Consider the following 144,179-nt stretch of genomic DNA (forward strand, 5'->3'; position numbering starts at 1 on the left):
TTACCCAGTAAAAAATTCTTAAATTTAAACACAGTCTTCAAATATTTCATTACCACCGAATGGGTAAAAAATAACCAAAAATTGAGCTCCAGCTTTTGTTAAGTGAGAATTTGAAATCCTGTATTGTGGAAAATGTGTAAATGGTCGATGAAGCTTAAGCCACATGTCAAGCATTGCAAAAATGCAAATTTTCCCATGAATAGGAGGAAAATTCTCACATATCAATGAATGCTGTCCGATTCAAGTTTAGCTCAATGATATATTATATTTTCTTATCTCAGCCTTATAGATGTACCAATTGTGTGGTGATCTTGTCTCTGTTGAAGAGTTTTCTGCACTCATTCACCAGCTCTGGGGTCCACCAAGGCGGTCGCTGTTTGCCCCTTAACTTGGCGCCAGGACATGGTGACACAAGCGAGTCATTCAGGGCCTTCGTGATCCGTTTGACCATTGTGTCTATATCCTGCGCAGTTGCCACTTTCTTTTCTGGTCTAAAAGGTATAAACGTGCAGAATTTGTGCCGAAATTTATCCCAATCCGCCTTTCTTCTGTTTAGCCAAGAGACCACTTCTGTAGTATTTTCTTAAAGGCTGAAACTTAAGGTTTGAAGGCGGCATCTCTGAATCCTGCGCCATATACAGAGAACCCAGCCAGTAATGAGACTTATTTATTTCAAGGCTGGCTGCTACTGAATCTTCAGTGCTGCTCACCCCATTCGTTGACATCCGAACTTCCCCATACCTAGTGATGTGCATTATCATCACTTGCTACAATCAGACTCTTCTTCCCTACAGAAGCGGCTTCAACCAGCGAATAAAGGTTTGAAGGCGGCATCTCTGAATCCTGCGCCATATACAGAGAACCCAGCCAGTAATGAGACTTATTTATTTCAAGGCTGGCTGCTACTGAATCTTCAGTGCTTAGCGACGGAAGAAGAAAAACATTTCGACTACACTTTGCAAGAATACAGTCTCTGTGTCTTCCATTCCCCATACCCTTGAGTAGTTCAAATTCCGGAATTCATAGCCCATGTACCATTCCTCCATATATCCATGGTTCCTGGATAAGAACCACGTCAAATTCCCTTTAGTGCTACCGAAGCGGCCTTAAAATGGTGGAGATTTATCGAAACCGGGCCATAGTAAGGATTCAGAACTTCCACCACTGTTGTATCAGCCTCGTCTTCTGAGTCCGCCAGGAGTTCATCCTCACAAGATTTGTTATATCTTGTCATGATGAGCTTCCGTATACATCAAGGGGCAGGTGAGAAAGCAGTGGAACCACTCTTCCTCAGGATACTGGACATTTGCGGTGTGGACGATTCCTCCTTAGATGCTTCGTCCAGAAGGAATATCTTTCATCTTGACTAAATCTTGTGCAGCACTTGGCCAGATCTGTCCAATCTTTTTTAGAGCACAACGATACAATTCAATTGAGCGTTGATCCACGAAGGCAATTAGTCTGTATAGGCCCCGATACCAGCCTGCATGGTCACAAACCAGAAAATTGCGCAAGGCCAACGGAGTATACTGATGAAAGTCCATTGACTATCCCACTCCAATTATTCATGGGTATGCAGTCCTGTTCTTCTCCCTTGTCGACAACAGCCATCAGCAAACTGTCCCTTGGGGTATTAGCAAAGGTTCTTGGACCCATCTTCCTATTGTTCGTCCTAGTTCTCTCCAATGGAAACAGACGCAGGTCATTAACCGCCCAATGGATACTACTGCCGTAGCTATCCTCAAGTGATAACCTGTAACCTATTACGTAGCCCATAAAAGCCACATTTATTGTCCGATATCGCCGAAATTTGGGACAATGAGTTGTATTAGGGCCTTCGACATATTTTTTATACCCTCCACCATAGGATGGGCGGTATACTAATTTCGTCATTCTGTTTGTAACTACTCGAAATATTCGTCTGAGACCCCATAAAGTATATATATTCTTGATCGTCGTGACATTTTATGTCGATATAGCCATGTCTGTCCGTCTGTCCGTCCGTCCGTCTGTCCGTCTGTCTGTCGAAAGCACGCTTACTTTCGAAGGAGTAAAGCTAGCCGCTTGAAATTTTGCACAAATACTTCTTAGTAGTGTAGGTCAGTTGGTATTGTAAATGGGCCATATCGGTCCATGTTTTCATATAGCTGCCATATAAACCGATCTTGGGTCTTGACTTCTTGAGCCTCTATAGGGCGCAATTCTTATCCGATTTGAATGAATTTTGGCACGACGTGTTTTGTTATGATATCCAATAACTGTGCCATGTATGGTTCAAATCGGTTCATAACCTGATATAGCTGTCACATAAACCGATCTGGGATCTTGACTTCTTGAGCCTCTAGAGTGCGCAATTCTTATCCGACTGAAATGAAATTTCGCACGACGTGTTTTGTTATAATATCCAACAACTGTGCCATGTATGGTTCAAATCGGTTCATAACCTGATATAGCTGTCATATAAACCGATCTTGGGTCTTGACTTCTTGAGCCTCTAGAAGGGCGCAATTCTTATCCGATTTGAATGAATTTTGGCACGACGTGTTTTGTTATGATATCCAACAACTGTGCCATGTATGGTTCAAATCGGTTCATAACCTGATATAGCTGTCATATAAACCGATCTGGGATCTTGACTTCTTGAGCCTCTATAGGTCGCAATTATTATCCGATTGAAATCGGATATTTGTACGACGGATTCTCTCATGAACATCAACATACGTGTTTATTATGGTCTGAATCGGTCTATAGCCCGATACAGCTCCCATATAAATCGATCTCTCTATTTTACTTCTTGTTTCAATTTGGCTTACATCGCTCTAGATTTAGATATAGTTGCCATATAGACGGAACTCTCGAATTAAGTTTAGGGCCGATAAAAGGTGTATTTATTATTTGTCTGATTTCGTCGAAACTTGGGACAGTGAGTTGCGTTAGGCCCTTCGACATCCTCTTTCAATTTGGCCCAGATCGGTCCAGAATAAGATATACCTGCCATATCAACCGATCTCTCGATTTAAGGTATTGGCCCCGTTAAAGACGCATTTATCGCCCGATGTCGCCGAAATTAAGGTTAGTGGGTTATGTTAGGCCCCTCGACATCTTTCTGCAATTTGGCTCAGATCGGTTCAGATTTATATATAGCTGCCATATAAACCGATCTTCCGATTTAAGGTATTGGCCCCATAAAAGATGCATTTATTGCCCGATGTCGCCGTAATTAAGGTCAGTGAGTTATGTTAGGCCCCTCGACATCTTTCTGCAATTTGGTACAGATCGGTCCTAATTTGGATATAGCTGCCATATAGACCGAACTCTCGAATTAAGTTTTTGGGCCGATAAAAGGCGTATTTATTGTCTGATTTCGTCGAAATTTGGGACAGTGATTTATGCTAGGCCCCTCGACATCTTTCTGCAATTTGGCTCAGATCGGTTCAGATTTATATACAGCTGTCATATAAACCGATCTTCCGATTTAAGGTATTGGCACCATAAAAGATGCATTTATTGCCCGATATCGCCGAAATTAAGGTCAGTGAGTTATGTTAGGCCCCTCGACATCTTTCTGCAATTTGGCTCAGATCGGTTCAGTTTTATATATAGCTGCCATATAAGCCGATCTCCCGATTTAAGGTATTGGCCCCATAAAAGATGCATTTATTGCCCGATGTCGCCGAAATCATGGTCAGTGAGTTATGTTAGGCCTTTCGACATCTTTCTGCAATTTGGCTCAGATCGGTTCAGATTTATATATAGCTGCCATATAAACCGATTTCCCGATTTAAGGTATTGTCCCCATAAAAGACACATTTATTGCCCAATGTCGCCGAAATTAAGGCCAGTGAGTTATGTTAGGCCCCTCGACATCCTTCTGCAATTTGGCTCAGATCGGTTCAGATTTATATATAGCTGCCATATAAACCGATCTTCCGAATTAAGGTATTGGCCCCATAAAAGATGCATTTATTGCCCGATGTCGCCGAAATTAAGGTCAGTGAGTTATGTTAGGCCCCTCGACATCTTTCTGCAATTTGGCTCAGATCGGTTCAGACTTATATATAGCTGCCATATAAACCGATCTTCCGATTTAAGGTATTGACCCCATAAAAGATGCATTTATTGCCCGATGTCGCCGAAATTAAGGTCAGTGAGTTATGTTAGGTCCCTCGACATCTTTCTGCAATTTGGTACAGATCGGTCCTAATTTGGATATAGCTGCCATATAGACCGAACTCTCGAATTAAGTTTTTGGGCCGATAAAAGGCGTATTTATTGTCTGATTTCGCCGAAATTTGGGACAGTGAGTTGCGCAAGGCCCTCCGACATCCTCTTTTAATCTGGTCCAGATCGGTTCAGAATTGGATATAGCTGCCTTATAGACCGATCTGCCGATAAAGGGTCTGAAGCCCATAAAAGCCTTTTTTTTAACCGATTTCGCAGAAATTTGAAACAGTGGGTAGTCTTAGGTCTCCCGACATCCATCCCAAATATGGTTCACTATTTTTAACCGATTTCGCTGAAATTTTAAACAGTGAGTAGCTTTAGGCCTCCCAACATAGGACACAAATATGGTTCAGATCGGACTGTATTCAGATATAACTAGCATATAGACCGATATGCCGATTAGGGCTCTGAAGCTCATAAAAGCTTTATTGATTACCCATTTTGTTGAAATTTGAAATCCAAAATTCAACAGTGAGTTATATTGGGTTGCCCAAAAAGTAATTGCGGATTTTTCATGTAGTCGGCGTTGACAAATTTTTTCACAGCTTGTGACTCTGTAATTGCATTCTTTCTTCTGTCAGTTATCAGCTGTTACTTTTAGCTTGCTTTAGAAAAAAAGTGTAAAAAAAGTATATTTGATTAAAGTTCATTCGAAGTTTTATTAAAAATGCATTTACTTTTTGGGCAACCCAATATTTATTTGACCACTCAATGTGGGTGCAACACTTATCAAATTTTCACCGTATTGTGACGAAAGTGGGTTTACATATATACCCGAGGTGGTGGGTATCCAAAGTTCGGCCTGGTCGAACTTAATGCCTTTTTACTTGTTTTTATATAAAACAGTGATTCTTATATTCACCATGGTTTTGCTTTGCCCGACTATAGTAATTACAAGTATGTGCAATTTCATAAAGTATTCGTTGTTCATAATGTTGTATCGTCTGTTTGTTTGTTTCCCCAGACATCCTTGGTCAACATGATGGATGGACAACAGATGCTACTTTTCTAAGTGCTTTGTGGCTTTCTGGTCTATTATGGAGTATTTTGCATGTTTTTCATAAAGACCAACCAGTTCATGCTTCCTTATTTGGTTTAGCTACATTTTTTAACACTACTCTTTGGCTAGTATCCTTATGAACTCTTTGAGGTCTATTAATCCTGAATGTTTGCTTTTTGAACCTTTTGCGGCTATGCAAGGGAAAACAACTCCGTCAACCGAATGGTCTTTGATGGCCTGCAGCAAAGAGCAAATATTCCGTGGTATTGTGGATATTCATCATGCTGAAGGGACAGATGATTAAACCATTGAAGTTTGATGAAAGCTAGCAAAACATATGTAAGAGACTTGCAATAGAGGGCATCTTTTGTTTCTAAAATGCAGAATATTACACAAATGGAAGACGTATGGTTTATACTTTGGTTAAGCAGGTTGAACATTGCTAATTTTCTATCGGGGTTTCCAATAAGGACTTGACGACTTTTTTTTGAATAAAATGCTAACCAATTGAGATTTCTAAAGCCTTTATTATTGGCTTGAAGTACAATCAAAACACTTATGAATGGAACTCGACATCGTTCAGATGGCCATCGCGGACACGTTTGCATCTGCTAATACGTTGGACCCAATTATTGATTACTCGGCCACATATTTTAGCCGAAACTGTCGCTATTTCCCTTTTGGGTCCCTTGCTCTGAGCTCTTCTAACATGGTCGGCTTGTTGGCATAAGCCAACGACTTGACATAGTCAATAGCTACAATTCGTAGGAACTAGGCGAGCGATCGAGTGGGCCATTTCTTGAGATAACACGCTGATCATACTTACACTTCCATAAAACGATTGTAACGTGTGTTGTGTGGCTTGTGGCAGCGTTCTGTTGAAACCACATGTTGTCCAGGTTGATCTGGCAAAATATCGATGGCATTGTCGATACTATCGATATTTTATTTTTTCTCTGAATATCGATTGATACTTTTCCTATCGCTATTATCGGCAAAGTTTAATTTTTTTCAATATTGAACAAAAATAAGTGATCCTATAAGATACATTGCGTCCATAGATGACGGAATTTTCTTCCGATTGGGCTAAATTTTACACCATGATTTCTCTCATGAGTTCCAAAGGCTTAGGTTAGGTTAAGGTTAAGTGGCAGTCTGCCATCAGACTCATTTAGACGTTTTCATCCATTGTGATATCACAGGAATGGAAGAAGGAAAATGCCTTCTAGTTTCTACCAGATTGCTTTAAAAGCTTAATCAGACAGGCTCTCAAAGAAATGAGAACCTAAAGTGGAACTGCTTCTGACTGCTAGTGCGGGACACACACATAGAAGGTGTTCCATGGTCTCTTCTTCTTCGATGTCCTCACAGCTTCTGCAAAAGTCGTTGCTGGCAACCTTCAGTTGACATGTTTCTCGATCTGTCAGTTACCTGTTATGACGAACACAATGACTGAGACGTCTGTTCTGGCCAATGATAGCAAAGCGATAGACCTCTTCAAGTCTAGAATAGGCCACATAGTTTTGGAATGCTCACAGCCCCCTCTTTTTGTGAACATCTATCATTCATTGTCCTTCCGGTCTGGTGCTGAAAACTTTGCTTACATGTCGCTAGAGGCATACCCACCGATTCCAGTATCCCTGGAATGTGTAAAGTTGTTCCTAGTCTCGCAAGCTCATCCGCTTTACAAATCCCTGGGATATAACTGTGGCCCGGAACCCAGAACAGGAGAATTTTGAACTGTTCAGCCATCTCGTTGAGAGATCTGCGACAGTCGAGGGCGGTTTTTTTGTTCAGTATTACGTTCTCCAGGGATTTGATGGCTGCCTGGCTGTCTGAGATGATATTTTTGCCAATATATCTTAGCCATTCTATCTTATCTTAGCCATTCCACCACTTTCTTAACTGCAAGGATCTCCGCTTGATACACACTGCAGTGGTCGGGCAAACTTTTCGATATGACCAGTTCTAGATCTTTTGAGTACACCCCAAAGCCCAACTGGTCGATTAGTTTGGAACTATCCGTATAGAAGTCTATGTAACCTCTGCAACCAGGGATATCGTAGTTCCAATCGGTTCTATCAGGAATAGTGGTCAGTGCTTTTTATCAAAAAGCAGTTCAGGCAGGGTGTAATCCACACGGCCGGGAACATCGGATATTGTATCAAGGATAACACAGTGTCCGTAGCCACCACATGACCAATTAGAAAGCTCCCTTAACCTTACGGCTGTGATCGCTGCCTTTTGGGTTGCTACAATGTCCACAGGCATTAAATTCAGTGCATCAGATGGTGTCGACCTCAGTGCGGATGTGATGCACAAACAAGCCATCCTTTGGATCCGGTTAAGTATTGAGCAGTAGAAGGACTTTTGAAACGTCGTCCACCAGACCACAACACCATATAGCATTATAGGTCTGACATTTGCAGTATATACCCAATGCATGGCACCCGGTCTATGCCCCCAAATTATGCCAATGGCTCTCTTGCAGGTGTTAAGGGCAAGAGTGGCTTTTCTTGCACTTTCCAAAATGTTGGATTTGAAATTCAATTTTCTGTCCAGCAAAATAGCCAGGTATTTTCGCTTTCTGTAAATGGAACAGACCAATTTCGGTTGCCCACTTTGCTGTTGCACGTAGAGCTTTCTGAAGTATATCTCTTAGAGTGCAGGGAAACTTTCCCCTAACCGCAATTGCCACGTCATCTGCATACGCGACCACTTTTACGCCTTTTTCTTCCAGAGCCAATAATATATTGTTAACGGCTATATTTCAAAGTAGAGGAGACAGTTCACCTCCTTGAGGAGTTCCTCTGCTGACCCATCTGGGTAGATCCACAGATCCCAAGCCTGCCGTAATGCTTTTTTAGTTAGTAAATATTTGATAAACTTTCTTACGGTAGATTTGATACCTAGAAACCCCAACTCCTTCATGATTGACATCGGTTTAGCATTATTGAAGCACCTTCAATGTCAAGGTCCTTGACAGCACGAGAACCCTCTATGTAGCCGACTAGGTCGTGAGGGGCTGTTTTAGTGGATTTGCCTTTACTATATGCATACTGCTGCCACGACAGGCAATCTCTAGGGATCTTTGCCCTAAGATATGTTTCTATCAACCTCTCAAGAGCGTTCAGCATAAATGATGACAGACTAATAGGATGAAAAACTTTCGCATTCCTGTGGTAGGGGTTTCCTGCTTTTGGAATGAAAATTACTTTAGTGTCCCTCTATCCCACAGGTATATATGACATGCTGATACAAGCAAAGTATATCTTCCTTAGCCAGTGAACCAGTCCATGAGACACAGCTTGTAGTTCAACCGGTGATACATCATCAGGGCCTGACGACTTAAAGGAGTCGAAACTTCTTATTGCCCAAAGGATTTTCGGCTCAGACACAATTTCCCTAATGGCCTCCGACGAATGCATATTAGTGACAACTTCTTCTGGCGCCACGTTGTCCGTTGGAGAATATCCCGAGAAATGTGTATCAACTAGTAGCTCTAGTGTTTCCTCACTAGACATTGTCCATACATTCTATGACTTCTGAATATACCCCACCATAATAGGTCACGAGGGCATAATCTTCTTTAGCCGAGAGGCCTCAGATGTATTTGCCACGGAGCTGCAGAATTTTAGCTCAGCCTTATCCATGGTTCCTGGATAAGAATCACGTCAAATCCCCTTGCCATCAGGAGGACCTTTAATGCCGCCGAAGCGGCCTTACAATGGTGGAGATTTATCTGTAGAAACCGAACTATAGTCAGTATTCAGAACTTCCACCACATGTTGTGTTAGTCTCGTCTTCTGACTCCACCAGGAATTCATCCCCACAAGATTCGGTAGAACTTAGAAGGTGAGAAAGCTGTGGAACCACTCTTCCTCAGGACACTGGGCACTTGCGGTGTGGACGATTTCTCCTTAGATGCTTCACTAACTGCTGCTGTCGACGTACTTTCTGAGTTCCGTGCTTCCCTGCTGGCGCACACCTTGAGCCTAGTCTAACTGGGTGACCCACCCACCCAGGGCTTGTGGGGTCCCGTTTCGATGCCTGCCTCTCCGATCTCGATTGTGGGAGGTGGTTTGTCAGTCTCCTGCAATCACTCAGACTTTAGCGATGTGGCCGATAGTTCCTCAGGCAAGTGTTCAGCAACATCTGCTGAGTCGTCTCCTGATTCCCCATATCTCCGATCACCATCAGCTTCATCCTATCTACCAATCTTCCAGTCGATGGTTGAAAGATTGGTATTACATTCCCTTAGGCTTCCAAGTATCGCTTCAGGATCTGAGGGAATCCTTAATATCTAAGCATGCGCCATTGGTCGAGAAGGAATATCTTCCTTCTTGACTAAATCTAGTGCTGCATCTGGCCACATCTCACCAATCTTTTTTCAACGCACAACGATACATTTCAATTGAGCGTTGATCGCCGAAGGCAATTAGTCTGTATCGGCCTCGATACCAGCCTGCATCGTCATAAACTGGAGGAGACCCAGAGAATTCCGCAAGGACATTGGAGTATACTGATGGCAGTCCATTGACAATCCCACTCCAATTATTCCTAGGTATGCAGGCCTGTCCTTCTTCCTTGTCGACAACTGCCATCGCCAAACTGTCTCTAGCGACATTAGCAAAGGTTCATGGACCCATCTTACTATTGTTCGCCCAGGTTCTTTTAAGCATGGGATGCCCCTAAGGTGACCGCAGCCTTTTGGCTGACAGCGGTGAAGTTTCCGAATCCAAACATGTAGTCTTTGGGGTAGCCTGTGCAGCGAATTCCCGAGCCCAATATAGGGAATCTCTCTCCCTATTAGTGAGAGTCTTAGGATTATTCGCACCAAGCCTTTCAATAAACCTGAGAGCGATGCGTCTTCTATTATTCCAACCTCTTAAAGAGCGCGTTGTTTTGCTGGGGAAGGCCAATGGCCTAGGCAAATTATAGACATGCGAAGAAAGAATAGGTTTGGCCTTGTCCTTGAAACTCGAACCAGGTGTCTTCGTCAAATGCCCCTGCTGACCAGTCGTTTGTCGGCTAGAGGATCCTGAAGCAGCCACTCCACCAATCGAGGTTTCAGTAGCAGACAACATGCTACGGCCTGATACCACCATCGTAGTTATAGGCTCTTTGGACTCCCTTCTAAGTCTACACCCGGGCTTCAGATCTACCGCTCCACTGGAAACAGACGCAAATCATCAACCTCCTAATGGATACCTCTATCACAGTTATCCTTGAGTGACTTAAATTTTTCTTCCAAAAATAATGACCTATTACGAATTACAGGAAAATGTTTGCGGAATGAAATAAAAATACGTCCGCCCCACTCAACGGTTCAAATATGTATAATTTCAGCCAAGTCGGACCAAATTTGCGGCTTCCATAGGCTCAAAAAGTCAAATCGGGAGATCGGTTTATATGGGAGCTATATCAGATTCTTGTTCGATTTGAACAGTACTTCGCACAGTTATTGGAAGTAATATCAGAATACTTTGTGCAAAATTTCAGCCAAACCGGACAAAAATTGCGGCTTCCGGCGGCTCAAGAAATCAAATCGTGAGTTCGGTTTATATGGGAGCTATATCTAAATCTAAACCGATATGGCCCATTTGCAATACCCAAAGACCTACATTAATTTTAAGTGTCTGTGCAAAATTTCAAGCGGCCAGCTTTACGCCTTCGACCGCTATGGTGATTTCGACTGACGGACGGGCGGACATGGCTAGACCTACTCAGAACGTCGTTTGTGACGAATAATTCGAGGTGTTACAAACGGAATGACTAGATTGGTATATCCCCATCCTATGGTATAACAAATGTGGTTAATGAAATCAAAATAGTAATGGTTTAATCACGCTCCTGTAGAGCCAGTGGACTACCCTCGAAATGGGGCTTGAATCCGAGGATAGTCCACTGACTCTACAACGTCGAGACCATCGAGAATACATTACGCCATTCGTCTGAGACGAATATTTCGACGTGTTACAAACGGAATGACTTGATTGGTATACCACCATCCTATGGTGATGGGTATAAAAAATTTGTTTAATAAAATCAACATAGTAATGGTCTAATCACGCTCCTGTAGAGCCAGTGGACTACCCTCGAAATGGGGCTAGTCCATTGGCTCTACAGGAGCGTGATTAGAATTACTTAGGCCTCAGTAGTTTGGTGGACCGTTATGGAGAAAAAGTGCAACATAGGGACCATACAACAGGTTCAGAGAACATCTTGTCTTGGCATAGGCGGAGCGATGAGGACCACGCCCACTGGGGCACTGGAGACTATTCTATATACCCAAACCCCTAGACATATAGATTAAGTGTGAGACAGCCACTGCGGCTATGAGACTTAAGGCAATGGGAAAATGGATTGAGGATGTGAGCAGCTCATACCTTTGCGGTATAATCGAGGCGACGCTAGGAAACCTGAAAGGAAGGGAAGAGGTTTCCGATCGGATTCCTGAGATGAACCTTGAAGTCGAGTGCAAGGCACTGCTGCCATCGGCACAGTCTTGGATTACCCAATTATTGCCATCTGGAAGATCATGTTACACGGATGGATCAAAGCTAGAGGACATAGTGGGCCTGGGGGTTTACATTGAAACCCCAGGGATTTAGATCTGTTTCAAACTGCCTGACCATAATACGGTCCTGCAGGAATTCGTCAAGTGATATGGTCCTAAAGCGGGGACGTGGAGTGTGAACATCTTTGCCGACAATAAAATTGCCATAAGGTCATGAACAGTCTTGTAGTGTAAGAAAGAGATTAACGCCTTCTCTGAGGATGTTATAATTGAGGCGACGATAGTAAACCTGAAAGGAAGGGAAGAGGTTTCCGATCGGATACCTAAGATGAACCTTGAAGTCGAGTGTGAGGCACTGCTGCCAATTATTGCCATCTGGAAGACCATGTTACACGGATGGATCAAAGCTAGAGGATAGAGTGGTCCTGGGGGTTTACACTGAAAACCCAGGGACTGAGATCTGTTTTAGACTGCCTGACCTTAATACGGTCCTGCAGAAATGCGTAAAGTGGTATGGTGCTAACGCGAGCAAGCCGAGTGTGAATATCTTTACCGACGGTAAAATTGCTATAAGGGCAATAACAACCAGGACGGTAAGGTCATGAAAAGTCTTGCTGTGTAAGAAGGAGATTAACCCCCTCTCTGAGGATGGCAAAATCAACATCGTTTGGGTGGCGGGCCATAACGGAATAAGGGGAAATGAAAGGGCAGACGATTTGACGGTGAAAGCCAGAGGACTGCCGTCTATAAACTTGTTTAACCCGAAGCCTTTCGCGTCGACGCAGTCCGAGTTAAGGGTATGGATCAGCGAAACAAGAGATTTCCGATCGGATGCCTGGCACGACACTTGTGGACGAGTGCAAGGCACTGCTGCCATCTGCAAAGTCTTGGATTGACGGAACCCTAGTATTGCCATCTGGAAGATCATGTTACACGGATGGATCGCCGCTAGAAGACAGAATAGGCCTGGGGGTCTACATTGAGAGCCCAGGGACTGAGATCTGTTTTTGACTGCTTGACCATAATACGATCCTGCAGGCGGATATTCGGCCGATCACGAAATACGTGAGGTGATGTGGTGGTAACGAGAAGACTTCGAGTATGAACATTTTTACGGACAGTAAACTGGCTATAAGGGCAATAACAACGAGGACGGTAAAGTCCAAATAGTCTTGGGGTGTAAAAAGGAGATTAACGCCTTCTCTGAGGATGGCGAAATCCGCATCGTTTGGGTGCCGGGCCATAACGGAGTAAGGGGAAATGAAAGGGCATACGATTTGGCGTTGAAGGCCAGAGGACTGCCGTCAATAAACTGGGTTAACCCGAAGCCTTTCGGGTCGACGCAGTCCAAGTTAAGGGAGTGGGCGACGAATTCGCATGCAACATTGTGGAATAGCGTAACGGTAGGTAGGATGGCGAAAATTCTATGGATGGATCCCCATAGGATCTTAAGAAGACGAGGCTATTACTGAAAGTAAGTAAGAAGGAGGTCAGTATAGCTATTGGTATCATAACGGGACACATAGGACTACGAGCTCACTTATGTAAAATCGGTGCGTCAAGTGATAGCATGTGTAGGGCGTGTGGGAAAGATGATGAGACGTTGGAGCATTTCCTTTGTCATTGGCCGGCTTTCGCGTCCAACAGATACCGGTATTTAGGTGGAGACACAATACCAGACATGAACCAACTTAGCGGAGTGGTATTGAAAACAATTAAGGGTTGCGTAAGTAGCACGGAATTCCTAAATTAAAGTTTTCTTTTAAGAGGTTACTTTCTAGTTTTTAGAGCGCACAGCAAGTCGATTACTGGCTTAGGTGTATGCCATAGTGGCATGGGGCGGATTAATAGCTGTACCCTCTAGGGCCCTTGGGCTAAACAGAAACTTCTAATTTCTCCTAAAGCTGTTAAAGCTGATGAGGATCAAATAATGAATGACCGCATTTGTTTATTTCCAACCGTTGGTACAGCGGACATTTCGCTCCGAACGAGCTATGTTCGTTTTTGAGCTCTTTAAAATTTTCAAAAAAATTTCATATTCCAATTAAATTGGAAAAATTGAACTATAGCCTCGCTTCAATGCAATAACGAGCTTGCGGAAGAAAATTTAGCTGAATTTATGTTTTACCTGTTCTAATATTTTTTTGTTTCCTCTCATTTGTGGTTTTCATTTTGCTGAAATCTATAAATTTTTTTCATATTTAGTCACATAATGTCGCAGTCTACTGTTGTTGGTCATTCATTTTCAATATTCCAAAAGTGCAGAAGAGGGTGAAGGCAAAGAGCCACAACAAAAATAGAGGATGTCATTTGTCCAGTGGCTTGCTGGTCCAGGTATGATCGTCCATGGGTATTTAAGTGCACATGTGGCCAAAACATAAGGCCATAAAAAGCCATTTCCGCCACAAAAATGAACACACATGGAATTAAGTCAATACCGAGAGCATTAACCGCCGATGCAGATGATGAAGAGCTGGTGGGTGAAACGGGGCAAGAAAACGGAAGGATAAATGTTTCTCTTTTGATGATGACCACGTTGTTGTTGATGATGATGATGATGATGGCTGGAGCTGTAGTGAACCGCTACTAAGTCTTTAGCCATGCTGGTTGACAATTTTTAGTCCATTCGTTGTCCTTTGCTAGCCGCTAGCTGGGACTCTATTTGGCAGCATTGCGGCTTGGCTTGTTCATTTGAGCATCATTTGCGAAAAGAGGCAGTGGTGGTGGTGGTGGTGGAGTGGCAGCGGCCGTAGAAGTAGCAACACAAATGCAAAGAAAAACTCTCATATAAGCGGATTATGTCATTTCGTAACTCCACTTGTTTTGCTGGACATGTTTTTATTTTTTTTTGTTTTTTTTTTTTGTTTGTTTCCCCAGTAGTTTCCTTTTATTTTAAGTATTTTATGTATATTTTTATATATCCCTCATATGCTGTACCATGAATGCTTTACCGGATGTACTGAAAATTGCGAAAAGGCTATTTTACGTTGTCTGTTCTTTTTTTTTTTGGCTTTTGCGTTATAGGACATTTTGAACTTTTTTTTGTTTCAGTTATTATTGCTTAAAGCCAACATACATCATCATCAGAAGCTGCCTGTTATAGCAGCATTGGTATTAAGTATCCTTCATGTCAGCCGTGAGGCATCACCGCGACCTAATGGGAACCTACACGCAGAAAAATAGATTCTGCAAAGCAAGAATTAGTTGAGGAAAGGTTTTACAAGGCTAAAATTGTAACAAATGTTGAAAGCATTAGGGAATTTTTAAAAATTTTGTTGTTGGTAATGGAAATATTTTTTTTCCAGTGTTAAATTTTTTAACGAATGTTATCTTCTTTAATTCCATCAATAGGAATTGCACTTCGGCCAACGAAATACAGTGGGAGATTTTTCAAAAAGTATAAACCTGCATAAAAAAAAAATGGTTTACTGAACGGGGCCCTCTCGGCCGCTCCTTCTTTTACTTTTTATGGTGCAAAATTTGTCTTGGAATATTGATTTTCGACAATTAAAGAGCTTTTAGTGAAATACCATGCTACGGAAGTAAAGGGTGATTTTTTTGAGGTTAGGATTTTCATGCATTAGTATTTGACAGATCACGTGGGATTTCAGACATGGTGTCAAAGAGAAAGATGCTCAGTATGCTTTGACATTTCATCATGAATAGACTTACTAACGAGCAACGCTTGCAAATCATTGAATTTTATTACCAAAATCAGTGTTCGGTCCGAAATGTGTTCATTCACCGTAACGTTGCGTCCAACAGCATCTTTAAAAAAATACGGTCCAATGATTCCACCAGCGTACAAACCACACCAAACAGTGCATTTTTCGGGATGCATGGGCAGTTCTTGAACGGCTTCTGGTTGCTCTTCACTCCAAATGCGGCAATTTTGCTTATTTACGTAGCCATTCAACCAGAAATGAGCCTCATCGCTGAACAAAATTTGTCAAAATTTGAACACATTTCGAACCGAACACTGATTTTGGTAATAAAATTCAATGATTTGCAAGCGTTGCTCGTTAGTAAGTCTATTCATGATGAAATCTCAAAGCATACTGAGCATCTTTCTCTTTGACACCATGTCTGAAATCCCACGTGATCTGTCAAATACTAATGCATGAAAATCCTAACCTCAAAAAAATCACCCTTTAGTATATCGCTTGACAAGCAGTTTAACAATATAAGTGCCTTTATCTGAATCGCATATGATCTACGAATTTAAGTTTGGATGTAAGGTGTACTCCATTCCTAAAATACTTTATTTCAGCCCGATATTCTCATGATGTCTTCAGCCCGATATTCTCATGATGTCCCCAAAACTTTTCATTTAAAATATTGGGTTGCCCAAAAAGTAATTGCGGATTTTTCATATAGTCGGCGTTGACTCTGTAATTGCATACTTTCTTCTGTCAGTTATCAGCTGTTACCTTTAGCTTGCTTTAGAAAAAAAGTGTAAAAAAAGTATATTTGATTAAAGTTCATTCTAAGTTTTATTAAAAATGCATTTACTTTCTTTTAAAAAATCCGCAATTACTTTTTGGGCAACCCAATACTTTACTTCAGCCCGATATTCTCATGATGTCTGATTTAGGTATGTTTTCGGAGGTAAGGGTGTCCCCCAGACCCTTGGCCCTTAGAAAAATATCAGCATCGTGCTCTTCTCTCAAATACCATTTTTTTAAACCCCATATTGCCATTGGCTGAAGAAGAGTTTACAGGATGAGGCATCTCCCAAACACATGGTCCCAAAATTGGTTATCAAATTCGTTTTCTAATCTCAAATATCCTTCATTTGAGCCACATATTGGCATGCTCGAAAAATTTTTACCCTTGGGGGGTTTTTTAGGGAAGAAGTGGTGCCCTAAATACATGGTCCTACATTTGAATATCAAATTCGTATTCTACTCCCAAAATACCTTCATTTGAGCCCCATATTGCGATGGTCTGTAAAAAACGGCAGTTTGTGCGGTATTTTGGGAAAGGGGTAGGCCCCTAGAAAATTGGTGCCGAAAGTGGGTATCAATTCTTGCTCTGACCCCCAATACCTTTCATTTTAGGCCCCACATTGACATGATCAGTAAATATGCCCGATTTAGGAGTGTTTGGCGAGTGGGGTGGTCCCCCAATCACCAAGCCCTGAAAATATTGGGTTGCCCAAAAAGTAATTGCGAATTTTTCATATAGTCGGCGTTGACAAATTTTTTCACAGCTTGTGGCTCTGTAATTGCATTCTTTCTTCTGTCAGTTATCAGCTGTTACTTTTAGCTTGCTTTAGAAAAAAAGTGTAAAAAAAGTATATTTGATTAAAGTTCATTCTAAGCTTTATTAAAAATGCATTTACTTTCTTTTAAAAAATCCGCAATTACTTTTGGGCAACCCAATATATCAGCAACGTGCTCTATTCTCATATATTTGAACCTCATATTTCGTTTTCTTATTTCAAACACCATTCACTTAAATCCCTTATTGAAAAAGCCCGCAAATATGTCTGGTCTGGGGTATGGGCCCTAAAAACTATCAATATCGAGCTCCTCAGTCTTGAAAACCCAAATTGTCTTGGCGAGCAAATACGTCCTTCTTGGGGGTTGTTATGGAGGTGGGACGTCCCCTAGACAGTTGGTCCCGAATGTTGATGTCAGATTCATGGTCTACTCCCAAATACCCTTCATTTGAGCTCCATTTTTCCATAGTCGGCAAACATGACCGGTTTGGGGGTGGGGTGTTTTGGGGGATGGGGCGGCCACTCACTGACTTGGCTTTGAAAATATATATCGGATTCGTGTTATACTCTTAAATACTTCTTATTTGAGCCTCATATTGCAATGGTCAGCAAAGACTTCCTATTTGGGTGGTGTTATGGGGGTGGGGTGGTGGGGTATCAGATTCGTGCTTTATTTCCAAAGACCTTTCATTTGAGTCCCATATCGCTTTGGTCGTAAATTTGTCCCCTTTGGAGGATGTTTTTGGGGAGAGGAGGCCCCCAAACACTTGGTTCCACATCTGGATATCAGATTCGTGTTCTATACTCAAATATCTTTTATTTAAGCCCCATATTGCCATGGTAGTAAATAAGTCCTGTTTTGGGGAAGGGGTGGACCCCAAGAAACTTTGTCCCACATTTGGATATCAGATTCGTATTCTACTCGTAAATACCTTCAATTTGAGCCCCATATTGCTTTGGTTGGTAAATATGTCCGATTTAGGGGTGTTTTGGGGTTTGGGGTGGTCCCCCTAGCACTTGGTCCGACAATTGGATATCAGATACGTTTTCTTATTCTAAATACCTTTCATTTGAGTCCCATATTGTTGTGATTGGTGTATATAGATATTTGGTAGGTTTTGGGGTGGGGCGCCCACCCTGGGTACCCCATCCAAAATTTGGATACCAAATTTTTGTTTGTAGGTTACTATAAGAGAACACACAAAATTTCGCTTAAATCGCACCATACATCTCCGAGATTTGGCGTATCTGAAAATTAGGGTAAGGGGGAGGGTCCGTTCCCCCTTCAGATATCAAAAAATGTAGTACCCTATTTTCACCACGGGGTCATTATGCATTATCTGTGAAAATTTCAAGAAAATCGGTTCAGCCGTTTCTGAGTCTCTGAGGAACACACACACATACAAACAAACACAAATTGATTTTTATATATAAGATTCGTGTTCTACTCTAAAAACCCTCTTATTTGAGCCTCATATTGTAATAGTCACCAAATACTTCTATTTGGGTGGCGTTGTGGTGGTGGGGTGGCCTCATAGACACTTTTACCGAATATTGATATCAGATTCGTGCTTTACTCCCAAAGACCTTTCATTTGAGCCCCATATTGCTATGGTCGTAAATTTGTCCCCTTTGGGGAATGTTTTTGGGGAGAGGAGGCCCCCAAACTCTTGGTCCTACATCTGGATATCAGATTCGTGTTCTATACTCAAATATCTTTAATTTAAGCCCCATATTGCCATGGTAGTAAATAAGTCCTGTTTTGGGGAAGGGGTGGACCCCCAGAAACTTTGTCCCAAATTTGGATATCAGATTCGTATTCTACTCGCAAATACCTTTCATTTGAGTCCCATATTGCCATGGGCGGTAAATATGCCCGACTTAGGGATGTTTTGGGTGTTGGGGTGATCCCCTTAGCACTTGGTCCGACAAATGGATATCAGATACGTTTTCTAGTCTTAAATACCTTTCATTTGAGTCCCATATTGTCGTGATTGGTCTAAATATATGTTTGGTAGGTTTTAGGGTGGGGCGGCCCCCCTAGGTACCTCCGAAATTTTGATACCATATTTTTATTTTTAGGGTGCTATATAAGAACACACAAAATCTCCCTTAAATCGCACCACCCATCTCTGAGATCTGGCGTTTTTGAAAATTATGGTAAGGGGGAGGGTCAGATTCGTATTCTACACTCAAATACCTTTTATTTAAGCCCCATATTGCCATGGTCAGTAAATAAGTCCTGTTTGGGGGGTGTTTTGGAAAAGGGGTGGACCCCCAGAAACTTTGTCCCAAATTTGGATATCAGATTCGTATTTTATTCGCAAATACCTTTCATTTGAGTCCCATATTACCATGGTCGGTAAATATGTCCGATATAGGGGTGTTTTGGGGTTTGGGGTGGTCCCCCTAGCACTTGGTTCTACAAATGGATATCAGATACGTTTTCTTATCCTAAATACCTTTCATTTGAGTCCCATATTGTTGTGATTGGTGTATATTGATATTTGGTAGGTTTTGGGGTGGGGCGCTCCCCCTAGGTACCCCATCCGAAATTTGGATACCAAATTTTTGTTTGTAGTTTACTATAAGAGAGCCCACAAAATTTCGCTTAAATCGCACCACCCATCTCCGAGATCTGGCGTTTTTGAAAATTACGGTAAGGGGGAGGATCCGTTCCCCCTTCAGATATCAAAAAATGTTGTACCCTATTTTCACCACAGGAATAAGAAGATATATGGACCGATTTTAACTTTAACCAATCTTGCCAAAATTTTGTACAAGGCTTTTCTTGACGAGTCCACACTAGAAGTTTGCTCGAAATTGGTTTAGATATAGCTATCATATATATATTCGTCAAATTTTGGGTAATTTGCAATCATGTTGTCATTTGTGAACCGTATTTACTACAGTATGAACAAATTTACTCGAAATGTGATGCGTATTGTTTAAAAACCCATCTGAAAAGGTCCTGCAAGGCCCATCAAAATTGGTTCAGAAATAGACATAGCTCCCACTATGTACCTATGGGGTAGGGGTAGGGTATTATAAAGCTGCACCGCCCGACTTTTGCCTTTCCTTACTGGTTTGTTTTGCCCCAATAGGCTGAGATAGTTGATATGTGGTTTTAAAAAGACTGTTCCTCACGGAACACAACTCGTGAATCAATGGTCATATTGAAGGATGCATTTGGTGAGCACTTTAACTCCCGAAATGGCCCAATGAGTTGACCTCCAGGATCATGTGATTTTAAGTCTCTTTGCTATTTCTTGTGTGGATATGTGAAGTCGTTGATCTATAAAACGTGTTATTCGTGGAATAACATGCCCAATGAACCAAAGCAGAGGGCAACATTTACATATAGTTATTATTGAAATGTAAATAGCAAAGAGTCCACCACAGCTCAGATGTAAGCATGTCCGCCTATGACGCTGAACGCCTGGGATAGAATCCTAGCGAGAACATTAGAAAAAAATTTAGTAGTGGTAATCTCTTCTAATGCTGGCATCATTTGTGAGTTACTTTGTCATGTAAAAACTTCTCCCCAAAGAGGTGTTGCGCTGCGGCTTGCCGTCGGCCTCCGCTGTAAAAAGGAGGTCCCTTATCATTGAGCTTAAACTTTAATCGGACACCGCTCATTGATATGTGAGAAATTTGCCCCTGTTCCTTAATGGAATGTTTATGGTCAAATTTGCAAATAGCAAATACCAATTTAACCCCCGGCACGGGATAGCTGGGAGCACCACACAAGTTGGAACACTGAGGTCCCATCTGTGTGGTGTTCATTGCTGTCACGATAAGCTTAGCTACGACCTACCGGGCGCGTCCACAGGTTGCGGATAGTGGAATGCTCCATCCGGAGTAGCTGTAACTAAAGTCGCGGACAATCAGCGGTATAGAGCGGAGTGAGAGGTCGGGTGGCACCGGGTCTTGCACAAATACTGAATGCCTACGATGCTCGATATGACAAGGCGAGTTATTGGCGCCTTTAAATAACCAATGGCCAACCTGTTCCCGTGGAGATCAGTCCTTTGGACCGGAACGAGCTTGCTCACCTACAGGAGCTTGACAAGGACTGCCGCCACCACATGAAAATGTGGTTACAACAACAGCAACAACCAATTTTACCAAATTTTAAACAAAAGTCTTTCCATCTCCATCCCACTGTGTGGTGGTTTTATGTATTGCCAACATTTTTTTTATATATTTGCTCTTTCTTTAATATCAAAATGCCATCTCTGGTGATGAGTGCACCTCTGCCCTCTCTCTCTCTCCCACCCATCGCACACCGCACTTAAATCCCCATTTAAGCTTTAGTTTAGGCTCTTCTCTCAACCCCTGAATAAAAAAAACCACTTGTGGTTACAACACCAGCAACAACCAATTTTACCACATTTTATACAAAAGTCTTTCCATCTCCATCCCACTGTGTGATGTTTTTATGTATTGCCAACATTTTTTTTATATATTTACTCTTTCTTTAATATCAAAATGCCATCTCTGCTGATGGCACTCATGCCCTCTCTCTCTTTCTCTCTCTCTTCCACCCATCGCACACCGCACTTAAATCCCCATTTAAGCTTTTGTTTAGGCTTTTCCCTCAACCCTTGTATAAAAAAAACACATGTGGTTACAACACCAGCAAACAAAATTTTATACAAAAGTCTTTCCATCTCCATCCCACTGTGTGATGCTTTTATGTATTGCCAACATTTTTTTTTTTACATATATATTTACTCTTTCTTTAACATCAAAATGCCATCTCTGGTGATGAGTGCACCTCTGCCCTCTTTCTCTCTCTCTCTCTCCCACCCATCGCACACCGCACTTAAATCCCCATTTAAGCTTTTGTTTAGGCTTTTCCCTCAACCCATGAATAAAAAAACACATGTGGTTACAACACCAGCAACAACCAGTTTTACCAAATTTTATACAAAAGTCTTTCCATCTCCATCCCACTGTGTGATGTTTTTATGTATTGCCAACATTTTTTTATATATTTACTCTTTCTTTAATATCAAAATGCCATCTCTGGTGATGAGTGCACCTCTGCCCTCTCTCTCTTTCTCTCTCTCTCTCCCACCCATCGCACACCGCACTTAAATCCCCATTTAAGCTTTTGTTTAGGCTTTTCCCTCAACCCCTGAATAAAAAAAACCACTTGTGGTTACAACACCAGCAACAACCAATTTTACCAAATTTTATACAAAAGTCTTTCCATCTCCATCCCACTGTGTGATGCTTTTATGTATTGCCAACATTTTTTTTATATATTTACTCTTTCTTTAATATCAAAATGCCATCTCTGGTGATGAGTGCACCTCTGCTCTCTTTCTCTCTCTCTCTCTCTCTCTCTCTCTCTCTTCCACCCATCGCACACCGCACTTAAATCCCCATTTAAGCTTTTGTTTAGGCTTTTCCCTCAACCCATGAATAAAAAGAAAAACAGGGCATGAAGAGCTAAAGCCGCTGGACAGGACTTTCATTGAATATGGTTTGACAGGATGTTGCGCATTCATGAACATGTCGTAGGCTTAAGTCTACACTTGATATGAATGTAATGTTGGATTATTTACACATTTCGGCCATTGGGCTATGCAACACTCATGTGAAACGTTCATTTATGTGTGTGTGTGTGTGTGTGTGTGTGTGTGTGTGGTATGTATATTTTTTTTTTGGGGATATTGGCAAAAATCCCCACAAAAATGTTTCATTCCCAAAGAAATATTTTTTGCGGAATTTTTTTTTATGGTTTTTTATTAAAATGTCATTACAATCAGAAAGGATTTGGCAATGGTGAAGATAGGGATTCTTTAGATTAGGTTTGTCCAAATCACATGGTGATATTACAACATTTCACTGTTCGTCGTGGCTAAAAGAGATAGCATAATCTGTTATATGTAGGTTTTTTTTGGGAAATTGTCTGAGAGATATGCTGAAAAGAGCTCGAGCTGACATTACGAAAAATTATGTTTGGAAGGATATTAATATAAGAGATGTAAGCGTTGGGTGAAAAAAAAACCGCAAGTGTCTCAAAGTAAGTGGAATATCGTTATCTGCTTTTATATGGCCAAATAGTTTTAGACCTTACATTTTATACAATTTTCTTGACCAAAACAAATGTTGCTGATGGGAAACTTATTTTAGCCTTAACAATCGATACAATACGGCACGACGACCTCTGCGTGTCACCTGCAGTCTTAAACAGTTCAGCTGGCAAACTATCGGCTCCTACTGTCTTCTGGTTTTTCCCCCATACCACTATTTCACGTTGATCTGAGATACTGACAGCTCCACCGCACACTCTATAGAGAAGGTGCAGTATACTCGCAGTTGACGAATCATTTTTTTTTGATCCAGACACTTTGGGCTAAAATTTTATGTCGATTTATATTCTGCTAGCATCCACCGGGATGCGAATGTACGAATTTTGAATAGATCATTTAGTCCTTCATTATATATTTGCTTCGTGTGCCTCCATGTCAAATATCAGACCTCTAGTTCCGTCTGTAAAGAAAGTACCTGCTGTTATCAATACTGGTACAAAAACGAACGTATTGTGAATAGGTCATTTAGTCACCCATTGCATTTTTCCTCGAGGTACCTACCATGCCATATTTCAGACCTGGTGGTCCATCTATAAAGGAAGTATGAAATAGCATCAATTTTGGTACCAAAATGTACGAATTTTAAAGAAAGAAAATTTAGCTACCATGCTAAATTTCAGACATTTATCCCCATCTGCACAAAAAGTACCAAATGGTATCAATATGGGTACCAAATTGTACGTATTGTGAATAGATCAAATATTCAACCATCATATTTTTCCTCGTTGTACCTACATGCCAAATTTCAGACCTCTAGCTCCATCTGAACAGATAGTGCCAAATGTACAAATTTTAAATGGATCATTTTAGTCACCCATCATATTTTTCCTAGTTGTACCTACATGCCAAATTTTAGGCCTGAAGTTCCATCTATGAAGAAAGTACCAAATAGTACCAATTTTGGTACTAAAAAGTTCGACTTTTAAATACATCATTTTGTCATCCATCATTCTTTTCTTGGTTACACTTACATGCTAAATTTCAGACCTGTAGCTCCATCTATAGAGAAATTACCAAGTGGTACCAATTTTGGTAGCAACATGTACGAATTGTAAAGAGATCAGTTAGTCACCCAACATATTTTACTTACTTGTACCTACATGCTAAATTTCATACCTCTATCTCCATCTGCACAAAAAGTACCAAATGGTAGCAATTTTGGTACCAAAACTGTTAAAAAAGTCATTTAGTCGCCCATCATATATTTCTAGGTTTTACATACATGCCAAATTTCAGACCTCTAGCTCCATTTGCAAAGAAAGTACCAAACGGTACCAATTGCTGCATTAAACGTACGTTTTCTCCCGTTACCAGTACTTTTTTTAATTTTTTCTTTTCACCATCATCCTTTTGCACCAGACGCCTTTTTAGTAAATTTTCAAAATTATACCTCTATCCGCCCCGTACAAAATTCACCCATTTCGTACCATTTTTGGTACTTTTTTTAGTACCTAGAGTTAAAAATTTCCAAAAATCCTTATAGTCACCCAATTAAAGTTGCCATAATGAAACCAAAGTTCCAACTACTCAGAGCTCTAGTTCAATTTACAAAAAGAGTACCAAATAGTACAAATTGAGGTACTAAACGTACTATTTCTTGCACTTCCGGTACATTTTTCCAAAATGATTTTACCCAACCTTTCCAGACGCTCCTTAAATTGAGCCCAAGAACATAATTCTAGCACTTTCCATTCGCGCTGGGAAAATATATAACATTTCGTACCTAAACGTACGAAGCCACCGTAGCACAGAGGCTAGCATGTCCGCCTATGACGCGGAACGCCTAGGTTCGAAACCTGGCGAGACCATCAGAAAAAATTTTCAGCGGTGGTTTTCCCCTCCTAATACCGGCCACATTTGTGAGGTACTATGCCATGTAAAACTTCTCTCCAAAGAGTTGTCGCACTGCGGCACGCCGTTCGGACTCGGCTATAAAAAGAAGGCCCCTTATCATTGAGCTTAAACTTGAATCGGACTGCACTGCTTGATGTGTGAGAAGTGGAGAATTTTCATGCGAAAATTTCATTTGCAAACGTACAAATAACACCAAAACCAACATTCGTGTAAAATTTCATGATTCTAACTTTGGCCGTTTGGGCTGGGCGATGATCAGTCCGTCAGCAATCAGTCATTCACGCAACTCTTTTATATATATAGATACTAGCCGAACCCGGCCCGCTCCTCTGCGCCTTCTTTAACTCTCTAAAATCTTTTTAGGGCGGGGACACTTCGCCTTGAATGGTGATATCGAATTTGTGCCATTGTAGCCTATGACGCTGAACGCATTCGAATCCTGGTGATAACATCGGACAAAGCGATGTTTATCCCCTCTTAATGTTGCCCACATTTGCGAGGTACAACCCCATGCATGGTCATTTAAAAAATTTTCACCAAAGAGGTGTCGACGCCGATCGGACCCGGCTGCAAAAAAAGGTCCCTTATCTTTGTGTTTAAACTTGCATCGGAAAGCACTCATTGATGTGTGTGAATTTGCCACTTCTCGGTTACTGGTGGTAATGATCTTCCTTAGGGTAATGTCCTCATTAGGGGAGGGATGGCGCCTCAGATACTTCCTCTCAATTATGAATATCAAATTCGAGCTGCAATTCCAAATCCCTTTAATTTGAGCCCCATATTGCCATGGTCGGTAAATATGAACCGTTTGGAGAGTGTTTTGGGCTGTGGCGGCACCGGCATTTTTCACTGAAAATAGATATCAAATTCGTTCTTTATTCCTAACGGATATGAAGTTCAGTTTAGAGGGTGTTTTGGGGCGTCCCCCAAAACACTTGGCTCTAAAATTGTATGTCGAATTCGTTTTCTACGCTCAAATTCTTTTCAATTGAGTCCCATATTGTCATAATGGGTCAAATAACCCATTTGACGTATCTTTAGGAGGAAAAGTGTCACCTAGACTTGAATGCAAATTTTAATGTAATATTCTTAATTTACTCCTTAATACCTTTCATTTGAGTCCCATATAGCCATGGTGGGCTAATATGCCCCTATGGGGATATTTGGGGGTGGGCGACCTTCCATTAGTTGCACCTAATGTTTAATGCCATATTTGTAATCTACTGCCTAATACTTTTCATTTGAGTCCCATATTGACATGAACTTCGAATATATTTCTTTAGAGGATTTTTGGGATTGATGGGGGGGGCATGGGTACTTGGACCCAAATTTTAATACCATGTCATTTTGTCTCTGATACCTTTCATTTGATATCCTTATTGTGCCCATCGGACCACTTTCGTATATGCGTGGCGTTTTTGTGGTAAGGGGGAGGGTCCGCCTCTACCTGATATCTAAAAATTATATAGCCTATGTTTCCTTCCAGACAAAATTACAAAATCTATGAAACATTTTAAGATAATCGGTTCAGTCAAGTATCTTATAGTCATAATGGGTCTAATGGCGTTTTTGAGAGGTGGCGTGACCCCCTATACTTCGATCTGATTTTGTATGCCAGAATCGTTATCTACTCCCGAATACCTTCCATTTGAGCCCCACATTGAAATGAACGTCCAATATGTCTGTTTGGGGGAGTTTTGGGGTTGGGGCGGTCCGATGGGTACTTAGAGTCAAATTTTAATACCCTATTCGTATTCTACTCTCCAATACCTTTCATTTGATACCTATATTGTCCCGATCGATACACTTTTTATTTTGGATTATGTTTTTGGTATAAGGGGAAGGGTCCTTCCCCCTTCCGATACCGAAAAATTATATAGCCTATGTATCGAGAAAATCGGTTCTGTTGTTTTTCAGTCTATACGGAACAAACAAACTGAGTCCCATATATCCGTGAATGGCTAATGTGCCCATTTTGGTCGTTTTTGTGGGGTGAATCCCTAATGTGCACATTTTGGTCGTTTTTGTGGGGGTGAGGTTAACCCCTATACTTCGACATGAATTTGTATGCCAGATTCGTTATCTACTCCCACATACTTTCATTTGATACCCATATTGTTCTTATCGGTCCACTTTTGATTTTGGGTGGTGTTTTTTGGGGTAAGAGGGAGGGGGATTGTCCGCCCCCTTCCATTATCAATAAATTATAAAACCTATTCCTACTTCCTGACCATATTCCTAATCTACTCCCGAGTACCTTTCATTTGAGTCCCTTATTGTAATGATAGTCAAATAAACCTATTTTAAGGGGTTTTGGGGCGGCACCCCAGGTTCTTGGACCCAACTTTTATTATGAAATTCGTACTCTACCCTTGAACACCTTTCATTTGAATATCATATTGTCCCAATCGGTATACTTTTGTTTTTGGGTGGTGTTTTTGGGGTAAGGGGGAGGGTCTGCCCCCCTCCCGATATCAATATATTATAAAGCCTATTCCTACTTCCTGACCATATTCGTAATCTACTCCCGATTACCTTTCATTTGAATCCCATATTGTTCCGATCGGTCTACTTTTATTTTTGGGTAGTACTTTTTGGGGTAAGGAGGAGGGTTCACCCCCCTACCGATATCAAAAAATTATATAGCCTATGTTTCCTTCAAGACCTACCTACTCAATTTCAAAGTAATCAGTTAAACCGTTTTTGAGTCTATACGGAACAAACAAACAAACCGACAAACAAACATACAAACACTAATTGAATTTTTTATATATATTAGATATATGTACATACTTTTAAATACGAGTACATACCTACCTTTGGTTGGCCAACTATTGTATTTTAACTACAATACCACATCTAATTATTCAATTCCTTTTCATTTCCACCTAACCTTAAACTCACCTCCTATCGTCTGGAGGAGGAGAAACTAAGTTTTTGTCGTTGCTTTGCTTTAGTTTTCAGTGCGTGTTAAAAACGATCGGTTGTATTTGTGAAATGCTAATAGAAAAAGTGTTAAAAATGGTAGAACAATATTAAAAAATCACAAACATTGGATGATTATCTGCTTATTAACCCTTTTTAAGTAACACTATGTAATTTCCTTGTCGAAAAATTGAGTGAAAAGTGTTAATTTGTGAAGTTAAATGGTTCCCTTCCAATAATTGCTTTATTGAGTTGTGGTGAATTGGTGTTGTTCGTCTTTTGTTTTCTTTTGGCCGTGGTGTAAAAGAAATTGAAGTATGCAAACTAAATGTGCGTGTGGGTATGAGTCAAATGAGCGCAGAAACATTTGTGAAATTGTGGGAACTTCACTCAACTAAAGATTTGTTGTTGTTATTATGTTGTCGCCTTGAAAAAAAAAACACTATGCAAAAAGTGGTAAAGCAGTGTTAGGAAAAGAGAAACATTAACTCAAAGTAGTGTTACACGGTGAATTGACTTCATTAAATGGTGGCAATCATGGTGACGGAGGGGTAAGTGCATCTTTAAGTCTTCTCTTTTCATTTCATTTACTTTAAATTACGCAATGTTAGGTTAACAGATCTTTTATTGGTTTGGGTTTTCATGCCAAATTGCAGTTAACATTTGAAGGAGGCTGAGAACGATTTTTTTCTAGGCATGTTTGGACAAAATTAAGAAGATTTTATTTTTATTATACATACCTATGTACATACATATGTATGCCAAATTCGAAACATTAAAAATGGAAACGTTTTTGATCAGCTTGGTCGTGCTTTAAAGCTTTGGTAGGTACATATATTTTTTTGATCGGCTTGATATTCACAGTACGACGCAAAATCGACAATCGGATGGGCATGGATGGATCGACTAAGAAGATAATAAACATATTTTATCTTGGAGGGTTAAGTAATGTGAAAACTACCCGCCTGCAATAATAAAAAATGCAAAATGTTCAAACAATAATTTGAACTTAAAGGGTACAAAACCGGTCACGGAAGGGAATGCTAGGGGTACTCTTAGTACTGCAATTGCCGTCCCTGACTGACGGTCAATATTGCAGAAAAAAGAAATGTTGCGTTGCCTAGGCACATATGTTTCGCTCAGCTATGTTTACCTGCTGCTAATATTGATTTGCTGCGGGAAATGTTGCTTGGTTTCAACATTATTTTTTAAAGAGAAATGTTGCTAAGATGTAGTACACATGTACACTAAACATGTTGCATTTTCCGACAGAATGAACAGAGACAAGTTTCGAAGGTTTTTCTTACCTTCGTTCGATATTTCTGGTGAATTTCATGGAAATCGGACCATATATAGATCGCATATACAGTGGTGGACAAAATAGTAGGGACAATGGTAAGATTAATATTTAGCAAAAATATTAAGAAAATATTTATACTTTAATGAAAGGCTGAACCAAATTATTCGCAGAACTGTAGATTTCATAATGTTAAACTAAAATTGTATATAAAATCTCATTTAATTCATGTACGACTGAAATGGTGAAATTTCCGGTGAATTCACTTGGAAACACAAGTAAAAGCGTGCTAAGTTAAAACGTGCCGAATATTGGGAACCCAAGCACCATCGATTTTATCGAAGGACATAATTTTTTTTCTACATACCAAACTTCTGTAAAACCAGCAAAAATTAAAGCTTCTAGGAACCGAACAATGATGATAAGTAGACCGGTTTACATGAAAGCTATATCAGGTTAAAGACCGATTTAGATCGTATTTGACACAGTTGTTGGAAGTCGTGGAACACTGAATGCAAAATTTCAGCCAAATCGGACAAAACTTGCGGCTTCCAGTGGCTCAAGAATTCACATCGTAAGATAAGCTTATATGGGAGCTATATCAGGTTATAGACTGATTTAGATCGTAATTGGCACAGTCGTTGGAAGTCATAACGAAACACCACATGGAAACTTGCAGCCAAATCGATCAAAACTTGGGGCTTCTAGGGGTTCAAGAAGTCAAATCTTTCTAACTTACTTTAATTGGCTATGACAGAATATTTATTCCACTAGCCGAACGTAGACTAGCGTTCAAAGCGCATCGATATTCTGCGCTCATTCTTAAATCTCTGACACCAAGTTTCGAGGTATCTCCCACAACTAAATCTTTCCATCGGGCTTTTGGTGTTCCTGGTTTGCGTGTATCACCGTGTTTGCTTCTTTGCTGGAGCTTCTTCATCCATTCTGACAATATGACCTAGTCAACGCAGCCCTTGTATTTTGATGCGTGTAGCTATGCTATCGTCGTCATACAGCTCGTGGTTCATACGTCGCTTATATTCTCCATTAACGCAAACGGGTCCATATATTTTACGAAGAATCTTTCTCTCAAATACTCCAAGCACTACCTCATGTGCTTTCACAATTACCCATGCTTCAGAACCATATAACAGCACGGGTAATATTAATGTCTTGTATAGTGTAATCTTCGTCTCTCGAGAAGTGGCCTTGTTTCTAAACTGCTTATTTAGTCCAAAGTAGCAGTAGCAGTGCCAGTATTATTATTCGCTTAATCTCAAAAGTGGTGTCATTCGTTTCGGTTACGGCGGTGCCGAGGTAGATAACGTTACTGACTATCTCAAAGTTGTGGTTCCCAACTTCTGGAGATCGGTTTATATGGGAGCTATATCTACATCTCATCCGATATGGCCCACTTGGAATCCCCAACGATCAACATCGATATTAGGTATCTGTGCAAAATTTTAAGCGGCTAGCTTTAGGCGTTCGACCCCTATCATGATTTCGAGAGACGGAGGGACGGACGGACATGTCTAGATCGATTCAGAACGACGAGACGATCAAGAATATATTTTATGGGCTCTTCGACGAAGATTTCGAGGTGTTACAAAAGAATGACTATGGTGGTGGGTATAAAAATGCTTGAAAAACATCCGAAATGTTTCAACAATTATTTGAGCTTAAAAGGGTACAAAACCGTTTACGGTAGTACTTAGTACTCCTCGTGTCGGAAAAGAAGTGAAAGAGAACTATAGTAGTGCATTTGCCGTCCCTAGTTGACGGTCGCTATTGCGCAAAAAAAGAAATGTTCCGATGCACATATGTTGCTCTCAGTTATATTTACCTGAGAGAAATGTTGCTGGGTTTTAACATTATTTATAAAGTGAATGTTGCTAAGACGTAGAGAAATGCTGCTAAAATGTAGCGACACTGCACACATATTCAGTAAACATGTTGCTTAAATTAATTAATGAAATATGTAAATATATGTATATCCGATTGAATGATCAAAGACTAGTTTCAAAGTATAAAATAATGTTTTTATACACAACACCACTACTGTGACGTGATATAGGGTATTTTAATTTAGTGAATTTGTTTGTAACACCGAGAAGTAAGAGAGCTATATGATGAGCTATATCAGCTACATGATAAGTATACCGATCAACTCAGAATAACTTTCTGATTTGATTTAGCTATGTCCGTCTGTCTGTCTCTTGTGAAATTCTGTGCAAAGTACAGGTCGCAACTTTCATCCGATCATCTTCAAATTTGGCACAGCCATCTGGAAATGGATATGCAAGCTTATTGAAATTCTTCCAGATTTGGAGAGAGCTCGTTTTTCAACCGATTCTCTCGAAATAATGTCTAAATATGGTCCGATTTCTATGAAATAGCTAGTAAAGGATGATTTTTTATGAGCTATATGAAAGTTTTTCAAAAAAAAAAAAAAAATAATTTGCAATTTACCTGTAATACATTCTCCTTTGTAAATTACGGTACATAATATGCAATGCATAAAGATTTATTCCACTTGTTGCACGGTTTGGAAACAGTTCGTACCGGACCAATTTGCCTTCCTATGGTCCAGTATAATGTACATTTTGCTATTCAAACAGGAAATTGGTTAACTCCAAACAACACATAAATCGATAAGGAATGAAGAATTTTCCATGCCTTGACGCTGCGAAAAGCAATAAATTGATAAATGAGAATGGCTTATGTGACCTTAAACAATGCCAAGACTTTGGGATCTCGGCACATATGGCCACATCTGACAAGCCCCTCCATTGGTTCGTTGCATACACACATTAACTTTCAACAGAATATGTCCGCAAAGATCGTAAGGTTGTAAGTATGCAGGGAAATATAATAAATGACCAACAATTTTATACTTGTATGCCTTTGTAATAAGAATAAGGAAGCGAAAAAAAACAACAAGAATAACCAAGGCTAGATAAAATCTGTTTCTTAAATAATCCTTACAAATATACATACACACATTCATTTCCCATATACCCAGCAAACATTTTTGATCGGCAATCTTCCGGAAATCTCCTAGATGAAGGTTATGATTGCGAACGGGCTCGAGCTGAGGGTCGTGGACGATTCCCGCGTCGTGGGGAGTTGTGTCCTCAAGACGAAACTTCTGGAAGAGTGTTCTGCGAATCTTCTATATGAGTTGCTAAAGAGTAAGTCAGAAGAGTCTTGGAAGATGTTAGGATCGCACAAGAATCGTTTGGACCAGTAACATATGCGTCTTTTGGAAGAGTTATAAAATTCCCTTCTAGAAGAGTTGATTATTACCCCCCTGGACGAGTAACAAATAAGTGTTTTGGAATATTTATTAAATATTCTTCTAAAAGGGTTGCGCGTCATGCGCTTAGAAGTTCTAAAAAAGTAAAGCAAGATAAATTGTTCATCAAAAATTTAACAACTATGAAAAAAGGCGAAGAAAGTCAAAAGTCGGGCAAAGCCCACTATATAATACCCTACACCTCCGAGTCTACCCACTACTTTTAATACGTGGAACCTACGTTGAATTCTAATCAGTGCTTAATTTTGAAATATTGAATAGAACCTTGTAAGATATTCTTAAGATAGCCTTTTAGGGCCATATTAGATAAAATATATATGGGAGCTATGACTAAATCTGATTCAATTTTTAGGAAAGTCTAATAAAACATCTCGTTCTAAATTTGTATACCCACCACCATAGGATAAGCGTATACTAATCTAGTCATTCCGTTTGTAACACTTCGAAGTATTGATCTTTTTTTTTAAATTGGCTCTGACACAACATTTGTTCCACTAGCCGAACGTAGAATAGCGTTCCAAGCGCTTCGATCTAATAAGCTCATACTAAAATCTGTGACACCAAGTTTTGAGGTGTCTCCCATCACTTGATCTTTCCATAGGGCTTTTGATCTTCCCGGTTTGCGTGTACCACCGTCTTTGCCTTTAAAAGACTTCTTTGCTGGAGCTTCTTCATCCATTCTGAACTAGCCAACGCAGCCGTTTTATTTTGATGCGTGTATCTTTGCTATCGTCATCATATAGCTCATACAGCTCGTGGTTCATACGTCGCTTATATTCTCCATTAACGCAAACTGGTCCATATATTTTACGAAGAATCTCTCTCTCAAATACTCCAAGCACTGCCTCATCTGCTTTCACAAGTTCCCATGTAACAGATCCATATAACAGCACGGGTAGTATCAGTGTCTTGTGTAGTGTAATCTTCGTCTGTCGAGAGGAGGCCTTGTTTCTCAACTGCATACTTTGTCCAAAAGTAGCATCTCTTTGCCAGTATTATTCTTCGCTTAATCTCAAAACTGGTGTCATTCGTTTTGGTTACGGCGGTGCCGAGGTAGATAAAGTTACTGACTATCTCAAAGTTGTGATTTCCAACATTCTTCATTTTCTTTATCTGCTCGGTTGTGCATGGCTTTTTGGGAGTTGAAACTATCCATTTCGTCTTATTTCCATTTACTTACAGATCCATTTTCACTGACCCTCTTGCGATTCTTTCAAAGCCTGCAGTTTCTACTTCCGGTGACCAACCTATGATATCGATATCGTTGGCATAGGAGAGTAGCATGTCCTCTCTTGTGATTAGTGTGCCATATCTATTCACTTCTGCATCTCATATAATCTTCTCCAGCAGGATATTGAAGAGATCATACGATAGGCTCTCTCCTTATCCGAAATCTCGTTTGGTATTAAATGGTTCGGAGAGATTCTTTCCTATTCTTACTGAGGAACGCGTATCAGCAAGTGTCATCCTGCAGAGTCTCATTAATTTTGCAGGAATACCAAACTCAGACATGGCTTGAAATACCTTTGAATGTAAAGGAGTATCGAAAGCGGCTTTGTAGTCAACAAAGAGATGGTAGGTATTGATTTGTCCTTCTCGGGTCTCTTCCAGGATTTGGTGCAGTGTGAATAGCTGGTCTAGGGTGGATTTCCCAGGTCTAAAGCCGCATTGATAGGGCCTAATTATCTCATTGACTTTAGGTTTTAATCTTTCACACAGTACACTCGAGAGTATCTTATGTGCGATAGGGAGGAGACTTATTCCTCTGTAGGTGGCACATTCCGTCTTGTCTCCTTTCTTGTGAACCGGACATAGTATGCTAAGGTTGCAATCATAGGGTATGCGTTCTTCTAGCCAGATTGTGCAGATAAGCTGATGCATACGCTTTATCAGCGTGCCGCCTCCGGTCTTAAATAGTTCAGCGGGTAACCCGTCAGCTCCTGCTGCCTTGTTATTCTTTAGTCGGGTCACTGCTACTTGAAACTCATTCTGACTAGGAGGTAAACATTCTATACCATCATCAGGGATTGGTTCTGCGGTATCCTCTTCGCCGCCAGCTTCGGATACTAGCAGTTGGGTCAAATGTTCTTTCCATATCCTCAGCATGTTATCTGTGTCAGTTACCAGATTTCCTTCTTTGTCTCTGCAGGAGGATGTGCCTGCCCCAAAGTCATCGGTTTGATGTTTAATTCTTTGGTAGAATTTCCGGACTTCATTCTGACTCCTGTACATCTCAATTCGCTCACCCTAACGTCTTTCCATTTTTCTTGGAGGAGGCTTCCGGTATCCAAGTACGGATTTCGCCGCATTTTAAATGGAGTGGACAATAGTTTGCCACTGCGCTATTATGCCATCGGAACAAGGAGTGCTTTAATCAAGCATTTGGGTCAGTCGAGTGGAGTATGCCGCTGCCATTTGTTGTGTTTGCAGCTTTTCAATGTCCAGCTTCCGTGCAGTGTTAGATCGTACTTTCCTCGCCATGTTCAAACGGGTGCGAACCTTTGCTGCAACAAGGTAATGATCCGAATCTATATTCGCTCCACGGATCGATCGTACATCCAATACGCCGGATGAATGCCTTCCATCTATCACAACGTGATCAATTTGGTTTCTCGTGCTTTGATCGGGTGACCGCCATGTGACTTTGTGAATATTTTAATGTTGCAATCTGGTGCTACTAAATTCCATGGTTTTTGCCTCGGCGAAATCTATCAGACTCAACCCATTACTGGACGTTATATCGTGGAGGCTAAACTTTCCGACTGTAGGACCAAAAATGTCTTCCTTCCCTATCTCGCATTAAAATCTCCCAGAACGATTTTAATACCATGGGCGTGGCAGCGGTCACATTCTCTCTCTAGGCGCTCGTAGAAAATTTCCTTGATCTGCTCGTCTTTGTCTTCCGTCGGGGCATGGGCACAAATTGGGCTGGTGTTGAAGATATGGCTTTTATGCGGATTGTGGCTAGCCTCTGATCCACCGGAGTAAAGCTGCAGACAAGGTGTTTCAGTCTCCGACTAACTACAAATCCACAACCAAATTCATGCCTCGTGGTATGGCAGCTATGGTATAGTTCGTCACCGTTTGGTGTTGTAGTGACGCCATTCCCAGTCCATCGCATTTCCTGTAAGGTGGTAATATCTGCCTTGTACTTCTCTAATACATCCGCCAGCGCGTATACTGCACCTTCTCTATAAAGAGTGCGGACATTCCAGGTGCAGATTCGCAAATCATGGTCCTTTTTTCATTTGCGTGGGTCGTCAACGTTGGGGGGTCCGTTTTTACTATTCCTTTGTTTCTCATAGTTTTTCGGGAGGCGTTATTGGCCCAGCACTCCAACCGCATGGGTTTTGTGGGATTGCACATGTATCCCTTACAGTGGGTTGCGTTCTAATCGTCGCGAAGAGTTGCTAAAACTTCCGCACATACAATGGATTGTCCAATAATAACCTAGAAGAGTGCTTCACGAGTCATACGGAAGATTATAAAGCAGTGGGTTGCTCAATGATGTCGTAAAAAAGTGTTTCGCGACTAATACGGAAGAACAATTGTGCAAAAATCTTTCAGAAGTTTGTTTTATTCATCGCAAAGACGAACGCACTTCCCAAAATTATGAAAAATGTTTGTAGGGTATTCTTATATACATCTAGTGCACACATCTTTATGGTTGTGTACATGTGTGTGTGTATATATGAATGATTGCTTGTGTGCAAGTTTATATGATCCTTTGCATGAGGCTAAGTGAGAAAAATGATGTAAATTGAGTCACGTTTCAACAATCACGGCCATTCTCTAACTACGAACGGGTAAAACACGTCTCCGCTTGTGTGTATGTGTATGTGTTTGCGAATGTGTTAGTTTATTTGTCTAGTCCTTACAAACATCTACATGTGTATGCATGTGTGCACACTTCGAATATTGATGTTGGCTGCTTTTCCTATGTCATCTACAATTGAGAGACATACCCATCAATAATGGGTAATTTGGTAAATAGTCGCTGGGGACTTAAGAGGAGTGATGGAAATTTGGGGCAAAATATTTGTCAATTAGCCATGAGTATGTAAATCCAAGAAATGAAATGAGATTGAATATAACATGGCGCATGCTGGACTTGGTTAGGTTAGGTTAAAAATAGGATATTAAGCCGCCCCATACCTCTATGGACATACACCTAAGCCTTATATCGGCTTGTTATGCACTTTTAATACTAAAAAGTTACCCCTTAATCTAAGTCAGAAATTCTGTGTTATTTACAAAATCCCTAATTGTTTTCAACACCACGCCCCTAAGTTGGTTCATATCTGGTTTTGTGTCCCCATCAAGTGCTGGTGTCTGCTAGCCCCGAAAACTGAGCAATGGCATCGAAGATGCTCCAACGCCTCATCATTTTCCCCCACATGCTCCACACTTGCCATACCTATGTGTGATCTCACAATCCGATTCTCCCCATAGGATTTTCGATGTGCTTTCGACCGTTTCACCGTGACTCGCAAAAGTGATCTGACGATCCGAGTCTCCACAAAGGATTTTAGTCGCCTTTTTGACCTTTCGCGGTTAACTTGGACTGCGTTGACCCAAAAAGCTTGCCTTCAAAGTTTAGTCTTCTGCTTTTTCATTCCCTCTTATTCCGCTATCGCCCGACATCCACAAAATGCTAATCGTGCTATCCTCGGAGAAGGCGTTTATCTCCTTCTTACACTCCAAGACTGTACTTACGGTTCTGGTTGTTTTTGCCCTGATGGCCAGTTTACGCGTTTATTACCGACGTTCTTATCTCGCACTCCGTCGCCCTGAAAGGCGCATTCACCAAGTTTACTGATGGCACTACTCCGTCATACTAACCTATTGCCCACCACCAAACGATGAGGATGGTATGCCTCTAAGAAGGCATTAATCTCGTTCTTACACTCCAAGATTATTTCGTGACCTTGCTAACCTGGGTGTTTAAGGTCCTGATGACTTGTTAACTGTCCTTAAAGATGTTTACACTCGAAGTCCTCAAGTCCTACACCATAACTCCTCACGCAATCCGTTATCTCCCGGGTCTACGCCTTCATAACCGTAGTGCAGTCGAAAACAGATCTCAGGCCCTGGTTTCTCAATGTAGACCCTCAGACCTCTAGCTTTGATCCATCCGTGTAGTACGAACTTCCTGATGGTAATACCAGACTTCCTTCAATCCAATATTGTGCCGCTGCAGCAGTGCATCGCACTTGATCAAGTGTTGCCTCAGGTATCCGATCTGAATCCTCTTCCATTACATCTAGGTTTGCTTCGTCGCCTCGCTTATACCGCTAAGGTATGACCTGCTTGTTTTCATTATCCATTTTTTCATCGCCTTAAGTCTTAGCTGCAGTGGCTGAGACTTAAGGCTGCAGTGGCTGAGACTTAAGGAGACTGCTGCAGCGACAGCAGTGCATCGCACTTGACTTCAAGTGTTGTCTCAGGTATCCGATCTGAATTCTCTTCCATTACATCCAGATTTCCTATCGTCGCCTCGGTTAAGGTGACCTGCTAAGGTGTGACCTGCTTGTTTTCTCAATCAATTTTTCCATCGCCTTAAGTCTTAGCCGCAATGGCTGCCTCATACTCTATCTGTATGTCTGTGGGCCGGATATCAGGAGTTGCCTTCAGGACTCTGGTAGTCTTGTTCTCTGAACCAATTGCATTACCCTTAGGTTACACTTTTTCTCCATCGAAGTCCACCAAACTACTCAGGCGTAAGTAGGTATTGGTCATATTAGGCTCCCATAAAACCAGTAAACTTTTCTCGGATGTGGGCCCCATTTTGAGCCTACGTTGCGTTTACACAGTGCCCCACATCTGTAAGCCTACTCAGTACCAGTTCCACTTCAGTTTCCTATCCAAGATCACTACCAAGTATTTGACCTTGGCGGATTAGGAAATCGTTCTGTTGGGGAGAAGTGGCACCTCAAATTGGCCCACCTTAGTATGCCTCGCAAACAGGCAGATTTCAGTCTTCGCTGGGCTTGCATTCAGATCCCTAAGTCTACCCAAGTCGTATGCTATCTCCATGACCCTTTGGCCCTTTTGCCTAGATAAATTGGACTACAACCCCTTGGAAGCATTTCCCCTGTGGCGTGCCCTATGCCACCTTCTTACATAGATTTATGTCATGAGATCCACAATTTATCCACTTATTCCTTAGCATGTGGACCGAGTCCAATTTCTAAGGACTCGGTCAACCTTGAACTGCTCTGAGGATTCGGGAGTGTGTTGATCCTCACATTGTTAATAGGTCTTTCGATGTCAATGCATAGCGTCAATGCATAGCGTCAAGCATACATCTTGTCATCCAAGGATTCTTTTATTTTATTCAGAACCTCGTGCAGGGCAGTCTCCACAGACCTTCCATTGACATGCTGAGGCATGCTGTCTGCATTTGAGCAGTTCGCCTAATCATGGTACCCGCTATACGCTCCTTGGTTTTGAATAGAAACGACGTACAGTGTTTCGGTCTTTGTAGGCCTTTTGTTTCGCATAACTTGCCTTGCCGGACTTGGGTATAAATACCGCCCTTGCCTCCTGTCAGGTTTTCAGAGTATATGCAAGTCCTAGACAAGCTGTGAATATAGCTGCTAGATCGGGCGCCAGGTTGTCAAATTGCTTCTGTAGCAACGCCAAACATATTTTAAAGGTTGGAAGCTCCTCAAGGCCTCCTTTACCCTAAAGTCCGTAATCATGAGCGTTCGCCCAACCTGATTGTACCTAGAGAAGGTTTTTAAATCTCCTACCACATCCTCTTTTTTTTGCTTTGAAAACTCTCTTCAGCCCCATGTGAACACCCTTTGTGCGGTGCTTGATGCTTGACTTGTCTTATGGCAATATTTATTTGTTCTTCGTTTTTTTTATATACATCTGGACTATTTTTTTTTTCTTGGCACTCATTACCATTGAGCCCATTTAATGGAATTGCAAATGACTGTAAATGCTTTGATAGATTTTTTTTTGTCCTCGTACTCGTATTATGTGGGATATTAATCAATGATTTCGTGCGGCGTTACTGTTGCTGTTATAGCAGAAAAATATGTAAATCTGTTGTAAATATTTTATCATTCGAAGCGAAACCAATTTTTGGCAAAAATAATTTATTATTCTGGCGTAACTAATTAGAACGATAACAAAAGGTAAATTTAATTGGGTACGTGTCACAGCCGCTAGCTCTTATAGGTTAAATTCGGAAGTAAAAGAGACATGTTTTGGAAATTACTCCGGAATACTAAGGAAGAGACATAGGTTAATGGGGAGTTTGAAGCAGAGCTGAGTAGCTGAGTAAATCTGGCTTTACAAGATCTGGTTGAGAATAATCCCTTACACAGTACTCCAGCCGAGACTATTTGCTAAATCCACTGCCAACCAAGAAGAAGGTTCCATCAACAGGAGGTTGTAGAAAGAAGTCCTATAAGCTTTCGGACTCCTTTGGTACAAGAATAAAGTTACGGAACTATTGTGCTTCAAATGTTTACGGAACTGACATTGGGCGATCATTCACATGCCGTCAATAGGCCAGTACTAGTTCTTGTCCAGGATTGTCATAGTTCTTGTTCAGAAACTTCTTTCGGTTATCAACGTTCAATTGAAATGTTTCGTTGTGCTCTAAAAATTTTTGGAAAGATCTTGCCAGATGGAAGGAAGATAGTAGTCAAGAAGAAAGATATTCCTTCTTGATCATTGGCACACGAATGGATACTAAGGATACCCTCAGTTCCTATATCTATACATGGGATACAAAGGGACTGTAATCCCAAGCTTTCAACCACCGACTGGGAGATTGGTAGATTGGATGAGGCTGATGGCAACCGGAGACACGCTGTATATTTACTTAGGTTAGGTTAGGTTGGGTTTAAGTGTCCAGTCTGCCATCAGACTCACTTAGACGTTTTCGTTCATTGTGATATCACAGCAACAGACGAAGGAAGATGCCTTCTAGTTCCTACGGTTGAACCATCCAGATCGCTTTAAAAACCCCAGCAACTTGCGAATGTTCACATCCCCTAAATCAGATAGGTTCTCAAAGAAATGAGAACCTAAAGTGAAACTCCTTCTAACTGCTAGTGCGGGACACACATACAGAAAATGTTCTATAGTCTCTTCTTCTTCGATGTCCCTACAGCTTCTGCAAAAGTCGTTGCTGGCAACCCTCAGTCTGTCAGCATGTTTTCCGATTAGACAGTGACCTGTTATGACGGACACAATGACTGAGATGTCTGTTCTAGCCAATGACAGCAAAGCAGTATATCTCTTCAAGTCTAGATGAGGCCACATAGTTTGGGAGTGCCCACAGGCCCCTCTTTGTGACCATCTATCATTCGTTGCCCTTCGGACCTGGTCCTGAAAACTTAGCTTACATGTCGCTAGAGGCATACCCACAGATTCCATTGTTCCTGGAGTGTGTAAGGGAGTTCCTAGTCTCGCAAGCTCGTCTGCTTTAGAATTCCCTGGGATATCTCTGTGGCCCGGCTTCCAGAACAGGTGAATTTTGAACTGTTCAACCATCTCGTTGAGAGATCTGCGACAGTCGGGTTCGTTTTTTCTGTTCAGAAATACGCTCTCCAGGGATTTAATGGCTGCCTGGCTGTCTGAGAAGATATTTATGCCAATCTTAGCCATTCCAACACTTCCTTAATTGCAAGGCTCTCTGCTTGATACACACTGCAGTGGTCGGGTAACCTCTGCGTCATGACTAGTTTTAGACCTTTAGAGTATACCCCAAAACTCACCTGGTCGTATAGTTTGGAATCATCCGTATAGAAGTCTATGTAACTTCTGTTACCTGGGATAACGTGGTTCCAATCGGTTCTATCAGGAATAGTGGTACAGTACTTTTTATTTAAAATCGGCTCAGGTAGGTTGTAATCCACACTGCCTGGAACATCAAATATTGTATCAAGGATAACACATTGTCCGTAGCCGCCACATGAAAAATGAGAAAGCTACCTCAACCTTACGGCGGTGGTCGCTGCAATTCATCTAGCCACAATGTCCAGAGGCATAAGATGTAGCATCAAATTCAGTGCATCAGATGGTGTAGTCCTCAGTGCGGCTGTGATGCACAAACAAGCCATCCTTTGGATCCGGTTAAGTATTGAGCAGTAGGTGGACTTTTGAAGCGGTGTCCACCAGACCACAGCACCATATAGCATTATAGGTCTGACAACTGCAGTATATACCCAATGCATGCCAATGGCTCTCTTGCAGGTGTAAAGGTCTCTGTAAATGGAAAATTATCTCTACCCAAGGAGACAGGTTCCACTGTAGGCAACTTGTATCTCCAGCTGAAAAGAACTACCTCTGTCTTGCACGGATTTATACCCAGACCACTTTCGGTAGCCCACTTTGCTGTTGCACGTAGAGCTTCGTGAAGTATATCTCTTAGAATGCTGGGAAACTTTCCCGTAACCGCAATTGCCATGCCATCAGCATACGCGAGCATTTTTATGTCTTTTTCTATCAGCGACAATAATATATTGTAATGGCTATATTCCAAAGTAGAGGAGATAGTAAACCTCCTTGAGGTATTCCACTGCTGACCAATCTGTTTAGATCCACAGATCCCAAGCCTGCCGTAATGCATCTTTTAGTAAGTAAGTTATTAATAGACTTCTTGCGGCAAAGTTGATGGCTAGAATCTCCAACTCCTTCATGATTGACGTCGGTTTTACATTATCGAAAGCACCTTCAATGTCAAGAAATGCTACCATTGCATATTCCTTGACAGTGAGAGAACCCTCTATGTAGCCTACAACGTCGTGAAGGGCTGCTTCAGTGGATTTGCCTTTACTATATGCTTCTGCTGCCGCGACAGGCGATCTCCAGGGATCTTTTCCTAACATATGTTTCTATCAACCTCTCAAGAGTCTTCAGCATAAAGGACCACAGACTAATAGGTCGAAAATCGTTTACCTTCGTGTGGTAGGGTTTTCCTGCTTTCAGAATGAAAATGACTCTCCATCCCACAGGTATATATGACATTCTGATACAAGCAGAGTATATCTCCCTAAGCCAGGGAACCTGTCTATCAGACACAGCTTGTAATTCAACCGGTGATACATCATCAGGGCCGGGCGTCTTAAAGAAGTCGAAACTTATTATCGCCCAAAGGATTTTAGCTCAGACACAATTTCCCTAATGGCCTCCGACGAATGCACGTCAGTGACAACCTCTTCTGGCGCCACGTTGGAGAATATCCCGGGAAATGTTTATCAACGAGTAGTTCTAGACATTGTCCATACATTCTCTGACTTCTGGATATACCCAACCATAATAGGTCTCGAGGACAGAATCTTTCTTACCGTGGAGGCCTTAGATGTATCCTCCACTGAGCTGTAGAATTCTATCCAGGATTTGTATATGTACTTAACTCCAGCTGTCTCGCAGACCTTAAAAAGTCTAAAGGAGTTGTATCCTACAGATTCAACAAGTTGAAGCTAGAACTCTTTGAATGGGGTGGGGTTGAGGAATCAGAAGACGACTCAGCAATTGGTGCCCGAACACTTGTCCGAGGAACAATCGACCTCATCTCTACAAGGGTTGTCTTTTATATTTCGGGATTGGACAACCCTTGTATTTCAATCTGCCAATTGACAGCTCTATCGTAAAGTTTGACATTTTTTAGGTTATACGTACTCAGAACGTTTTGACACACGAGCGCTATTTGTGTTGTTTACAGTAACTTAAAAGTTTCATCTCGCCCAAAAAATGGAATTAAATCGCAATTATTTTTTACAACTTTCGACGTGAATTAACTCAACAACAGTGCATCGATGAACTTAAAACAATTTTTGGCGATGAAGCTCCATCAAAGACCAGTGTTTATCGATGGTATGGTGAATTCAACCGAGGTCGTAGTTTACTCCGAGTCGAATTTCGTGAAGGTCGTCCAAAATCAGTTTTTGTTCCAAAAACCATAGATGATGTGCGCCTACTGATATTGCAAGATCGTCATGTGATCTACCGTGAGATTGAGACAACATTAGGCACTAGTGGGAATTTTGCTCCTTAAAAATTCCACTAAGGAACAGGGGCAAGCTTTTCACATATTCATGAGTGCAGTCCGATTCAAGTTTAAGCTCAATGATAAGGGACCTCTTTTTCATAACCGAGTTCGAACGGCGTGTCGCAGTGCGACACCTCTTTGGAGAGAAGTTTACATGGCATAGTACCTGATATTGCCAGCATAAGGAGGGGAAACCATCGCTGAAAAATTTTTTCTGATGGTCTCGCCAGGATTCGAGCCCAGGCGTTTAGCATCATAGGCAGACATGCTAACCTCTGCGCTACGGTGGTGGTGCGACCAGTATACATTCAATATTGCATGAACATTTGACCGACAAAAAAAAGTTGTTCACGTTGGATCCCACACAATTTGTCAATTTCTCAAAAAAAAGGCTCGTGTCGATTGGTCAAAAGCAATGCTCAAAATATACGAAATAACCGCATTTTTGAGTACTTAAAACATCGATTTGATGAGTCATCCGCTGTATAGTCCTGACTTGGGACCGAATGACTTGTTTTTATTCCCGTAAGTAAAAAAAAATTATAGGTCAACGTTTTTCGACACCTTAAGAAGCGGTTGATGCGTTCAGAATGCATTTTTCTGGAGATATCTCAATCAGAGTGGCAAAAGTGCCTCGACAATTGGTTCATGGGGAATATTTTGATAAACAATTAAGCGATTTTCGATGATTACTATTTGTTTTTGTGTTCTTTAATCCTGAAATATTAAAGGAAACCCTGGCTAGAGTTTTAATTTTTATACCCTCCATCATAGGATGGGGGGTATACTAATTTCGTCCGATAAACCGATCTTGGGTCTTGACTTCTTGAGCCTCTACAGTGCGCAATTCTTATCCGATTGGAAATTGTGCACGACGTATTTTGTTATGATATCCAACAACTGTGCCTAGTATGGCTCAAATCGGTCCATAACCTGGTATAGCTGTCATATATACCGATCTGGGGTCTTGACTTCTTGAGCCTCTAGAGGTCGCAATTATTATCCGATTTGCCTGAAATTTTCGAGGACGGATCCTCTTATGACCATCAACATTCGTGTTTATTATGGTCTGAATCGGTCTATAGCCTGATACAGCTCCCATAAAAATCGATCTCTCTATTTTACTTCTTGAGCCCCAAAGGACGAAATTCTTATTCGAATTGGCTGACATTTTACACAGGACTCCATCATATAATTTAGTTGTGGTCCAAACCGGACCATATCTCGATATCGCTCTAATAGCAATTTTTGTTTTTATTCTTTTTTTGTCTAAGAAGAGATGCCGGGAAAAGAACTCGACAAATGCGATCCATGGTGAGGGTATATAAGATTTGGCCCGGCCGAACTTTTTTGTTTCTTTTGTTGCTTGTAAAGAGGACATAATGTAGATGTTCGTTAAGTTAAATTTGAAGAAGATATGTCAACTTATAAGTACTTCAAATAGCAATTTTCATTAGAAAAATTGAAAAAAACCCTTGAGTTTGAAAATTCCAAAGATCAGATCCCTCTTTTGGCATATGTCCACTAAATCCATGGAAAAAAATTTTTGCACCTAACAATATTTGTGGCATCCACAGTAAATGTACTAAAAAATCGTTTCGAAAACCATCTTTGCCCGAGAGGGGTATTTTGGGGATTTTTATAAAAATAAATGAGGCAGAATTTAATATGGGCTTTTATGTGCGAAATTCAAAAAGAATTGCTAAGATATCTCTATTCGTTTTAGCTTTACTATCAATACCACTGGTATCCAGTTTTCCTTCAGTGTGAGGCTCAATTTTTATCCGATATTTTATGTAAAGAACTGAAGTTTGGACCTTTATTTCTGTAATATAAAGAAATCTTCTACAGGTTTTGAAAAAGCCATCCCCTGTGGATTCAATCACATTAAACGCTTTTTCTCGTACTCAGTCTTGGCTATAAACAAGTGGTCCATTATCACTTAGCCAATTCAGATCAAACACTCATTGATGTCCTCCCACTTTTCCTTAATGACACGTTTATGGAATAATTTACTTTTTGTAGTTCTTCTTTCAATGCTTGGATCTTCTTTTCATCAACTCACACCCTGATATTTATGCAACCGACAAAATGTTCCATTACAATCTTAACGTACATTTCCTGCGTTTCAAATGCTGGAAGTTCGCTTGCGTTGGCATGACGTCCTTTCAGTTCTGGAATTCATTTGAATTCGTGCCTCTCTCGACACAATGTCTGACGGTGCATGACAAAAATGCATTTTTGTCTTGCACAACGAAATCTCAAATCCGGAGACTCATGAGAAGTAGTACCACAAGCATTTTAAGCAGACAACAGTGCCTTGAACTCGTCAATGTGTCGAGGCGTACGAGGCGTATATGTGTGCCAGAAGTCAATGACAACGTTAGGTTTGTAACATTTTGCCAAAGTCATTGTTTCCATTGTGCCATAATTTCCAGCTATGCATGATTTTATGCCAAGCAATGGAACTTAGCTCAACTGTCAAGTCAACAAAAGTCAGTTGAGAAAAGAGGCAAAATTTTGCTTAAATTGTTATGTCAAATTTTAAGATACATCTTGTATTGGGGTGGAGTGCAAAAAAAGGCAAAAGGGCAATGGAAAGCAAATCAAGTTATGTAAGAGGATGTAAAATGCCTTAAATAGGGCATTGTGGCAATATAAAACATTACCAAGTGAAATTGCGTTAAGTACGACCGGGCTGAATCTTTTGTACCCTCCACCATGAATCACATTTGATTCGTTCTTTTAATGACTTTTTCAAATACGTAGGGGAAACACCTACAGATACAGATGGACTGTACTTGTCATGACTATTAGAAGTCTTAGGAAAATACCACGTTTAAAATGTCTGCCAAATCGCCCTATGCGCCCTCTAGAGGCTGAAGAAGTCAAATTAAGCGATCGGTTTATATGGGAGCTATGTTTGAATCATCTTGGCAAATTTATATTTTAAAAACTTTTAAACTTTGCATTAAAATTTTAACCGAGAGGCTCAAGAAGTCAAATCTAAAGATTGGTTTATAGGTTATGTTAGGTTAGGTTGAAAAGAGGGTGCGGATATTAAACCGCCCCATGCCACAATGGACATACACCTAAGCCAGTAATCGGCTTGTTGTGCGCTCTAAAACTAAAGCAACCTCGAAAAAGAAAATTTTAAGTTAGAAATTCCGTGCTACTTATAAAATCCTTAATTGTTTTCCACTTCACTCCCCTATATTGGTTCAAGTCTGGTATTGTGTCGCCACATAAGTACCGGTGTCTTTTAGCGGCGGAAGCGGGGCAATGACATAGGAAATGCTCCAACGTCTCATCATCTTCCCCACATGTCCTACACATTTTATAATTTGCCGCACCCATTTTGCGTTAGGGAGCTCGTAAGCCTATGTGTCCCTTTATGATATCAAAAGCTATACTGAACTTCTTCATACTTCCTTTCAGTAATAGCCTCGTCCTCTCACGATCCGGATGATCCCATAGGATTTTAGTCGTCCCACCGACTGTTTCGCTGTTTCACAGTGTTACATACGTCGCCCACTCCCTTAACTCGGACTGCGTCGACCCTAAAGTCTTCGGGTTAGCCAAGTTTATTGACGGCAGTTCTTTGGCCTTCACCGCCAAATCGTCTGATATTTCATTTACTCTTACTCCGTTATGGCCTGGCAACCAAACGATGCCGATTGTGCCATCCTCAGAGAAGGCATTAATCTCCTTCTTACACTGCAATACTGTTTGTGACCTTACCGTCCTGGTTGCAATGGCCATTTTACTCTCCGTAAAGATGTTCACACTCGACGTCCTCGCGTAAGCACCACATCACCTCACGCATACCGTGATCGCTCGGATCTCCGCCTACTGGACCGTATTATGATCAGGCAGTCTAAAACAGATCTCAGTCCTTGGGTTCTCTGTGAAGACCCCCAGTCCCACTCTTTCCTCTAGCTTTGATCCATCCGTGTATCATGATCTTCCAGATGGAAATACTAATGTTCTGTCAGTCCAAGACTGTGCCGATGGCAGCAGTGTCTCGCACTCGACCTCAAGTGTCGTCTCAGGTATCCGATGGGAAACTTCTTCTCTTCCTTACAGGTTTCCTATCGTCGACGCGATTATATCACGATGGTATGAGCTGCTCCAATCCTCAATCCATTCTCCCATCAACTTAAGTCTCATAGCAGCAGTGGCTGCCTCACACTTAATCTGTATGTCAATGGGTCGGATATCTAGAATAGTCTCCAGTGCCCTAGTGGGCATGGTTCATATCGCTCCGCCAATGCCAAGACAACATGTTCTCTGATCCTGTTGCACGGTCCTTATGTTGCGCTTTTTCTCCACAGCAGTCCACCAAACTACTGAGGTGTAAATTAGTATTGGTCTAATCACGCTCCTGTACAGTAGACTCGAATTCAGGCCCCATTTCGAGCCTGTGGCCCACCTATATGGTGCCCAACATCTTTCAGCCTTCTCAGTACGCTCCTGAATGTGACACTTCCAATTGAGTTTCCTGTCCAAGATCACACCCAAATATTTGACCTTGTCAGATATCGAAATAGTCTTATTGAGGAAACTTGGTGCGTTAAATTGGCCCACCTTCGTCTTCCTCGTGAACAGGCTTATTTCAGTCTTCTCTGGCTTAACATTGAGACCCCTAGGTCTAGCCCAGTTATATGCCATATGTAAGACCCTTTCAGCCCTTCTGCATAGCTGGTTCGGATACTTATCCCTTAGAAGTATTATAACATCGTCTGCATAGCAGACGGGTTCAAATCCCTTCTCAGTCAGCATCCGTAAGAGGTCACTTATGGTGGCCACCCATAGGAGTGGCGATAAAATGCCCCCCTGGGGCGTGCCCTGTGCCACTTTCTCCCTTGTATTTATGCCATGGGACACACAATTTATCCACCTGTTCCTTAGCATATGGTTTATCCAGCCTCTAAGGACCGGGTCCACCCGGTCCTGGTCTAAGGATTGGATCAGTGTGTCAGTCCGCACATTGTTAACAGCCCCCTCGATGTCATTGCATACCGCCAGGGTGCACGTTTTGGCATCGAAGGATTCTTCTATTTTATGCACAACCTCATGCATAGGCATGCTGTTTGTATCTGAGCAGTTTACTGGATGCCATACTCTTTACCATGATAAAGAGATAAAGAGTCCAAAATACGCTCCATGGTTTTGAGTAAAGAGGACGTAAGGCTTAAAGGTCTGTAGGCCTTTGGTGTCGCATAACTTGCCTTGCCGGGCTTGGGTATAAACACCAACCTTGCTTCCTGTCAGACTTTCGGAGTATATGCAAGTCCTAGTCACGCTGTGAACATTTTGGCCAGACGAGGCGCCAGATAGTCGGCCTCCTTTTGTAGTAACGCCGGAAATATTACATTGGGTCCGTGTGTCTTTAATGGTTCGAAGCTCCTCAAGGCTTCCTAGACCATAAATTTCGTTGTGGTAAGCTTTCGATCAACTTCATTATTCCAAGATTCCGGTGTCTCCGTGAGTCCCTTCGTAACCCGTGGAAAATGGGTTTTCATCAAAAGCCTCAACATGTCCTCCGCTTTCTCTGCTCTCACTCCCATGTCATTAATTAACATTTCAGTTTGGATATGAGTTTTTGAAAGAAACTTTTTCATATTGGCGGTGTTTTTAACGCTATCGTCTTGATCGCAGTAAAGCTTCAAGCAGGCACGGCAGAGCGGCAAAACTTTGGTAATCTTATTGTATCTCTTGGGCTGTGTGTAATACAAAAAAAAATGCAAATTTTGCCCATGAACATTCAACTAAGAAACAGGGGCAAACTTCTCACATATCAATGAGTGCAGTCCGATTGAAGTTTAAGCTTAATGATAAGGGGCCTCCTTTTTATAGCCGAGTCCGAACGGCGTGCCGCAGTGCGACACCTCTTTGGAAAGAAGTTTTACATGGCATAGTACCTCACAAATGTTGCCAGCATTAGGAGGGGAAAACCATCGCTGAAAATTTTTTTTGATGGTCTCGCCAGGATTCGAACCCAGGCGTTCAGCTTCATAGGCGGACATGCTAACCTCTGCGCTACGGTGGTGGAATGTGTAATACACATTCCAATAAACTTCCGTGTTCTGTTCTAAAGTCTGAGGACCTCTTTCCTAATGTTGCGAATCTCCCCTGTCATCCAGGATTTTTCTTGGGTTGACTTCCTATCTCGAAGTGGACAACTATCTTTGAAAGACTCCACTAGTGGCGTCATAAAACTTGTTGTCATTGTCGTCCATGTTTTCTATGCTTGGACAATCTAAATTATCTTCCCCAAGTCTTCTTCTGAGTAGTCTTCCGAATTTTGGCCATTTCGTTTCCAACTTAATCCGGAAGCTTATCGAATTCGGCGCTGGCCGTGCTATCCTAAACCTAATGTAGCGATAGAGAAGGAATGCTCCATGGAGACCTTCCAATCCTGAACTTCATCATATTGTTACATCTAAAACCTCCTCCCTAATCCTATTAACAAGGGTAGCGGTGTTACCAATATGAAGTGTTATTAGGTGGTTAGTATTCAAGAATTCTGCCAGGGTTTGGCCCCGCTTATTAGTGTTGGTACTACCCCACGAAATGTGGTGAGAGTTCGCATCGCACCCAGTTTCTTCACATCGCACATGGTTTCTTGTCTGTTTTGCTTTCCTCACCAGCCGTTGCAGCTCCGACGTTGGTGGCTGTGTCGGAGAGTCGAAAGGCAGATAATGTGATGCCAGGTATGCCCCACCGTCTCCCTGTCGGTACTGTTGCATCCGACTTTGACAACTCTGGGGAAAGTATATAATTAAAATTTTTATGACCAATAACGCAGATCCTTGGCCGAGTACCAGTGTTAACATAGAATAATTGGTAGTTGATATGGTTCAGTCCAGAAACTGTGTTCAGGGTCGTCCATAGCTCCTGAATTTAGGCAATATGAATCTTGCCCTTGCTGATTTTCTTCATCAGAGCGGGTGTAGCAGTCTCGCTCCGGTTGATGTTTATCACGATTACCTCAATCATTGGTTCTCCAGTATATGGGCATCTTGGGAGTAGGTGATGATCTCATCATCGGCTGCCTGTTCCTTAGACTGCATTGACTTTCCTGTCACTGCACTGTCTGATGTCATGGTATTAGGTTCTTTGCTTACCTAGTCTTTCGACTCTTTATAAAGTCGGTAATGGTTCCATCGTCGTGTCCCTGTTCGTTAGGCTGCATTGAGTTTTTATTCCCTGTTCTGCCTGGTGTTTCGATAATAGGATCTTTGGCTATCGTAGTCTTCCAAATCTTAAGTAAATGGTCTTCTTGGGAGTAGGTGATGGTACCATCATCGGCTCCCTGTTCATTGGGTTGCATTAGGTCTCCTGTGGCGGCGCTGCCTAATGTTTCAATAGTAGGATCTTTACCTATCCCAGCATTCCGAATCTTTAATTCGGTGATGGGTCCGTCGTCGGGTCCCTATTTGTTAGACTTTGTTGGGTCTCTCGCCACTTCGCTGCCTGATATTTTAGTATTAGGATTTTTGCTTATCCTAGTCTTTCCAATATTGAGAGAGGACGTGATTGTCTCGTTGTCAGCCCCCTGTTCGTTGGGCGGTATTGAGCCACCTGCCACTGCACGTCCTGATGTCCAAAAATGAGAATTTCTACCTATCCTAGTCTTCCGAATCTGGTAAAAGGCAGCTTTGCTCCGGTGGTGCGCCATGTTTCTAGTCTTAGTCTAACTTGTCACGGAGACTTGATCAATGCCAACCACAAGGAGAGTTCCTTCCTCCTTCTCTTCCCTGTAGAAGACCTCCCCCTAAGAAGACTTTTGCTTGCCTAAGAATCCCAACATGCGTTCCGTCGCAAATTTACTACCTCGTCCTTTGATGAAGACCTTCGCCTTTGTGAGCTGTGAGATATCCAACTTTCTCACCATGTCGAGCTTTGCTCCCTCCCAGGGAGCGTCGATATCTCCGACGAGCTTTTTGACGGTATCAAAACAATCCGCCGATGCAAAACGCAGCGTATAGATGTCCCCTCTAAACTCGCAGCTCATGATTTGTATGGGTATGGACCCTCTACAGAGTTCCACACATCTTCGAAAATCCTATTGTTAACCAGATCCTCCACTTGAGACCGATGATCTGGAGGAATCCTACCGGATGCACAGCCGATATTGATGACTGCATAAGTCAGCTCATCTCTGTTGTGCTTCCTTGCCACTCTGGCATAAGAGGGCGGCTCCTTACCATTCTCAGCGACCATTTTCCCCTTCCGTGATGGCTGTGGCCTCAGTTTGGAAGTCACAGTCCTCCATGAAGACTCAGGGGGCGTGCGCGTTACTTTCGTTTCTGTCCCGACTTTGTCTACCTCCGCAGGACACTGTCTGGTGTCTCCATTGCGGGATGGCTGACTTGGTTTGGCCAGAGTACTTGAAAGCGGGGAGCACTTTTTCTTCTTCAGCATTGTAGCAGTGTTATGCTCTTCGGGAGATCTGATTCTTTTTCCAGCTTTCACAGAAGTGCTGGGAATGTCAGTTCTGTCCCTTCCAGCATCCTGCAATTTCGCCCGATTGCGCTGCCCGTACATACTCCTCTGTCTCCTTCGTCATGCACCGGATCGCTTCCGCGGTCTGCTTGTGAGCTTAGCAAAGACATCGCTAACTTCTCCATGATGACTCAGGGTGTGCGCTTTCTTCGTTCCTGTCCCTTCCAGCATCCTGCAATTTCGCCCGATTGCGCTGCCCGTACATACTCCTCTGTCTCCTTCGTCATGCACCGGATCGCTTCCGCGGTCTGCTTGTGAGCTTAGCAAAGACATCGCTAACTTCTCCATGATGACTCAGGGTGTGCGCTTTCTTCGTTCCTGTCCCGACCTTGTCTACCTCCTCAGGACACTGTCTAGAGTCTCCATTGCGGGATAGCTGACTTGGTTTGGCCAGAGTACTTGAAAGCGGGGAGCTTCTTTTCTTCTTCTTCATTGTAGCAGTGTTATACTCTTCGGGAGATCTGTTTCTGTTTCAGCTTCCATAGAAGTGTTTGGAATGTCAGTTCTGGCCCTTCCAGCATCCTGCACTTTCGCCCTATTGCGCTGCCGGTACATACTCCTCTATTTCCTTCGGCGTGCACCGGGTCGCTTTCTCGGTCTGCATGTGAGCTAATCAAAGACATTGCTCACTTCTGCCGTTATCCCGATGCCCCCATCTCTCATTCGGCTGCGATGACTGTTTCATTAACACCCGCAGTCTGAATCAGAGTCAGAAACACCACCTTTACTTATAGGCTGGGGACGAACTGTGCATCCGAAGTTGAAGGACGGTGCCAAGGCACCCACACCTATAGGAGGGGAGGACAACACGCTACGGTATGACGCCACCACCGCAGCTGTTGAGTCTTCTCGGATTAAGTGTGGAAATCAAAAATCGACAAATTAGGTATAAGAGGCAACATTTTGAGAAATGTTGTACTAAAATTTCAAGAAAGAGTAAAAAAAAAAAAAAATGTTTCATATAAATTTTCAAAAAATTTTTAATATTTCATTTATGGCATTTTTCATCTAAATTCTCCCTCAACTATTATTTCCTTGCTACTACCATAGCATAGCCCATACCTTTTTTTTGCTTACAATGGCCGCCCATAAAAATACCAAAATCCCTCTATTATTTTACGATAGGTTTTCAATTCATAATTCTAATCCATTTAATGGCAACAGTGCAAACAATGAGGCATGCCCCTTTGTCCAGTCAAAAGAGGACACTCAGAGTACATCATAAATTTGAACACCATGTGCATTTTTTCACATAAAATATTGCTACCAATATTGCCGCCATTCACCCCAAAAACACGAAAAAAGTACTCACAGATACCCAAAGTTTCTCTTTGGGCCAAAATTGATGGCATGCTGTGTGCGGTGTTGTGATGCGGTACGGTGAGGCGGTGAGAAGCTCTACGAAATGCTATAGGAGCCGAGATATGACAAATGATACACCAATGGTGACACATATAAAAATAATTTATTATCCTTATTTTAACTCACTGAAGCAGAGACATCAATGATTGTGGACATTTGTCATAGACAATTTGCTACGAAATGAGTTGATAAAGATGTTGCAGGAGGAAAGTGTTACTGCTCGCAAGTTGAAGACTATCTGTATCAGGGGGTACAATAACATCTTCAAAAAAAGTTTTGGTAGAAGGTAATTTAAATCAGTAAAGCATAAAATTTCTTTATCAATATAGGATAGGAGAAAGGCCATCAGTAGAAACCTATTATCCTTTAGAAAGAAATTTTGGAAACATTTGAGAATTGTTCTTGCGCTTCTTTTGTTTGGTCACAAACATCATTTAATTTTGTTTTTGGATTTTCGATTTCAAAGACCCATACATCCTACATTTCGACAAACCGGATTAACCCGATGAAGTCCCGCATCTGCCAAAGGCTGCCGCTTTAGTGTACAACGCACTGCTACGACAACAACAACAAATTTATAGTGAATCCCTATCCGAAACCACACACTTTTTTGGAAATTCCCCGTCAGAGAGTTTTTGTTCATAGGGGTGCCCATAGACCTTTGCCCAAACGTGGCATCTCAAGTTCATGATCCAGGAGGAAAACATCTGTGTACTACATATAGAAATTAATTGAAATTTTTAACAAATTTCAATCCGTTTTTCAATTGGATCAAATAAAAAATAATTGAAAATTTCAAAAAGTTCAATAATTATACCCACCATTATAAGATGGTGGTATACAAATTTCTTCATTCCGTTTGTAATATTCGAAATATTCGTCTAAGACCCCATAAAGTATGCACGTTTTTGATCGTCATGACATTTTAAGTTGATCGAGCCATGTCCGTCCGTCTGTCGAAAGCACGCTAACTTTCGAAGGAGTGAAGCTAGTCGCTTTAAATTTTGCACGAATAATTCTTATCAGTGTAGGACGATTGGGACTGTAAATGGGCCATAACGCTCCATGTTTTGATATAGCTGCCGTATAAACGGATCTTGAATCATGACTTCTTGAGCCACTAGAGGGCGCAATTCTCATCCGATTTGGCTGGAATTTCGCACGAAGTGTCTCCCTTGACCTTCAACGTACGTGTCAAATATGGTCTGAATCGATCTGAAGCCTGGTACAGTTCCCATATAAACCGATCTCCCGATTATGCTTTTCGATCCCCCACAAGACGCAATTCTTATCTGATTGGATTGAAATATAACGCATTGACTTCCACTATGCTCTTCAATATTCGGGTCATTTATGGTCTGAATCGGGCTATAACTTGATATAACTCCAATGGCATAGGTAAGGTTAGGTTAGGTGGAAAAAAAGGGTGCAGATATTAATCAGCCCCATGCCACTATAGACATAAACCTAAGCCAGCAATCGGCTTGTGGTGCGCTCTAAAAAACTAAAGCTACCTCGAAAAAGAAAATTTTAAGTTGGGAATTCCGTGCTACTTACAAAATCCTTAATTTTTTCCATACCATTTCCACCTAAGTACCGGTGTAGGAAATGCTCCAACGGCTCATCATGTTCTCCACATGCCCTACATATGCTATCACTTGCCGCACTTGATTTTGCATAAGAGTGCTCGTAGTGCTATGTGTCCCATTATGACACCAAAAGCTATACTGACCTCCTTCTTACTTTCTTTCAGTAATAGCCTTGTCCCCTCACGATCCAGATCACCCCATAGAATTTTCGCTGTCCTACCGATTGTTTCACATCGTGTCCCCACCTAAGTACCGGTGTCTGTTACCCGCGAAAACCGGGCAATGATATAGGAAATGCTCCAACGGCTCATCATGTTCTCCACATTCCCTACATATGCTATCACTTGCCGCACCGATTTTGCATAAGAGCGCTCGTAGTGCTATATGTCCCATTATGACACCAAAAGCTATACTGACCTCCTTCTTACTTCCTTTCAGTAATAGCTTTGTCCTCTCACGATCCGGATCACCCCATAGAATTTTCGCTGTCCTACCGATTGTTTCGCTATTCCACAGTGCTTTATGCGGGTTTGTAGCCCACGACCTTAAATTGGACTGCGTCGACCCGAAAGGCTTTGGGTTAACAAAGTTTTTCGATGGCCTTCACTGCCAAATCGTTTGCCCTTTCATTCCCCCTTACTCATTTATGGCCCGGCACCCAAACGATGCAGATTGTGCCAGCCTTAGAGAAGGCGTTAATCTTCTTCTTACACTCCAAGACTGTTCATGACTTTACCGTCCAGGCTGTTATTGCCCTTATGGCCATTTCGCTGTCCGCAAAGATGTTCAAACTCGACATCCTCGCGTTAGTACCACACCACTTCATGCATTCCGTGATCGCCCAAATATCTGCCTGCAGCACAGTATTATGGTCAGCAGTCTAAAACAGATGCCAGTCTCTGGGTTTTCAATGTAAACCCCCAGGCCCACTATGTCCTCTAGTTTTGATCCATCCGTGTAACATGATCTTCCAGACGGCAATACTAGGGTTCCGTCAGTCCTAGACTGTGCCGCTGGCAGCAGTGCCTCGCACTCGACCTTAAGTCTCAGGTATCCGATCGGAAACCTTTTCCCTTCCTTCCAGGTTTCCTATCGTACCCTCGATTATATCGCGAGCTGCTACCATTCTCAATCCATTCTCCCATCGCCTTAAGCTGCTCCCATCCTCAATCCATTCTCCCATCGCCTTAAGTCTCATAACTGCATTTATTCTGTATGTCAAATGGTCGGATATCTAGAATAGTCTCCAGTGCCCTAGTGGGCGTGGTCCTACTCGCTCCACCTATGCCAAGACAACATGTTCTCTGAACCTGTTGTGTGGTCCTAATGTATCGCTTTTTCTTCATAGCCGTCCACCAAACTACTGAGCCGTAAGTAAGTATTGGTCCAATCACATTTCTGTAGAGCCAGTGGACTATCCTCGGATTCAGGCCCCATTTCGAGTCTACGGCCCGTCTGCATAGTGCCCAACATCTCTGAGCCTTCTCAGTACGCTTCTGAATATGAGACTTCCAATTAAGTTTCCTATGCAAGATCACTCCTAAGTATTTGACCTTGTCAGATATCGAAATAGTTTTTATTAAGGAGTTTCATCTGTTCACTATTTCACAGCGTGCCTAGGACTTGCACCGAAGACAAAATTTGATTTGTTTGGTTATATCCTACGCCGATCGCACGATGCCATAGCGAGAAATGTCCTAGACTGGAATCAGCAATGACAGCGAAGAACATTCGAGTACTAAGTTAGAGTTGGAATTAACCCATATATCGTTGAATCAAGCCAAGACTTTGCCCAACGATAGAGTTGGATGGAGAGAGCTTGCTGATGTCCTACATTCACGCTAAAACTTTTAGTTATGATAACACTTGGCCTTCTTCAGTCTTACGTTCAGAATCCATTATCTAGCCCAGTAATCTGTCTGTTAATCGATGTATGTGGTTTGGTCATTTGCAAATGGGCAATATCGGTTCATAGGTGGATTAGCCTTCACTTTAACTAGACCTTCGATTTCTCTTTCTGGGACTATACATTGCTTAATTTTTGTTCGATCTAGCTGAAATTTGGTTTTTCAACATCCACATTAGGTTAATCATAAGTTTACAAGAGGATATAGGCGCCTTTCCCATATTGCACTTCTAAAAACCTAATCCACATATGTGCTTATTTGTTGTTGTTGTTCTAGCAGTGTGTTATACACTGAGCGGCAGCCCTTGCCGATGAAGAACTCCATCGAGTCAATCCGGTACGTACCATGGTATTGTGTGCTTATTTGTGTATTATTTTAGCAGCATTCATGGTGTTGGGCAACCAAGATTTGACACGGCCGATTTTTGTTGGTTTTTATATTTGTTATATTGTTTTATGTTATTATATACTGTCAAGAATCTTCAATGCCTTACATAATCCAAAAGTCCATATTGATATACAAAGTATCTGATGATGAAAACAAAAAATATGTTTTACTCAACGACAGCGATGTCAAATTTAAATGAGAATAGAAGGTTTCTTGTTTCCATGATGTGCCGGCTATGAACGGCTCACAATTGAGGTAACCACAGTCATATTCCACGAAAAAGGTATTTTTATGGATTTTGTTTGTGAGAAGAATTGACATTGATTGATATCTGAGAGATACTTTCATCATAACATTTGCTGTACAATTAAATTCATCAGTTCCCTTGAGAAAGAAAGACAAACATGTTTTTAGGGGTTATATTTCATTTTCAAAGAAACGCAAATGGAAATTATTTGTAAAACATTGTATGATATAAAAATGCAAAATTTCAGCCAGGAATTGTTCAGCTAGGCTTTAAAAAAAAAACAAATCGGAAAAAAATGTGTGGCAGCTATACTAGTCAATATTGAACCAAATCAGAACATCCTAACAAAGTAACAGCATCAAACAAGTAAAAACTTGCCGAATGGATAACCACCGCACTGGATATATTCACCATTCTTTTTTTTTTAACTTCACTACAATATTCATAGTTATATCAATATGGGGGTCGTTTTAGATCATATTTGATTCAGGTCCCGAGAATTCTTATATAAGTTACAATTTCAGCGAAATCGGGCAATAAATATGGGATACAAACCCTAAATTAGAAAATCGGTCTATATGGCAGCTATATCTAAATATAGTCTTATCTGAATCATATTCTGGTCTGACAATGGGAGGCTATTAGAAGTCTTTGTGTCAAATTCCGTAGAAATCGGGTAATAAATGCACCTTTTATAGGCTTAGGATCCTTAATCGACAGGTCGTTCTATATGGCAGGTATATTAAGGTTAGGTTGAATAGAGGGTGCAGATATTGGGTTGCCCAAAAAGTAATTGTCGGTAATATAATAGTAATATAGTCGGCGTTGACAAATTTTTTCAACGGCTTGTGACTCTGTAATTGCATTCTTTCTTCTGTCAGTTATCAGCTGTTACTTTTAGCTTGCTTTAGAAAAAAAGTGCGCGAAATTTTGTTTACATTTGTTTGTTTGGCGTCAATTTTAATATGGGTACCACATGTATTGAAAGAAATTCATTTAACAAACCGAATCAACGCTTGTGATATGCACCACGCAATGAATTCGATCCGTTTTTAAAACGAATCATAACTGGAGATGAAAAATGGATTGTTTACAGCAACGTTAGTCGAAAACGATCATGGTCCAAGCATGGTGAACCAGCTCAAACCACTTCAAAGGCTGATATCCACCAAAAGAAGGTTATGCTGTCTGTTTGGTGGGATTGGAAGGGTGTGGTATATTTTGAGCTGCTTCCAAGGAACCAAACGATAAATTCGGATGTTTACTGTCAACAATTGGACAAATTGAATACAGCCATCAAGGAGAAGCGACCAGAATTGGTCAATCGTAAAGGTGTCATATTCCACCAGGACAACGCTAGACCGCACACATCTTTGGTCACTCGCCAAAAACTGAGTGAGCTTGGCTGGGAACTTTTGATGCATCCACCATATAGCCCTGACCTTGCACCATCAGACTACCATTTATTTCGATCTTTGCAGAACTCCTTAAATGGTAAAACTTTCGGCAATGATGAGGCTATAAAATCGCACTTGATCCAGTTTTTTGCAGATAAAGGCCAGAAGTTCTATGAGCGTGGAATACTAAATTTGCCAGGAAGATGGCAAAAGGTTATCGAACAAAATGGCAATTATATATTTGATTAAAGTTCATTCTAAGTTTTATTAAAAATGCATTTACTTTCTTTTAAAAAATCCGCAATTACTTTTTAGGCAACCCAATACATCTAAGCCAGTGATCGGCTTGTTGTGCGCTCTAAGTACTAACCTTCATCAACTAAAAAGGCATTAAGTTCGGGTGGAACGAACTTTGGATACCCACCACCTTTCGTCATAGTACTTTGAAAAACGGTTCATGAATGAACCCAGAGCAGCTAAGTCTAAATATATTCCGATCTCCACCATACTCAGGAAGGCTATATAAGGGTCTAACACAAATCATTTTGCCAAATTAATAGGTTAAAAAATTCATCTTTTATTGATAAGAACTTAAATCAGAAGATCGGTATATGTATAAGACAGCTATATCCAAATATAGGCCCATCTGTATTATATGAACACGAATATCGAAGGGCCTAACACAGTCTACTGTGTCCAATTCGAGCAAAACCGAGAAATAAAGTGCTTAAGAACTTAAATCGGGAGATCGGTATATATGGCATCTATATCAAAATATAGTCCGATCTTGACCATATTCGAATGGGACGAATGTCGAATGGCCTAACAGAACCCATTGTGCCTAATTTCAATAAAATCGGTTTATAAATTCATATTTTATGGACCTAAAAACTTAAATCAGGAGATTGGTATGTTTGGAAGCTATATCCAAATTTAGGGCGATCTCGGCCTATTGAACAGGGATTTCGAGGAGCCTAGTACCACTCGCTATACCAAATTTTTGAGAAATCAGACAATAAATGCGCCAATTGCAGGCCTAAGACCTTAAATCGAGAGATCGGTCTGTATGGCATTTTTATCATATCGAATATAGTCCGATCGTAGCCATACGCGGTACGAATATCGAAGGGCCTAACAGAACTCATTGAGCATAATTTCAGCAAAATCGGTTATTAAATACGACTTTTATGGGCCTAAAACCTTTCTGGGACATCGGACATTAAATGCGCCTATTATGAGATCAAGACCTTAAATCAAGACATCGGTCTATATGGCAGCTATATCCAAATCTGGATCAAATTAAACAAGAATGTCGAGGGTCTAATATAATTTACAATCCCAAATCAAAATCTGGACCGTAATGGGCCGTATTAAAGAAGGATTTCTAGAAACCTAACACAACTTAACATCCCAAATTTCTGCGAAATCGCATAATTAAAGTGCCTTAAAGGGCCTAAGACCTTAAATCGGCGGATTAGTATACATGGGGGCTTTATTATACCCTCAACAATAGGATGGGGGGTATACTAATTTCGTCATTCTGTTTGTAACTACTCGAAGTATTCGTCTGAGACCCCCTAAAGTATATATATTCTTGATCGTCGCAACATTTTATATCGATCTAGCCATGTCCGTCCGTCCGTCTGTCGAAAGCATGCTAACTTCTGAAGGAGAAAAGCTAGCTGCTTGAAATTTTGGACAAATACTTCTTATTACTGTAGGTCGGTTGGTTTTGTAAATGGGCCATATCGGTCCATGTTTGGATATAGCTGCTATATAAACCTTGGGTCTTGACTTCTTGAGCCTCTAGAGTGCGTAATTCAAATTTTGCACGACGTGTTTTGTTATGATATGCACCAACTGTGCCAAGTATTGTTCAAATCGGTCAATAACCTGATATAGCTGCCATATAAACCGATCTTGGGTCTTGACTTCTTGAGCCTCTAGAGTGCGCAATTCTTATCCGATTTGCCTGAAATTTTGTACGACAGATCCTCTCATGACCATCAACATACGTGTTTATTATGGTCTGAATCGGTCTATAGCCCGATACAGCTCCCATATAAATCGATCTCTCTATTTTACTTCTTGAGCCCCCAAAGGGCAAAATTCTTATTCGAATTGGCTGACATTTTACACAGGTCTCCAACATATAATTTAATTGTGGTCCAAACCGGATCATATCTTGATATCGGTCTAATTGCAGAGCAAATCTTTTCTTATATCCTTTTTTGCCTAAGAAGAGATGCCGGGAAAAAAACTCGACAAATGAGATCCATTGTGGAGGGTATATAAGATTCGGCCCGGCCGAACTTAGCACGCTTTTACTTGTTAAGATATAGACCGATATAGCCAATCTTTGAACTTAACCTACGAATGGACAAAAGAGAATCTGCAAAGTTTATTTCTATACCCTCCACCAAAGGATGGGGGTATCTAGAATAGTCTTGAGTCGGGTATCTAGAATTGTCTTTAGTGCTCTGAACCTATTGTATTATCCTTATGTTGCACTTTTTCTCCATAGCACTCCACCAACCACTGAGGCGTAAGTAAGTAGTGGTCTAATCACACTCCTGTAGAGCCAGTGGACTCAGGCCCCATTTCAAGCCTACGGCCTATCTGCACAATGCCTAACATCTGTAAGCCTTCTTGGATCGGTCTTGATTGTGTCTTTTCAAATTCAGATTCCTGCTCAAGATCACTCCTAAATATTCGACCTTGGTTCTATCTACTCGTGAACAGTCAGATTTCAGTCTTCTCTGGGTTAACATTGAGCCCCTAAATCTAGCCCAGTAATAGGCCCAGTCCTCAAGACCCTTTTGGCCCTTCCGCATAGCTGATTTGGATCCTTGCACCTCAAAAGTATCATAACATCGTCGTGCAGAGCAGACGGGTTCAAATCCCTCCTCGGTCAGCATCCGTAATAGGTTATTAACGCTAAGGAGTGGCGATAATATCCCCAACTATGGCGTGCCCTGTGATACTTTCTACCTTAATATCCATGTTATGGGACCACCTGTTCCTTATCATGTGCTTAATGTAGTCTCTGAGGACCCGGTCCACCCGGTACAGTTCTAACAATTGGATCAGTTTGTCGGCCGGACCATTGTTAAAAGCCCCCTGATGTCAATGCATACTGCCAATGTGTACCTCTTGGCAAGGAAGGATTCTTGGCATGGAAGGGTAGTCTTCATCGACCTTCCCTTGACATAGGCAGGATTAGGATTTTCATGCATTAGTATTTGACAGATCACGTGGGATTTCAGACATGGTGTCAAAGAGAAAGATGCTCAGTATGCTTTGACATTTCATCATGAATAGACTTACTAACGAGCAAAGCTTGCAAATCATTGAATTTTATTACCAAAATCAGTGTTCGGTTCGAAATGTGTTCATTCACCGTTCAGCGATGAGGCTCATTTCTGGTTGAATGGCTACGTAAATAAGCAAAATTGCCGCATTTGGAGTGAAGAGCAACCAGAAGCCGTTCAAGAACTGCCCATGCATCCCGAAAAATGCACTGTTTGGTGTGGTTTGTACGCTGGTGGAATCATTGGACCGTATTTTTTCAAAGATGCTGTTGGACGCAACGTTACGGTGAATGAACACATTTCGAACCGAACACTGATTTTGGTAATAAAATTCAATGATTTGCAAGCGTTGCTCGTTAGTAAGTCTATTCATGATGAAATGTCAAAGCATACTGAGCATCTTTCTCTTTGACACCATGTCTGAAATCCCACGTGATCTGTCAAATACTAATGCATGAAAATCCTAACCTCAAAAAAATCACCCTTTATTTGAGCGATACGTTCCATGATTTTGAGTAAAACGGACGTTAAGCTTATAGGTCCGTAGGCCTTTGGTGTCGCATAGGTTAGTTTAAGTTGAAAAGAGGGTGCAGACATTAATCCGCCCCATGCCACTATGGCCATATACCTAAGCCAGTAATCGGCTCTCTAGAAACTGTAAGAAACCTCTAAAAAGAAAATTTTAAGTTAGGAATTCCTTAAGTGTTTTCAATACCACTCCCCTTAGTTGGCTCATGTCTGGTATTGTGTCTCCACCTAATTGCCGGTATCGGTTAGAAGCGAAAGCCGGGCAATGACAAAGGAAATGCTCCAACGTCCCATCATCTTCCCCGCATACCCTACACATGGTATTACTTGCCGCACCGATTGTATATAAGTGAGCACGTAGTCCTATGATACCAATAGCTATACTGACCTCCTTCTTGCTTCCTTTCAGTAATAGCCTCGTCTTTACACGATCTGGATCCTCTCATAGGACTTTCGCTGTCCTACCGGCTGTTTCGCTGTTCCACAATGTTGCATGCGCATTTGTCGCCCATTCCCATAACTCGGACTGCGTCGACCCGAAAGGTTTCAAGTTAACCAAGTTTATTGACGGCAGTCCTTGGCCTTCACCGCCAAATCGTCTGCCCTTTCATTCCCTTTACTCCGTTATAGCCCGGCACCCAAACGATGCTGATTTTCCCATCCTCAGAGAAGGCTTTAATTTCCTTCTTACACTACAAGACTGTTTCATGACCTTACCGTTCTGGTTGTTATTGCCCATATGCCCAATTTACTCTCCGTAAAGATGCTGACACTCGACGTCCTCGCGTTAGCACCACACCACTTCACGCATTCCGTGATCGCCCGGATCTCCGCCTGTAGGACCGTATTATGGTCAGGCAGTCTAAAACAGATCTCAGTACTTGCGTGTAAACCCCCAGGCCCACTCTGTCCTCAAGCTTTGATCCATCCGTGTAACATGATCTTTCAGATGGCAATACTAGGGTTCCGTCAATACAAGACTGTGCCTCTGGCAAAAGTGCCTCGAACTCGACCACAAGTGTCGTCTCAGGTATCCGATCGGAAACCTCTTCCCTTCCTTCAAGGTTTCCTATCGTCGCCTCGATTATACCGCGATGGTACAAGCTGCTCCCACAGTGGTTGCCTCACATTTAATTTGTATGTCTATGGGTTGGATATCAAGAATAGTCTCCAGTGCCCTAGGCGTGATCCTTATTGCTCTGGCTATGCCAAGACAACATGTTCCCTGAACCTGTTTATTGGTCCTTATGTTGCACTTTCTCTCCATAGCAGTCCACCAAACTACTGAAGCGTATGTAAGTATTGGTCTAATCACGCTACTGTAGAGCTAATGGACTATCCTTGGATTTAGGCTTCATTTCGAGCTTACGGCCCGTCTACACAGTGCCCAACATCTGTGAGCCTTCTCAGTACGCTCCTGTTTAAGATCACACCTTAGTATTTGACCTTGTCGGATATCGAAATCGTCTTATTGAGGAAACGTGGTGCGTTAAATTGGCCCACCTTCATCTTCCACGTGAACAGGCATATTTTAGTCTTCTCTGGGTTAACATTGATACCCCTGGGTCTAGCCCAGTCGTATGGCCAGTCTTCAAGACCCTTTTGGGCTTCTGCATAGCTGATTCTGCTAAAACGGCCAATATTTTGTTAAACACGATTGAAAAATGACTAATACTTATTAGTATTCGGTCCAAATCGGAACATATTTCGATAAAGCTGCTATGAGCCATAAGGTATGCATTTCTCACCGGATTTTGACGAAAGGTGGTTTACATACATACCCGAGGTGGTGAGTATCCGGCCGAACTTAACACCTTTTCACTTGTTCCCTTATATTTATGTCATGGGACCCGCAGTCCAGTCTCTTAGAACGCGGGTAAACCTGGTACTGGTCTAAGGATTAGATCAATGTGCCAGTCCGCACATTGTTCAAAGCCCCTTGATTTCAATGGATACCGCCAATGGTACGTCTTGGAATCGAAGGAGTCTTCTATTTTATGCACAATCTCGTGCAGGGCGGTCTCTTTAAGGACCCGGTATTGGTCCTAGGATTGAATTAATGTGTCAGTCCGCACATTGTTAAAAGCCCCCTCGATTTCAATGCATACCGGCCGTGTGTAAATCTTGTCATCGACGAATTCTTCTATTATAAGCACAACCTCGCAATGGGCAGTCTCCACCGACCTTCCCTTGACATAGGCATGCTGTTTGTATTTGAGCAGTTCGCTGGAGGTCCTATTCTTAATAATGGTAAGGCTTTTATATATAAGCATTACTTGCCTTGCCGGGATTGGGTATAAATACCAACCTTGCTCCTGCCAGGCTTTTGGAATAGTAAATATTAATAAATACAGCCTTTAAGGACTTATGAGTCTTAATCGGCAGGTCAGTGTATCTCTCAAATATATCTAAATATAGTCCGATCCGCACCATATTTGGATCGAAGGGTTTAAACCAGAGAAAATATTGCTTAGGTGTATAATAAATTCCCCTTATTATGGATAAAAGTCCGACTGTATGGTTCTTTTAAACTCATATGAGATCCACCATCAACGTATGCCTTCATTTGAATAGCCTACATACCTTAATGAGGTACACATTTTTTGGCCTTAACCTTTTTATGCAATAAATGGTGGGTTTTTTGGGCAGCTTTAAAATCTGAACTAAAAGAATCGTGACAGCTGATTAAGGGTGATGGGCTTCTACCTTTTCCAAATTAAACGAGCTTTTATTTGCTCCCATTAAATATTTTCAATTACAGATCTCAGATTTTTATTTCATTCGTTACCTCCCCTCCCTTCGCCAACAGAAAAATTTAATCAAAATATCAAAATTAATAATTTAAAATCTCCCAACCTTTCCATCCACCCATTCCTCACACCTCCTCAAAAATGATTTTCCCCTTCCATTTCATTTAGCCCAGTGTTAGTTGATATTGGCTTTGTTAAGTGGTAAATTAATATGAAAATCGGAAAAGTTTGCCCAAAACCCACAATTGGTTCCTTTTTGGTTGTCTGGCGGCTAGAGCTTTATGCTTGCTGTTGTTGTGGTCCTTTTGAATCTGAAGCCAAAATGAGAAACATTTTCCTATTCCGTTACCATTTCAATGCCGCTTGAAATTCACATTTGTTTGTGCCACTTCTGCGGGCTTTGTTAACATCTTCCATTTAATGAATATTTTTCAAAAATGTTCAACTTTTGTGCCATCTTGAAAGCAAGTAATTGAAGTTTATGCTAGGTGCTGGAAAATTGTAACCAGAGAAATGCGTTGTAAGGATGAGAAAAAAAAACAGCAACGAAACAATTACAAATTAAAATACAGCAAAACATCTGTGACCACAGTATTTTGTAATTTGCACTGAAATATTCCTTTGTGAAGAAACTGTAAATTTAGGACATACTTTTGTGTTTGCAATACAGAAAATATTTTTGTTGTTCTTCAATTGAGAGGAAAAAACTTGAACAGTGTTTATCAAAATATTTTAAATGCTTGTAGTCAACAATTACAAAATTTGGGTGCTCATAATAATTTCTTAAGAATGCCAAATGTTGAGTTATAATTGAAATAATAACAGCCAAATAGTATTTGCGAGTATTCGGGAACACCATGGATCACCTGGTAACTCTTTTGAAGGCAAAAAAGGGATAACGGATAAGAATCGCTGTGCTTTTGGAGCTATATCAGGTTATGGACCCATGCACACCACATTTAGTTTGGATGTTGGTAAGCAAAGTGGAATTCATTGTGGAAATTTTCAGCCATTTTTAGCCAGAATTGCGCCCTAAAGAGGCTCAAGATGTAAAATTGGGAGATCGGTTTACCGGGGAGCTACATCAGGTTACGAACCAAATTAGAACAGGGTCAAAAAAAGTCGTTGCAAAAATGTCAGCCAAATCGGGTAAGGATCCGGAAATCAAGATGCAGGATCGGTTTATATGGCTGATATACCAAAACACTAACCTATATAGCCCATTTACACTCTCAACCGACCTATACTAAAAGAAAGTAAGCGTGCAAAATTTCAAGCGCCTTGCTTTATTCGCAAGTTAGCGTGCTTTCGACAGGCGGGCGGACATGCCTAAATCGTTTTAGAATGTCAACACGATCAACAATACGCAATCTTTGTTGGGTCTTAAATCAATTCTTTCAGGTGTTACAAATGGAAAGATGAAGAAAGTATTCCCCCATGCTATAGTGGGTCTTTAAAAAGCTGTTAAGTTAGGCTGTGACAAGTTTTGGATACCCACCGCCATTCATAATTTTTATACCCTACACTACTACTGTGGTACAGGGTATTATAACTTAGTGCATTTGTTTGTAACACCCAAAAGGAAGAGAGATAGACCCATTGATAAGCAACCAATCGACTCAGAATAACTTTCTGATTAGATTTAGCTATGTCCGTTTGTCTGTTTGTCTGCCTGTCTATCTGTCTGTTTGCCTGTACGTGGCCCGACATGAACCCTACTCCGATCGGTTATCGGGCGTCCTATTACAACTCAAATGCAAATTTGTTCAAGAATATTCCATAGAGAAACAGGGGCAAACTGCTGACATATCAAGAGTACTGTCCGATTCAAGTTTAAGCCCAATGACAGCGGACTTTAGGTGGGGATAAGCACTGCAGAAAACTTTTTTCTGATGTTCTCGCCAGACACTCAGCGTTAAAGGCGGACGTGCGTACCTCTGCGTTACTGTAGTCTCCTCCTTTTTCAACTCACTGTTCCAAATTTCACCGAAATCGTACTTTAAATGGGTAAGGGCTCATTGCCTTAAGTCTAAATATGGTCCGAGTTTGTTCGTTTATTACCTAACCTTGTTGCAGCAAAGGTTCGCAAACGTTTGAGCATGGTGAAAAAAGTAGGATTTGACACTGCACGGAGGATGGGCATTGAAAAACTGCAAACACAACACATGGCAACGGCACATTCCACTCGACTGACCCAACTAATTGATGAAAGCACTCCTTGTTCCGATGATATAATGGCAACGGTGGCAAATCATTGTCCACGCCATGGAAAATGTATCGAAATCAGTACTTGGGTATCGCAAGCCTCCCCCAAGAAACCCATGGTACGACCAAGAGTGTCGAAATGCTACTGAAGTCAAGAATGTGGCATAGAGAGCAACCCTGCAATCAGTAGCAAAGCGCCAGATAAAGGAGAGGTATCTGGAGAGAAGGAGAGAGGAGAAACGTCTATTCCGCAGAGACGAAGAAGAAGAAGGAAATGGAAAGACGTGAGTATGAGCGAAATGCGATGTACAGGAGTCAGAATGAAATCCGAAAAATCTACCAAAGACTCAAACATCAAACTGATGGCTTTGGTACAGGCACATCTTCCTGCAGAGACAAGGAAGGAAATATGGTAATTGATATATTGTAGATTGTGTGCTGAGGATATGGAAAGAACACGTTTCCCAACTGCTTGTATCTGAAGATAGCTGCAAAGAGGATGCCGCAAAACCAACACCTAATGATGATATAGAATGTTTACCCCCTAGCCGGAATGAATAGCAGTGACCGACTGAAGAACAACAAGGCAGTAGGAGCCGATGGATTGCCGGCTGAACTATTTAAGACCTTAGGCGACACGCAGATAAGGCGTATGCACCAGCTTGTCTGCGGTATCTGGCTAGAATAAGGCATACCTGATAATTGGAACCTCAGCATACTATGTCCCGTAGACGTAGACACAAGACGGAATGTGCCAATTACAGAGGAATAAGTCTTCTCCTTATTGCATACAAGATACTATCGAGCATACTTTGTGAAAGATTAAAGTCTAAAGTCAATAATATATTAAGGCCCTATCAATGCGGCTTTAGACCTGGTAAATCCACCATAGACCAGATATTTACACTGCATCAAATTCTGGAAAAGACCCGAGAAGGACAAATCAACACCTGCCATCTCTTTGTTGATTATAGCCCTATACGTTCAAAGGTATTTCAAGCCATGTTTGAGTTTGGTATCTCTGCAATATAAATAAGACTGCAGGATGACACTTGCTGATACACGTTCCTCACTTAGAATAGAAAAGAATCTCTGCGAACCATTCAATATCAAACGAGGTTTCAGACAAGACGCCAGCTTATCGTGTGATCTCTTTAATATCCTGCTGGAGGAGATTATACGGGATGTAGATGTGAATGATGTGGCACACTACTCGCAGGAGGAAGCATGTTAATCGCCTATGCCGACTACATCGATATCATGGGTTGGTCATCGGAAGTAGTAACTGTAGCCTTAAAATGAGTCGGTAGAGAGTCAGTCAATGACAGTAAGACAAAATGGATGGTATCAACTCCCACAACGTATTGTACACCCGAGCAGATAAAGAAATTGGAAAAAAACTTGGGAACCACAACTTTGAGATGGTCAGCAAGTTTATCTACCTCGTCAACACCGCACAGTGTTGCCAAATCGAAAAATCTGGGAAATAATTCCAGAACTTTTGATCGGATCGAGATATGAATACCTAACTCAACGTAGTCAATGTTGAATTAAGCTGCAGAACTTGGGAACCCTAGTGGGTTCAAAGGCTGAATCATTTGGGCTTGAGAGTTGGTCACCTCGAGCATGCCACATTTTGAGTTGCTTACCAAATAATCATATATGGGCCGATCGGCTTGATGGTATTGTTTAAAGATAGAACTCGTAGAACCCTACAAAAACTTATTTCCAATATCTCAAATGGTTTATACGTAATTGGAGTATTGTCGTATTATAACAAGGTATTGTCGCTGATTTTGAAATTGTGGGACAATTTGTGCACCGATTAAAATGTTTTATACATCGTTGCAAAAGATACTAAATTTTACGAGCACGTTAAAAAATAAATGCAGATTGTCCACTTCAAAACCTAAAATTTCTAAAAAAAATCTAAATTTTGAATTTTTTTGCAAAAAATGTAACATCAGTCATGGGATTGGTTTGGATTTGAGCTACATACACCAGGTTATGAACCGATTCATCTTATTTGGCACGAATGTTTGAGAACCTAGAAACAATCGACGGGCAAAATTTCTGCCAGTACTTGGCATTTATTTTAGAGGTCATCAAAGAAGTCGCTGTGCAAAATTTCAGCGAAATCGGATAAGAATAACGCCCTCTATAGGCTCAAGAAAAATAATCGGAAGGATCGGTTTATATAGGAGCTATATCAGGTTTTGAACCGATTGAGACCATACATAGCAAATGCAAATGCAAATTTTGCCCATGAACATTCCACTAAGGAACAGGGGAAAACTTCTCACATATCAATGAGTGCAGTCCGATTCAAGTTTTTATGAGTGCAGTCCGATTCAAGTTTTTAAGCTCAATGATAAGGGGCCTCTTTTTTATAGCCGAGTCCGAACGGCGTGCCGCAGTGCGACACCTCTTTTGAGAGAAGTTTTACATGGCAGAGTACCTCACAAATGTTGCCAGCATTAGGAGGGGAAAACCATCGTTGAAAATTTTTTCTGATGGTCTCGCCAGGATTCGAACCCAGGCGTTCAGCGTTATAGGCGGACATACTAACCTCTGCGCTACGGTGGCCTCCTGACCATACATAGCACGAATACAAATTCACTGTACCTAAAATTTTCGAAAAAATTAAATTTGGAATTTTTTTTTACAAAAAGTGTAACATCAATCGGGAGATAGGTCTATTTTGGAGCGACATTGGAAAAGAAATACAAATTCACTGTACCTAAAATTTTCGAAAAAATTAAATTTGGAATTTTTTTTTACAAAAAGTGTAACATCAATCGGGAGATAGGTCTATTTTGGAGCGACATTGGAAAAGAAATACGCCCTCTAGGGACTCAAAAAAATAATCGGGAGATCGATTTATATGGGAGCTATATAAAACTTTGCACCGATTCGAACTATACTTGACACTTATATTCATTTTTAAATTTAATCCAAATCGGATAGGAATTTCGCCCTCTGGAAGCTCAAGAAGCAAAATCGGGAGTTGGGTTTATATGGGAGTTATATCAGTTTTTGAACCGATTGAGACCATGCTTGGCACATATATTAGAAATTATAGAAAAAGTCACTGTAAACGCTTCAACCAAATCGGATAAGAATTACGCACTCTAGAGGTTAAAGAAGTAAAAACGGGAAATCGGTTTATACGGGAAATATATCAGTATTTGTACCGAATCCGCCCATACTTGGCACACATGTTGAAAGTCATAGGAAAAGTTGTTGTGCAAAATGTCTGCCACATTAGGTAGAGACTCAAGAAGTATAATCGGGAAATAGGTTTATATGGGAGCTATATCTAAATATGCCCCAATATGGCCCATTTACAATCCCAACAGACGTACACTAATGGGCAAAATTTGAGCCACCTAGTTTTACTCCTTCGAAAGTTAGTGTTACTTAAAATGTTAGGCGATCAGAAATGTACATACTTTATGGGGTCTAAAACCAAAATTTTGATTTTTTACAGACGGAATGACGAAGTTAGTATACCCCCATCCTATGGTGGAGGTTGTAATGAGTTCGCTATGGCCGAACTTAATGCATTTTTATATACAACACCACAGGGTGTGTTGTATTTAAAAATATATATATCGAAATATTGATCTGATATCCCATAGAGTATTCTTGGTCGTCTCGACTTTCTGAGTCGAACTATTGGGTTGCCCAAAAAGTAAGTGCGGATTTTTTAAAAGAAAGTAAATGCATTTTTAATACAACTTAGAATGAACTTTAATCAAATATACTTTTTTTACACTTTTTCTAAAGCAAGCTAAAAGTAACAGCTGATAACTGACAGTAGAAAGAATGCAATTACAGAGTCACAAGCTGTGAAAAAATTTGTCAACGCCGACTATATGAAAAATTCGCAATTACTTTTTGGGCAACCTATAGATAGAGGTCTGTCTAAAAACGATAGAGGTCGAAAACTTAAGGCTAGACGCTTGAAATTTTGCTTCCACCATAGGATGGGGGTATACTAATTTCGTCATTCTGTTTGTAACACCTCGAAATATGCGTCTGAGACCCCATAAGGTATATATATTCTTGATTCTCATGTCATTTTATGTCGATCTAGCCATTTCCGTCCGTCTGCCTGTCGAAAGCACGCTAACTTTCGAAGGAGTAAAACTACCCGCTTCAAATTTTGCACAAATACTTCTTATTAGTGTAGTTCGGTTTGGATCGTAAATGGGCCAAATCGCTCCATGTTTTGATATAGCTGCCATATAAACCGGTCTTGGGTCTTGACTTCTTGAGCCTCTAGAGGGCGCAATTCTTTTCCGATTTGACTAAAATTTCTCACGTAGTATTACTTCCAACAACTGCGCTAAGAATGGCTTAAATCGGGCCATGTTTTGATATAGCTGCCATATAAACCGATCTAGGGTCTTGATTTCTTGAGCCTCTAGAGGGCGCAATTTTCGTCCGATGTTATTGAAATTTTGCACGTAGTGTTTTGCTAGCACTTCCAACAACTACGCAAAGTATGGCTTAAATCGGTCCATGTTTTGATATAACTGCCATATAAACCGATCTAGGGTCTTGACTTCTTGAGCCTCTAGAGGGCGCAATTCTTTTCCGATTTTATTGAAATTTTGCACGTAGTGTTTTGTTAGCACTTCCAACAACTGCGCTAAGAATGGCTTAAATCGGGCCATGTTTTGATATAGCTGCCATATAAACCGATCTAGGGTCTTGACTTCTTGAGCCTCTAGAGGGCGCAATTCTTTTCCGATTTGACTGAAATTTTGTACAACGGTTTACCTCGTGACCTTCAACATATGTGTCTAATATGGTCTGAATCTATCTCCCGATTTTGCTTCTTGAGCCCCTACAAGGCGCAATTCTTTTCTGAATGAACTGAAATATTACACAATGACTTCTACAATATTCAGCACTTATTTATGGTCGGAATCGGACTAAAACTTGATATAGCTCCAATAGCATAACAGTTCTTATTCAATATTCTTTGTTTGCCTAAATAGAGATACCGCGCATAGAACTCGACAAATGCGATTCATGGTAGAGGGTATATAAGATTCGGCCCGGCCGAACTTAGCACGCTCTTACTTGTTATTTATGTATGTAGGTCGTTGGTGATTGCAAATGGGTTATATCCTCTTAAGCTAGTTTAGAACATTTTGCTTGTTACCTATTAGTGTTCAGCACATTAACTCCGTTAAGTAGTTCATAGTCTGTAAGTTATCCGAAATTCTTACAGTTGCTTCAAAAGTTTTTTTTTCACAATTTTGTTCCACAGTATGCACCAACTTGCAAACTAGACAAATTGTTTGGAAACTTTATTTGTTCGTGGAAATTTCAAGTTGCAAATCTTCACATAGCTCTTAGCTATCCAGTTCCCTCTCTTTGAACAATTGCATCATTATGGAAAACTGACGCCAATTGCATTGTAATCACAAAAAAAAAAAAAACAATAACTCGAAAATCCGCAGAATCATCTGCGGCAAATAAAACACAAGCTGTCCCAACATTGGTTATGCGTTATTGTAAAGAATGGAAAATGGAAGATATATTCTTAATAAATGATTTTACATTTGTTTGTGAGTTTTCAGGAGCAAATTTGATTTTTGAAAGAGAAGTAGTTTAAATAAAACAAGTAAAAATATGCCGAACTTTTGATACCCACCACCATGGATATATTCATCATTTTGTTTTATAACAATTCCACTACCATATCCATTGTAATATAATCTGCTCGGGATCATACTGGAGTTAGGTCCAGAGAACTCTTGTACAAGTCACAGTTTCAGCGAAATCGGGCAACAAATCAAATTTTTATTTTATTAAGAACCTACCTAAATTGGAAGATCGGTCCATATGACAGCTATATCTAAATTTAGTGTGATCTGGACCATATGCTGGTCGGATGACGGCAGGTTTAATACAAGTCACTGTATCAAATTCGAGAGAAATCGGGTAATAAATGCAGCATTTTATGGCCTTTAGACCCTAAACCGTCATATCGCTCTATATGGCAGCTATATGTGAATATGGTCCGATATATTCGCTTTGAATATCAAGCCCCCAGCAAAACTTCCCGTTGCAAATTTGAGCGAAATTTGACCAAAAGTGCGGGTTTTTCGGGTTAAGACCCCATATCGCTAGATAGGTCTATATGGCAGCTATATCCCAATAAAAACAAATTAACGCAGCTTACTATTGGGTTGCCCAAAAAGTAATTGCGGATTTTTTAAAAGAAAGTAAATACGTTTTTAATAAAACTTAGAATGAACTTTAATCAAATATACTTTTTTACACTTTTTTTCTAAAGCAAGCTAAAAGTAACAGCTGATAACTGACAGAAGAAAGAATGCAATTACAGAGTCACAAGCTGTGAAAAAATTTGTCAACGCCTACTATATGAAAAATCCGCAATTACTTTTTGGGCAACCCAATATTTGGAACTTTGTGGGATTGATATCATCCACTTTGTCTTATCTTTATTGACTACCAAACCCTCTATCGTTGATTCTCTTTCGATACTCTCAAAGGCTGCAATTGCTTCTTCCTGGTACCAAACCATTATATCGATATCGTCGGTATAGGCGAGTAGCATATGTTCTCTTGTGAGTAGCGTGGCAATCCTATTCACATCTGCTTCTCGTATAATCTCCTCCAGCACGGTGGAAAAGAGATCACCCGATAGGCTGTCTTCTTGTCTGAAACTTCGGTTGTAATGGAACATTTCGGAGAGTTCCTATCGTATTTTATGTGACCAGAGTGCATCAACTAGCGTCATCCTTCAAAGTCATATCAGTTTAGCAAATGCAAATTTTGCCCATGAACATTCCATTAAGGAACAGTGGCAAACTTCTCACATATCAATGAGTGCAGTCAGATTCAAGTTTAAGCTCAATGATAAATGGCCTCCTTTTTATAGCCGAGTCCGAACGGCGAGCCGCAGTGCGACACCTCTTTGGAGAGAAGTTTTACATGGCATAATACCTCACAAATGTCGCCAGCATTAGGAGGAGAAAACCACCGCTGAACTTTTTTTCTGATGGTTTCGCCAGGATTCGAACCCAGGCGTTCAGCGTCATAGGCGGACATGCTAACCTCTGCGCTACGGTGGCCTCCTCCATTTCAGTTTAGCAGGGGTACCAAACTCAGACATGGCATGCACTACCTTTGAACGTAAAGGGCTGTAGATGGCGGCTTTGTAATCAACGAAAAGATGGTCTATGATTCATAGACCAAATCAACAGGCTTAACCACACTGATATGATATAATCGAGCCATATCAGTGTGGCTGAAGGCCTGGTTGACTTAAATCTTTCACATAGTACGCTTGAGAGTATCTTGTATGCAATAGGGAGGAGACTTATTCCTCTGTAGCTGGCACATACCGTCTGGTCCTTTTTCTTGTGTAAAGTTCCAATCATGGGGCTACGTTCTTCTAGGCAGCTTGCGCAGACGGGCTGATGCATACTCCTTATCAGCGTTTCGCCACCGGTCTTAAATAGTTCAGCCGGAAACCCATCGGCTCCTGCTGTTTTATTGTTTTTCAGCCAGGTTACTTCTATGTAGACCTCGTTCAGACTCGTTCTGACGGGTTCTTCCCATATCCTCTGAACACAATCTGTATCTGTGTCTGTCCTTATTTGTCTCTGCAGAAGGATGTGCCTGTACCAAAGCCTTCGGTTTAATATTTAATTCTTCGAACGAATTTGTGGACTTCATTCTGGCTCCTGAACATCTCGATTTGCTCATATTCATGTCTTGTCATTTCCTTCTTCTTCTTGCAGAAGAGACGTTTCATTTGAGTCCCATATATCCATGGTCGGCTAATATGCTCATTTGGAGGTGGGCGACCTCCCATTACTTGGACCTAATGTTTTATGCCATATTGAAATGATCATCCAATTTATCTGTTTGGGGTAGTTTTGGGGTTGGGGCGGCCCGATTTAATTTAATTCAAATTTTAATACCATATTCGTATTCTACTCTCCAATATCTTTCATTTGATACCTATATTGTTCCGATTGATTTTGGGTTGTGTTTTTTTGGCATAAGGGGAGGGTCCGTCCCCTTTCCGATACCGAAAAATTATATAGCCTATGTTACCTTCCAGACCAACCTATTCAACATGCGAAAATTTCGAGAAAATCGTTTCTGCTGTTTTGCAGTCTATACGGAACATACAAACCGAGTCCCACATATCCGTGATTGGCTAATGTGACCATTTTGGGCGTTTTTGTGGGGGTAGGGTGACCCCCTATACTTCGACATGAATTGTCAGATTCGTTATTTACTCCCCCATACTTTTCTTTTGATACCCATATTGTCCGTCCGTCCCCCTTCCGATACTGAAAAATTATATAGCCTATGTTACCTTCCAGAAAAACCTACTCAATATGCGATAATTTCGCGAAAATCGGTTCTGCCGTTTTACAGTCTATACGAAACAAACAAATCGAGTCCCATATATTTGTGATTGGCTAATGTGCCCATTTTGGGCGTTTTTGTGGGGGTGCGGTGACCCCCTATACTTTGACATGAATTTGTATGCCAACTTCGTTATCTACTCCAGATTCGTTATCTATCGGTCCACTTTTTATTTTGGTTGATGTTTTTGGGGTAACGGTGGAGGGTCCGCCCCCTACCGTTATGAACAAAACTTTAAAACCTACTCCTACTTCCTGACCAAAATCGCAATCTACTCCCAAATTCCTTTCATTTAAGTCCCATAATGTCATGATCGCAAAATAAACCTATTTTAAGGCGTTTGGGGGCTGGGGCGGCCCCCCCCCCCCAGGTACTTGGACCCAACTTTTATTATAAAATTCATACTCTACTCTTGAATACCTTTCATTTGAATCCCATATTGTCCCGGTCGGTCGGCTGTTATTTTTGGGTAGTACTTTTGTGGTAGGGGGGAGCGTCCGCCCCCCTCCCGATATCAAAAAATTATATATATTGTAAAATTATTAGAGATCGTACTATATTAAGATAAAGCCGCCATATAGATCGATATTCTGTTTTACCGTCTTGAACAGTTTATTATATTAGACCTTTCGACATCCAAGACGAGATAGTTCCAAATCCGAACCATTTTTGGATGTAGCTGCTATTGGTTGATTGATGATGGACTTTTCACCGTATTTCATTTTTGAAAATTTTATTGTTTCTTATTTATTTCTTAAGTTTTAAGACCCCCTCCCCTGGTCGTACCTTTGCTAACCTCATACAACAGCTGGTGTGTTTGCGTTGAGTACCCGTTTACTGTGAAACGTGCTTTCCGTGAATGATGAAAATTTGATTTCACAACATGAATTTGCAATTTTTCATTTGATTTTGGTTCAATCGTTAGAATGATGGCTGGTATTTGATTTTTTGAGTACTCGCCATTGCGTCCTTTCGCATCCATCCATCCATCTATTCATCCTGGTTGCTGGCTGCTCCGCATTTGGTGGTGTTCAATGGATTTCACACGGCTGTTGTTGCTTCTGCGGCATGTGGTGTTTGTTGTTGGTTGACCGGGTTTTGGTCTAAGAGATTTGTCAACTTTTCCGCAGGGGAATACAACAATAATGTTATGGGATTTTCGTTTCATTGTGCTTTCTCTAAAGGAATAATGGTGCTGTTTTATGTTGATGTTGGTTGGGTTGAGTTGGATTCCCAATGGTGCTTAGGGTGGCTCGTTTCCACAGTTGTTGGTCGGAGTTTTGAAGTTTTCCTGCAAGTGATGCTGTTTGATGTTGTTGCCGCATTTGTTGCGAACAATATATACTATTTTCGCATACATACATAAATACAGACACACACACACACACACACACACACACACACACACACACACACACACACACACACACACACACACACACACACACACACACACACACACACACACACGTTGTATTGTACATGTACGTAAAATTGGCAAAACAATGGGGAGAAATGTTAGAGAAATACGTGAATGAAATTTATAAATATTAATTCGCAAATAACAACTGCACGTATGCTTCGAATACCCGATCTGTCATGATGACTTGGCTGATTGTGATTTTTCTTTATGCGTCGTGACAATTTGAAATCACTTAAGTTCATGTACCATCATGTCTTTGCCCCACCTTGAAGTTTTCCTGGTATGCGTCAAGAAACAAGATGAGAAATGTAAGAAGAAATCTGTGGCAAAGGCAATCCATTCGTTTACCACAAAGCCAACTCCTTTAGAATACAATTTTCCAAATTACCCAATTTTCATAAAAACTGTATTTTGGTAATATTTGGTTAAAATTTTCGTTTTTACCGAATATTGAGTTAAAACAGTTCAGAGCGTGCTTAGTCCGGCCGGGCCGAATCTTTTAAACCCTACACCATGGATCGCATTTGTCCGGTATCTCTCTTTTTAGACAAACAAAGAATACTGAATATGAACTGTTATGCTACTGGAGCTATATCAAGTTATAGTCCGATTCGGACCATAAATGAATGCCGAACATTGTAGAAGTCATTGTGTAATATTTCATTTCATTCAGATAAGAATTGCGCCTTGTAGGAGCTCAAGAAGCAAAATCGGGAGATAGGTTTATATGGGAGCTGTATCAAGCTATTGATCGATTCTGACCATAGTAGACACGTATGTTGGAGGTCATGAGAGAAACCGTTGTGCAAATTTCTGCCAAATCGGATGAGAATTGCGCCCTCTAGAGGCTGAAGAAGTCAAGATCCCAGATCGGTTTATATGGCAGCTATATTAGGTTATGTACCGATGTGCGCCATACTTAGCACAGGTATTGGAAGTCATAACAAAACATTTAATGCAAAATTTCAGCCAAATCGGATGGGAATTGCGTGCTCTATTGGCTCAAGAAGCCAATAATCCAAGTTCGGTTTGTATGACAACTATACCAGATTATGAACCGATTTGAATCATACTTAGCGGAGCTATTGGAAGTTACACCAAAACACCACGTGCAAAATTGCAGCCAAATCGGATGAGAATTGCGCCCTCTAGAGGCTCAAAAAGTCAAGACCCAAGATCGGTTTATATGACAGCTATATCAAAACATGGACCGATTTAAACCATACTTAGCGGAGTTTTTGAAAGTGATACCAAAACACCGCGTGCAAAATTTAGGTCAAATCGGATGAGAATTGCGCCCTCTAGAGGCTCAAGAAATCAACATCCCAGATCGGTTTATATGACAGCTATATCAGCTTATGTACCGATTTGCGCCATACTTAGCAAAGTTATTGGAAGTCATAACGAAACTGCGCGCTTTATTCGCTCAAGAAGTCAAGATCCAAGATCGGTTTATATGACAACTATACCAGATTTTGAACCGATTTAAATCATACTAAGCACAGTTGTTTGAAGTGGCACCAAAACACTACCTGAAAATTTTCAGTCAAATCGGACGAGAATTGCGCCCTCTAGAGGTTCAAGAAGTCAAGACCTAAGATCGGTTTATATGACAGCTAAATCAAAACATGAACCGATTTGAACCATACTTGGCTGAGTTATTGGAAGTTACACCAAAACACCACGTGCAAAATTTTGGTCAAATCGGATGAGAATTGCGCCCTCTAGAGGCTCAAGAAATCAACATCCCAGATCGGTTTATATGACAGCTATATCAGCTTTTCTACCGATTTGCGCCATATTTAGCAAAGTTATTGGAAGTTATAACGAAACTTCTCATGCAAAATTTCAGCCAAATCGGATGGGAATTGCGCGCTTTATTGGCTCAAGAAGTCAAGATCCAAGATCGGTTTATATGACAGCTATATCAGAACATGGACCGATTTAAACCATGCTAAGCGCAGTTGTTGGAAGTGACACCAAAACACTACGAGCAAAATTTAAGTCAAATCGGTCGAGAATTGCGCCCTCTAGCGGCTCAAGAAGTCAAGACCCAAGATCGGTTTATATGACAGCTATATCAAACCATGGACTGATTTGGCCCATTTACAATCCCAACCGACCTACGCAAATAAAAAGTATTTGTGCAAAATTTCAAGCTTTACTCCTTCGGAAGTTAGCGTGCTTTCGACAGGCAGACGGACGGACGGACGGACAGACGGACGGACAGACATGGCTAGATCGACTTAAAAAGACATGACCATCAACAATATATTTACTTTATGGGGTCTCAGACGCATATTTCGAGGTGTTACAAACAGAATGACGAAATTAGTATACCCCCATCCTATGGTGGAGGGTATAAAAAGACTTTATGTGAAGCACTTACCATATTTCAGCAATGTACACCCAATTGATAGTTTGGATGTCACATCCTTTTCATTTTAATCAGATATTGTTCTGATTGCTCCATGTGTCCTTAGGGTGGATTTTGGCTGCCCCTCCCCTTTGTTTTTACTCTATCCCAAGTTAAAGAAGCAAAAACATGCTAAGTTCGTCCGGGTCGAATTTTACATACACTTCACCATGGATCTCATTTGTCAAGTCCTTTTCCCGGTAAGAATTGGGCTCTATTTGGGCTTACGAATTAAAATCCGGAAATCGGAAGCTATATCAGGTTATAACCCGATATGAACTATACTTAGTACAGTTGAATGAAAGTCATAACTAAATATCTCATAAAAAATTTCACCGAAAATATGTCAAATTTGCGCTCTCTGGAGGCTCAGAAGTATAATCGGACAACGATTTATATGGGAGCTATATCAAACCCCATATGGAGGCCACCGTAGCGCAGAGTTTAGCATGCCCGCCTATGACGCATAGCGTCTGGGTTCGAATCCTGGCGAAACCATCAGAAAAAATTTTCATCGGTGGTTTTCCCCTCCTAATGCTGGCAACATTTGTGAGATTCTTTGCCATGTAAAACTTCTCTCCAAAGAGGTGTCGCACTGCGGCAAGCCGTTCGGACTTGGCTATTAAAAGGAGGCCCCAAGTCATTGAGCTTCAACTTGAATCGGACTGCACTCATTGATATGTGAAAAGTTTGCCCCAATTCCTTAATGGAATGTTCATGGGCAAAATTTTTATATAACCCATTGACAATTCCAACCGCCCTGCACTTACAAGTGCAAAATTTCAAGCTTCTAGATTGAATTCTTCAAAATTTTCCGTTCATTCGACACTGAGACAGACAGATGAAAAGCCGGACAGACTGATGGACATGGCTAGATCGACTTAACATATCATGACAATCAAGAAGATATACACTTTTTGGGGCCTTAGACAAATATTTCCATGAGTTAAAAACGGAATGACGAAATTGATATATCCCCATCAGAGAACAGACTGCTTCGCAGTTAACTATTAAAACGTATAAAGCTTCGAAACTTGGTTTTTGAAATTCAGGGGATCTTCGACTGAATGTATGTTCAAAAACGTTGTGCCCGTTTTTGCCCCATTGGGATTATTGAGCTTTTTTATAACCTCCACCATAGGATGGGGGTACACTCATTTCGTCGTCCCGTTCGTAACAACTCGAAATATTCGTCAAAGATCCAATAAAGTACAATATTTTTGATCGTCATGACATTTTAGGTCAATCTAGTCATGTCCGTCCATCTGTCTGTTGAAAGCTCGCAAACTTTCTTATGAAGAATGCCGCTCCGATTCTACATAAGTGAGCTCATAGTCCTATTTGTCCCATTATGATACCAATATCTATACAGACCTCCTACTTACTTCATTTCAGTAATAGCCTCGTCTTCTCACGATCTGGATTGTCCCATGGGATTTTCGTCGTCCTACCGACCTTTTCGCTGTTCCACTGGGTTGCTTATGCATTTATCGCCCACTCCCTTAACTCGAACTGCGTCGACCCGAAAGGGCTTCGGGCTAACTAAGTTTATTGACGGCAGTCCTCTGGGCTTCGTCTACCCTTTCCTTTCCCCTTACTCCATTATTGCTCAGCACCCAAACATTGCGGATTTTGCCAACCTCAGGGAAGGCGTTAATCTCCTTTTTACACTGCAAGACTGTTCGTGACCTTATCGTCCTGGTTGTTATTGGCCTTATGGCAATTTTACTTTCCGTTAAGATGTTAATACTCGACGCCTTCGCGTCAGCACCACACCACTTCACGCATTCCGTGATCGCCCGGATCTCCGCTTGCAGGACCGTATTATGGTTAGGCAATCTAAAACAGATATCAGTCCAAGGTTTCAAAATGTAGACCCCCATGCCACTCTGTCCTCGAGCTTTGGTCCACCCATGTAACATGATCTTCCAGATGGCAATACTGGGGTTAAGTCAATTCAAAACTATGCCGCTGGCAACAGTGCCTCGCACTCGACCTCAAGGTTCATCTCAGGTTCGGGGTATACTAATTTTGTCCATCCTTTCGTAAAACCTCGAAATAATCATCCAAGTTCCAATGGTCGTTGATATTTTAGGTCGATCAATCTAGTCACGTCCGTCCATCTGTATATCGAAAGCTCGCTAGCTTTCTTCAGGGCTAAGTGTCTGAGGGACCACACCCCTAAATGGGACATACCTATTTACCGATCATGGCAATAGGGGCTCAATTGAAAAGTATTTTGGAGTAGAGCACGAAATTCATATCCACTTTCAGGACCACGTTTCTGGGGGTCCACACCATCCCCTAAACACACCAACCTCCACCTATCCACCTCCACCTATCCACCTCCACCTATCCACCTCCACCTATCCACCTCCACCTATCCACCTCCACCTATCCACCTCCACCGCCATGATGGTTACTCTCCGATTGGAAAACTTGCTGATAGACTAGAGGTTACAAATGATAATTTCTGCGGAAGCTGTGAGGACCTTTGAGAAAAAGGAAAAAGTTCCACTTCAGGTTAATATTTCTTTGAGATTTTGTCTAAATAAGCGGATGGGAATATTCACATCCTATAAGACGTTTTAAAGCGATCTGGCTAGTTCGACAGTAGTAACTAAAAGGCATATTCCTTCCCTTATTCTTATGGTATCACAATGGCCTGTAATGTTTAAGAGAGTCTCATTGTAGACTGTCATTAACACCTTAAAGTTAGGCGAAATGTTCGAAGTTAAAACTAAAATTGTCTGAATCTTGAAGCCAAAGCTAATCAAAATTTAATAGTTCTCGTCTCTGTAATGCCATGTTGTGACCTTATTTCCCTTTTTGTCTTTTTAGGGCACATTATCAGTGGACTTTGCTAAATGAGGTGAGTAGCAGGACTTGTACTTTTTATTTCATATTTAATACAAAATTTAAATCTAATACAAAATTTCATTACATTAAAATTTGATATCCATGAAAGAATTTAATTAAATAAAATTTTCACTAATGCATCGATTACCCATGGCCTCTTAAATACCCACATGAACTATTTAAAATTATTGCCATCGACAACCAATCGTTGTAACACTGTGACAAACACTCCTTTGCGGTGAATATTTAAAATTTTCGCTGACGGTATATATTAGCTAATATGTTCATGCTTTGTTAGAGGATCAAACCTAATCCATATTGGTTGACATAACCTTGGGCCATAAACTGTAATATTCTCTGAATGCATGATATTTTGGCTTACATAATGGTTAGTGGAGTTCTAGCGTCTACCGCTAGGAACCACAATTCTCATATTCACAGAGAGCTTAATAAACCTCATAAGTATGTGAAGAGTTTTAGTAGTTGACATGACAATACGAGTACATCATCAATTAAGTCTGTTACTCGAGGTAATATCGGCAACATTGCCAGTCAATGCCAATGAAATATTGACTAAATCCTTCTAAGGACAACCATCGTTATATATGTGTATGAGTGTCAAACATATAAGAGTAGATAATGAAAGTATGCATTCATCCCATAGTCTTCAGTACATCGAGAGTTGCAGATGAATATCCTAGAAGGACTCTCTATGTTGTGGCAAGCAAATATGTTTAACTAAGCAAATAATTTTGAAAATTGAATTTTCCATTGTGCTACTTAACAATGCTAAGGCTACTCTATGTGGGATGACGAAGACGATGCTGATGAAGATGATTGGGATGGTGATGTAAAAGCATAATACAATAATGGTAGTAGTAGTGGGTCGGAAGTAAAAAATATGTAATGGACATTGATATGAAGAAAAAAGATATGTTACTTGTATATAAAGGGTGATTTTTTTGAGGTTAGGATTTTCATGCATTAGTATTTGACAGATCACGTGGGATTTCAGACATGGTGTCAAAGAGAAAGATGCTCAGTATGCTTTGACATTTCATTATGAATAGACTTACTAACGAGCAACGCTTGCAAATCATTGAATTTTATTACCAAAATCAGTGTTCGGTTCGAAATGTGTTCATTCACCGTAACGTTGCGTCCAACAGCATCTTTGAAAAAATACGGTCCAATGATTCCACCAGCGTACAAACCACACCAAACAGTGCATTTTTCGGGATGCATGGGCAGTTCTTGAACGGCTTCTGGTTGCTCTTCACTCCAAATGCGGCAATTTTGCTTATTTACGTAGCCATTCAACCAGAAATGAGCCTCATCGCTGAACAAAATTTGTCAAAATTTGAACACATTTCGAACCGAACACTGATTTTGGTAATAAAATTCAATGATTTGCAAGCGTTGCTCGTTAGTAAGTCTATTCATGATGAAATGTCAAAGCATACTGAGCATCTTTCTCTTTGACACCATGTCTGAAATCCCACGTGATCTGTCAAATACTAATGCATGAAAATCCTAACCTCAAAAAAATCACCCTCTACATAATTAAACAAGTAACAGTAAAAAGTGTGCTAAGTTCGGCCAGGCGGAATCTTATAACCCTCCTCGAAACCCTGGATCGAAATTAAGTTCTTTGCTCGAAATCTCTTTTAAGGCAACAAAAGATATTAGAGCTATATCAGGTTCTGAACCGATTCGGGCCATACTTGGCTTGAATATTGGAGATCATAGTAGATGCCATTGAGCAAAATTTTAACAAATTCGAATAAGAATTGCGTTTTTTTAAAATTGCGAAATTTTTTTAAAATCGAGAGTCATAAGAAAATCCTTCCTGCTAAATTTCGAGAGAATCGATTAACAAATGACTATTTTATTGCATTATTACTGCAAATCGGACTAACATATATATGGGAGCTATATGCAAATCTGAACCGCTTTTTGCCAATTTCATTGGGTTTTGTCTCTAGGCCGAAAAATATGCCCATACCAAATTTGCAGACGATCGGATGAAAATTGCGACCTGTTGTTTGTACACAAATTAACATGGGCAGACGGACAGACAGACGGGCATAGCTAAATCGAATCAGAAAGTGATTCTGAACCGATCGGTATACTTATACTTAGGGTATAAATACGAGGGGCGAACCAAAAGCTGGCACAAACAGGGCGGATCGACAGCAAATGAGCCAAAGGAATGGCTAACGGTGGCGCTTGCAGATCTGCAAAAGATTTAGCACTAAAAAAGCCCGGCATGGAGGGACGCTGGTAGCCCCATCACAAGGTACCGATGCGATGGCCAAATCTGCCATCCATCTATAAACATGCCTACAGAAACATCAACATCAAAATATGAAACTAACAACCCCACTATGACGTCCTATGGATTCAAAATACGGCTTATCCTTGGAACATGGAAGGTTAGAATTCTCTGAGAATCATGCAGACTTCACCTACATCCTCGGTTTTAATGAAGTACGATGGTCGAAGTGTGGAACTATGGATCTCCAAGGTGGCAATCACTTTATTTTTTTAAGGCATTGAAATCCACCGTAGTAAGGGGTTCACCCTTTTATTGTCGCCGACAGCAAAGCGAGCTCTTCCATCATATAATGTCAATTGTAGAGTATAACAATAAATGTAAATTAATATCTCTTCAAATTTTCATTGAAAAAGTAATCCACATTTTAGTTTCCATAGAATGCTACACAAATCCTACAATGGGCCACTAAGCCAAAAATTATGAATTCCAGCTAAATTTTTGTAAATTTAAATTTCCAACTAAATTTTATTACTCATCATAATTAAAATTCATGGCTTCACATTAAATGAGATATCGCAAATAGGATTTCTCGCTCATATGCAATTTTAAGCCTCGAAGAGGAAATTTGCGCGTGTGTGTGTGCTTATGAAATCTATGAAAATATTTACAAATCCCACCATGCTAAGTTGCTACATGAGGTATTTAGTGCTTGCCTCTAACAAAAATTTAATTATAAAATAAATAATTAACATAAAACATTGATTCCCAGATACAGGGCCAAATGAGCCAGGAGTTGATTGGTTGAACACATGTTAATTTAACATTGTTATCAGTATTGGAGGTATATTTTTCATAATGCAAATATATGAGGTTGGGGTAATAAATGAAGTAGAGGAATGTGGAATGTATAAAAAAGGTGAATAAATTTAAAACTAGCATTCCTAATGCTCAATATAGTGATAAACAGAGCGTGCTAAGTTCGATCGGGCAAAATCTTACATACCCGCCACCATGGACCGCATTTGTCGAGTTCTTTGCGCGGTATCTCTCTTTAGGCAAACAAAGAATAATGATTAGGAACTGTTATGCTTTTGGAACTATATCAAGTTATAGTCCGATTCGGACCATATATGATTTGAATGCTGAACATTGTAGAAGTCATTGTGTAATATTTCAGTTCATTCGGATAAGAATTGCGCCTTGTAGGGGCTAAAGAAGCAAATTCGGGAGGTCGGTTTATATGGGAGCAGTATTAAGCTACAGATCAATTCAGACCATATTGGACACGTATGTTGAAGGTCATGGGAGAAGCTGTTGTGCAAAATGTTTGCCAAATCGGACGATTATTGCGCCCTCTAGAGGCTCAAGAAATCAAGGCCCAAGATCGGTTTATATGTCAGCTATATCAGGTTATGAACCGATTTAAACCATACTCAGCACATTTGTTGGAAGTCATAAGAAAACACTTTATGCAAAATTTCAGTCAAATGTGATGAGAATTGCGCCCTCTAGAGGCTCAAGAAATCAAGATCCCAGATCGGTTCATATGGCAACTATATCAGGTTATGAACCGATTTGATACATACTTTGCACAGTTGTTAGAAGACATAACAAAACACCTCATACAACATTTCAGCCAAATCGAATGAGAATTGCGCTCTCAAGCGACTAAAGAAGTCAAGACCCAACATCGGTTAATATGGCAGCTATATCAGGTTATGAACCGATTTAAACCATACTTAGCACAGTTGTTAGAAGACTTAAGAAAAAACACCGCATACAAAATTTTAGCCAAATCGGATGAGAATTGCGCTCTTCAATGGCTCAAGAAGTCAAGACCCAAGATCGGTTTATATGGCAGCTATACCAGTAGTTATGAACCGATTTGAACCATACTTTTCACTTTATGGGGCCTTAGACGCATATTTTGAGGTGTTACAAACTGAATGACGAAATTGGTATACCCCCATCCTATGGTGGAGGGTATACGAATTTTAATCAAGTATTTAGAGTATTTTTGCTGGTTAGTTATAGTTGGAAGTTTGTGTTAAATGAAATACAATGTGTGATATAATAGAACGTTTCGACTAACCTTGGTGGATGGCGAAATTAAATTTTATGAAACTTTTGGACGGGCGAGAGCCATTGATACGACAAGCGATCAGCCGGGCAGAGTGGTTTCTTGTGCATAAAAATTCTAAAACCAATTGACGTTCATAAAAGTGTAATTCATATAGTGTCCCTAGAAAGATGTACCATGAACTAATGACTGATAGAAAATATCCCCCGTCCATCAATCTAACTATTAACAAAACAAAATGTGGACTTGCGTCTTGACTCAAACACCTAACTACTCCTGATGTCCTAGAGTGTTTCGCTTTTGCACCCTCCCTACCATAATTTTAGTGTAGCGAACTAAATGTTTAAACTAAAATCCCTAATTGGAAGTCTTAAGTTTTTCCCTACCTACATCCTGTAAGAAAACATTACCCGAATTACAGATGTATTCTTAAAAGTTTTATTTAGAAATTGAAAAACTAATTTTAAAGTTAATTTTCAAAATGTGACGTTCCTTAGAGGGTTAAACAAGTCGTAAGATACTTATGTTTTATTTGCTATGTTATAGCAATCAATTTACTTCAAATAGATAGGAACGAATTGTTCCACTAGCCGATCATAGAATAGCATTCTAAGTGCCTCGACACCAAGTTTCAAGGTGTCTTCCACCACTTGATCTTCCCATTGGGCTTTTGATTGTACCGGTTTGCGTGTACCACCATATTTGCCTTCAAAAGACTTCTTTGCTGGAGCTTCTTCATCCATTCTGACAACATGACCTAGCCAATGCAGCCTTTGTATTTTGATCCGCCTAACTATGCTATTGTCGTCATATAGCTCGTGGTTCATACGACGCCTATATTCTCCGTTAACGCAAAATGGTCCACATATTCTACGAAAAATCTTTCTCTCCAACACTCCAAGTACTACCTCGTCTGCTTTCACAAGTACTCATGCCTCAGAACCATATAACAGCACGGGTAGTATCAGTGTCTTGTTTAGTGTAATCTTCGTCTGGGAAGAGGTGGCCCTGTTTCTAAACTGCTTATTTAATCCAAAGTACCATCTGTTTGCCAGTATTATTCTTCGCTTTATGTCAAAACTGGTGTCATTCATTTCGGTTACGGCGGTGCCGAGGTAGTTGAACTTGCTGACAATCTCAAAGTTGTGGTTCCCAACTTTCTCCATTTTCTTTATCTGATCGGTTGAACAGGGCGATTATAGAGTTGAAACCATCCATTTCGTCTTATCTCCATTTACTGCCAGACCCATTTTCACTGACTCTCTTTCGATTCTTTCAAAGGCTGCAGTTACTACTTCCGGTAACCGACCAATGATATCGATGTCGTCGGCATAGGCGAGCAGCATGTGCTCTCTTGTGATTAGTGTGCCATATCTATTCACATGTGCATTTCGTATGGTCTTCTCCAGCAGGATATAAAAGAAACTTCGATTGGTATTGAATGGTTCGGAGAGATACTAAGGAACGTGTTACAGCAATTCCCATCCTGCAGAGTCTTATTTATTTTGCAGGGATACCAAACTCAGACATGGCTTGAAATACCTTTGAACGTAAAGGAGTATCGAAAGCGGTTTTGTAGTAGACAAAGAGATGGTAGGTATTGATTTGTCCTTCTCTGGTCTTTTCCAGGATTTGGCGCAGAGTGAATATCTGAACTAGGGTAGATTTACCAGGTCTAAAGCCGCATTGATAGGTCCCAATTATCTCATTGACTTTGTGTTTTAATCTTTCACACAGTACGCTCTTGTATGCGTTGGGGAGGAGACTTATTCCTCTGTAGTTGGCACATTCCGTCTTGTAAACGGGACATAGTATGCTGAGTTTCCAATCATCGGGTATGCGTTCTTCTAGCCAAATTGCGCAGACAACCTGATGCATACGCCTTATCAGCGTGTCGCCTCCGGTCTTAAATAGTTCAGCGGGTAACCCGTCGGCTCCTGCTGCCTTGTTGTTCTTCAATCGGGTCACTAAACATTCTATACCATCATCAATGATTGGTTCTGCGGTATGCTCTTCACCACCATCGTCGGACACTAGCATTTGGGTAAAATGTTCTTTCCATATCCTCAGCATGTTATCTGTGTCAGTTACCAGATTTCCTTCTTTGTCTCTGCAGGAGAATGTGCCAGCACCAAAGCCATAGGTTTGATGTTAGATTCTTTGGTAGAATTCCCGCACTTCAATCTGACTCCTGTACACCTTAATTCGATCACGCTCACGATTTTCCATCTCCTTTTTCTTCTGCGAAATAGACGTTTCTCCTCTCTCCTTTTCTCCCGATACCTCTCCTTCATCTGGCGCGTTGCTACTGATTGCAGGGTTGCTCTGTATGACCCATTCTTGGCTTCAGTAGCAACACGACACTCTTAGTTGTACCATGGGTTCCTTGGGGGTACGATCAAGTACGGATTTCGCGTCATTTTCCTTTCGGTGGGCAATGGTTTGCCACATCGCCATTACATTATCGAAACATGGAGTGCTTTCATCAAGCAGTTAGGTCAGTCGAGTTGGTTATACCAATGCCATCAGTTGTGTTTGCAGCTTTTCATTGTCCAGCTTCCGTGCAATGTCAGATCGTACTTTCCTCGCTACGCTCAAACGGATGCGAAGCTTTGATGCAACAAGGTAATGATCCGAATCTATATTTCCTCCACGGATCGATCGTACATCTAACACGCTGGATGAATGCCTTCCATCTACTAAAATAGCATCAATTTGGTTTCTTCTGTTTTGGTCGGGTGACAACCACGTGACTGTGGGAATCCTTCGATGTTTATCTGGTGCTGCTAACTACCATGTTCTTTGCCGCGGCGAATTCTAGTAGCCGCCATCCATTATGGGAAGTTTCTTCGTCTAGGCTCAATTTTCCGACTGTTTAACCAAAGACATTTAAATCTCCCATAACAATTTTTATATCATGGGCGGGGCAGCGGTCGTGTTCTATAGGTGCTCATAGAAAATATCCTTGGTAATCACGCTACAGTCTTTTAAAAATTGAGATATTAAGTTAAAATGTTGTACAGACTCGTATTTCTTTTATAAGCAGGTTAAGTTCTTGAATGGGCCAAATCGGACAGTATTTGGATATAGCTGCCTTATAGACCGATCTGGCGATTTAAGGTCTTAAGCCCGTAAAAATCGTTTTTTTTGTCCGATTTCGCTGAAATTTTAAACAGGGAGTTGTACTAGCGTCCCCGATATTAAAACTCAATATGGGCCATATCGGACCATATTTACATAAAGCTGCCATATAGACCGCTGTGTCGGTTTGGGGTCCTAAGCCCGCAACAGGTGCTTTTAGTATCCAGCATTCGACTTAAATATGGTTCAGATCGGATCATATTTAAGTATAGCTGTCATATAGGCCGATCTGCTGATTTACGATCTTAAGCCCATAAAATCAGCAATTATTATCCTATTTCGCTGAAATTTGAAAAGTGAGTTTATTAAAGTCTTCCGATATTGGACTCAACTATGGTTCAGATCGGACTATATTCAGATATAGCTGCCATATAGAGCATTCTGTCAGATATAAAGCGCCATATAAAGCGTTAAGGGTCTTGAGCCCATAAAGCTACATTTATAATCCGATTTCGCTGAAACTTGAAACAGTCAGCTGTTTTAAGCCTTCCGTCATTACACCAGATCGGTCTATATTCAGATATATCTACCATATAGACCGATCTGCCGGTTGAGGATTAAAATAAAAATAAAAGCCGCAATTATTATCCGATTTCGCTGGAATGTGACACAGTGACTTGTATAAAACCACCCATCGTCCGACCAGCCTATTGCGCAGATCAGACTGTATTCAGATATTGCTGCCATATAGACCGATCTTTCAATTTAAGGTCTTAATCCCATAAAAGACGGATTTTTTGTAGGATTTCGCTGAAATTGTGACTTGTGTGAGAGTTCTCAGGCCTTGAATCAAATATAATCCAGACCAGCCCCCATTTGCTTATTAGTATGGATATTAGAGTGGAGTTTTATAAAAGTGGATGGTTATATTATGCATGGTGGTAGGTATACAATGTTCGGCCCGACCATACTTAATGCCTTTTTATCAGAAAGATGTCAATGGGCCTAAGACAACACACTGTCTCAAAATTCAGCAAAATCGGATAATAAATGTGGCTTTTATGGGCCTAAGACCCTAAATCGGCTATATCTAAATCTGGACCGATCGGAACCAAATTGACGAAGAAAGTCGATGGGCCTAAGACAACTCACTGTCCCAAATTTCAGCAAAATCATATAATAAATGGGGCTGTTATGGGCCTTAGACCATAAATCGGAGGATCGGTCTATATGACAGCTATATCCAAATCTGGACCGATCGGAACCAAATTGAGGAAGAATGTCGAAGGGCCTAAGACAACTCACTCTTCCAAATTACAGCAAAATCGTATAAAAAATGTGGCTTTTATGGGCCTAAGACCCTAAATCGGCTATATCTAAATCTGGACCGATCGGTACCAAATTGACGAAGAATGTCGAAGGGCCTAAGACAACTCACTCTTCCAAATTACAGCAAAATCGTATAAAAAATTTGGCTTTTATGGGCCTAAGACCCTAAATCGGCTATATCTAAATCTGGACCGATCGGTACCAAATTGACGAAGAAAGTCGATGGGCCTAAGACAACTCACTGTCCCAAATTTCAGCAAAATCGGATAATAAATGTGGCTTTTTTGGGCCTAAGACCCTAAATCTGAGAATCGTTCTATATGGCAGCTATATCCAAATCTGAACCGATCTAGGCCAAATTGACGAAGGATGTCGAAGGGCCTTACACAACTCACTGTATCAAATTTCAGCAAAATCGGATAATTAATGTGGCTTTTATGGGCCTAAGACCCTAAATCGGCGGATCAGACTATATGGGGGTTATATCAAGATACAGTCCGATATAGCCCATCTTCGAACTTCTATTCCAGGAAAGTGTTACCAATTGGTGTGGTGTGTTACTCATTCGTAAACTTTTCAGATTCATACCGACTCCTGTACGCACCGATTCTGTTACACTTTAAAAATTCTATTTATCTTTTTTGCGAAAGAATTTTTGGTAAGGACTTGCCATAGGTCTATGGTGATATCTCAGGTGCCTTGTCCTCAGTTTGGCGCTACTTTTCTTATTCGCTTGATGATGATGACATTGTCTCTATGCTAATTGGTATTCTATGGACTACGATTTTTTAATATATCCTCGTTCTAATCCTTTCGATGGTTACGGGCACATCTCCTTAGCACTCGTGACATTTGTTAAAAATTTTTAGCACATCACGTGCCAAATACCGAAATATTTGGCATTTTAAAATTTCTATTGACAACATATGACAGTCGTTGTGTCAGCCTTTGTGTCGTGTGTGTGTGTGTGTAAGTTTTGGTGACACCATGAATACTCAAACAGTCATAAACTGTCAAACAAACACATGCACATTCACAAAATCGTATTTATTTTATTCTGTTTTGGGACGATGAGAGCACAGTTGCTCACACGGTGTTGTCATTTTATCCGCAGGGTAAACTTTTAACGCATCCAAACTCTTGCCAGCGAATTCTTTGATGCTAAATCACGCACACTTTTATACAATAGATGTATACGTATTGGCAATGGTAATCAGCCAGAGTTGCCGTTTGGCTTTACTTATTTACATAGAATTCAGTCGATTATCGTAAAGGAGGGTCAACTGAGTGAGAACAACTCTTATATCGACGAGTTTTGCTTTTTGTTATAGCAACGAGAAAGATACTTTCTAAAAACCCTACCCAAAGTCCATGCAGCTTATACAAGCCGATTGCTCAATTTGATGACTTACCTGCAAATTTAATAAACAAGCCTCCACAACTAATATGGCCGATGAGTTGAGCTCTGGCTTTCCTTTTTCCTGGCATCTCCGATCATTGAGCTTGTCTCGAAAGAAAAACAAACAAAAATTTTTTAGCAACAAATCATTGCTGTCCTATCTTCAGCAGACTTTCTGCTGTTACAGCAAACATTTTTGCTGTCTTTACTAAAAAACTTCTCTCAGTCTACTTTTTCTGCAAAACTATTTTCCATATGGCAACAATAATGTTGAGTATGATCAAAGAGATTCCATGGGAGAACCTAAGTTTCCCTGAATGTGCTAGAATGTGTACGCGTTGAGCTGTCGTGACCAACTATTTAAGGCAAAGTGAATATTTATGCAACACACAAACGCATTTTTCGTATTCACATGCACATATCTAAATGCCCGCGAGCAGAAAGTTAATCCGAAGCGTACACATGCTCCAACAAGCATGTTTTTCTTTGGCACATGCATGTTTAGTCGAATCATTTAAATATACCATAGAAAGTTAGAATGTAAATTTAAGGTGAAATATTAATTAATAGCTCAACTAAAAGAACATTTTTAAAGTTAAGGAATTGAAACTTTTTGTCGAAAAAAAAATCGGCTTAAATTGGACCTGTCTCCCATACTAAACCTCGGTTTTTTCGTGATCACTTTCAAAAACTAAAAATTTTGATGAACATCTATAGGAATTCAAAGTTATCAGTTCAAAATCTTACATTGACCATATCTTGTGAAGTTATATGGCCAATCAGGCTAATTAGACTAACAAAATTGTGTTACAGTGTTATACTTTTGCGGCAATGGAAACCAACTTCTCATTCCCTTTATACTTATGTGGGCATATAATATCTGAGGTTCGAACCGAACATTGTGCTCTTTCGGCAAAACCCGAGCAAAGTAGATGTGTGGCACGACCAATATAGTTACGACCATGGTTTGTCCCAATTGTTCCTCTCAGAACTCAACCAGAGCATTAAAGTGTGGTAAACTTGCTACCGAAATACGTTTGCTTCCGGAATACGCTTGCTTTCGTAATAAGCTTGCTCTCGCAAAGAGGATGCTCCCACTATACGTATGCCACCGTAACACGCTTGCTCCCGTAGCACGCTTGTTGCGACAACACGCTTACTGTGGAAACATGCCTGATCCTGCAACATGCCTGCTGCCGCAAAGCGCCTGCCGCCGCAACACGCCTGCTCCCGCATTACGCTCGCTTCCACAATATCCTTGCTTCCGCGATTCGCTCGCTCATTTCCTGACCGTAAAATCTTCTATCTTCTCAGGGGAAGCCCCCGAGCCAACCCGCTGGACGTCCTCGAAGTAAACACCATCCGAGGCCTACGAATCCTCACCCCAAATCAAGTTAACTCCTGCCGACCGAAGCCTCAGGGGAAGCCCTGATACTCAAGCCAAACCCGCTAGACGTTCACATATATCGAACAGGTAGAAACCAAAATAAACACCGTCCGAAGTCTTACCGATAATACCGAAGCGAGAAAACTACCTCCGACTGAATCCTTACCCCACCAGCATCAGACGCCAGCATTCGTAGCTGTGAACCGAATACTCAACAAAGATTTACATTCTGAATAACTACTCAGCCAACGATAAAACCACGTTATAAATGGCGCCCGTGCAGGGACTAATTCCGAATCCAACTGCGAAAATCCACTTCGACACCGCTATCAAGGGCGAATCAAGTCCAAGATCCCAATTTTAACACCCAAATTAGTAACGACAAAGGTTCTCTCCCAATAGTGTTTTTAGATATTGGCCATATCTCCCAATCAAAGCCTCCTAGGGCAGAAAATAGCAATTTTCAGTCCAAGAGCAAAAGTAAGAAACTCAAAAAATTTGAAGATCACTTCGACGCACAGTGGGCCAAATGGCAAAAAAATTGGAAATAAGTCTACAACTTTTTATCTGTTGATTTTAGCCATACAAAATGTTCTAGACATTTGTAGAGGAGGACATAGGCTTTCAGAAAAGTGCTGTTGTTGGTCCATATCTTTAATACAGGGTGAGCTACAGGGTGTCAAAGTTGACCACTTTTGACTTCTCCAAGCTTCTGGGGGCCATAACTTTTGATCTACTCAACCGATTTACATGATTTAGGACTCTAGAGAAAGAGCTTGACAAGATCTAAAAAACTTATGCATAAAGTACCATGCCATCGTGTACTGTTAAGGAGTTATGAATTGTTTAATTTTAAAATATGAAAATTTGGCCTTGGTTTTTTTCAGTGTTTTTTAAATAACTCCGTCAATTTTAAAGCTATAAACTTCATACTTCACACAAATTATGCCAGCATATGTGTGCATAAAATACAAAAGGAATCACGTGAATATCTTTGGCGGTTTAAAAATGGCATCGTTTTCAATATGAAAAATATTTTTTTTGTCAAAAAATTGCAAAATTTTTCAAAAAAGATACTCCCATTTCCTTTAAGTTTTCGCAAACTTTGGCCGTCAAAGCATTATCATTTCTTTCCATTTTCACAAAGTCGAGGTATTAAGAAAAGTTTTAAGTGCTAATTTGGCTAATTTCGATATCAAACAACACCGTTATCTTAAGACCAAAATGGCCAATTTTTTTACTAAACTTCAAAAGTTTCTCACTGGAAAAAAAGTTCCACGGGGATTTTTTCGCTTTTTTTGAACTTAAATGAAAGCTTAAAATGTTCCCAACATTTTAAGGTATGTCTCGCCATATCCTAGCCATAAATGAGATCGTAGCGATCAAAATACTGAAAAAAGTCAATTTTCAAGTAGTGCTATATTCATTGCTAAAAAACAAGTATTACGTCACATTTTATTGCAAAGATGTTAAATAAACTTTTATTTGGTAACACTTCTTCTACAAAACACAAAAAGAATCATGGAAATATCTCTATTCTATTCCATTTTATGGAAGCGGCAATAAAAAAGTCAATTTTTCAAAAAAGTCGAATTTCCCAAATTTTGTTTTTGTTGTCCTAATTGCACATGACACACTATAGCCATATTTACGCAACATACCTTATCGTAAAGGAAATTTTCATACCTTTCCAACGATGTATAAAACATTTCTCAACTCGGATTCTATCTACTCTAAAATTCATTTACACTTCATTAAACTCTATATAAAAATGTCTATTTGTGAAATGGAACCTTATATGGGGCCTACACTAAAACATTGATAGATTTGCCCAGGGTTTACAATACAAATGTGTTAGAATAAAAAAAGGTCTCCTGCCAAAGTTTAAAAAAATTGGAATAAAAATATGTGTTTTAGAGCGAAAACACTTCGCATCGGCGTGCGTTTGTATAGTACCTACATCTATTTTTAATGTAAGCTGATGATTTTTGAATAAAAAGTAACCTAGAAATATACCTGCATATATATATATATTTGTGTTAAGATTTGATGCAGACAAATGTTACCTGTTTCGCTATGTCGAATTCCCAGGAAATCCACCGTATCAATGAATGTGAAAAAACCTACCCATAAAAAATTCATTGTCATTTTTTTTAACCAAATTCGAGTCCAGGTAAATAATTATAGAAGAGTAAGTAAAAAGAGGCATTTTGGACCCCTTTTTACGATTGCGTCTGATACCTGAAATGGGTCATTAATTGTGAATATATTGCATAAATATTTGAACAAAATCCAAATTTTCTTCATTATATTTTGTAGAGGCGTAAAGGACATTTATAAGTTATGGAAGTCATACTGAAGTATTCCACTCTTTCGAAAATTGTATGGGACATCAAAAATGATTCCAAATCATACACGGAGTCATTTAAGGAACTTGTTTACACTTTGGACCACATATATGGAATAAGGCTAAATAAAGACGCTTTAGACAAACTTGAAAAATTCTACAAATCATTTGAGAGAAGGTTGCCAGAATGTTCATTCGCAAAAATCAAGTTTTTCAAAATGTATGAGAAGTGGCTGAAATCGGATCTACTTATTGAAATTAAACCGCTGATTCCCGGCCGGCCTAGCAAAGCATACGACGAAGTTACGGAGAAAACCAAAAAGAAAAAACAAGAGGAACTATTGGCGGCACATCCGCCAAATTTAATAAAAGATACGTTCAAAACAGAATTGTTAAAAACACAACCAAAAAATGTTGGACGAATTGTCGATGTTTTACCATTAGCATCTCCGAAAAGGGTAAAGAGAATGGTAGAAAGTATTCCAACTCCAAAATCGACTACAGAATTCACGGAGGAAGATGCACTGGCCCTGATTTTGAACCTAGGCCTCTCAAGAAACAAATACTCAACAATGAGGAAGGCTCTTCGTGAAAAAGGATGGGGTTGTTTACCCTCAAAACATAAATTGTACAACACCAGGACGAAAATGGTGCCATCAAATATATACGTGGACGAATTAAAAGCAAGAGTGAAACTTGCTGATCTTGTTGAAAATACAGCTGTTAGAATTATTTCTAATTTTACTGAAGAACAGTTGAACACATGTAATAATTCCGAAGTGGTTTTGATCAGCAAATGGGGTTGTGATGGATCATCTGGATTTTCCGAATATAAGCAACAAACAGAAATAGATGCCAACTTCGCATCAATTTTCATGGCATCATTAGTACCATTGAGAATGAGATTGTACAAGGACCAATCTTCATCATCGAAAGAAAATGCATTTCAAGATATATGGATAAATAGAACACCTGGGTCAAAATATTTATGTCGCCCAATTCGGTTTGAGTATACAAAGGAAGACCGGAACACAACACGATCTTTGGTGAACGAAATAAAGGAAGAAATTGCTGCATTACCCATGATTGTTATAAACCAATTGGGAAGAAATATAAAAGTTTCGTTTCAACTACAACTCACTATGATCGATGGAAAGGTGGCAAACGCATTAACTGGCGTTATGTCCAATTGGAGATGCAATATTTGTGGCAAGAAGAATGGGCAATTCGAGGACAAGTCTGATGAAAATTTAGTAAACGAAAATGCGCTCAATTTCGGTATTTCGCCCCTGCACTGTAGAATTCGATTCATGGAGTATTGTTTGCATTTATCGTATGACCTTAAATATCGGACTAGCCCTGGAAACCGCGATGTCTCTGCTAGAAACAACCAAGATCTTCACAAAATGAGGCAGGAAGAGAAGAATCGAATCCAGTTGGAGTTTAAACAAAAGGGACTTATAATAGATAAACCTCTTTACGGATACGGAAGCACAAATGATGGCAACTCGGCAAGGCGGTTTTTTGAGGACCCCGTATCGACATCTAAAATAACCGGTCTTGATGAACACTTGCTAAGACGATTCAAAGTGATTTTGGCTGTAATCAATAGCAAAAAGATGATAAATTCAACCAAATTTGAAGCTTATAGTAATGACACAAAAAACATTTTATCTGATTTATATTCGTGGAAAGCTTTAACACCGACAGTACATAAAGTCTTACATCATGGCAAGGAAATTGTGGAATACAACATACTTCCGTTAGGAGAACTTACAGAAGAAGCTCAGGAATCCCGTAATAGAGATGTTAAACAGTTCCGGCTTTTCAATACCCGAAAGAGCACCAAATTTAACCAAAATTATGATTTACTTCAATATTTATTGTTATCGTCTGATCCGGTACTATACAGCATCAGAACTAAATGGCTACCAAAAATATGTGACGATATAGATAAGGACGATCCCGATGCCATTCAAATTAAAGAGCTTTTAAATTTTGATACCTTAGATTATTTGGTAGAGAATAAAATCAAATAATACAAAACTAAAATGCTTTTTTATTTTGGGAGTAGCTAATATACATATAAACGCACGCCGATGCGAAGTGTTTTCGCTCTAAAACACATATTTTTATTCCAATTTTTTTAAACTTTGGCAGGAGACCTTTTTTTATTCTAACACATTTGTATTGTAAACCCTGGGCAAATCTATCAATGTTTTAGTGTAGGCCCCATATAAGGTTCCATTTCACAAATAGACATTTTTATATAGAGTTTAATGAAGTGTAAATGAATTTTAGAGTAGATAGAATCCGAGTTGAGAAATGTTTTATACATTGTTGGAAAGGTATGAAAATTTCCTTTACGATAAGGTATGTTGCGTAAATATGGCTATAGTGTGTCATGTGCAATTAGGACAACAAAAACAAAATTTGGGAAATTCGACTTTTTTGAAAAATTGACTTTTTTATTGCCGGTTCCATAAAATGGAATAGAATAGAGATATTTCCATGATTCTTTTTGTGTTTTGTAGAAGAAGTGTTACCAAATAAAAGTTTATTTAACATCTTTGCAATAAAATGTGACGTAATACTTGTTTTTTAGCAATGAATATAGCACTACTTGAAAATTGACTTTTTTCAGTATTTTGATCGCTACGATCTCATTTATGGCTAGGATATGGCGAGACATACCTTAAAATGTTGGGAACATTTTAAGCTTTCATTTAAGTTCAAAAAAAGCGAAAAAATCCCCGTGGAACTTTTTTTCCAGTGAGAAACTTTTGAAGTTTAGTAAAAAAATTGGCCATTTTGGTCTTAAGATAACGGTGTTGTTTGATATCGAAATTAGCCAAATTAGCACTTAAAACTTTTCTTAATACCTCGACTTTGTGAAAATGGAAAGAAATGATAATGCTTTGACGGCCAAAGTTTGCGAAAACTTAAAGGAAATGGGAGTATCTTTTTTGAAAAATTTTGCAATTTTTTGACAAAAAAAACATTTTTCATATTGAAAACGATGCCATTTTTAAACCGCCAAAGATATTCACGTGATTCCTTTTGTATTTTATGCACACATATGCTGGCATAATTTGTGTGAAGTATGAAGTTTATAGCTTTAAAATTGACGGAGTTATTTAAAAAACACTGAAAAAAACCAAGGCCAAATTTTCATATTTTAAAATTAAACAATTCATAACTCCTTAACAGTACACGATGGCATGGTACTTTATGCATAAGTTTTTTAGATCTTGTCAAGCTCTTTCTCTAGAGTCCTAAATCATGTAAATCGGTTGAGTAGATCAAAAGTTATGGCCCCCAGAAGCTTGGAGAAGTCAAAAGTGGTCAACTTTGACACCCTGTAGCTCACCCTGTATTAAAGATATGGACCAACAACAGCACTTTTCTGAAAGCCTATGTCCTCCTCTACAAATGTCTAGAACATTTTGTATGGCTAAAATCAACAGATAAAAAGTTGTAGACTTATTTCCAATTTTTTTGCCATTTGGCCCACTGTGCGACGTTATCATCCATTGTTATACCTAAGGAACAGGAGAAGGAGGATGCCTTCTATTAATCCCGCCGTTAAACAATCTAGATCGCTTGCGAATGTTCACATCCGCTAAATCAGACAAGTTCTCAAAGAAATGAGAGCCTGAGAGAGGAACTGCTTCTGACTATCTCTTTTTCCTCGAAGTCCTCACAGCTTTTGCAAAAATTGTTACTCTTCTAAACTAAGATTCGTAGCAAAAGTGAGGTTCATTGACAATTTTCAAAATCTTGAAATAGTCATTTCACCTAAACTCAGCCTCGTAGAGTAAAAGCAAGGTTAATTCGTGATCACTGAAAAAGAATCAAAATTTTGATGCAAGTCGGCAGAAAACGACCATTTTTAGTTTATAATCTAATATTGGCCATATCTCCTAAACTGAGTCTCGTAAAACAAAATCAGGGTTAATTCGTGATCACTTCCAAAAATTCAAAATTCTTATGAAAACTGGCAGAAATTATCAAAAACTTAAATTGGTCATATCTCCTAAGCTAAGCCTCACAGAGCAAAAGTAAGTTTAGCTCAGATTAGGTTAGTATAGGTTAGGTTAGATTAATGTGGCAGTCTGACATCAGGCTCACTTAGGCGGTTTTCATTCAATGTGATACCATAGGAACAGGAGAAGAAAGGTGCTTCTAGTTCCTACCGTCGGACCATCCAAAGGCACTACAACTTGCGAATGTTCACATCCCCTAAAACAGACAAAGAGCTTGTCAGGAATGACAAACTAAAATAGAACTCCTTCTAACTGCCAATGAGGGGCACACATATCGCAGATGTTCTATAGTCTCTTCTTCTTTAATGTCCTCAAAGCTTCTGCAAAAGTCGTTACTGGCCTTCAGTCTGTCAGCATGTTTTCGGATTAGACAGTGACCTGTCATTACGGACACAATGACTGAGACGGGCATTGTATTAAGGGTAACACAGTGTCCGTTGCCGCTCATTGACTTAAATGAAATATCCTTTAACCTCACATCAGTGGTCGCAGCAATTTGTCTAGCCAAAGTGTCCAGCGGCCGTAGGTGTAGCATTAAATTCAATGCATCAGATGGTGTCATCCTCAGCTGTGGTGCACAAACAAGTCATCCCTGTGGATCCACCTGAGTATTGAACAGTAGGTGGACGTTTGAAGATCCGTCCACCAGACCACAACACAATATACAATAGCATTATAGGCCTAACAACTGCAGTATATACGCAATGCATGACGCGCCCTTTAAATCCCCAAATTTTGCCAATGGCCCCCTTGCAGGTGTAAATGTTTGATTTGAAATTCGGTTTCCTGTTTTGCCAATCACCGACGTATTTTGCACTTTCAGTAAATGGAATATTCTCTCCTCGCAAAGAGACAGGTGCGCCTGTAGGTATGTTATATCTCCCGCTCAAAATAACTACTTCTGTCTTGCAGGGATTTACGCTTAGACCACTTTCGGCAGCCCACTTCACTGTCGCACGTAGAACTTACTGAAGTGTATCTCTATGACCACCGGGAAACTTTTCCCTAATTGCAATAGTAACATCAGCAGCATACGTGAACACTTTTACACTGAGGAAAAAGAGGAGACAGTACACCTCCTTGAGGTGTTCCTCTGCTGACCCATCCTTTTAGAACCAACCAAGCTTCCGTAAAGCATATTTTAGAAAGTAAGTTATTCATAACCATTCATACGGTAGAGTTGATGCCTTAAAAGTCCAACTCCTTCATGATTGACGTCGGTTTTACATTATTGAAAGCACCTTCAATATCAAGAAATGCTACCATTGTATATGACTTGACAGCGGGAGAACCCTCTATGTAGCCTACAACGTCGTGAAGGGCTGCTTCAGTGGATTTGCCTTTACTATATGCATGCTGCTGCCGCGACAGGCGATCTCCAGGGATCTTTGCCCTAAGATATGTTACTATCAACCTCTTAAGAGTCTTCAGCATAAAGGATGACAGACTAATAGGACGAAAATCTTTCGCATTCGTGTTGTAGGGTTTTCCTGCTTTCGGAATGAAAATGACCCTCCATCCCACAGGTGTATATGACATTCTGTTACAAGCGGAGCATATATCCCTAAGCCAAGAAGCCCATCTGTCAGACACAGCCTGCAATTCAACCAGTGATACATCATCAGGGCCTGGCGACTTAAAGGAGTCGAAACTTTTTATCGCCTAAATGATTTTCGACCCAGACATAATAACCCCAATAACCTCCGATCAATGCATATCAGTGAGAACCTCTTCTGGCACCACGTTGTCCGTTGAAGACAAATTTGTATTAACGCGTAGATCAAGTGTTTCCTCACTAGGCATTGCCCATACATTCTTTGACTTCTGAATATATCACACCGTATTAGGTTTCGAGGATAGGATCTTCCTTAGCTTAGACGCCTCAGATGTATTTTCTAGGGATCTACAGAATTTCACCCAGTCTTTGCTATGTAGGGGATGAGAAAGCTGACGATATGGCAGTGAAGGCCAGAGTACTGCCGTCAATAAACTTGATTAACCCGAAGCCTTTCGGGCCGGCGAAGTCCAATTTCAGGTTGTGGGCGAAGAAAGTGTAGGGCATGCCCTACACTTTCTTCGGTGAATATGATGAGACGTTGGAGCTTTTCCTATGCCCGGCTTTCGAGACTAATATATACCGGCACTTAGGTGGCGACACAATACCAGACATGAACAACTTAGGGGCGTGGTATGAAAAACCATTAAGGATTTTGTAAGTAGTACGGAATTCCTATATTAGATTTTCTTTTTCGAGGTTACTTTTTTTGGTATTAAGAGCCCACAACAAGCTGATTACTGGCTTAGGTGTATGTCCATAGTGGCACGGGGCGGATTAATATCCCCAACCTATTTTCAACCTAACCTAACCTCCGTCCACGAACCATTCCTCCATACAATAATGGCTCCTGGACTAGACCAGCGCACCGAAGTTACATTTCTCAAGGGTCAATTTTCCTTAAAATGAGGTTTAAACCTAATATTAATTAATTTCTCTAAATAATATCCAAAAATTCAAAATTCGAAAACTTAAATGGAGTATTCAAAATGCCTATTCCAAAAAACTTTCCTGTCCTTTTTCTACATACGAGTATTTTATACCAAATATGTTTTCCGTCGATTAGCTTGTCAATGAAAATTTTCCAAATGATTCCCATCTCATTGCCATGGAAACGAACCTTCATCTGTCGCTTTAGTTTTGTTCAATGACATTAAAAAGCTTTCTCTTAAACTGACATAGGGCCATTATTTTTGGGCTATTCTATTCTTTGTTCTTGTTGAGTTGGCATATTTCCGAGTATTTTATTTAACTTGTTTAAAGTAATAAAACTCTACACGGAAAAGGTCCATGTCTGCGTATCTCATCCACAAAATGTGACCATTAAAATTTAATAACAAACCGCCAGGATATGTTACAACAAATAATCCTGCAGCTGAAGCGGAGCGAATCAAATCGAATTGAATCGATTCGAAACAATGCCAACGTCAGTCAATCAAAGTGGAAAACTCTTTTACTCAACGCAGCAGCAGCAAAACAAATTCACGCCAACACAACGGCAGCTAAGAATAAAATCCCTCTTGGCATTGGTCTTGCCGTAGTGGGTAGCATTGGGCAGGGTTTAGGATGAAAGCTGTCAGTTCTTTTTTCTGGCCATCAATTTTATTTCATTCCATCACGTGTCCATCTTGGTAAACACAAATAAACGCACCACCATTACCTTGGATAAGCACACCATGGAGCTCAGTATGTTACAACCCTTTCTTGGTGGTGTAATATTGCCGATACTGGCAGTTGTAGCTTTTTTTTCTTACTCCCTTCCGATTATTTGTTCCTGAGCTATAAGCTAACCCCATTGGATGTATAGACAGTCAGACAGACAGACTCAATATATAATTCGCAATAACATTAAGCAAAATGTTTTGTAATTTTTCTTCCTGTTTACGTTTTATTTCCGTTTCCCACAGCAAACAGTAGTACTAGTCATAGTTAGAGTTACAGTGAATACAAAAGAAATTCGGGACAACATTTGGAATGGACAAATATTAAGCCTAGGAAATACAAATTTGCAAACTAATGCTGAGGACCGATAGGCTGATATTATTTTTAGACCACTACTAAGTGGAACGGATCCTTAGAGACTAGATACGCTACATGCTAATGAACAGTTGGTTAAGTTTCGGGGCAAAGGGGCATATTATCGCCATATCTTCTGTGACGATGTTGTAATACTTCTAAATGACAGGAATCGAGATCAGCTCTGCAGAAAGGGTACGCTGGCAAATAATATGAACCCGGCATAAAACCAGACTGCACTTTGCGGCTTGAACTTTAATCAGTGAAGACTGTAGACTACGAGGGACACAAAGCTTGTCCAATTCGGCATCAGAATCGTTTCGTTTCGCTATGCGACAAAGTCAAGTACTTGTTACATCTTGAAGGGGTCAGTGAAGACTGAGGTCTTATGCTCCTCGAACATATTCTCCGTGTCCCAAGCATCTCCTACAATAAAGTGAATCCTTAAAATCTTATCTCGAATTGGAAACGAGCCCAGATTGTCTGAGAACTTTCTCAGTCTATCAACCACATCTAGGATTGTAGTCGTACCGATTCTCCTTCAGCCATATTATGTTCCCACGCGATCTTGGAGACGCAGCTCCGACCATAGACTTGCATGACCAAAATCGCTACCAAACCTGTCTGCATTGTGACCTTAAATTTTCCCAAGATAATGACAGTTTCCAGTCATTGCACCTTCTGGAACTCCTTTGTACTAGCCCTACTTTCCATAGCCTGCCTGTGGTCTATGTCTATATGTCAGAACTGTTCTCACAATTGCCGCCAACATTAAGTAAATCATCTTCGGGCTAACTCTCACTTTCTGCCGAACATCCCCAGAAGGAGTAGAAACTCACAGCGCCTCTCGGCATCCTTCCTACGATTTCTTTTTCTAGAACAGGTCTAGGGTGTTTGACCTTTAGAAAAAATTTCTTAATATTGGGTTGCTCAAAAAGTAATTGCGGATTTTTTAAAAGAAAGTAAATGCATTTTTAATAAAACTTAGAATGAACTTTAACCAAATATACTTTTTTTACACTTTTTTTTCTAAAGCAAGCTAAAAGTAACAGCTGATAACTGACAATTAATTACAAAAATCCGCAATTACTTTTTGGGCAATCCAATATATTGTCGTTATGACATTTAAATTCGATCTAGCCATGTCCATCCGTATGTCTGTCCGTCCGTCCGTCTGTCTGTCCGTCCGTCCGTCTGTTTGTCCGTCCGTCCGTCTGTCTGCCTGTCCAAAGCACGCTAACTTTCGAAGGAGTAAAGTTAGCCGCTTGAAATTTTGCACAGACACAGGTTGGGATTGTAAATGGGCCATATCGGCCCATGTTTTGATATAGCTGCTATAAAAATCGATCTTGGATCTTGGGTTTTTGAGCTACTAGAAGACGTAATTTTTATCCAATTTTCCTGAAATTTTGTATGACTTGTTTCGCTATGACTTCCAACAACAGCGCTGAGTATGGTTGAAATCGGTCTATAACCTGGTATAGCTGCCATATAAACCGATCTGGGGTCTTGACTTCTTAAGCCACCGCAGGGCGCAAAACCTATCCGATTTAGCTGAAATTCGTCATGACGTGTTTCGCTATGACTTCCAACAACAGCGCTGAGTATGGTTGAAATCGGTTTATAACCTAATATAGCTGCCATATAAACCGATCTTTTTTTTGTTTTTTTGTTTTGTTGCCTCAACGTTGACTCAAAAGACCAAAAAGAGTGTATGCGGGTCGATTTTTGACTTCATCTAAGGTCTATTTATAAAATTTTAAGTGGCTTTACCTTTTTATAAAAAATAACCGGTTTAACTAGTTTTTCAAAAATTTCAAAAACATAAGCCTCTGCCGGTAAGAAGGTCCCTGGGGACTTTTTCCATAGGAACCTACTTCAATAATGTCCAAAAAATTAAAAAAATGCGTTTTCATATATAATTCCATAAAAATGAGTACAAGGTCCCTGTGGACATCGTACTTTGGCAACGGATTACTCAACCGTCGGAGGGTTAAAACAATACCTTTTTTAAATAGTTCGAAACCCGGTTAAGGAATAAACCCGTTTACTGATCACTCTATTTAGCTCTCATCCCATTTTCCGTAGCTCATCTCGACAGTCTTGTTAGTGACCTTTCCAAGATGTAGATGATCGTCCACAGAAACTTGTATCGCATCAGCCGCCTCCACATGCGATTAGTTTCGTGTCATGCCTGTTGAGATCCAATAGAACTTCGTTTACCACAGGGATTCAAAGAGGTGACCAACTTTAGGTCCCTGCTAGGAGTCACCTTGGCCACCTAGGGTCTTGAAATTTTGCACACAAAGATTAGTCTTTATCCGTTCTCAAATGGCATATTTTGTATCCTCCACCATAGGATGGGGGTATACTTATTTCGCCATTCCGTTTGTTACACATCAAATTATTGATCTGAGATCCAACAAAGTATATATAGCCATGAACGTCCGTCTGTCCGTCCTTCTGCCTATCGAAAGCACGCTAACTTTCGAAGAAGTAAAGCTAGGTGTTTGAAATTTTGCACAAATACTACATGTGAGTGCAGGTCGACTTGGATTGAAATTGGGCCAAATTGGTTCATGTTTTGGTATAGCTGCCATATAAACCTATATCGGATCTTGATTACTTGAGCCTCCATAGAGGTCGCAATTCTTTTCCGATTTTGCTTTTGCACCAAGGTTTTATTTTGACTTTCAACATCTCTGCAAGGTATAGTCCAAATCGGTTCGTAATCAGATATAGCTCCCATATAAACCGATTTCGGATCTTGCTTCTTGAGCCTCTAGAAGCCGCAACTCATATCTGATTTGGCTGACAATTTGCGCCAAGTGTTTTATTTTGACTTTCAACATCTCTGCAAGGTATAGTCCAAATCGGTTCATACTCAGATATAAGATGTCAAGATCCGAAATCGGTTTATATGGATAAACCGATTTCGGATCTTGACATCTTAAGTCGCTAGAGGGCGCAATTATTATCTGATCTGCCTGAAATTTTGCATAAAGTGTTTTGGTTTGACCATCAACGACTCTACCAAGTATATACATCGCAACCTTATAAAGCTCCAATATAAACCGATCTCCCGATTATACTTCTTGAACCTCTAGAAGGAGAAATACTTATCCGATTGCGATGACATTTTGTACAACGACTTCTCCCAGCTCTACTAATTTTATTTCTTGAGCCACTATAGGGCGTAGGTCTTAACCGATTTGGCTCCAATTTTGCACAATGACTTCCACTCTGGTCTCCTACAACCAAACCAAGTATGACCCCAAGCGGTCTACAACTTGGTATAACTGAAATAGAATAACAGTTCTTAACCATTACCCGTAGTTTGCCTTTGAAGAGTTATCGGCCAAAGAATTGACAAATGGACGAAGAAGATCCAGTAAAGAAGTCTTTTTCTTTTATAAAAAAAAAAAAAAACGAAAGAGGGAAAGACCTAAACTCCGATGAAGTGACCAAGTGGAGGGTGTCAGAGATTGAAGAAAAATCGCAGAAGATTGTGGGGACAAAAGTCGCTGGCCCGTTTTTGACCGCACATCTTACAAATCAAATCAGAAAATTTTCAAAGTTAACTGCCAGTGAACAGAACAAAGATGGCAATACCACAATAGTGGTAACACTACGACGATGGGAACACAATAATACGCCAACACTGTCGACAGCTGATCTACGTGTGTGTGCCTCACCAGAGTATAAAAAGCGAGCACTTAGTACAGCCAGCATGTCTATGTCAAGAGAAGTTCGGTGGAGACTGGACTGCACGAGGTTGTGCATAGAATAAAGGAATCTTTCGATGCCAAAACGTACGCATTGGCGGTATTTATTGACATCGAGGGGGCTTTTGACAATGTGCGGAACGACACACTGATCCAATCCTTAGACCATTATCGCAAAGACCCGGTCCGACTGGGCTAGACCTAGGGGTCTCAATGTTAACCCAGAGAAGACTGAAATTTGCCTGTTCATGAGAAGGTGGGCCAATTTGACGCACCACGTTTTCTCAATAGAACAATTTCGATATCTGACAAGGTCAAATATTTAGAAGTGATCTTGGACAGGATTGGAAGTGTCACATTTAGGAAATTAAACTTGAAAAGGGGCCTGAATCCGAGGATAGTTCACTGGCTCTACAGGAGCGTGATTAGACCGATACTTACTTACACTTACTGGACTGCGATGAAGACTGCGATGAATAATACAGCAGGTTCAGAGAATGTTGTCATGTTTTCTTGGCATAGGCGGATCGATGAGGACCATGCCCACTAGGGCACTAAAGACTATTCTAGATATGAATGTTGATTGTTGATATGAATATTTGGAACTAAGCATCCAGAGGCCGCCGTATCCCCCCAAAACCCGTAAATGAAATGTCTTTAAACAAAGAGTACGAATCAGATAATACAAGTATATGGGCCAAGTAAATGGGAGGAGATTAACCCCAAATATCCTAAACAGGACACGTGTACCTATCGGAACAACATTGGACCCAAATAAAAGGTCTTTGGAATTAGAGTAAGATTCTGATAATAATACAGGGGGCCAAGTAACTTGAGGCCACATCAAACGGACAAGTAGACCTATTGGAGCAATATGGTACTCAAAAGAAAGATATTTGGAAGTGGAATGCATGAACATGCCACTAAGAAACAGGGGCAAATTTCTCACATATCATTGAGTGCAGTCCGATTCAAGTTTAAGCTCAATGATGAGGAACGAACGGCGTGCCGCAGTTCGATGCCTCTTTGGGGAGAAGCTCTTACATTACTTCTATGCATAGCATATTTCCTCACAAATGTCGCCAACATTCATAGGGGAAAACCACCGCTGAAAGTTTTCCCTGATGGTCTCGCTAGAAAGTACAGTTATTATATTCGGAATGCCGCACTCCCAATTTAAGTCCGTGGGCTTACATACAGTGTATTAATTAACCGAATAAGTTGAAATTTAGAACAGTGAGTTGGTGTAAACTCCTTGACATCGCTGCCGAATTTAGTCTAGATTTGTCTTTGCTTCGATATAGACCGAATATCGACATTTAAAGACTTGATACCTCATTTTAATTTTGTAAAAAAAATTTTGACCTTTATTCTTTGGTCTACAACCACTGTGCAAATCCTTAGAATGATATAGCAATATCCTCCAAAAACAAGGGGATTGTAACCGAGCAATGTAGGATATTGTGCCAACAACGGTCATTTATTGAAGGAACTAATGAAGCATCGATGCAAGTATTCATACATACATACAAAAGCATTTTAAGAAAAGTCATATTGCACATACACACAGACATAACATAGAGAACACCAATGGTGATTACCAATGCATTGGGCAAGAAATATTGAGTGCAAGAGTGACCTAATTGCCAAAATCAAATTGTTTAGTAGATGGCATCATAAAACCGTCGCCATTATCAGATATCAGTATCAGTATGAGTACACTATCTAAGATTTTTTTTAGAATGCCTGGCCATAAAACGGTCCTGTAGACGGAGATCCGGGCGATCGCGGTATGCGTGGTGTTAACTCGAGGACGTCGAGTGTGAACATCTTTACAGACATTAAAATTGCCATAAGGGCAATAACAACCAGGACGGTAAGGTCACGAACAGTCTTGCAGTGTATGAAGGGGATTAACGCCTTCTCTGAGGATGGCGAAATACGCATCGTTTGGGTGCCGGGCCATAACGGACTAAGGGGAAATGAAAGGGCAGACGATTTGGCGGTGAAGGCTAGAAGACTACCATCAATAAACTGAGTTAACCCGAAGCCTTTCGGGTCGACGCAGTTCGAGTTAAGGGAGTGGGCGTCGAATGCGCATGCAACATTGTGGAACAGCGAAACGGTCGGTAGGATGGCGAAAATCCTATGGGGGGATCCAGATCATGAGAAGACGAGTCTATTACTGAAAGTAAGTAAGAAGGAGGTCACTATAGCTTTTGGTATTATAACGGGACACATAGGACTACGAGCTCACTTATGTAAAATCAATGCGGAAAATGATAGCATGTGTAGAGCATGCGGGGAAGATGATGAGACGTTGGAGCATTTCCTTTGTCATTGCCCGGCTTTCGCCTCTAACAGATACCGGCACTTAGGTGGAGACACAATATCAGACATGGACCAACTTAGGGTTGTGTCATGGAAAACAATTAAGGATTTTGTAAAAAGCACGGAATTCCTAACTAAGAAATTTTTTTTTAGGTTACTTTTAAGTATTTAAAGAGCACAACAAGCCGATTACTCCGCACGGTCAGAATCGGTTTATAATCTGATATAGCTCCCATATAAACGGATCCTCCAATTTGACTTTTTGAGTTCTAAAAAGCCGCATTTTGTATCCGTTTAGGCTGAAATTTTGGGTACGGTGTTCTGTTATGACTTCCAATATTCGTACCATTTTTCCTCAATTTGGTTTAAATGCGGTTTTTATACCCTACACCATTACTGTGGTAGAATGTTGCGAATGTTCAACTACGCTCTCAAAGAAATGAGAACCTAAAGTGGAACTCCTTCTGACTGCTAGTGCGGGACACACACAGAAGTTGTTCTATAGTCTCTTCTTCTTCTGCAAAAGTCGGTGCTGGCAACCTTCAATCTGTCAGCATGTTTTCCTATTCGACAGTGACCTGTCATGACGGACACAATGACTGAGACGTCTGTTCTTGCTAATGAGAACAAAGCAGTAGACCTCTTCAAGTTTAGATTAGACCACATAGTTTCGGAATTTTCACAGCCCCCTCTTTGTAACCATCTATCGTTCGTTGTCCTTCGGGCCGGGTACTGAAAACTCGCAACCTCGTCCGCTTTACAATTCCCTCGGATATCTCTGTGGCCCGGCACCCAGAACAGGTGAATTTTGAACTATTTAGCGTGTGGTTTTTGTGTTCAGAAATACGTTCTCCAGGGACGTAATGTCTGAGAAGACAGCCAGGCAGCTTCCTTAATTGCACATTGCGCTTAATAAACATTGCAGTGGTCAGGAAATTTTTTAAATGATCATTTCTACATCTTTAAAGTACACCCCAAAGCCCACCTAGTCATTTAATTTGGAACCATCCGTATAGAAACCATTTAACTTCTGTTACCAGGGATATCAGGAATAGTGGTACAGTACTTTTTATCAAAAAGCGGCTCAGATAGGGTATAATCCACACTGCCTCGAACATCGGATATAGTATCAAGGATAACACAGTGTCCGTAGCCGCCAAATGACCAAAGAGAAAGCTCCCTTAGCCTCACGCCAGTGGTCGCTGCAATTTGTCTATCCACAATGTCCAGAGGCATAAGATGTAGCATTAAATTCAGTGCATCAGATGGTGTCATCCTAAGTGCGGCTGTGATAGACAAACAAGCTATCCCTTGGATCCGGTTAAATATTGAGCAGTAGGAGGACTTTTGAAGCGCCGTCCACCAGACCACAACACTATATAGCATTATAGGTGTTACAACTGCATCATATATCCAATGCATGGCAGGCAGTCTAAAACTCCAAATTTTGCAAATGACTCTCTTGCAGGTGTATAGGACAAGAGTTGCCTTTCTTGACCTCTCCAAAATGTTGGATTTTAATTTAAATTTCCTGTCCTGTTCCAAAACACTCAGGTATTTTGCGCTTTCTGTAAAGGGAACATTCTCTCCTCCCAATGAGACAGGTGCCAGCTTAGGCAACTTGTATCTTCCTCCGACAAGCGACCAGGGGTCTTAGCTCTAAGATATGTTTCCATCAACTCCTCAAGAGTATTCAGCATAAAGGATGACAGACTAATAGGACGATATAGCTCCCTTATATATTTTAATGCGATTTCGAATAATACTCAATAATTTGGAAATTTGTTAACAGATCCTCACAAAATTTGTACCGAAGGTTTCTCTTATAACTCTTCTGATGACTGATGATGGATGGAGGATGGGGGTATACTACTAATCTCGTCATTCTGTTTGTAATACCTCAAAATATGCATCTGAGACCCCATAAGGTATATATGTTCTTGATCGTCATATCATTTCAAGTCGATCTAGCCATGTCTGTCCGTCCGTCTGTCTGTCGAAAGCACGCTAACTTTCGAAGGAGTAAAGCTAGGCGCTTGAAATTTTGCACAAATACTTTCTATCAATGTTGGTCGGTTGGGATTGTAAATGGGCCAATTCGGTCCATGTTTTGTTATAGCTGCCATATATGCCGATCATGGGTCTTGACTTCTTGAGCCTGTAGATGGAGAATCTCTTGTCCGATTTGACTGAAAAATTGCACGTAGTGTTTTTGTATCACTTCCAACAACTGTGCTAAGTATGGTTCCAATTGGTCCATGTTTTGATATAGCTGCCACATAAACCGATCTTGGGTTTTGACTTCTTGAGCCTCTAGAAGGCGCAATTCTCATCCGATTTGACTGAAATTTTGCACGTGGTGTTTTTGTATCACTTCCAATAACTGTGCTAAGTATGGTTCCAATCGGTCCATGTTTTGATATAGCTGCCATATAAACCGATCTTGGGTCTTGATTTCTTGCGCCTCTAGAGGGCGGAATTTTTATCCGATTTGGCAGAAATTTTGAACAACGGCTTCTCTCATGACCTTCAACATACGAGTCTAAAATGGTCTGAATCGTTCAATGGCTTGATTCTGCTCCCATAAAAACCAATCTCCCGATTTTGCATCTTGAGCCCCTACAAGGCGCAATTCTTATTCGAATGGACTGAAATATTCCACAATAACTTCCACAATGTTTAGCATTCAATTCATTTATGGTCCGAATCGGACCTATGACTTGATATAGCTCCAATAGCATTACAGTTCTTATTCAATATTCTTTGTTTGCCTTAAAAGAGATACCGCGTAAAGAACTCGACAAATGCGATCCAATGTGGAGGGTATATAAGATTCGGCCCGGCCGAACTTAGCACGCTTTTACTTCTTTCGACTTAGCTTGTATTTTAATTAGGGTATTTACAACTTTTTTGCTCTCATTTGTAAGAGAACAGACTGGCGTCCCTTCAGTATCAATGCTAAACAACAAAGTCACCGCATGACAGCGCTTAGCTTTATGTAATGGCAAAATCGATTTTCATATGTTTTTGCTATAGCGCAGGAGTAAAACGGATGGCTTGAAATAAAGCAATACGCGATGCACTTATTTGAGTTAAGCAATACTTATGGCAAAGGATGGATGTATTTACGTGTGTTGGGGCATCAAAGTGGATACGTAAATATGGACATTATCGCTTCCGGTTTGATATAACGCTTATAGATATGTAGCATGCAGAGGGGTTGGGTTCTTACAACAGCGATATACACATGTAACTTCCACAATCATTTTGTTAAAAAAAACAGGTGGGGTTTTCTTTCGATAGCAAAGAATATTGGCCGATTAAGAATTGGTGAACAGTTTGTAATGGCCATTTCAGTATAGCTTACCTTAGCAAGGACACGTTTTGTAGATACAGTTTTATATCGTTGAAATATTCACAAAGGCAGCCAATATTTTTCAATTAAAAAGTTTTAAATATCTGCTACCGGCTCTTAGACATCAAGGCATTTGGAGCCGAAGGGTTAGCAACTTAGCTGTTTGAGATCAGGAGGCGGTACCACAGCAAAGATTTTTATACAGTTACTTAGATTACCTGCCTGTGATAATGTATGCCTTCTGATTGAAACCTAAAAGTGCTCCAGCGTCAGTAAGGCTCATTTCTTTGTTGAGTGTCAGATATTGCTATCTACAATCGGTTGTATAGTAAAGGATGATTACTATACAACTCTGGTTTGGCAACTCTGGTTTAAACAGCTCACGCAAGTTTCATATTTTGGTCTACAATTTAACCATGAATCCTCTTACAAGCGAACAACGCTTGCAAATTATTGAATTTTATTATACAAATGCGTGCTCTGTTAAGAAAGTGACTTTACTCCTCAGCTGCTTGCTCAATCCAATGTAGCATATGTTCCTTATATTGGGTTGCCCAAAAAGTAATTGCGGATTTTTCATATAGTCGGTGTTGACAAATTTTTTCACAGCTTGTGACTCTGTAATTGCATTCTTTCTTCTGTCAGTTTTCAGCTGTTACCTTTAGCTTGCTATAGAAAAAAAGTGTAAAAAAAGTATATTTGATTAAAGTTCATTCTAAGTTTTATTAAATATGCATTTACTTTCTTTTAAAAAATCCGCAATTACTTTTTGGGCAACCCAATATTTCAAAGCTGGTGTCGTATGTTTCGCTTACGTCGGTTCCGAGGTAAATAAAGTTGCTGACTATCTTAAAGTTGTACTTCATAACATACTCCATTTTCTTTATCTAATCGGTTATACGAGGTGTTTTGGGAGTTTATGCCATCCATTCGTCTTATTTCCATTTACTGTGAAACCCATTTCCAGCAGTTACTACTTCCGATGTTCGACCTACGATATCGATGTCGTCGGCATAGGCAAGTAGCATGCATTCTCTTGTGAGTAGTGTGTCATATCTATTCACATCTGCTTCTCTTACAATCTTCCCCAGCAGTATTTTAAAGAGATCACACGATAATCTGTCTCCTTGCCTGAAACCTCGTTTGATATTGAATGGCTCGGAGATATTCTTTCCTCTACTTACTAAGGAACGTGTTTCAGCAAGTGCCATCCTGCAGAGTCTTACTAACTTTACAAGGACACCAAACTCAGACATGGCTTTAAATACCTTTGAACGCATAGGGCTATCGAAAGCGGCTTTGTAGTCAACAAAGAGATGGGAAGTGCTGATTTATCCTTCTCGGATCTTTTCCAGGATTTGGCGCAATGTGAATATCTGGTCTATGGTAGATTTAGCATGTTTAAAGCCGCATTGATAGGGCCTAATTATCTCATTGAATTTAGGTGTTAATCTGTCACACAGTATGCTCGAGAGTATCTTGTATGCGATGGGGACGAAACTTATTCCTCTGTAGTTGGCACATTCCGTCTTTTCTCCTTTCTTGTGTACGGGACAGAGGATGCTGAGGTTCCAATCATCGGGTATGCGTTCTTCTAGCCAGATTGGGCAGATAAGTTGTGCATACGTCTTATCACCGTGTCGCCTCTGATCTTTCAGTTCAGCCGGCAACCATTCGGCTCCTGCTGCTTTGTTGTTCTTCAGCCGGGTCACAGTTATTTGGACCTCATTATGACTTGGAGGTTAACATTCTATACCATCATCAGGGATTGGTTCTGCGGTATTCTCTTCTCCGCCATCGAGGGACACTAGCAGTTGGGTAAAATGTTCTTTCCATATCCTTAGCACACTATCTGTATCAGTTAACTGATTTCCTTCTTTGTCTCTGCACGAGGATGTGCCTGTATCAGAGCCATCGGTTTGATGTTTGCTTCTTTGGTAGAATTTCCGCACTTCATTCTGACTCCTGTACATCGCAATTCACTTACATTCACGTCCATCCATATCCTTCTTCTTCATGCGGGATAAACGTTTCTCCTCGCTCCTTTTCTCTCAATACTTCTCCATCTGGCTCGTTGGTACTGGTTGCTGGGTTGCCCTGTATGCCGCATTCTTGGCTTCAGTTACTTTCTGGCACTCCTGGTCGTACTATGGGTTACTTGGGGGAGGCTTTTAGTACCCAAGTACGGAAGTTGCTGTTTTTTTCATGGAGTTGGCAATGGTTTGCCATTGCGCTGCTATACTATCTGGACAGTGCTTTCTTCAATTCAAGCAATTGGGACCGCTGAGTTGGGAATGCCGTTGCCGTTTCTCGCCACCCTAAGACGGGTGTGAACCTTTGCTGCAACAAGGTAATGATCCGCTGGTTGAATGCCTTTAATTTATCATAACATGATCTATTTGGTTTCTCGTGTTTTGATCGGGTGACGGCCATGAGGGCGTGTGAATTCTTCGATGCTGGAATCTGGTGCTGCTAACTACCATGTTATTTGCCGCGGCGTAGTCTATTAGCCCCAATACATCATCGGGAGGTTCTTCGTGTAGCATAAATTTTTGCTACTGTTGGACCAAAGATATTTTCCTTCGCTATTTTCGCATTTAAGACTACCAGAACGGTTTTAACATCATGGTCGGGACAGCGGTCATATTATCTTTCTAGGAGCTCGAAGAAAATATCCTTGGTCTGTTCGTCCTTATCTTCCGCCGGGGCATGGGCGCAAATAAGGCTGATGTTGAAGAATTTTGCCTTTATGCAGATTTTGGTTAGCCTCTCATCCACCGGAGGAAACCTGTAGACAAGGTGTTCCACTCTCGGAATAACCACAAATCCACAGCCAAATTCATGTCTCATTTCATGGCAGCTATAATAAAGGGAATCACCTCTCGATGCTGTTGTGGAGCCCTTCCCGAGCCATCGTACATTCTGTATGGCAGTTATGTAAACCCTGTACTTCTTCAATACATTCGCCAGTGCGTACACTGCACCATTGTTGTTGTGGAGGTGGCGATACTCGTCTAGCTCCTTAGGCGAGCAAACTCGGACATTACAGGTGCAGATACGCAAATCACATAGGGGAATCAGTTTTTATACGCACCACCATAGAATAGGGGATATATTCACTATATTTGGATTTAGCTGCCATTTAGACCGATCTGCCGATTTTGGGTCTTAGTCCAATAACAGGCGCATTTATTGCCCAACTTCGCTGAAATTTAAAAAAGTGAGTTGTGTCAAGAATTTCAAAATCTGTCCCGAGTATGCTCAAGATCGGGCTTTATTTAGATTGAGCTGCCTTAGAGACCGATTAGGGTCTAAAGACAATAAAACGCTCATTTATTCCCCAATTGTGCTGAAATTTGAAAGAGTAAGTTGCACTAGGGACCTCGACATCCGACACGAATATGGTGTATATCGGACGATATTTACGTATAGCCGCCTTATAGACTGATATGCCGATTTAGGGCCTTAAACCTGTAGAGGCGTATCTATTAATCGATTTTGCTGAAACTCAGAACAGTGAGTTTTATTATGCCCGTCGATATCCGAACCAAGGATGGTTCATATCGGAGCATATTTGGATATAGCTGTCATATAGACGGATCTGCTGATTTTGGGTCTTAGGCTTACAACAGGCGCATTTATTACCCGACTTCGCTGAAATTTGAATCAGTTCCGAAAATGGTCCAGACCGGGCCATATTTCGATATAGCTGCCATAGAGACCAATATTCAGCTTTAGGCCCTAAAGACCATAAAAGGCGAAGCATGAACTAGGATAGTCCACTGGCTCTACAAGCGTAATTAGACCAATACTTACTTACGCCTCAGTGGTTTGGTGGACTGCTATAGTATTGCTATACAATAGGATCAGAGACTATGTTGTCTTCACATGGGCGGTGTAAGACAACCACGCCCACTAGGGCACTGGAGACTATTCTTGATACCCGATCCATTGACATACGGATTAAGTGTGAAGCAGCCACTGCGGCTATGAGACTTTAGGCGATGGGAGAATGGAAGCAGCTCATACCATACTGCTGCCAGCACACACACTTTTGGTTTGACAGAACCATAGTATTGCCATCTGGAAGATCATGTTACACGGATGGATCAAAGCTAGAGGACAGAGTAGGCCTGGAGATTTACATTGTAAACCCAGGAACTGAGATCTGTTTTAGACTGTCTGACCATAATACGGTCCTATAGGCGATCACGGAATGCGTGAGGTGGTGAAGTGCTAACCCGAGGACGTCGAGTGCGAACATCTTTACGGACAGTAAAATTGCCATAAGGGCAATAACAACCAGGACGGTAAGGTCACGAACAGTCTTGCAATGTAAGAAGGTGTTTAACGCCTTCTTTGAGGATGGCAAAATCCGCATCGTTTGTGTGCCAGGCTATAACGGAGCAAGGGGGAGTGAAAGGGCCGATGATTTGGTGGTGAAGGCCAGAGTACTGCCGTCAATAAACTTGGTTAACCTTTCGGGTCGACGCAGTCCGAGTTAGGGGAGTGGGCGACAAATGCGCATGTAACCCTGTGGAACAGCGAAACAGTCGATAGGACGACGAAAATCCTATGGGGGGTCCCAGATCGTGAGAAGTCGAGGCTATTACTGAAAGGAAGTAAGAACCAAGGTCAGTAGATATTGGTATTAAAATGGGACACATAGGACTACGAGCTCTTTTATATAAAATGGGTGCGGCAATTGATGCATTCGTCTAACAGATACCGGCACTTAGGTGGGAATACAAAACCACACATGAACCAACTTAGGGTCGTGGCATGGAAAACAATTATGGATTTTGTTAGTAGCATGAACTTAGATTTTCTTTTCCGAGGTTACTTTTTAGTATTTTGAGCGCAAAACAAGCCGATTACTGGCATAGGTGCATGTATGCAGACCATATTCAGATATAGCTGTCATATAGATCGACCATCCGAACATCTCAAATGAGGTTAGTGTCCACATTTGTGATGAAGGAAGGCCAATAACTAAAGCCAAGAACTATTGCTTGGTCTCCAACATCCCCAAGTCACCCATCCTCATTCTACTTTGGATTGTTTATCTCACCTTGGAGATAAAAAGAACCATGACCTGGTAATTCCAAGAATTTTCTATTATAGTGGCAGTATGATTGCTTTTCAGTCCAGACTGATATAAACGGCTGAAAAGAGAGAGCGTCTATATCGGTCGGCAAGGTCTCAGGCGAGATAATATTCAAAGTGTTGCTGAAATTTCTGAACATAGAAATTTTGTGAAGCTTATCCCAAGAGAAGTAACCCTGTTCCACTCGAATTGCTTTCGGCTTTATAATAAAAGGTCACTCCTCAGCTGTATAAAACTAAAAGGATTTTTTCCCCAAAACATTTTCCAAGCATAATTTTCCCTAATAAATCTTCAATAAGATCTATCATATAATTGAAGCAATTATCTAAACAAAATTATCTTCCAAATTTTATTAATTATATTTTTTTGTTTTGTATCGTCTCACTTTTCTGGTTGTTTCTCACACTTACTCACTATTGTGTGTAAGTGTGAGAGTGTGAGTATGATAAGTTCGTTATAGTATTTTCCTAAACAATCCTCTTGCATTTAGAGTGGGCAACATCCGCATGGGAAATGGTGAGAATCATTCAAATACGTAATTTAACTCATCACATTAAGCATAGTTGGATGAAGTTGCTCAAACTCAAATATTGGATCAATTCATGCAGGACTAAACTGCTCAAACTTACTCTCTCACACACACACACACACACACACACGTAGATAAGAATAAAATCCCTGCCAAATGGTTAATGAGGGTATATCGAAATGTGTGCATGTGTGTTTGTGTTAATGCGGCATTGTTCGTGTCGTTGGCGGTTGTGACGCATTTATTGGGATATGAAGTAAACATACGTTACAAACGCGCAAAGCTATGAATCACAACGTAAGCAGATTAGTAAAGTTTGTAATTACGTTGGTAATTGATTAGGTTCGAACAACTAACTCCTAATAAGATTATTGTGGCAAGCGCAGAATATGGCAGTAAAACACAAAGCAAACACATGCACAGTCACAGTCACTCACACACATATACAGAGAGTATGTATATACAACGTAGTCGCTTTACAGGCTCTGCCATAATGGCAGGAGCAATGACCGTGCTTGCAGCAGCAGCAGTAGCAAAAGTAACTCACATGGCAGTACATCAATATTGGAATACCAAATCCATCAATTGTCCAAGTGACGGAATTTTCAAGGCCTTACTTCTGTGCCATTACAAAAGGTTGCTGTTTGCTGGGAGAACATGCTTAGAGACAAAAGGCTGCTATTAACGATTTTTCTATTATAGCCGGGACCGAACAGAGTGCCGGCGTGCGGCACCTCTATGGGGAGAAGTTTAAACAAGGCATGGTTAGGTTGAAAAGAGTGTGCAGATATTAATCCCCTCCTCGCCACTATGGACATACACCTAAGCCAGTGATCGGCTTGTTGTGCGCTCTAAATACAAAACAAGTAAAAAGGCGTTAAGTTCGGCCTGGTCGAACTTTGGATACCCACCACCTTGGGTATATATATAAACCACCTTTCGTCAGAATTGGGTGAAAAATGCTTAATTTATGCGACAATAGCAGCTATATATCGGTATATATATAAACCACCTTTCGTCAGAATTGGGTGAAAAATGCTTAATTTATGCGACAATAGCAGCTATATCGAAATATGATCCGATTTGGACCAAATTCGACATGGATATTGAGTGGTCTAATAAGTACAAATCATTGCTAAAGTTTGCAAAACAAAATATTGGACTTTTCGGTAGCCATATGCAAATTTAGATCAATCTGAGCCATATAAGACACGGATGTCGAAAAGCCTAACACAAGTCACAGTGTCAAGTTTGAACGAAATCGGATTATAAATGTGCCAATACTTTAAATCGAGACATCGGTCTATATAGCAGCTATAGGCAACTCTGAACCGATCTGGGCCAAATTGCAGAGAGATGTCGAAGACACTAACACAAATCACTGTCCCAAATTTCGGCGAAATCGGACTAAAAATGCGCCTTTTATGGGTCCAAAGCCTTATATCGAGAGATCGGACTATATGGCAGCTATATCCAAATCTTCGGACTGCGTCGAAGTGCGTGGCTTCGGGTTAACTAAGTTTATTGACGACAGTCCTCCGGCCATCACCGGTAAACTGTCTGCCCTTTCATTCCCCCTTACTCAGCGATGGCCCGGCACCCAAACGATCCGGATTTTGCCATCCTCAGGGAAGACGTTAATCTCCTTCTTACTCTGCAAGACTGTTCGTGACCTTACCGTCCTGGTTGTTATTGCTCTTATGTCAATTTTACTGTCGGTAAAGACGTTCACAGCCGACGTCCTCGCGTTAACACCACACCACTTCACGCATTCCTTGATCGCCCGGATCTCCGCCTGCAGGACCGTCAAAAACAGATGTCAGTCCCTGGGTTCTCAATGTAAACCCCCAGGCCCACTCTGTCCTCTAGCTTTGATCCATCTGTGTAACATGATCTTCCAGACGGCAATACTAGGGTTGCGTCAATCCATGACTGTGCCGATAGCAGCTTCGCACTCGACTTCACGGTTCATCACAGGTATCCGATTGGAGACCTCTTCCCTTCCTTCCTGGTTTCCTACCGTCGCCTCGATTATGCCGCTATGGTATGAACTGCTCCCATCCTCAATCCATTCTCCCATCTCCTTAAGTCTCATAGCCGTAGTGGCTGCCTCACATTTAATCTGTATGTCTATATATGTGCCCTAGTGGGCGTGGTCTTCATCGCTCCGCCTATGCCAAGACAAGATGTTCTCTGAATCTGTTGTATGGTCCTTATGTTGAACTTTTTCTCCAAAGCAGCCCACCAAACTACTGAGGCGTATGAAGGTCCACTGGTAGAGCCAATGGACTATCCTCAGAATCGGGCCCATTTTGAGCCTTCTCAGTACGCTCCTGAATATGTCACTTCCAATTCAGTTTCCTGTCCAAGATCACACCTAAGTATTTGACCTTAACAGATATCTAAATCACCTTATTGAGGAAACGTGGTGCGTTAAATTGGGTCACCTTCTTCTTCCTCGTGAACGGGCATATTTCAGTCTTCTCTGGGTTAACATTGAGACCTCTGGATCTAGCCTAATCATATGCCATATGCATGACCCTTTTGGCTCTTCTGCCTAGCTGATGCGGATTCTTACCCTTTAGAGGTATTGTAACATCCTCTGCCTAGCAGACGGGCTCAAATCCCTCCTCAGTCAACATCCGTAATAAGTCATTTATGGTGGTCACCCATAGGAGTGGCGATAAATTTCCCCCCTGTGGCATGTCTTGTGTCACTTTCTCCCTTATATTTATGCCATGGGACACACAATGTATCCACCTGTTCCTTAGCATAAGGTTTATCTAGTCTCTAAGGACCGGGTCCACCCGGTACTGGTTTAAGGATTGGATCAGTGTGTCGGTCCGCACATTGTTAAAAGCCCCCTCAATGTCAATGCATACCGCCAGTGTGTACGTTTTGGCATCGAAGTATTCTTCTATTTGAAGCACAACCTCGTGCAGGGCAGTCTCCAAACATCAAAAATTCCTAATTTTGGCAGTTTTTTTTTTCCATTTCCATCATAGTGCGGAGTGCCGTAGTGCGACACCTCTTTGGGGAGAAGTTTAAACGTGGCATAGTACCTCACAAATGCTGGCAGCATTAGGAGGGCATTACCACAGCTGAAATGTATTTATGATTTTCTCGCCAGGATTCGAATCTAGGTTTTCAGTATTATAGGCGAACATGCTAAGCTCTGTTACGGTGGCCGATAAGACGTTAGAGAGGCGTCGATAACCCTCTCTAGCGTCTTTTGCACTTCTGCAGTACAGCTTGCGTTATAATACGCGTCAAGTTAAGAGATTGTGAGAGATGTGATTGTGAAATTAGGGAAAGTTAAGGTGCATACTATACTTTTATAACCGCCAACATAGGATGGGAGTAAACTAGTTTCGTCATTCTGCTTGTAACACCTCGAAATAGGCGTATCAGACCCCATCAAGTATATATATTCTTGATCGTCATGACAAAATAAGTCGATCTAGCCACGTCTGTCCGTCCGTCCGTTTGTCTGTCGAAAGCACGCTAACTTTCGAAGGAGTAAAGCTAGCCGCTTGAAATTTTGCACAAATTCTTCTTATTAGTGTAGGTCGGTTGGGATTGTAAATGGGCCAAATCGGTTCATGTTTTGATATAGCTGCCATATAAACCGATATTGAGTCTCGACTTCTTGAGCCTCTAGAGGGCGCAATTCTTATCCGATTTGACTGAAGTTTGCACTTGGTGTTTTGGTATCACTTCCAATAACTGTGCTAAGTATGGTTCAAATCGGAAAAAATTTCAATATAGCTGACATATAAACCGATCTTGGGTCTTGACTTCTTCAGCCTCTAGAGTGCACAATTCTTATCCGATTGGAATGAAATTCTGCACAACGTATTTTGTTAAGATATCCAACATCTGTGCCAAGTATGGTTCAAATCGGTTTATAACCTGATATAGCTGCCATAAAAACCGATCTTGGGTCTTGACTTCTTGAGCCTCTAGAGGGCGCAATTCTCATCCAACTTGACTGAAATTTTGCACGTAGTGTTTTGGTATCACTTCCAACAATTGTGATAGGTATGATTCGAATCGGTTCATAATCTGGTATAGCTGTCATATAAACAGATTTTGGATCTTGACTTCTTGAGCCACAATGTTTAGCATTCAGTTCATTTATGGTCCGAAGCGGAATATAACTTGTTATAGCTCCAATAGCATAGCAGTCCTTTTTCAATATTCTTTGTTTGCCCAAAAAGAGATAGCGCGCAAAGAACTTGATGAATGCTATCCAGGGTGGAGGGTATATAAGATTCGGTCCGGCCGAACTTATCACGCTCTTATATGTTCTGTAATTGTCTTTTAATGAAAATCTTGCAATTCGCCCTTTCTTGACTTCGCGTTGAGCGTCATAGGAATTTTGATTTTTACATAGAACTTTAGATTATCATTATTTGATTATATTTTTCGGATGTATGGGATCTGCGGACGTAGACATCTGCAAGCGATTAGGTTTTAGCTGTGATGCGGTTGGTCAAACGTTGATAGCTTTGAAAGAGGGAACATTGTAATGCATTACAAGAGGTGAGTTGCATTAAGTATCTCATTCGCCGACTGGTTATTTAGGATGGCTGTAAACAAACAGTCATTTCACCAATATGTCACCAAGTAGACTTGCTTTCTTCACTCTCTCCAGTCTTATGGATATGAGTTGTATTATTTTTCTAAAAAAATGTATTTATATGGCTAACATTGCTGAATTGTCCCCAAAGGCCCCTTGAGCGGGTCTCCACATTCATACCATCTTCCACTGCATAATTGGTAACACTGTGATATGCTGTGGTCTCATCTAAGGAACTAGTCCAAACCAAAGAAATCAAATTGAAAACTATCAGCAGCCATCCAACTCCGTTCGCTTTCTGCTCTGCAGAAACTATCAACTTACCACGGATGTAACCCATCCAGACAACCATCGTTGGATTGAACATGACAACAGTGTCTATGAAATGAATTCCGGGAAAAATACCTCGAAATTTTAGCCATGTTGAACGCACTTAACTGGAATGAATTGCCATGTTGTGAGGCTATTAGAAACAGAAAATTGTGCGATTTGTTGGTGAGAGAAAACAATGATTTTGACATGTGATATTGATAGTGCAGCCAAGATGTTGGTTTAATATGGAAAATATTCATGAATGTTTGCTGTACATAGCACGGTTGAAGGCAATATGGGTTTATTTAAGGAGTATCATGAATTTTTAATTTTCATGGGCTACTTGTATTCCATTTTGATAGCCTCTACCATAGGATGGGGGTATACTAATTTCGTCATCCTGTTTGTAACTCCTTGAAATATTCGTCGAAGACCCCATAAAGTATATAAATTGTTGATCGTCATGACATTTTAAGTCGAACTAGCTAGACTAGTCCGTCCGTCCGTCTGTCGAAAGCACGCTAACTTTCGGAGAAGTAAAGCTAGCCGCTTGAAATTTTGCACAAATACTTCTTATTAGTGTAGGTCGGTTGGGATTGTAAATTGGCCATAACGGTCCATGTTTTGATATAGATGCACTGTAAACCGATCTTGGGTCTTGACTTCTTGAGCCTCTAGAGGGCGCAATTCTTATCCGATTGGAATGAAATTTTGCACGACGTGATTTGTTATGACATCGAACAACCGTGCCAAGTATGGTTCAAATCGGTTAATAACCTGATATAGCTGCCATATAAACCGATCTTGGGTCTTGACTTCTTGAGCCTCTAGAGGGCGCAATTCTTATTCGATTTGTACGAAATTTTGCACGACATGTTTCGCTATGATTTCCAACAACTGCGCTAAATTAGGTCCAAATCGGTCAATAACCTGATATAGCTGCCATATAAACCGATCTGGGGACTTGACTTCTTGAGCTTCTAGAGGGCGCAATTCCTATTCTATTTGGCTGAAATTTTGCATGACGTATTTTATTATGACTTTCAACAACTGTGCCAAATAAGGATCAAATCGGCCAATAACCTGATATAGCTGCTTTATAAACCGTTCTGGGATCTTGACTTCTTGAGCCGGTAGAGGTCGCATTTGCCTGAAATTTTGTACGACGTATCCTCTCATGACCATCAACATACGTGTTTATTATGGTCTGAATCGTTCTATAGCCTGATATAGCTGCCATATAAACCGATCTGGGATCTTGACTTCTTGAGCCTCTTGACGTCGCAAATTTTTATTTGAATTGGCTGACATTTAACACAGGTCTCCAACATATAATTCAATTGTGGTCCGAACCGAACCATATCTTGATATCGCTCTAATAGCAGAGCAAATCTTTTCTAATATCCTGTTTTGCCTAAAAAGAGATGCCGGGAAAAGAACTCAACAAATGCGATCAATGGTGGAGGGTATATAAGATTCGGATCTGCCGAACTTAGCACGCTATTACTTGTCAATTTTATTCAGTTATATTGGAACGCATGTCGCAAACTTATGCTGTTGAGATCGGCCATTTTGAATGTTTCGTTATTACTCAACAGCTGTTTTGCTTAGAAGCGTTTTAGTTTTGTCTTTGGTTTTTGCTTTTTTTTATTGCTATACCCTCCACCATAGGATGAGAATATACTAATTTTGTTATTCCGTTTATAACACATCGAAATATTGATCGTCTTAACATTCTAAGTCGATTTAGTCATGTCTGTCCGCCCGCCTATCCGTCCGTCTGCCTGTCTGTCCCTCCGTCAGTCAATCAGTCTGTTCGTCAGTCTGTCTGTCTGTCTGTCCCTCCGTCAGCCAGTCTGTCCATCAGTCTGTCTGTCTGTCCGTCTGTCTGTCCGTCTGTCTGTCCGTCTATCTGTCCGTCTGTCTGTCCGTCTGTCTGTCCGTCCGTCTGTCTGTCCGTCTGTCTGTCTGTCAAAAGTTCGGTATCTTTCTAAGGGGTAAAGCTACAAATACTCCCTGCTAGTATAGGTCGGTTAGTATTGTAAATAGATAATAGCGCTCCATGTTTTGATACAACTGCTATATAAACTGAAATCGGATCTTGATTTCTTGAGCCTCTAGAGGGCACAATTCTTATCCGATTTGGCTGAAATTTCGCATAAGGTGTTCATTTTTGATTTTCAACAGCTTTGTCAAATATTGTCTAAATCGGTTAATAATCTTATATTCTTACCATATCAGTCCTTCTTTAGATTTGATTTTTGAGTTTTTAGAAGGGTCAATTACCCGATTTGGCAGAAATTTTGCAGGTATAGTTTTGCTGTAGCTTCCAACAGTCGTGGCAAGTATGGTCGAAATAGATTTATAACATGATATAGCTTCCATACAAACCGACGGCCTGAATTGACTTCTTGAGCTTTAGAAAATGCATATTTGGCCAAGAACAATTCATTAAGGAACAGGGACCAACTTCTCACCTATCAATGAATGCTCTCCCATTCAAGTTGAAGCTCAATAATAAGGGGTCTTCTTCTTATGGCCGAGTCCGAACGGTATGCCGAAGTGCGACACTTTTTCTAAAGTTCTTGTCAGGATTTGAACCCAGGCGTTTAACGTCACAGGTGGACATGCTTACCTCTGCGATTCCGTCGCTCCTCTTGAGCCTTAAGGGGGTGCAATTATTCGGCTGAAATTAAAAAAATATTATTTAGTATGACTTCTTATGTCCACGACTTGCCCACCTGCACGAGTATCTCCTATATATATGAAAAAAAATCCTCGAAAGAACGTGCTAAATGCGACCCATAGTGGAGGGTATATAGGATTCGCTCCGGTCGAACTTAACCCGGTTTTGCTTGTTATACCCACCAACGAAGGATGGGGGTTTATTCATTTTGTATGCATTCTTGATCGTCGTAAAAGTCAAAGGCGTTCTAGCTACGGACATAACCGTCCGTCCGTCTGTCCGTTTGTCTGTTGAAATCACGTTACAGTCTTCAAAAATAGGCAGGTTAAGTTCGAGGACGATCGAAGAGATCTGTCGATTTAAGGTCTAAGGCCCATAAAAGCCACATTTCTTATCCAAATTTTGATGAAATTTGGGAAAGTGAGTTGTGTTTGGCCCTTCGACATCTTCTTTCGATTTGGTTCGGATCGATAGTACGGATCTGATCTGCCGATTTAAGGTCTTGGGCTCATAAACGGCGCATTTCTTGTCTGATTCGCCGAAATCTTTTTATACCCACCACCATGGGGTGAGAGTATACTAATCTAGTCATTCCGTTTGTAAAACCTCGAAATATTCGTCGAAAACCCCATAGCGTATACATATTCTTGATCGTCTCGACGTTCTGTCCGTCCGTCTGACAAAATCACGATAGCGGTCGATCGCATTAAGCTAGCCGCTTGACATTTTGCACACATATTTAATCATCGGAGATTGCTAATGAGCCACATTGATCCAGGTTTAGATGTAGCTCCTATATAAACTGATCTCCCGATTTGACTTTTTGAGCGCTTACATGCCACAAGTTTTGGCTAATATTGAGTGTTTTCCTATTACTTTCAACAACAGTGCCAATTACGGTCCAAATCGGTCAATAACCTGATATAGCTCACATATAAACCGATCTCCCGTATTGACTTCTTGAACCCTGGCGGGTTCCTAAGGGTCGGCCTGTCTATACATGTTTCAATTTGGTTCAGATCGGTCCAGATTTGGATGTAGCTGCTGTACATACAGATATGTCGATTTGAGGTCTTAGTACCATAAATGGCGCATTTATTGTCCGATAGCCCTTAGCCCTTCGGCATCTTTCTTTAATTTGGCCCAGATCGGTCCAGATTTGGAAATACCTGTCATATAGACGGATCTCTCGATATAAAGTCTTGGCCAATAAAAGACTCAAGGCCGATCGCCGCGCCACTGGTGATTTTTTAGCTATTATCTTTATGGAAAAACTGGTTTAAACAGCTTACACAGGTTTCATGTTTTGTTTTATTGTCAAACATCTTCAGTTAGGTCTATAATTTAACGTCTTACATACGAACAACGCTTGCAAATTATTGAATTTTGTTTTCAAAATGCGTGCTCTGTTAAGAAAATTAATCGCGCGCTTCTTCCATTTTATGATCAGTTGAATTGACCCACTGAAGCGGCTATTTGGGCTATTGTGACTAAATTTCATACCAAACATTGTTGGACATTTAACCACCAACACGCTTATGTACAGTGCGAACTGAAGAAAATATCGTAGCTTTATCGGCCAGTGTTTATGATGACCATCTATTATTGATTCGTCGCCGTTGACATCAATTGGGTCTCTGCTACTCAACAACGTGGAAAACAGAACGTGGAAGCAGATGGATTTAGGTAAGAAGCTTTACAAAATACAGCTGGTTCAAAAATTGAAGCCGAACGACATACTGCAACGCAGAATTTTTGGGGAAATAGGCTCTAGGAAAGATGGAAGATCCACCTTTTTTTGGGCTCAATGGGTAAGCATTGCAAGAGCTACCAACGCATCCAGAAAGAGTCACAGTTTGGTGCGGTTTATGGGCTGGTGGCATCATTGGAGCGTACTTCTTCAAAGATGATGAGTATCGTTATGTAACTGTGAATGGTGAGCGCTCTCGTGAGATGATATCCAACTTTTTTGCTCAAAATGTAAGAGCTTGACTTGCAGGACATGTGGTGTCAATAAAACGGTACAACATACCACACAGCACGCGTAGCGATTGATTTATTGACAGGCGAGTTCGGTGAAAATTTTATTTCATGTTAGGGACCGGTCAGTTGGCCACCTAGATCCTGCGAAAATTGTGTTTCATGTTTGGGACCGGTCCACCTAGATCGTGCGGTTTAACACCTTTAGACTACTTTTTGTGGGGCTATGTTATGTGAGAATTTTGAAAAAATTTTAAAATTTTAAATGTTAAAGCTCATGTCTATACCGACAATTGACACCTTGGAAGACAATATGAAGAATTTATTTGTGAGAGACCGACCGAAATGTTGGAAGGAGTATGCCAAAATTGGACTAAGCGGATGGACATTTTGACATATGCATGAAATAATCCTCAAATATTAAAAATATATGACCCGTACTATCGATTCAAATAAAGAGTTCATCCTTTTTTTTGAGCTTTATGTGTTCTTGTTTTTAACTTTTCTATAGCTCTTAAAAAATCAATCTTTAGATGCTTCAAACAAAAAAACTTTTGATAGCCCTTCTTTGCATAAGGAATACGCATATTACTCTTGAAACTATAGAAGAATTTCATAAAAATCGGTTCTGATTTTTATACACCTATGCAAATTTGCATTTGCAAATTACTGCTACTATTTACGATTTTTGCTACTCTCTCCTTCATGCTTTTGTGACTCTATCATTTATTGTATTTACATCAACCGGTCAATTATTTCATTTTGCTTCCCTGAATACTGTGCCACATCATCTCCATGATGTTACAATTCCTTAATGCTAAAAACGAATTGTTTTAAACTCGACTAAAATAAAACCGAACATGAATGCCAAAAGTAAAGCCGCATTCTGTCACTCTTGGTATTTTGGCTGTACATCAATTCAAAAGTTAGCGACCCACAAACTTCCCTCAAATGCTACGACAATCGAAAATGTTTCAAACATCGACCAACTTACTTATCGATGCATTCCATTTGTGGGCTACGCCTACCATTCATACCAAGAAAAAAGAGACATCAAACTTTTACTACACAAGCCAACCAGGGTGAGAGAGAGAGAGAAATGACAGAAAGTTTTAGCTGCTGCAGCAGCTAACCTCAATGGAAGGTAGATGGACATGGAAGAGCATGAATTGGAAAAATTACTAACTAAAAATTCCATAGATTTTCTTAAGACATAGACACGACATAGAAAGCTGTCATGTATGTATGTGGGTCAGTTAGTAAAAAAAAATTGATATTCATGGAAGCCTCAATTTTTGTAATAATAATAATTATTTGAAATATATAATTCATACCAAAAGAAGAAAAAAAGATAAAGTTCGGACGGGCCGAACTTTGGATACCCACCACCATGGATATATTCATCATCCTATTTTATTATAACTCCACTACATTATCCATAGTCATATCCAAATATGGGCTGGACTGGATCATATTTGATTCAGGTACCGAGAACACTTATAGAAGCCGTTGTTTCAGCAAAATCGGGCAATAAATCTGATTTGTATGGAAATGAGACCCTAAATAGGAAAATCTACATATGGAGGCTATATTTCTATATGGTCCGATCTGGATCATACTCGGGAAGGATAACACGAGGCTTTAAGCAACTCACTGTTTCACATCTCAACGAAATCATGTAATAAATGCTTGTTTTATGGGTTTAATACCCTCAATTGGAACATCGGTCTATAAGTCAGCTATATCTAAATATGATCCGATCTGGACCATATTTAGGTCGGACGTTGGGAGGTTTAAAACAACTCACTTTTTTCAAATTTCGGTGAAATCAAGTAAAAAATGCGGCTTTTATGAGCCCCAGACCCTACATCCGATCTGAACCATATTCAGGTGGGATAACGAGATGCGCTTGTTCTGGGGTTTATACCCTAAATAGGCAGATCATGCTGTATGGCAGCTATATGCAAATATGGTCCGTTATGGACCATATTCAGTTCGCATGTCGGTGCTCCTTGCACAACTCACTGTTTCAAATCTCAGCGAAATCGGGCGAAAAAGGTGGCTTTTATAGGCGTAAGAATTTAAATCTGCAGATCGGTCTATTTGGCTGCTATATCCAATATGTCCCGTTATGGCCCACCAACTTACCCTGCGTATTAAAAAACCAGAAGCGAAATCGGGAGATCGGTTCATATGGGAGCTGTATCAAGCTTTAGATCGATTCTGACCATATTGCACACGTATGTTGAAGGCCATGGAAGGAGCCGTTGTACAAAATTTGTGCCAAATCGTATGAGAATTTCGCTTTCTAGAGGCTCAAGAACTCAATACCCAAGATCGGTTTATATGGCAGCTATATAAGGTTATGGACCGATTAGAACCATACTTGCCACAGTTATTGGATATCATAACAAAACACGTCGTGCAAAATTTCAATCAAATCGGACGAGAATTGCGCTCTCTAGAGACTCAAGAAGTCAAGACCCAAGATCGGTTTATATGGCAGCTATATCAGGTTATGGACCGATTAGGACCATGTTTTGCACAGTTGTTGGAAGTTATATTACAACACTATGTGCAGAATCAAATCGGACGAGAATTGCGCTCTCTAGAGACTCAAGAAGTCAAGACCCAAGATCGGTTTATATGGCAGCTATATCAGGTTATATACCGATTAGGACCATACTTTGCACAGTTGTTGAAAGTGATATCAAAACATTATGTGCAAAATTTCAGTCAAATCGGACGAGAATTGCGCCCTCTAGAGGCTCAAGAAGTCAAGACCCAAGATCGGTTTATATGGGAGCTATATCAGGTTATGGACCGATTAGAACCATACTTGCCACAGTTATTGGATATCATAACAAAACACGTCGTGCAAAATTTCATTCCAATCGGATAAGAATTGCGCACTCTAGAGGCTCAAGTAGTCAAGACCCAAGATGGGATTATATGGCAGCTATAACAGGTTATGGACCGATTAGAACCATACTTGCCACAGTTATTGCATATCATAACAAAACACTATGTGCAAAATTTCAATCAAATCGGACGAGAATTGCGCCCTCTAGAGGCTCAAGAAGTCAAGACCCAAGATCGGTTTATATGGCAGCTATATCAAAACATGGATCGATATGGCCCATTTACAATACCAACCGACCTACACTAATAAGAAGTATTTGTGCCAGATTTCAGGCGGCTTGCTTTACTCCTTCGGAAGTTAGCGTGCTTTCGACAGACAGACGGACGGATGGACGGACGGACATGGCTAGATCGACATAAAATGTCGCGACTATCAAGAATATATATACTTTATGGGGTCTCAGACGAATATTTCGAGTAGTTACAAACAGAATGACAAAATTAGTATACCCCCCATCCTATGGTGGAGGGTATACAAATACGGGTCTGCGCCAAATTTCAGCTAAATATCTAAATTTTTGAAGACTGTAGCGTGATGATTACAACAGACGGACAGATACAAGGACATCCTTAAATCGTCTAAGAATTTTACGAGGATCATAGTCCATACGTTTATTAACCAATACACCAATGTTCTAAGACCCTCGAAGCCTCATTCATTTGCTGATTCCACTTCTTCAAGACAAATTCTCATATTGTAAACCAGTAAGGAGAGACTAAATTTTGGCACAACCGACTATAGAATACCCTTCTCCACCGGGACCACATGACACATGTAGTCTATTTAACTACCCAGTGAGACCCATTCCACTCAGATTCAGAACCTTTTGTACGCACTTCATTTTAGTCGTAGAGTTCATGAATCTGAATCACAAAACTCTGCTACAACAACATCCTGGGACTGGATAATTGTCAGCACACAACGGGTTGCAACTTTGATCTGTGTGGTGTTCGTTGTTATCACGAACTACCGGGCGTGTCCACAGGTCGCGGATAGTGGAACGCTTCATACAAAGTAGCTGCTTCATACAAAGTAGTCGCGGACAATCACCGGTATCGAGCGGAAATACTAAGTGCCTATGACGCACAGAGGGATGGGGAAAAAATATATAAGTGGAAATAAGTCTGCCATTTTGGAACGGATAGAGATATCTTCATGAAATTTTACGTGGTTATAGCTGAGGTGCTATCCAGCTTATATTCAAAATGTCCTTAGAAGTCCCACCAATGGAGGTGGGACTTCAAAGTTGGTCACCTCGGCTCTACGAATTTTTTTTTTCGGGCTGTCAAAAGGGCTCCTGCAAGAGAGCCATTGGCAAAAGTTGGGGGTTTAACCGCGTGTCATGCACTGGGTATACACTACAGTTGTCAGACCTAAACTGCTATATGGTGTTGTTGTCTGATGGACGGCTCTTCAAAATTCCACCAACTGTTCAATACTCAACCGGATCCAAGGGATGGCTTGTACATCACAGCCGCACTTAGGACGACAATATCTGATGCACTGAATTTAATGCCACACTTAATTCCTCTGAACATTGTGATTAGACAAATTGCAGCCATCATTGCTTCGGGGCTGAGGGAGTTTGTTATCCTTGAAAAAATGCTCGATGTTCCAGGCATTGTGGATTATACATAGCATAAGTCGAGAAGGTTTCCCCATCGTTGCAGTTAAGTGTTGCAATGAGTATGTAATAATGTCATTACGGCAATTGGCAGGAATTTCTTCCCAGATATTTCTTCATTAAATGTCTGGGGAGCATATTTTTTGAATTCCAGAACTGATCTTGACTGTTGCAGATTTCTCAACGAGATTAAAATTCACCTCTTTCGGGTGTTGGGACACAAAGATATCCCAGGGAATTACGTTACACATTTCAGGGGAACTGGTATCTGTGGGTAAGTCTTTAGCGATATAAAAGCTTATTCTTATTCTTATTTTTCAGAAACAGACCCTTAGCCCCTGATCCTGACAGATGGTTAAAACCCCCAACTTTGTGACGGTCAAAACCCCCACATTGTGATAGATATTCACGACAGAAGCTGGAAACATCGACGAAAAAGAGACTTTAGAACAGTGTTGGGCATACTAAAACTGTTAAAAATTCTAATTATCTTAAGGAAGTCTTTGATTTTTTGCATATTTTGCCCATGAACATTCCACTTAGGAATAGGAGCAAACTTCTTACACATCAATGAGTGCAGTCCGATTCAAGTTAAATCTCAACAATAAGGGGCCTCCTTTTTATAGCCGAGTCCGAACGGCATGCCACAGTGCGACACCTCTTTGTAGAGAAATTTTACATGGAATAGTATCTCACAAATGTTGCCACCATTGGGAGGGGAAAACCACCGCTGAAAATTGTTTCTGATGGTCTAGCCAGAATTCTCTCTGCGCTACGGTGGCCTGCGCGTGCATGGGAAAATGAAAAGAAGCACACGGACAGTGTAAAAAACTTCGATTGGCTTAGTTCTGCTGCCTCTATTTCCATGCTATTTTATTTAGTTGATGTTTCAACAGCGTTAGAACATCTGCTGTGTATGTGTCCCACGTTGGCAGTCAGAATGAGTTCCACTTAAGGTTCTCATTTCTTTTACGGCTTTTTTGATTTAGCGTGTGTAAACATTCGCAGGTTGTTAGGCTTTTTAAAGCGATTTGGATGGTTCGACGGTAGGACCTAGAAGGCATCTTCCTTCTACTGCTCCTGTGGTACCACTTAAACCTTACCCAACTTCCTGGGTTTAATGACGACCAGACGGAGTGATGCTAGGTTATTTTCTTTTTCATTTTTTATCACCCTCTGAAGATTTGATAATTTTTGTTTCTCATTTGAAATGCATATCTTCGATTTAATTAACGCATCTGTTCCCATCACGCTTATTTATGGCCTAAGATAAATTGCCAACGAGAGCAAATGTCGAAGCTATTATTTCTTAAATATTGTATTTTGTGCAATAAAACATTTATGCCAATGAAAAGATCTCAAAATATGGCTTTGTCGATTGTCTCCATACAAGCAAAAAAAACACACACACGCACACACACACTCACGCTGAGAAAACTGGAAAAAGTGAACAAAGATGTTTGAGCTGTCGTATTGCAAATCTGGAATTTATTACCCCAAAACGTAGTACGTGTTACAATAAACATTTGGAAACCATTAGCATTCAGCCATTCAAGACGGCGCCACAACGACGATGACGACTGTAAGGATGAGGAGGATGACAACGTGCAGTGCACACCTATAAATCATACGTAAATAATAAAAGTTAATTTGAGTCTTTGGTGGATGGGGTGTCGGTAGAGGGCAGAGAAGAGGAAGAATCGAAATTTACATAAATAACATATTTTCAATAAACTTCTCCTCCATCTCCAATGGGCTCTGCTCCTTGCCAACTTCCGGGAAATACCAAACAAGAAGCCAACATTGTGTGCCTTGTACATAAACAAACACACACACACACACTCCAACAAAAGAAAATAATTCAATTGTGAAAAATGCGTTATTGTTTGCTAACGCCTTTAAATGAATACTCCAAAAGCCTCCTTAAACAAACGTTCAATCCTACGAGGCAGCACATACTCTCCTACATTTTCATGAATCAACGAGGCATACATCGAATGGCAAGTATATTTCGAAGATTGTGCAGCAGCACAACCACCTTCAACTACCTCATACCCTACAAATGCCAATAATCGCTAACATAAATCTCTCAGAGCCAAAGCGAACAACATGGAGTTCGGTGAGCGATGTTTTCTAATGCATGACTTACATATGAATACGAATAATAACCGGCACACAGAATAGAGTACAGGATAATTTTGTACATTAGGGTAGTTCTAGAAATGAAATGAAACGGACGTAAGTAATACTAAATTTCCCATACACATTACATTAAGAAACAGGCAATACTTGTCTCATATCAATGAGTGCAGTCCAATTACAGTTTAAGCTCAATGATAAGGCGACTCCTTTTTATGCCGAGTTCGAACGTCGTGCCGCAAAGCAACACCACTTGGAAGAAAAGTTTCAACATGGCATTATACCTCACAAATGTAGCCGGCATTGCAAATTGCAAATTTTTCCCATGAATACTTACTAAGGAACAAGGACAAACTTCTCACATATCAATGAGTGCAGTCCGATTCAAATTTAAGCTGAATGATAAGGGGCCTCCTTTTATAGCCGAGTCCAAACGGCGTGCCGCAGTGCGTCACCTCTTTGGAGAGAAGTTTTACATGGCACAATACCTCACAGATGTTGCCAGCATTTAAAGGGGAAAACCACCTGTGAAAATTTTTTCTGATGGTCTCGCCAGGATTCGAACCCAGGCGTTCAGCGTCATAGGCGGACATGCTAACCTCTGCGCTACGGTGACCTCCGTAGCCGTAGCCGGCATTAATAAGGGGATAACCAGCGCAGAAAAATTTTTTGATGTTTTCGGGATTTAAAACCAGGCGTTCGGGTTCATAAGCTCACATGCTAACCTCTGTGCCACGGTGGCCTCCGAAGAAATGGCCATATAATGACAAAAAAAGCGGCCAAATATTTCCAAATTCAGAGGAATTGTTAAAAAAAAAAAAATCAACGCACCGGGTCTGTAGGAATAGAGAAACACCAGTGCATACTCATGGTGGGGCCTGGCGACGCTATCTTACCAAACATCTTCAAATGAAATGTGATATGACCAAGTTGTTGAGTGAAAGATCGAATGAGGTTTGCTAATGCAGTAAGGTTAGTTTAGGTTGAAAAGAGGGTCCAGATATTAATCTGCCCCATGCCACTTTAGACATACACCTTAGACAGTAATCGGCTTGTTGTGCGCTCTTAAAACTAAAAGGAAAATTTTAAGTTAGGAATTCCGTTCTACATACGAAATCCTTAATTGTTTTCCATGCCACGCCCATAAAATGGTTCATATCTGGTATCGCGTCCCCACCTATGTGCCGGTATCTGTTAGACGGGAAAGCCGGGTAATGATAAAGGAAATGCTCCAACGTCTCATCATTTTACCCTCATGCCCTACACATGCTATCACTTGCTGCCCCGATTTTACGTTCGTGATCTCGTAGTCCTATGTGTCCCGTTATCATACCAAAAGCTATACTGACCTCCCACTTACTTTCTTCAGTAATAGCCTCGTCTTCTCGCGATCTGGATTGCCCCATAGGGGGAACCGGCCGTTTCGCTGGTCCACAGGGTTTCATGCGCATTCATCGCCCACGACCCTAACTCGGACTGCTTCGGCCCGAAAGCCTTCGGGTTAACCAAGTTTACTGACGGCAGTCCTCTGGCTCTCACCGCTAAATTATCTGCCCTTTCTTTCCCCTTACTCCGTTATAACCCGGCACTCAAACGCTGCGGATTTCACCATCCTCAGAAAAGGCACTAATCTCCTTACACAGCAAGACTGTTCGTGACCTTACCGTCCTGCTTGTTATTGCCCTTATGACAATTTTATTGTCCGTAAAGATGTTTACACTCGACGTCCTCGCGTTAGCACCAAACCACTTCACGCATTCCGTGATCGCCCGTTTCTTCGTCTGTAGGACCTCAGTCCCTGGGCTCTCAATATAGATCCCTAGGCCCACTATGTCCTCTAACTTAGATCCATCCGTGTAACATGATCTTCCAGATGGCAATACTAGGGTTTCGTCAATCCAAGACTGTGCTGTTGGCAGCAGTGCCTCGCACTCGACCTCAAGGTTCATCTCAGGTATACAATGGGAAAGCTAAATACCTGGATGTTTTCCTGGACAGGAAATTGAACTTCAAATCCAACATTTTGGAAATGGTAAGAAAGGCGACTCTTGTCCCATGCACCTGCAAGAGAGCCATTGGCAAAAGAGGAGGGCTAAGACCGCGCTTCATACACTGGGTATATACTGCAGTTTTCGGACTTATAATGCTATACGATGTTGTGGTTTTGTGGACGACGCTTCAAAAGTCCACTTACTGTTCAATGGTCAACCGGATCCAAAGTATGGCTTGTTTGTGCATCACAGCCGCACTCATGACGACACCATCTGATGCACCAAATTTAATGCTACATCTTATGCCTCTGAATATTGTGGCTGGATGAATTGCTTACACCACTGCCGTGAGGCTAAGCAAGCTTCCTCTTTGGTTGTGTGAAGGCTACGCATACTGTGTTATCTTTGATACAATGTTCGACGTTCCAGGCAGTGTTAATAACACCCTACCTGAGGCGCTTTTTTATTAAAAGTGCAATACCACTATTCTTGATAGCACCGAATAAAATTTACCATATGAAAGTTATATACCATAATGAAAGTTATATAGACTTCTTTCGGTTGGTTTCAAACTAGACGACCGGGTGGGCTTTGGGGTGTACTCTACAGATCAAGAACCGGTCATATCGAAAAGGTTACCCGACCACTGCAGTGTGTAACCAAGCGAAGATCCTTGCAATTAAGACGATTGGCATAAATATTCGCTCAGACAGCTATTTAAACCTTGGAGAACATATTTCTGATCACAAAAATAGCCCTTGACTGTCGTAGATCTATCAACCGAACAGTTCAAAATTCACCTGTTCTGGGTGCAGGGCCATAGAGGTGCAAATATGAATTTTGCCCATGAACATTCCCCTAAGGAACAGGGGCAACCTTCTCACATCGATTATACCGTGATGGACGACGCAGAGATACCCCAGAGAATTGTAAAGCGGACGAGCTTGCGAGACTAGGAAGTACCTTACACATTCCAGGGAAACTGGAATCTGTGGGTATGCCTCTAGCGACATGTAATGAGGAGGCTGTGAGCATTCCAAAACTATGTGGCCTAATCTAGACTTTAAGAGGTCTACCGCTTTGCTGTCACTGGCTAGAAGAAACGTCGTAATCATTGTGTCCGTCGTGATAGGTGACTATCTAAACGGAAAACATGCTGACAGACTGAAGGTTGCCAGCAACTACTTGTGGAGAAGCTGTGAGGACATCGAAGGAGAAGAGGCTATAGAACACTTTCTGTGTGTATGCCCCGCACTGGCAGTCAAAAGGGGTTCCACTTTAGGTTCTCCATTCTTTGAGAAACTGGCTGATTTAGCGGATGTGAACGTTCGCAAGCTGTTGGGCTTTAAAGCGATCTGGATGGTTCAACAGTAGGAACTAGAAGGCATCTTCCTTCTTCTGTTGCTGTGGTATCACAATGGACGAAAACGTCTTAGTGAGTCTGAGGGCAGACTGCCACTTACGCCTAACCTAACCTAGTGAACTTATTTTGTCCAGATATTGATGATATAGACTTGGACGATATGTGGTTTCAACAAAAAGGTTCCGGTTGCCACACAGCCAACAAAACAATGCCTATTTTTATACCCTCCACCATAGGATGGGGTTATACTAATTTCGTCATTCCGTTTGTAACTCCTCGAAATATTCGTCTCAGACCCCAAAAAGTATATATATTCTTGATCGTCATGACATTTTATGTCGATCTAGCCATGTCCGTCCGTCCGTCTGTCTGTCGAAAGCACGCTAACTTTTGAAGGAATAAAGCAAGCCACTTGAAATGTTGCGCAAATACTTCTTATATGTGTAGATCGGTTGGGATTGTAAATGGGCCATATCAGTCCATGTTTTGATATAGCTGCCATATAAACCGATCTTGGGTCCTGACTTCTTGAGCCGCTAGAGGGCGCAATTTTAGCCCTATTTGACTGAAACGTGGTGTTTTGGTATCACTTCCAATAACTGTGCTAAGTATGGTTCAAACTGGTCTATAACCTGATATAGCTGTCATATAAACCGATCTGGGGTCTTGACTTCTTGAGCCTCTAGAGGGCGCAATTCTTATCCGATTGGAACGAAATTTTGCACGACGTGTTTCGTTATGATATCCGACAACTGTGCCAAGTATGGTTCAAATCGGTCTATAACCTGATATAGCTGTCATATAAACCGATCTTGGGTCTTGACTTCTTGAACCTCTAGAGGGCGCAATTCTTATCCGATTTCAATGAAATTTTGTACGAAGTATTTTGTTATGATATCCAACAATTGTGCAAAGTATGGTTGAAATGGGTTCATAACCTGATATAGCTGCCATATAAACCGATCTTGGGTCTTGACTTCTTGAGCCTCTACAGTGCGCAATTCTTATCCGATTGGAATGAAATTTTGCACTACGTGTTTTGTTGTGATATCCAACAACTGTGCCAAGTATGGCTCAAATCGGTTCATAACCTGATATAGCTGTCATATAAACTGATCTTGGGTCTTGACCTCTTGAGCTTTTAAAGGGCGCAATTCCTATCCGATTTGGCTGAAATTTTGCATGACGCATACCTCATACCATGGCGATTATAATGGATCGCCAAGATCGATTTTTCTTTTTCGAGGTATTACAAATAGAGTGATAGAGTTTATTCATATGACCTACCATCATATGATATATTGAAGTACAACGCTTGATCTTACACCCAATTCACATCAGGGAAACATTTTGTCAGAATATTTTAGTTCATCTATAGACTTAACTATACTCCATCATCTACTGCACCACTCACACTCGTATAGCAACGCATACGATTTAATCTTCTCATACCACTTTACTAGCATATCACGGTTGTGGCATTGAAGTTTGATTTGCAAGCTTGGAATGTTAGAAAAATGAATTGAAATTCTAAAGCGTGATTTTTGCCTTGTATTCACTTTTTGCCATGTCTGGAAACGGAAATGAACGCCTCTAAAATGTTGTTTTGTAGTTTGTTTCCTTCGTTGTCCTTTGCCACCGTCTCCGTCATCATTTCCGTTTTGTTTTGGCGGCATGTGCGTCAGTCTGCACTAACCTTTCGTTGCAAGTGTTTGCCGTGGGGTGCTAAGAAAACTTTTACGAAATGAATTCATGCTAATACGTCACGTACTTTTGACATTTGTTTACCTCCGCAATTAAGTTGGTGTATGTGTGAAAGTGTGTGTGTGAGTCTTTTACCCAGTGTATGAGTTTTCTTAACGTTCATGTATAGGTGACGATAGTCCATAGTGTGGGGGAGTATGTAAAAACAAGTATCTAGAGACAACAGTGATGTATTACTTCACAGTGCTGTAGGTTCTACAAGTATTGTGAAGGGCTTACACAGATTCTTTCCTGTATATACTGAGGACAGAGTATTTGATACTTTATAAAGCAATGCATATAATTTAAACTATGAGACTGTCGAAGCGGCCCTGAAATCGACCAATGTTGGTCGTTTTGGCATTTGGCGAAGTGTAGACTGGTAGACGGCGCTTCTAAACGACTTAACCGTTTCGCAAATGGATTGGTTCGTATGAAAGCCACTATTAAAATATACAATTCCAGTCTTATTTTACCTACCCAACACTCAAAGTTTCCCATAGATAGAATAATTTCATGTTGGGTTAATCTCAGAGTGAGATATATGGGCGGAATATGTAATTTTCGTTTTTCTCGGAAACGACTTAACCGATTCGCAAATGGATTGATTCGTATGAAAGCCACTAATAATACCTTCAATCCAGCCTTATTTTGACTTCCTTCGACCTACTGTTAAAAACATAGCCGAATCCGAAGTATGGATGGTATGTGCATCACAGCTGCACTGAAGACTACACCATCTGATGCACTGAATTTAGTGCTACCACTAATGCCTCTTGACAATGTGGGCGGGAAAATTGCTGCGACCACAGCTGTGAGAGTTTTCTCTTTTGTCGTGCGACGGCTTACGGACACTGCGTTATCCTAGATACAATGCCCGATGATCCGATAAAAAGTACTGTACCAATATTCCTGATAGAACTGATGGGGACTAAATTGTGTAAGAAAGTTTTTCAAAAAAGAAAAATAAAAACATAAAATTCAGAAAAATTCATAAAATTTTTATTTGAATCGATAGTACGGTCCTTATAATTAATTGTTTGAAGATTATTTCATGCAAATGTTGGCCGTGACTGCTTCTCAAATGGACCATCCCCTTAGTCCTATTTTGACATACACTTTCCAACATTTCGGCTTTCGGTATCTCACGAACAAATGCTTCAATGTTGTCTTCCAATGCGTCAATTGAAGCGGGCTTGCCTGTATAGACATGAGCTTTAATATAGCCACACAGAAGATAGTCTAAAGGCGTTAAATCACATGATCTAGGCGGCTAATTGACTGGTCCCGAACGTGAAATAAAATGTTCACCTAACACGCCTCTCAATAAGTCCATTGTTACACGTGCAGTGTGGCATGTGACACCGTCATGTTGAAACCACATGGCATGCAAGTGAAGCTCTTGTATTCTAGACAAAACAAAGTTGGATATCATCTCGCGATAGCGCTCACCATTCACAGTTACGATTCGCGTCATCTTTGAAGACGTACGGTCCAATGATGCCACCAGCCTATAAACTTTGACTCTTTCTATATGCATTTTTAGTTCTTGCAATGCTTCTGGCTGATCTTAATTCCGACAACTCTGCTTATTTACGTACCCATTGAGACAAAACTGAGCTTAACCATAAACTGGAAGCAGCGATGAACTTTCTTAGCAGAGCACGCATTTGAATAAAAAATTCAATTATTTGCAATTGTTGTTCGATTCATGATCAAATTTTCGACCAAACTGAAGATGTTTGACAGTGAGAAAATCACGAAACATGCATGAGCTGTTTAAACCAGTGTTACCAAAAAGATAATTGCTAAAAAATCACCCTTTACGATATTCTTGTTAATAGAAGCTACATAGACTTCTATATGGATGCTTCCACACTAAATGGTCAGGTGGGTTTTGGTGTGTACTATGAAGAACTTAAACTTGCCATAATGAGAAGGATACCCAACCACTGCAGTGTATGTCAAGCGGAGATCCAAAGAATGACAGAAGTGCGGGTTGTAAATACTCCAAAATTATGTGGCCCAATCTAGACGTTTACCGCTTTGCTGTCGCTGGCTTGAATAGACGTCGCAGTCATTGTGTCCGTCATGACAGGTCACTGTCTAATCGGAGAACATTAACGACTTTTGCAGTAGTTTTGATGACTTCGAGGAAGAAAATGCAATGGTACACGGGACACACCACACACAACAGATATGTGTGTGTCCCGCACTTTAAAAATAGAGATATTGAGCTGAAACTTTGCACAGATTCTTTTTTGTCCATAAGCAGGTTATGCTCGAAGATAGGCTATATAGGACTATATCTTAATATAGCCCCCATATAGACCCATCCGCCGATTTAGTGTCTTAGGCCCATAAAAGCCACACTTATTATCCGATTTTGCTGAAATTTGGGACAGTGAGTTGTATTAGGACTTCGACATCTTTCTTCAATTTGGCCCATATCGGTCCAGATTTGGATATAGCTGCCATATGGCCCGATCTCTCGATTTAAGGTTTGGGGCCATAAAATGCACATTCATTGTCCGATGTTGCCGAAATTAAGGACAGTGAGTTGTGTTAGGCCCATCGACATCCTTCTTCACTTTGGTCCAGATCGTTCCAGATTTGGATATAGCTGCCATATGGACCGATCTCTCGATTTAAAGTTTTGGGCACATAAAAGGCGCATTTATTGTCCGATGTCGTCGAAATTTGGGACAGTGAGGTTGGTGAAGCCCCTCGACATACTTCTGCAATATGGCCCAGATTGGTCCAAATTTGGATATAGCTGCCATATGGACCGTTCTCTCTATTTAAGGTTTTGGGGCCATAAAAAGCGCATTTATTGTCCAATTTCGCCGAAATTTGGGACAGTGTGTTGTTTTAGGGTCTTTGACATTTTGATGCAACTTGGCCCAAATCGGTCCAGATTTGAATATAGCTGCCATATAGGCCGACCTCTCGATTTAATTTCATGGCCCCACAAAGGGCGCATTTACAATGAAATTTGACACAGTGACTTGTGTTAGGCTTTTCGACATTCGTGTCGTATATGGTTCAGATCGGTTTATTTTTAGATATAGCTACAAAAAAGTCCAATAATTTGTTATACACAATTGAACAATGACTTGTATTTACTTATTAGTATTTGTTCCAAATCGGAACATATTTCGATGTAGCTGCTATGGCGCATAAGGTATGAATTTTTCACCGGATTTTGACGAAAGGTCGTTTACATATATACTCGAGGTGGTGGGTATCCAAAGTTCAGCCCGGCCGAACTTAACGCCTTTTTTACTTCTTCTTATTTTCATCAACGATCTGTTGAGTCAGACATCGAATTCAATCTACTCATTTGCGGATGACAGTAATCTCTGTCATTCTTATTTATTCGACCATAGGCCGAGTCTTCGAGAGATTGAGAACAAGAGGCGGTTTATGGACGATATGCTCTGCCAGGATTTGCTGGCCGTTTTT

Source organism: Stomoxys calcitrans, chromosome 3, assembly GCF_963082655.1.
Source record: "Stomoxys calcitrans chromosome 3, idStoCalc2.1, whole genome shotgun sequence".
NCBI classification, from domain to species: domain Eukaryota; kingdom Metazoa; phylum Arthropoda; class Insecta; order Diptera; family Muscidae; genus Stomoxys; species Stomoxys calcitrans.